The sequence below is a fragment of the Glossina fuscipes genome, unplaced genomic scaffold (genome assembly GCF_014805625.2).
Source record: "Glossina fuscipes isolate IAEA_lab_2018 unplaced genomic scaffold, Yale_Gfus_2 147, whole genome shotgun sequence".
Taxonomy (NCBI): Eukaryota; Metazoa; Arthropoda; class Insecta; order Diptera; family Glossinidae; genus Glossina; species Glossina fuscipes.
The window spans coordinates 568,898-706,546 of NW_023998490.1; the positions used below are offsets into that span (position 1 = coordinate 568,898).

At 34.6% G+C, this 137,649-nt stretch overlaps 4 protein-coding genes across 15 annotated transcripts in view; 3 read left to right on the plus strand and 1 right to left on the minus strand.

The window, feature by feature from the left end:
* The first annotated feature begins 4,033 nt into the window (after positions 1 to 4,033).
* Positions 4,034 to 64,980, plus strand: LOC119641199 (branchpoint-bridging protein). 3 transcript variants are annotated; one of them, XM_038039736.1, is made up of 8 exons: positions 4,034 to 4,430; positions 5,932 to 6,237; positions 39,176 to 39,261; positions 39,386 to 39,649; positions 59,018 to 59,300; positions 59,368 to 59,625; positions 59,750 to 59,912; positions 64,377 to 64,980. In XM_038039736.1, the coding sequence occupies exons 2-8, from the start codon at positions 6,168 to 6,170 to the stop codon at positions 64,474 to 64,476; spliced, it is 1,224 nt and encodes a 407-aa protein (XP_037895664.1). In that variant the 5' UTR covers positions 4,034 to 4,430; positions 5,932 to 6,167; the 3' UTR covers positions 64,477 to 64,980. The 3 variants fall into 3 exon arrangements, with proteins under 3 accessions (XP_037895664.1, XP_037895666.1, XP_037895665.1); XM_038039738.1 differs by having other exon boundaries at positions 59,392 to 59,625; XM_038039737.1 differs by having other exon boundaries at positions 4,034 to 4,400.
* Positions 64,981 to 83,357: 18,377 nt separating this feature from the next.
* Positions 83,358 to 85,634, plus strand: LOC119641268 (protein MTO1 homolog, mitochondrial). Of its 2 annotated transcripts, none has more exons than XM_038039864.1 (2): positions 83,358 to 83,397; positions 83,474 to 85,634. In XM_038039864.1, exon 2 carries the CDS (start codon positions 83,534 to 83,536, stop codon positions 85,532 to 85,534), a length of 2,001 nt encoding a protein of 666 aa, XP_037895792.1. In that variant the 5' UTR covers positions 83,358 to 83,397; positions 83,474 to 83,533; the 3' UTR covers positions 85,535 to 85,634. The 2 variants fall into 2 exon arrangements, with proteins under 2 accessions (XP_037895792.1, XP_037895793.1); XM_038039865.1 differs by having other exon boundaries at positions 83,362 to 83,400; positions 83,477 to 85,634.
* Positions 85,635 to 87,430: 1,796 nt separating this feature from the next.
* LOC119641214 (5-oxoprolinase) lies at positions 87,431 to 92,642 on the plus strand. Of its 4 annotated transcripts, none has more exons than XM_038039767.1 (9): positions 87,431 to 87,566; positions 87,669 to 87,881; positions 88,462 to 88,747; positions 88,801 to 89,113; positions 89,168 to 89,529; positions 89,589 to 90,714; positions 90,773 to 91,033; positions 91,091 to 92,291; positions 92,345 to 92,642. In XM_038039767.1, exons 2-9 carry the CDS (start codon positions 87,696 to 87,698, stop codon positions 92,513 to 92,515), a joined length of 3,906 nt encoding a protein of 1,301 aa, XP_037895695.1. In that variant the 5' UTR covers positions 87,431 to 87,566; positions 87,669 to 87,695; the 3' UTR covers positions 92,516 to 92,642. The 4 variants fall into 4 exon arrangements, with proteins under 4 accessions (XP_037895695.1, XP_037895697.1, XP_037895694.1 ...); XM_038039769.1 differs by lacking the exon at positions 92,345 to 92,642 and having other exon boundaries at positions 87,434 to 87,529; positions 91,091 to 91,694; positions 91,771 to 91,889; XM_038039766.1 differs by having other exon boundaries at positions 87,435 to 87,529.
* Positions 92,643 to 105,199: 12,557 nt separating this feature from the next.
* Positions 105,200 to 137,649, minus strand: part of LOC119641136 — a 132,551-nt gene continuing 100,101 nt past the window's right edge. For all 6 annotated transcript variants that reach the window (XM_038039600.1, XM_038039599.1, XM_038039603.1 and 3 more), the window contains 2 exons: positions 108,206 to 109,009; positions 105,200 to 108,139 (listed from right to left, as the gene is read on the minus strand). In XM_038039600.1, the coding sequence (XP_037895528.1) occupies positions 105,675 to 108,139; positions 108,206 to 109,009 (3,269 nt within the window). In that variant the 3' untranslated portion in view covers positions 105,200 to 105,674. The remainder of the gene's footprint in view (positions 108,140 to 108,205; positions 109,010 to 137,649) is intronic.

Here is a 137,649-nt window from a genome sequence, read left to right on the forward strand (position 1 = left end):
TCCCTTTCCAATCATAATCGATCTTAACCTTTCAAAGTCCTCTATTACTCCAGCAGATCAGGCCAAATTTCTTCTAGATAAAGTGGATTGGATTAATTACTCCAAACAGGCTGAGTCATTTCTGAATACAAAGCCATTTAAGGGGAACTGCAGCCATGATGCTGCTATTAGTCTAAAGCGATTCACACGGCTGCTCATCTCTCTATTCCTTAATCCAACCGCTTTTTTAAACGGGCTAGGCTTCCTTGGTGGAAGAACACGCTTTTGTTATTGAGGAAAAACAAAATGGATCTATGGCACCGTCTGCATCGCATCGGACTGTCACGCAATTGCTCTTTCATCTTGCATCTCAAAAGTATTAGAAACAATTATAGCATGTAGATTATCTTGGTTTCTTGAGTCCAAGAACCTCATTACAAAGCAACGAGTTGGTTTCAACCGGGATAGAGGGTGCATCGACGCTCTTTTCCATATTGGTTATTTTACAGGCAAAGTACTTTCCCAACGAAATCATGAGTTGGTCTTCATGTTATTTGAAGCCTCATGAAATCATGGAATGTTGGACTCAAATTCTTCAAATTCGCTAAAATTTCAAATCAAAAAAATTGCACATTTGTCGAAAGCAGATATGTGATGCAGGAAATCGTCTGATGGACATTAATAACTTTCTAGTACGGTCTTCGGTGAAAAAATTCCATTTTAACAAGAGTGAACTTCATATAGTACGTTGTTTGGAAAAGCCATGCGCGCATTAACACTATTGCTTATCTTACCAAAATGCTTGTTTCAAGCAAGATCGACTATGCTTTGATAATTTATTTCGATAGCTGCATATCTAATATCAACATCCTTAAAACGGTCTACCACCAAGCCCTTAGAGCAAGTGTCTATGCTTTTCGGACGGCGCCCATCAAAAATGGTATAATTGAAACTGGTCTCCCAGGTTTATAAAATAGATTTTATGAGTTAAAAGCTCTAAAATCAACCCCAAGCTTCTTAACTCAAACAAATCTATTTTCGGTCAAAATATGAAGAAGATTACTATTGCTACGAAATTTCGAAAGTCGCCGTTTCCAATCGACTATACTTTGTACGTAGCAAAGGAATTAAACATTCCCTTAAAAATTTTCTACTACTTTCGTCTTACACCTCTGTGGATTTTCAAAGATTACCCGTTCGATATTTCGCTGTCTTTGTACAAACAAGAAGACTCTCCAATCTGTAGGAATCTAACAGCTAAAAAAACCCAGGTACTGGAGTAACGGTTGGATTCTTTTATACGCAGATGGCTCAAAATCTTTCTGTCTGGAACCTGCTTGTGCCGTTGTTGATGCTTCAGGTTCTCCTCAATCACACGTTTCAAAGTGCTTTAACTTTCATAACCGAAGCAAGAGTTATCCTTCAGGCTGAGAATCTTTCCCATAATGACAAACTTAAAACTGTCATCATTACTGTTAGTTTGTCTGCATTAAAAGCTATACGAAATCCTACGACTTCGAACTGCAACACCAATCCGGCGATAAAATTAAAATCCTTTGGGTACCAAGTCGTATCGCTTTATTGTGAAATGAGCAAGCTGATCAAGCGGCAAGGTATGCTGCTACTGCACTTCTAATTATGCATGATGTTATGGAAAAGTTCAAAAATTCTTCAAAGATACATTTGAAGAAAAGTTAGAGAGGAATTAATGCAACGAATTCTACAATACCGTCATCAGCAGTACTCAAAACATTCCTCGGGCATACTTTCCATTGAAACTCACTAAAGCATCTTAAAGAAGTCTTCCTTCCCAATCTGCAGTTGTGGACAAATTCTCACTATAAAGCATATTCTCTGTGACTGCCTTAATTTTTGCTTTGCTAGAAGTATTGCATTTGGAACAACTAATCCTTTAATAATCCTAATATATTAAATTATTTATTAAAACAATTAGGTTTAACATCTATTGCTCTTTTCTAAAATAGATCCGCGAGCCTGTATTGCTAGTGCTCAATGTCTTTTCCTTTTTAGTTTAAGTGTTTACTTCATAAGTGTAAAATTGTAATGATAATAATAATAAATACAAATGTATTTAAAATTAATCTGTGGTTTTAATGAAGATTCAGTTTTACATATTAACTTTTCCGATTTTCAATGTGCTGCTAAGCACAGAAGTCGCGCTAAGTTATTGAAAAGAAAATAATTGTGTTTTTACTTGGTCGTAAGCTAGAGCGCTTGCGGAAAGGCTTCAGGTGTCTATTAATTGCCTACTGGTAAGGTAGAGTCTCATATCCTACGTGCTCTTTAATACACTAAGGGATGTTTTCGTGGAAGTGTTTAAATTTTTTTTAAAGGCATTTTCAAAATTATTTTATACATTTTAGTTCAAGATTATTGAGTAGATACGAGCCTGAGAACGACCAGAAACCTTTCAATAATAAGTTAAATTAAAAGTTTGAGTTGAAATTTTGGCCGTTTTCTCTTTTAATTCACATCACGCGAATTGTAAAAAATCATACTTTGTCATCGATCATCAAATCTTCGAGGAAAGCCAGTAAGTACAAATATTTCAACATTCAAGGGTAGTTTTATAGCCTTGGCCGGATAGAATTGCAGACTGGTAGTCAGAATCTATAAACGTGTTCGTTTCGAAACATATTTTTTCAAAATGGCATGCAGTACACGTCGAAGAATTTCCTTCGAATTTCTGACGGAATATGTTTAAAATAACATTTTCGCAAAATTTCTTCGATGAGTTGAACAGTTTTTGTTAGAAGAGGATTACCTTTTATTAAGTCAAAAATTACAACTTTCTATTCCTGTACCTAGAGCCATGTAGGTATAGATCAGGCCTCTAAAAAGTATGCAAACATTTTTAATATATCTACGTTTCTCATAAGCGATATGCGATAGTTTTCGATATCATTGCCAATCTTCTAGCATCGTGACGTTATCACTTTGTGCTATGTAAGCGTAAGAGTATTCAATTGTCTTCGGCATAAAGGTGTGGCTATATATGCTTCGAAGAAATATCCAACCACTCGCTATAATTAAGGAGAGTCGAACCATATGTTTTTAAGAAACGTACAGACTTCAAATATTTCCAAAAAAGACCACTAGTCTTCGTAGTTCTTTAGTCGTCGTCTTAGAAAAGCTCTTCTTCAATTCATTTCAGTTAAGAATTTCAATAAAAAACCGTTTCATTAGAAAGGGGGGCGGGTGTTTGCACTCTATTAAAAACCAGGTGGCATAAAAGTTTCCTTCATCTTTACGATATTTCGAATCTGCCAATCCGAGTCTACAAACATATATATATATATATATATATATATATACATATATATATGTATACATATGTATATGTATATGTATATACATATATATACATATATATAAAGTTCTCTATCCCACTCATCGAAAGTAGTCAAGCACTCTGCTAAGTAAGGTAATGGACGTCTGATGTTATCGTCAAAGCATAACCGTATTCTTTACCATAACTACTTTTACTTTTAATCTAATTATGATATATTTATGTTAAGAGCAATTAAAAATAGTACTTGATGATTTGTATGTTTTTAATGTGCTTATTCAACTACAATTATAACTGCATGAAAAAACATGTCAATACATATAAGAGTCATACCATATAATATAAAGTAAAAATTATTATCATCAATATCACTGAGTTGATTCCACTACTACACTGATGCATGGAAAACCCAGTATTTTTAGGTAAGAGTTAAAAACGCATAGGTAAATATAATGACAAAGAGACGAAGGAAGAGAGGCGCACGGAGAGAGAAAAAGAGAAAGAGAGATTGAGGAGAGTAAAAGCTTTTAATAAAAAGCTCCTCCTTGTATGTCACGTACAGAATCCTTTTTGTAATGAAGATGAAATATCATCATTATTGTCATCATTAACGGTACCAGCAATAACAATAGTAGTAGCAGTAGTAGTTGTAGTAGTAGTGGTAGTAGTAATGTTAACAGCAGCAGCAACACACAATAAGTGTTTATCTTAAATACTCGTAACTAAATACAATTTTAGTCAGTTGCTCTCAATTGTTAACAGTTTAAACATGAACGGAAATCATTTGAAAAATATTCGTTAAACGGGCTTTTTTTTCTAAACATTCAGTGATGAGTCTTAGTTTTTTTTTTAAGTTAAAGAAATTTTGTTGTTTCAGTTTTTCTACGGAACAAAACTAATGAGTTATAACTGTAAAAAATCAAGTATTTTGTTGTTGTGTTTTTGATCAAAGGATAGCAATAACAAAAACAACAAGCAACCGAATTCTTTAATGAACGGAAACAATTCTGTGTGCAATAAGCAAAAAAAGAAAAAAAATTCTTTTGTGCAAAAAAAAATAAATAAAAGCAAAGCAAAACGATTTCAAAGGAAAATGAAAATAAATAAAAAGGTTTGATTCACATCTTCTTGCATTTAATGGGTAAGAAGCAGAAAAAAAAAAAACACACACACACACACACAAACACTTCAATTGATATGGATATCAACGATACTTGAGGTCGGAAATTGTATTATTTGTAACCACAATTCACATATGAAATAAACACAGAAAAAAAAAAAAAAGAAAAGGAAGAGACAAGAAAAACGCAGAGGGATAAGATTAATAAAAGTATCTGACTTTGTTTGCAAATTGCTTAAGGTTTCGGTAAAGGATTAATAACAGTAAACCAAGACAAGACAATTGACTTTTACGATTTTGGTTTTCCTCTACATTTCAATTTATTTTCAATTTTTATGGTTTCAGATAACAATAGAAAACCATTTATGATATCTTTTTTAGAAAAGGATTACGTGGTGTTGATAAATAAATGTAATCTGTTAGTGAAATTAAAAGCGTAGAAAGCAACAGCAATTGCCTAAGACTATACGCGGGTTGCCCCACGAGGGTGCTACCATGCACGACAAAGGGTGACAAAGCCATTAAAATCATTAAAATCTCGCGCTTTGTCTTGCTTCAAAAATGACACGTTCATGCCCGAAGGGTTAAAATCCGGATAATATATCAAATACTCGGCAGTTGTCCTCATTTCCCTATTCACAAGGATAAACTGAGAAGTGCCTAATATCGTGCATCTTTAAATGCTCTAATTTACGATAAACTAAAGCCTCTGTAGGAAGTTATTTGACGTTTTCTGGGTTTCGTGAGGGCCTTTTGAAGCATGATTCGAGGTTCTCGCATCATTTTTCTTGAAAAAATAACAACCTGCCGACCAACATTGAACTTTCTACAAGTTCTAGAATTAGTTCCTCGATATGTGCACTTTTTCTTTTAAGTAAGTTACCATTTTTTCTCGAAGACTGACGCGGTCGCTTGTGTCCTAATTTCGAGGTTATTGGAGATGCAAGAATGATTCATTAAGAAACTGCAGTTCCTCAACTACTTCCAGCAAGTGTCGTAGGATAAGCAAACCGAACATTTTGTGCAGCACAGACAGCATAGCACAGCAACTACCCCTACTACACAACTTAGCAGACAAGGAGTACGTCTATCAAGTCGGCGTACTCTGGTTCTACGCTGATTGCGATAGACGACATTTTGATGATGATTGCGGTGTGGCCATGCTATAGCGAATGCAATATCGGTAAAGGCATAACACTTACCGATCGATCATACACCTCACAAGCTAGCTATCACACCTACTCCTTCTCACTTACTTGGGCTTACTTTGGAAATGTTAGACGATCAGCTTGCATGTCGAAAAACCCTCGCATAGTGCTAGCGTGCATCAAGACGCATTTTTTCATTTTCTTTTTTGCAAGAAAGCACTTTTGCCACTCACATTATCCTTTTGATAGGTGTTATTATTATTACGTATACGCGTGCGTACATAAAGGCAGTTATATATATATATATATATATATATATAGAGATTTTCTTAGAAACTTTTTATGTTGTGTGGTTTCTTTTTTTCTTTTGTAAGTTTGCGACTCGAATGATAACAATGACACAAGCAATTAAAATGAATATTTCGCACAAAGAAAGAGACGGAAATTAAATAAGGAAAGACAAAAATTAATAGTAAATAAATTAAATTTCCAATTAAATAAAAGAAAAAAAAACAATGAAATTTCATTATGCTGTTGCCATTTGAAAGCGTTTACATGCAAATGTTTACTTAAGAAATCGAGTTTTAATAGTCAAAGTCATCTTAGCGGCATGGATGTTATAAACAAAGCAAACAATTTGAACACAACTGAAGAACAACGTTCGCCTAAAGGTTCAAATGGTAAGTTAAATCATTTATCTATGCTTTTTATCTATTTATTTATATCCATATATCCTTATATTATATTGATTTCATTCATTCAGTACATGTTGATTGACATAAACGCTTATGCTTGAGATTAATAAATACTCAATTGATTATTAAGATCAATATTTTTAAAAAGTCATTATGCGTAGGTACACGGTTGGTTAGCGTAGGGTGTTTTATAATGTTTCTACTCGTTTCAAATTCAACTGACTATAAAGGAATTCTAGGTTGATCTTACTTACATTTTCGGCAAATTATATTTTGCGGATATTATGGGTGATTTTTGAAAAAAGTTTCAGGTTTCAAACCGAGAAGCGAACTCTTCGAAAAAAGTCCATCACGCTTTTACTCTCGGAATACTTTTAGTTTTTTGTTCCAACAGTAAAAAAAAGGAAGCATCCTTTTTCAAGACCTGTTACGTCTTCATCTTCCTTTTACAAAACCTGACAATTTTTTTATTTTCTTCACTTGTCGTGTAAGAGTACATTAAGTTTGTACATTTGTATGTAGCTAGCATCCAGAAAAAGTTGAGACAAACCCGCCTTTTATTATACTGACTGATTCAGAGACAACTTCTCAAACGAAAATTTGGTGCAATGACGTGTTCGGACCCATGCATCGTTCCTCATATAACACCTGATTTTGCAAAATCGTTACAATAAATTTGAAAATATTGCAATTTTCAAAATGCTTCAATAAAACTCGCTGAGCAATAGCACTTCGACATTTTAAATTGATGTGAAAAATTTGCTTTTTGATCACTCTCGTGTAACTATTCCTACGAAAATCGAACCTTTATGTGGTGAAAGGATCTAATTTTCCGTATTTTATAGCGAAAATCACGGCAAATCGGCGAACAAGTCAATCTTACCGAATTTGGTTCACGTAGGTCAATTTTTTCGTTATCACCGCCTATAAAGGTTCTCCAGCAACACGAATCCCTAGATGTGAAAAAGGCCTACAAAATATCTAATATGTTGTGTTGAAAATTTATTCATGATAGTAATTTAACATAAAAATGAAGTAGATCAAATTTGGACGACATGGATCCATCCGTATAGGATTTCTCATGATTAGTTAGCCGTTCAGAAAAATTCCAATTTTAATTTCTGATATTTTATGATAAAAGTTGGTCCATGGTAGCAAAATAACCAAAAAAATGAACAGAAGGGAAATTGGGTCGCATAAGTTTATTTGTAGACCCCAACGTATATAGGGATTATCATAAAAGTCTAATTTCTAGTTGTTTGCGACTGAAACTGAAAAATGATAAAAAGTTATATTTCCCAATTTTTAGGCCATGTGATACTTTGGGCATCCTCCAACATGCGAGCCTTCACAGAAAGTATACTTTTGCAGGGAAATAATGTGCTGTGTTATTATCAAATCGGATAAATAATTGTTGGCGAAGTGGTTCAGGGTGTCTAGAGGTCGGCCTTGTCTGACTATAATGTTAATGTGCCTTACCTGTTTTAAAATAAATTAATAACAAGATCATATATATATCGCTGCCTAAAAAAAAACTGCAGCATATGGATGCTAAGAAACACTCAAAGTGCCCTGGAAGAGTAGATAATCGAATCGATATCTTCTTTCCATTTCCTTTTCGTTAATGTCTCGGGCATAAAGCATATAAAATTCATTTTCGTTTATCCTGGTCCTGAATCTTCTTTATTTTGTGAAATACTTTCTGGCCCAAAATATGTACTCTCAACGCCAATGTTTCCGAAGAAGAAAATTCAGTGAGGGAGGGCCCTATTATTCGGTTGAAGAAGACATTTGCAATGGTGTTCTCATTACATAGCTTTAGAACCGCGAGAGTTTGACAAGACTAACTTTAAATAGTGATAGTCTAGAGATAATTTGTTGAGTGACCAAAATGACTATGAAAACTATGAAAAAATTTTCAATATTTTGCAATGACACTTCCTGCAAAGCGATGAGAGCTCATAGTAAAAAAATTTGAAGATTTGTCGATCTTTTCCGCTCGAGAAAGGCCATTATATTTGGCCTCATGATATCACTACGGAAATAACCAATGGCGAAGAAAACAGATTTGAACCATTTAACCAATCAAGGAAAAATAAAATTTCTGCATTTGAAGACGAAGTGAATTAATAGTGAAGTGATTAATGAAGTGAATGCTCAGTCGCGAATTAATGCTGAAAGCAAATGAAATTCAGGCCATTTTGAAAAGGGAGTGTTATCTGGCGAAGAACATATATGCGAAAAAAATCGTGACGCTTGATTTGTCAAACTGCATGGATGGGCCCAAAACCAAAGTTACAATTATGTAAGATAATGCTTTGCCCTTGGCGGATTTGGAAAGGGGTCGTGCATGATGAATTGTTCATGCCTACTTGCATTTGATTTCGGCAAGTGTCTAGACTTGCTCAATAGGTATAGACGTCCTCTTCTGTTACAACAATGCCAGACTGCAAAAATTTTGCAAAAGAATTAATTTCGCCAAAGGTGGAAATTTCTTGATGCTGTAAAGCCCATTTCAAAAAAGGCTCGCGAAAATTCCTTAGCTCTTTTTTTCGCCTATAAATAACAAAAATTATACATTGATCGAAGAAAGACTTTATCGGAGAAACTGCGCTTGATTTAAAGTATCAGGAAATTACGTTCGATTGTTGGTAAAAACTGGCGATGAACTTTTTTCTTGGTTAGGTCAACACATGTCTGACCATCTCGAGTGAAGTTCTTAACTTTATTCATTGATTAAAAGGTGGTACATGAATTTTAACAATTCCCGGCACTTTTTGCTCGCACTATTGTGTGTGCTCATAAACTAATATAAGTAAGTTTGTATTTGCATTATCTAAAATAGAATGATTGAATAGTAAGTAAATATTATGATTTGAGTACAATTGATTGACAATTGAATTTTTAATTTTATTCCATACTTCCATAACTCATTTCCGGTGCGACAGCATAGAAAGACCTTTAAATTTATTTTCGATTGTCTACGATTGTCTTTCGAGTACACATTTGATAAAATCTATATTCAAGTATCATTCATTTTTCTTAAAAAAAATTCCCAACTACATATGACTTTATCTCCATATTCCTTTGATGCGGTACTTTTTCACTTATTTATTTATTTATTTATTTTTTTTTTTCCTTTTTGTCCTTTTAAGCGCATAGCTTCAGCAAATCAATGCTGAACCTTTCAACTTGGGCATAATCTCTTGCTGTTACTTTTGCCTTTTCTTTGTTTCTACTTTAAGTTTAGCATACTTTTAGGATTTTTATGTTTGACTGTCTAGAGTGATACGCAGATGGTATGTGTATAGGGGTGTGTCAAAATGAACCGAGATATATTGGATTTCATTTTAAGATTATACGCCTTAAGTAGTAAAATCAAAGACATTGATGCGAAAGACACGAGCCCAAGCAACATGTTCCCCCAATACTGGTGAATTCATGCATTTATTGTATAAAAAAAGTTAATAAACCTCCGTACCGCCGTATGTAGGACTAGAAAATTATCTCGAGGATAAGCTATACAACGTTAAAGCACAAAAACCACAAAAGTTCCCAAAGAAGAAACTCATCGCTGGCAATCGAACAAGTTGCCATTAATTATTTCGATATTATTTCGGAAAAAATTGCTATAAAAGGTTATCAGATTTTTCTTGGCTCACGCAATAACGAAAGCGACAATTTCCGATCCATTTGTGCCTATCCACAAGTCACCCAGCACTTGTCCGTTTATTCGCTTATAGTTACATCGTAATATTCTTTTCACTTTCAAGCTTTTCCTAGCAACAGTCTTGGAAAAATTTTTACAAAAAAATTTTTTTTTAAAACTGTTGATGTTTTAATCTTACTTGCTGCAGGGTTGTTGAAATTGTCCTGGTAAGTGAAAAAGAGGTAAATATTTCGTAAAACTTCTAAAGCTTTTCATAATTCTTTCACGTGAAAATTAGCGGAACTATAAAAAGTGAAGAAAATATCGAAGGCATAATGGCTATGGTCACCTCTGGAATAAATAGCATATTTTGGTCAAATACTTTATCCTATTACTATGTGGGAAATTCGTACTGCGACCTGAAAGATCCATTGTCCTCCCGCCGTCTTCTTTTATACGGAGAATCATACCTAATGTGGCGTTCGCCAAACAATTTGTGTTTGATTCATGTTTGATTCTGCAGCTGGCCACGCATTCACATAGGATATGATGGAATGTTTTCTTTCGTGGAATCTACGTAAATCGGTATTACATATCTTGCAGGTGATACCAGAATGTGGTATGATACGCGAGGAAATCGAAGGTCAAACACGGGTCACTGTTCCGTAGGTGCCGTAGCTTAAGTGGTAAACTTTTTTGCTTGCTATCGTGCTACATTATGCTTCCAACGACAAGGTGGACGAACACTTTGATCTCGCCAAGTGACTTCACTAAAGACATAAACCGAAGCGTTCTTCAGGAATGGCATAATTTAGACGCGTATTGTGGGAAACATTAATTTTCATTGGGAAATGACTTGTTCTAAGTAATCGTTATGTTTGTACATAAAAGCGTCAAATTTCGTTAAGTAAACAACTTGCAGTCTTTTGTACTATTCCCTTATATTCATAATCCAGTTAAGGTTTTAATGATCAGTTTATGAGAGCAAGGGCAGAGTCACCCGGTTTGTGGTTAATTTTCAGGAAAAACAAGAAACACGAGAGCACAACTTGCTTCACCCTAATAAATGACAACATAAAACGACGCTGCATTTGAGACACCCTTTGTGTACAATATGTATGCGTGCACACATATACACATGTAAATAGTCACAGTAAGATTGCACAAATTTATGAGTATATCACTGGATATATATTGTATTATATTATATTATAAATGTACATATTATACTTATTATATTATAAACGTATATACATATGTATTAAGGCTTAGTTTTGTGTAGTTATTCTTCAGCGGATTACAGTTTTTTGAACATGTTGACAAGGATTATCTTTTTTAAGCATTTTAGGTATTTGCAACTTTATGTTTTGTTTTTTCTTATATTGTTTGGGTTGTTTGAATTAAATATTAAAAAAAAAAAAAAATTAAAAAAAAGATGAAGAAAAAGAAAATATCAAAAATGTTATTCATTCATTTATTTATTTATTTATTTATTTTTTTTGTCTTTTTTATTTGCCTTTGTTGATTTTGATGGATTAAAGGATGAGTAAACATAAGTGCAAATGTACATAAGTGCATACATGACTTTACTTATTGAACCATTACAACACTCATGCGTGCATTACATTTCCAATATCTCCATATATATATATATATATATATATATATATATATACACATGTATGCATAAACGCATATGTAGATGCATGAAAGACAGAAATTGCACAATTCATCAGAATGACGCTGAAAACTGATAAACATACCATTTTAAAGCAAATGATTGTCATTTTTCATGAGCATGCACGACAAACATGAAATGATTTAAAAAAAAAACAGAAAAAGAAGAAGAAGAAGAAGAAGAGAAAAACACTATAAAGTAATTCTATTCGTTTCCCGCGCTTCAAATAAATCATTTTCTAATTAATTTTTGACGGTAAATGTGAAGAGTTAAAAAAATAGGAAGGAAAACTATGCTCCGCTTGATCCGAATATAAGGCATCATCTGGGTTGCTTTCTTTTTTTAAGTTCTACTCTCATTGGCGCCAGCCATTTTCCTGTGAACATCTGGCAAAGATTTTACAACACACATACAAGACGAGTTTCATACAATAGCATAGCTTGTAATGGCCTTGAACATCTCGAGATTTGTGCTACAAAAAGAAAAAAACATTTACCCACCGAATTATAGAACGATACAAAAGAAATTGTTTTCGCATCACGCCCCTACTCGGCAAGAAAAGCCGTTTTGAAGACGATATTTTGGACCAGAAAGATAAGGTCTGTTCAAGTATGACAACTCGACGATTTGAACGGTTTTCTATTTACAAACGGCCAGAATTTTCAAAAAGCCATCACAAGGACGCATTTTCGCATGTCGTAGTTTCTCCGCTTATCACCTCGTTTATGTCCATGGGCACAGGCACATCTTAAACAACGCTTTGATATGTACGGAGATATGAAAAAATAAATACTCAAATGCACAATTATTTTCTATATAAATATTCCGATTCATTCTTACATCATTTTTGCTTTCTTTTTTTATATGACTAATCGCTTAGGGGACATAACCTGTTCGTGTAACACAGTGCTGGTATAGGTATGACCAAAGTAAATTCTACCGCGCTTTAGATTCGATTTGATCTCACGAACACTGACTTGGTAGTCATGAATCTTGCCTACTTGCCTACTCACGCCGGTACCTATGTGTGCTCTTAGAGGGTTTAAGATGCTATGATTGTTTAGTTGAACGCCGATCCATCTGTCCAACAGTCGAACAATAAAGCACACTAAATATGTCCTCCGGCTTGTTATGCCGAAAAACACATGTTATATAATCTTTAACAGCTACATGCTATGTATGTATTTATTAATGTATTAAAAAAAGTCTTCATAAAAATTTATAAATGCAAAATGAAAATGTTCGTATAGAAAATCGTGTAGATCGTAAACAGAAAATAGTAAACTATGTGATAGTAAAAGTGCTCCTTTAATCATCCATTGCGCATAAAATGAGGTTAACACTCTTGCCTGTGCATACATTTCGCGTAAGAATGGAGTTAATTTTCTAAATTTATTTTTCGATTCTCTTATATATGAAAGTTTTTAACGCGCATCTTAGGGTACATAAAAAATTTGTAGTAGATTTTCTTAAAAGCAAAATTACATACATGGCCGCTCACTATGTGAAAATATATCACAAGTAAGAAAATTATATTTTCCTGGGATTGTATTTATTTATACCCATCATCATTACCCTAGAAAAGGTTAAAAAAAAGGAAAAACAAAAATTTCCATACTCTATAACATTAGTTGATCTTGGCAGATTTTTTTATTTTCGTAAAAAAAAAAATTCAAATTTTTATCGCGTGTCTAGTGTAGTTTACGAGTACTGAGCCGAAAACCAAAAAGAACGGAAAGTAAAGATGTTTTCAATTTTTGTTGCATTATAAGTGAGTCCTTTGATCAGTTATCGAATTCTTTTGCAAATTTGAACTCAACTCGTTTCTGCGGTCAGGAGAACGTTTAAAACACACGTTAATTACACAGACAGTCAGACAGACATGCGGACAGGCCGAACAGTAATTCAGAATTTGATGTCGATCACAAATATATGAAGACATTTTAGGGGTCTCTGAAACTTCCTTCTGAGTGCTGCAAACGTTGTGAAAAGAGAATATACCCTCCGTGCTTTGATGGATAAAATGGATGAAATACGGAATGTGTATAAATAGCTATTTAATCGTGGAAAACATAAAAATTCAATTAAATCGTGACATAACATAGCATGCGAAACAAAAGATAAAAACGAACACTTATTTCACACAAATAAGCAAAGCAAGGAAGAAAATTATAGTCGACTGTGAACAAGTCCTATATATTCTCCACCTGTATGCTAAGGAAGACTGGGAAAACAACAAAAACACTTAATTTTCGCATTCTATAGTATTGAACGGATGTGACTGACTATTTGCATTTTTCTAGTACACATGTGCAACTTCTTATTGTGTGTCTATTGTGGTTTACGGGAAGTGATTGAAAACCCAGAAAGTAAAGATATTTCTAGCTTACGATGCACTGAACGCGTATTCTCCGACCGAATTCACTTAAAGACGAGATTTTCATTTTTGGGAACGGAAAATGCAGAAAACCGGTCACACCTATGTGCTATTATGACGTATTGTAGTTGCATTTTCATAACGTCCGGAAACGAACTTCAAAAAACCGACATAGAATGTACATTCTTGGCCAGTGCCAAATTCGGAATGCACCTAAGCATGTCCTCTGTCTATTTGCCCAACTGCGTAGTAGCTGCGATAAGCAAACACCTGTTCGCAAAAATGAAGATATCGTCCACAAATTTGATAAAGAGCTTGAAAACGGGCCAAAGCGATCAAAAAGCACGACTATAATGCAACACTGCTGTTCGTATCTTTTGCTAATTACTCATAAGCTACAGGATATAAATTTTCAGTTTTATTCCATAAAAATCGGGAAAGTCTACTCCTCCCACCTGATGTTATAAAGTATAAAAATTTAGATTTTCCTTTTTTTTAAGACTTTGTTAGGTAGGATAACGTTTATTCGATTATGCCGATTATAATTTTCTTACTTGCTATAACTAAGGACCGATTGACTAGACTTGACCAGATATTTTACAAATTTAATGTATTGGTTTGATATGTTTGGTCGATTCGACGAATAATATTTGCTTTAAATATTTTCTTGGCCTGGTACTGATAAATTAGCTGAATCGATAGGAGAGCACGACTACAGCGCAGCATAGACTATAAACGCTAATACTTTCTGGGTTGTTTGTTTAACACTCATAACTCGCTGTGGATATTCGGTAAGGATTTCCATGTACATTCTACAAAAATCGGTAAAATCAGCCACACTTACCTTTACTATAAAGTCCTTTCGTCCTTTTACTCCTTCTGTTTTTTTTTTTTTCAAACTTTTTTTTAAAAAAAAAGTTGTTGATTTAAGGAATTCGAAAATTCTAAAAAAAATTTTCCTATTTTTTTTAGTAAAAAAAAAAAAAAAAAACGAAAATCATTCTTGAAAAAGTTTCAAAAAAAGCCGTAATCGTGAGGCATCTCTATTCTGCAGCCCACACTGTGTCCCTGTTAGAAGTTTAAATCTTAAAAAAATCATTTAATGCCCTTGGCTACAGGTGGCCCAGTACGTATGAAATATTGAAAATAATCATTTTTTTGTGATTTGTGCGATTTGCTTGTATTTGGTTTGTTCTGCTTGTTGACAGAAAAAGTTAAATTTTCTATTTAATAAAAGGCAATCGCTTGTCAATAAAAACTGTGTAAACTAACTGAGCGAAGAAATCCTAAACATTTCTCTTTAGAATATCGCTTTAAAGATATTCCTAGAAATTTGAATGGATGCTTACTACTTTGAAAAATTTTAATTAAGCTTATAACAGAAATGTCGCTTCATTATAATAAATTCTTTTATTTATTTATTTATCGTCTACATATTTTGCAAATAAATGTACAAAGAATGGATCTATAGGCTGCCAGGTCGCCTGTGTTGTACACTCTACCGCACTTGAGCACGAAAGCATGACCACTGTATTGTTAGTCGCGATCTCTTGACGGCTCGGTCACTCATGCCGATATCGAGTCGCTTTTATTATTATTTTTTTTTTGCATCAGTCTGTAATTCTCCCTTTCTAGGACCATAAAACTACCCGTGAATGGCCTAATATTCGTCTTCATTCTCTTTCTTTCAAAATTTCATGGCCGAAAAAGCATCTTTTTCATCATCTCCCAATGACAAAAACTCCCGTTTTACAGTTTACCTGTTGCGAACTAATAAACAAAACGGCAAGAAAGTGTATAATTCACTGTCCGCCATCCTGCTGAGTGCTGAAAGCTTGGGCGGAATCCCTTAAAGTTTTCGATTCGCTACATTAACATTACATTTCTGCTTCGAAATGCATATAAATGGGAATAAAAACTTTCTAAAGATTTTCTCCCGTAGTCTATTAAAGGGTTCAGAATTCAGCTGATAAAACACTAAGCGGTACCCTACCAGTAAAAATTCATTTGGCACGCAAAGTCATCTTCGAATGACGAGTCGAGTTCTTCAACATAAACAAGTAAAAAATTTCTTTCAGCTAACAAAAGAACTGACTTCTCCCCTCAAGTGAAATAAGACAAAAAATCTAAAGATCAGGGAAGAACTAAAGCTTAATTAAAAACACAGATCAAATTTTAAATTGGGTTGTGAATGGTTTTAATGCAAAACAGTTATGATAATTCTCAGCCAAGGTTAGTCAAATCGTTAAAATTATAAAATCTAAACATGTGTACACAACACCATAATATTATCCCATCTTGTAGGAATTCCATTTCGCTCGAAGGCATGAGATTCCGTCCGTCTTGTCGAATCGAATTTTCATGGAAGAAAGTATGAATGCTTTTTTGTGCTTGTTTTTAAGAAGCATTAAGCGTATCAAGCGTGATGTATACTTTTTCTCTTTCCTTCAAACCTTTTGTTTTCATTACAAAATACCGCAATTTACTCATCATTTTTCCATAAGATTCTTTCAATAAGCTTGAGATTGTCCTCGCACGGTTTCCAATGTTATTTGTGCCAATGTCCTCAAAATTCTCCAAAACATTTTGAATAAAATCATATTATGAAACAAAGTGCACATGAGTACTTTCCAACAAGCTTTTACTCCCACTCAGATGTCCAGCCTATTAATTTGTCTGGTTACTGAGGGTAAAAGATAAAATCGCTTACAGTAATTTCTCCTCATTAGGAGTAAGAAATCACTTGTCGAATATTCCTCCTCGTGCTTCTTCTTAAAATGTCATTATACAGATATTAAAGTGCGACGGAGAAAATGCATTTAAATATATATATATGTTTGTTCTACCGTTAATCGGAGAATATTGTATAAAATGTTTAGTACACGAACGGTCGGCCTTGCCCGAGTACAATATTCTTTCATATATTTGCTCGCTCCCCGTTCTTAAGTAGGCCGTGCTTCTTTTGCCACATCAGTCAAAGAGAAAGAAAGCACATTCTACGCTTTACGTGTTGCGAAGGGATGGAGAAAAAAGAAAGGAAAGTTATAGCCGTATGTAGTTTGGCCGAATTCATAATTACTATCCGAATTTTTATCATACAGTTTTCAATTTCTTGGGAGTAACACTGAGAGCCATTCGAAAGCCATTCATATTTACTGAATAATAGTTTGCCGATGGTGCCTTTAAATGCACATGAACGCTTTCTAAGGACATCTGCTCGTTTATTAGAAAACATTTGGGCTACATCTAGGAATTGACTTGACACAGATAGCTATTTCGGAGCATTTTGAGGGGGTATCGAAATTTCACGAAGAAAATGTGTTTCTCTTAATAAATTTTTTTTCTTATATTCTCCAAGGATCAAAGAATCTATTAAAGCAAGACGAACTTTAAATCCCCTACAACAATTTGCTTAATGCAATTCGTGATATTGGACGAGAGACAGTTTGGACTGTTATATGGTATGGGATAGAAAACATAAACTTTAATGGACTAAATTTTGCTTCAGTTAGTTTCTATTATTGAAATTGCTATTCCGAATCAATTTTCATAAGAAAATATTAAAAATCAGACTTTTTTGCTAAATAAAGGCTTATCTTTTATGAAAAGTGTCATAAGGTGTTGGGTACAAAAAAATGCACCTACGTGGTCCAATTGTTTTATTTCTCAGTTCTATCCTAAATCTTGAATTATGGATCAATTTTCATTCAAAACATTTATTGAAAATTAAATCTTTTTGTCATTTAAAGGCGGTGTTATTTTTGGTTGATGTAACACGACTGCGATTTTCCAAGCGCGCGCTAAAATGAAATTTTAGTTTGATGTATGTTCATGTCAAACGCAGTTTACTGGTAAAGATAACACATAAATCTCAAATGAAAGAACGAGTTTTATTACGCAGACCATTTGCATGTATTTTCCTTCAAAGCCAACATACGTTTATTCAAATTTACGACTGGAAGTCTAACAAAAACATATTGAATTAATGTGAATGAATACTTTTGATGGAAATCCACCCGCGTAAACTGTGCTAACTGGGCTTTAACTACTTCAACTTATTGATAATATATTCAGTGCACATAGAATATATATACTATTGGGAATTTTCCAATGCAAACGCGCTCACGGAATATATAGCAAATAGGTCTTTTCCTATAACAGAGCTAAATCAAATCTAAATTTGAAAAGACGTTCAGAGAGACTGAAGAAGTGAGAGGTAATTTGACTCGTGCCATTACCCAATCGTTAAGTTTATGAATGAAAAAAAAATTAATAATTTGATCCCTTCTGCTAGCCAATCAATCGTTAACGAGTATGAACGACAAGAATCTAGATAAAGACGTGATGCTAATGCCCGAGAATCGTCGTGAGAGTTTTGGAGGGAGAACTTTAGTAATGAGCGTCAACAGGGGAGGATTACGTCAAGGAACTAAAATCCCAAGAACAACGATCTTATCGAATATCGGCTTATATGATCGTATGGCTCCAACTTGGCCTTTTACTGTTTCTAAAGTTTCCTATCTAAAGTCGCATTGCAAGCCAGAGGAATTTTGTTTTGGCTCAGTTGAAAACGGAGGAGAATATTGAACTGATTAATCAGATTAACGAGGCGGCAATAAAATAAATTTTAGTGAATATTTTTTTTTTAACAATTCCGGATACTCTTTATACAGAATAAAAAAATTTTTTGCCTTTTTCCCGTTATAAACACTATTGACAAATTTCACTTGCGCAGCCAATTTTTTCTTTGCTTTTTTTTTTTTTTGTTTTGCAATAAACTCAATTTTTATTCGTTCATTTTCTGTTTTTTCTCTTTTTTTTGCTCAACATAGGTAATCAAAAGATTTGAAAATTGCTTTGAAAACGCCTACAAATACCAAATAATGATAATGAAAAAAAAAATGAATAAATAAAAAAATTAAGGAAAAAAAATCAATAAATTCCGTCATTTGCAACCATTAGTTAGGAACAAAGCTGAACAATTACGTCTGCATTCATCAAATGTCCTGTAAAAAGGAAAAGTTTGCAAATTGTTTGCCATATAATCATAGAGAAATATATGCTAAGCCGGGAACGATACACAATGAAAAATAAATAGAGAAAAACACAACACAGCGCAACCCTTTGATAGGGTGAGCAGTCATTTAGAAAGCACAGCAAGTTTCCGTAGGAATAACTAGTTTGTAGTTCCCGCCCCAGCTGATCACATAGATAATTACGGTGCCATTAAATTAATAACAATTTTCGCCTGACCTGTATGCTGTGCCGGCAGTGTGCGACTTTAACAAAATGCAGCAAAGGTTATTCGTATGTACGCCTGAGACGTGATTAGAAATCATAAAACATATTTCTGGCTTTGAAAATTTTTTAAGTTGTACTTATTCATCAATTTACAATATCGCACGTGTTGGCATTAAGTTGAACTTGTACATACCCATCTACAATATATAAAATCGATGTGAATATTTGTTGTTAGGAGTACGCGAGTACGATGTCGTTGGACGTTTTTGTTTTGGCACTAGCTAGCAATCTTGCGAAAAGCAATTAAATAATTTCGGTTCTTTATGCGAGCACTTGTACAAATTTTTCGCGAATCCATTAGGACATCTTAGTTAAATTACAATAAAGTCAGCGACAGCGACAATATTTGAAGGAAACAAGCAAAAGAAAAAAGAAAAGGAAAGAAAATGCGTTACTCTTTAAAAAAAAAAAAAGGAAACAATTTTGTTAATTGTGTACCCGATTACTATAATTTGTGCAGAGACGTTTTAAATGGGTAATATTTGCGATAACCTTCAAGTAAAGTAATCTTATGAGCTTATGGACTCCATATTATACCTGTCTATACTTTATGGTCATACTATTCCAAGACCTGATTGCTATCCAGAGAAGTCTGACATTAACCAGCAGGTGCACGAACAGACGCACTAAATGATGAGTAGACCAACGGACGGAAGACAGAAGCAATAGATAGTCATAATCAAACTAGCTTAAGTTATTTCCCTAGAAAAGGGTATACACAGCTTTAAAATCTCTGATCTGATTTTTACTCATTGTAATTTACTCCTTAATAATGAGTGTAAAAATTAACATCACTGCAGGATGTCATTCAGCGGTTTTTTTCTATATTCAAGTCTTGTTTTAGCCATAGACGAGAAATTTGACCTAAGAGAGTTTTCTAATAAGAGCGCGACGTAAGGCTTTTGCCAAGCAACGAGTGAACTGGCAGACTGATGGACAGAAAAACTAAGGCATAGATAGACATGAGTATAGTAACTCAACCATAAGTCAATAACCTACACTGTCATGCGGTACTAGTGTTACACAGTAGCGACACAGTAGCTATGTAAGCTTTCGCGTCTTCAATTCCACATTTCACGTAGTACACACATCTTTTCATTTCAAATCTTCGCTAATAAACATAAAGATAAGTTTTGTTTACAAAATTTTTTTGGAAAACTCATGGAATAGTTGCTCTAAGCGCTTCTGCGGCTTCGCTTAACGAACCCCTGTTAACGGCTTAACAGGTCTCTGGTAAAATTTTTGGCTTGCATCTTTGGTAGTTAAATTTAACTTCACATCCCTTTCATTGAGAATTTATTGGCTTTAAGAGGCCTCCGATACGTATTTCTGCCACTTAAAAACGGAAGAGTGGATTTGAGTTTTACCTAAAAACGCCCAAAAAGTATTCGTTGACAGAATTTTGATTTGTTATCCCGAATTGTTTCATTGTTTCAGTAGTCGACATCATCACGTATGATTTCAACTAAAGATCAACAGAGGAGTACGAGATTTTATTGACAGGACAGGACAAGACAAGGGACAGTTTGGGAAAATTTCTTTCATATTAAATACCATTGCTTGCCCTCTTTTATAACAGCATGCAGTCGCACAAGACGATTCACTTAGCTTGACGTTCGTGAAATTAATTTTTTTTTTCGTGCGGGGCAGGGATAAGAGCAATAACGCAATATCACGTCAGCACGGATCTTCTTCTCCGTTTATCCTATGTGAGCCTTCAAAGGCACTATGGAAGCAAACTTTGCTCCGATGTCTTCGTCTTACAAAGCAGATATAGCGGATGAATTGAACGCAGCCGGGCTTTCAAACACTGCACAAAGATCGTTATATGGGGGACTTACTTCGTGTATTGAAAGCTTTTATTGTTAAGTGCAGAGAACGATCTCCCTTTTGCTTATATGTCGCTTATAAGGAAGAACTGGAAACGAGTTCAAGTTAATAAACAATTTGGATATAAATGTGAACTCAGCAACACCGAAAACCCTCTTAATCTCTCTTCTAGCGCGTGTGTCTCTTGTAAGCCAGAACTGAAAACGAGTTCAATTTGTAAATATTGTGCAACTAAACAAGCTCAGGCTACAGGCATGTCTTGCGGTAATACTTCTGAATTTAACGCCGAATATGAACGGATCAAAAAGCAATTTGAAGCCAATGCACACGTAAATGATCGCAATGATGGGAAATTTTGTGCCTTGTGTCGTCTTTTGGGTTTAGAAATTCCTAAAAATAGTAAATGCATTTTTTGATAAAGGAAGCATCCATGTCGTAATCCCGGAAATTATTGACGTTATGTTATACGAAACATGAGTTCATTAGAATTTTTTATTTTTTTTTTTTTGTTTTTTATTTAAAGCACGTAATTGAAAAAAGTTGCTTTTAAGAGAGTTTCCCGAAAGTTTGACAAACGTTGTCGTTGGTGTTCTATTGCATATAGAAACTCGTTGAGAGGCGATGGTTTTTGCCATTTGATGCGAGATTTCAATGAAACAATTTGTTTTTGTACTTCGCATCATTATTTACGATTTAAACGGAAAATGCGGTTTCATTATAGGCTATTGGCGTTAAGTGCTTTTTAAACTGAAATAAAAATTTTATTGTAAAACAGTTATTGTTCAGAAATTAACGAATAAAAATCTATAAATAGATTCTGTTGTAATTAGGCACTTGGTGTTTTCAAAATTCATAAAAATAAATAAAGAAATTTACCACAAAATAATTTATCGAGTGCACTTTCAACCAAACAAAATAAAAGGAGAAACGAAAACTTTCCTAGAGTTTTCTGCATAACAAAAAGCAAAACATACGCATGAAGAGAAGCTGAACCGAGAATATCGCAAATTAATTTTTTAGTAACAATTTTTTAAAAACGAAAAACTTTTCATAATTCAAGTGTATATCTGACGTTGACGCCAGAGTAGATTTTTAAATACACTTGAATCGTACCGAGTGCGCAAAAAAGTTGCAGAACAATATTTTTAGTGATTTTACTTTACTTGTTTCGCTGTATATATAATATATTATAAAATTTATTCGAGTTTCGCTTATTTAGTGCTATGCGAGTGAAATCGAAAAGTTTTTCATTTCAAATGCTGCAAATTTAATAAGAACGAAGAAATATCGTGACATACGAAACAGAGAAAACACAAAATTGCCCAAAGTTTATTATCTAATAAACGATTAGCTCTTTGCAGGCAGCATCCTCGATGACGCTTCTTTTCTCTCTTCAAATATTTTACTTGAGGTTAAACAATCTATTAGTTATCTCCATTTAAGGAAGTGGAAAATTACTAACTGCTTTTACACGCTCATTATTCTTTCATTGTTAATATTTGCTTATTTCTATGCCTGTCATCAAAGGATGAGGGGCATATTAAAGCGGAAATCTTCAATCGAGTTAGGTGTGTTTTCCTGTCCGTCTATTTATCTGTCCATCTGTATGGTCATCCACTCCCTGTTCGCTGCTGTGTCTGTCTTTTTTTTTAGCGTAGCGGCAGAGGACTACCAGCTAGTAGCACTACATGGGGGTCAAAACTATACCGGAAGCCCTTGCGCTTTGCCTCGTGATAGGCTGCTATAAAATCATTATATCATCCTTTTTCCCCCCTCTTCGTCTGAAGTTAGGCTTTATATCGAAGTATGTCTTGCGTAAAATCGGCGCATTTCTTCCGTCTTTCGGTGTCCATTAGCATGACCGCTGATAGGTTATCTGGCGTAAATTCTATCTCCAGAAGCCTGTTTCCAAAAAAACGTCCAAGCCGGACAGACGAAAACAGTGTGTGGCGCGTCGTCGTTTATACCTTTGCATAGCTCGTATGCATTATCTGCTCGTAAGTTAAGACGGTACAAATGACTCGAAACATTTCCATGACCAGTGAAAAATTTGGTTAGGGGGAAATTAACTTCTCCGTGTTTTCTCCTTACCCTCACCCTTGTACTACGTTTGGAATGAGGGCGTAAGTCTGTCTTCCTTAATCTTAAGTCTGCAGACATCACTACAAACTCTTTCGCCAGTAGATCCTTCCTTTTTGCCGATGTGGTGCGTTTACATAAACGCTCCTACAAAAATAATTCAACGGGTAACTCTTTCTACCCGCACGTCTGTCTGTCCGTGTCTCACTCTGTCCGTTTGCCTGCCTGTCTGTTCGTTTGCGTAATGTCTGTAGTAAATATGCCCGCGCTCGCAAAAGTGAAACTATTCAAATTTTCGCAGAAGCCTTGGAACTTTTTGCACGAAAGCTACTATTGAGCCTGAGATTACCCCCATTTTCAAAAACAAAAATTCTTGCAATTTTACTTGTTAGTTATACACTACACTGATTGCAACGATACGAATTTACTGATTCCATAATCCTACAATGTCTGTAAAATATGAAAAATCATTGAGCGAATCTAAGTTCCACTATACAAATTTTCTTATTTCATAAAGATAAGACCATTGAAAACAATCGCGAACCCCTACGCTGTAAAATAACTCTTTTAGCGACTTTTGGTCATTAAATTGAGTTGAGGAGTTGTCTCTAATAAATTACAACAAATTCTTTGGCTCTGTTACTTCTCCGCATTGATATAGTTGTGTTAGCCTTTGTAGAACCGTATGGTTAAGCTTAGAAATCAGCTAAATCGCCACAATTATTTAAAAACCATATATCTGTGGGAGAATGACGTGCTGGTATGGTTTTGAATTTACACAATTACCTGCAAAATGCGGCAAATCGTACAAGGTTACGATCTAAAGTATTTACGATGCGACGTGCATTTAATATAATGCGTCGGAAAGCCTCAATTTGCTTTATTATCACATATAATGCGGAAGGCGAGGGTAATCATTGATACATGCGGCTCAAGTCGTAGTTAAATTCCTTCTTTTGCTATTTCGTTCCGTTTGCGGTCATTTTAGATCTCGTATGACCTATAACTATATATATACATATATATATATATATATATATATATAGTCAGTTGTCTGGTTTTCGACTATAAACTAGATAAAGGCTAAGTTGTTCATAGCAATTTCTACGATCTTAACAAAAAGCCGGTAGAGCAATGTACTAAAAACAAGAAATCGATGGTAGTGAGAATATAGCGAGAGCAAGCAGGCACATTATATTCGTCTGATGCTGAATGTTGCATAACCATCACAATCCATTTACTAAGCAGCGGATCCGATGGATCAATTTATTCTACTTTCAATGCCTGTCTGCGTGAAAGGATTTCCAATGTTGCCAACAACTCGAAGTCGGGATCATAATCGTCATTTTTGCGATCAGTAGAGTCTCAACAACACGCACCTTACCGACGGGCAAACGTAAATAGTTCGATTCAGAATTTCGGGTTGATGTTACATGATACATATACTCTTTAGTTCTTCTGAAGCTTCCTTTTAGGCACATTATGTTAGCACACTATGTAGGCACTCTGTTAGCTTTGACACCTTTAGCTCTTACTAATTATTTAGTAAGAGCTAACCATTGATGGTTAACAGAGCTAAGCTCGAAAAAATCAAAGTTGATTTTTATCTTTTTACCAATATTTGCAATATTTTTTTGGGATGGGGGGATTTAGCTCTTAATCAGTTTTATAGATTTTCGCAGATTTCAAATTCAATTTAATGTTTTTTAAAGGATTTTTTTGTTTTCATAATCGAAATATAGAATGATTTGTTAGATAGCTTTAGATGTTATATATATATGATGTTTGGTGGCTGTTCAGGCAATGATTTGCTATTCTACCATATTAAGTTAAATATGATAGCGATAAACCAATAATCTCTGGCTGTGCAGGACAATAGACGCCAAAATATCGTTGTTACGAAAACAATTGTTAATAATAAATTTCAATTAATTCGAAATTATATGAAAAATAGAGATTTCACATCAATACACACAATAAAATACATTTTACATAAATGAAACAATATTTCTACCCGCCATTGTAAGATGGGGGTATACTCACCTTGTTTTTTTCTGTAACGTATGTAACACCCAAACGATAGCTTCAGAGACGCTTTAATGTATATATGTACTGATCTTGATCAGCGTGAAATTCTGAGTTGACTTAGCCGTGTCTGTCCGCCTGTCCGTCTGTCCGTCTGTATTGTGTGTGTCGTTGGCACTCCTCTGGTCGCACAAATGATGATGTCGAGTTCAAATTTGGTAGAAAAATGGGAAGTTTCTGCAGGCAAGATGGTAATGAAAAGGCGGCCAAATTGGTCGGAGCAGAAGGACGCAGTGAAACAAGCATAAACTTAAAGTAACTCGGTTTTTTCTAATAAACATTTGTGGATTTTTTCTCATTATTGGGATATTATTAAAGTTAAAACGCTAAAATTTTCCACACGTACACTACGAAGCAACAATGGAACCCATCGGCCATGCCCACGCAAATTAATTTTTTTCAATTTTTTTACGGTATTATGATTATTTATCATAGGGCAACCAAAACGGAATATTTAAAACTATTTTGTGCACTCCTCAAATGAAGATATATGATTTGCCTAAAGAACGGTACATACCGCGATTAATTTTTTTCCTAATAATATCAGCGATATGGGTATCAAATGAAAGAACTTAGGGAATAGAATGCGAAGAGCGTAGTGGTGAGATCTTACTTTTTTTGAGTGGAATTATAACGAACACTAATGAAGATATTGATGTGGATAATAGCGAGGGAGAAAGGTGAAGAGGTAGGATAACACATTGGTTGTATTCATGATATACGAGAATGTTAGATGAAAAGGAGTACAGTCGGACGAACGGAACGAATTTTGTTGTTATGTGTGTCTTTGTTGCTTGAAATCTTTGGAAAATGAAGTGACTGCCAGAACCGCAAAGAAGTTCACTTATTCCAAAAAACAACCAAAAAAACCTAAACAATAAAACGAGTTGGTAGGTTTTTACTTCAAAGAAATTTTTAGGCCGCAACTAAGATTAAAAAAAAAGCAAAAATTGACAAAATTGACAAGAGTCGGAAAATTCTTGTGTCAAATGACAAATTTGAGAGGTAGAAGAATTGTCACGTGATAGTTCAATAACACACCAGTCCAATCAGGAAAGCCCGTAACTGCAGCGTAAGATAGGAGGTATTGCCAAGTAATACAAATTCTTTTATTGTTTGACATTAAACCAGATTGGTAGTCCGCAATAAAAGTGGCGAACGACTCTCGTTAGTTTAACCCAACATATGTTTTATGCCAAGAAAACTTAATAAACTTTACATTGGTTGTCGCGGTTGTGAGTGCTTTAGCTAACTAAAAACGAATTAATATAAAAAGAAATAAATAAATTATAGAGAACCTTATGACGAGTCTGCCTTTAACTGCCTTTTTTTTTATTTATTAGAACAAAATCTTTATTATTTGCCTTATCGTTTACATTATTACATCAATAAAAATAAATAAATAAAGCGTAAAGAAGCGCGTAGTTGCATCTCAAGTGTACGAAAGCCAAAAAGAAGAAGAATCTTTAAAAAAAAGGAAATCTGTTCGGACTTGTGGAAAAGTAAAACAAGAGCGTACTCGTATTGTCTTATTTTTTGTTTTTTCTTTTTTTTTTCTTTTTTTTTGCATAGACACAGTAGCAAGCACGCTGGAAGCCTGCCACTGCGGTAGATGGACACTATAAACTGCGCATCATATTTCAAGTGAAAAGCAATAATTTTTTTATAAGGTTTTATTTAATTTGCTTTCCTGTCAGCGCCGGAATGTTTAATCGATATTTCGCCCACTTCCACATATATCCAATCAAGCTGAAATTTTCCACACACCTCTGGTTACGATAATAGTGTGTGTAATGTGATAAATTCGGCGGCAGATTATCTTTTTCTTGATACGAGCTTAGAATAGAGTAGAATACGACAAGCTAAGGATGTCAATACTCCGTTATAAACAACGGATGCTACAATGAGGGATTATCCTTGATTTATTTATTTATTTATTAGTCACATTAAGATAATCAACTAATTTTAGATACGGGGATTAAATGCAATGCTAAAAAGGTATCTAAAGAGCTCAGAACAACTACGGCTAATATACAACACTATAAGATACCATACCTCATACAAAACATATAAAGTACGTACGGAAAAGGATATAGGAATACATTGCCTTCGCCGAGGAAGGCGCCAGTAATCACCACCCATTATTTGAAAGTTCAAGATGTCGGAAGAGGCAAGCTTGTCTTCTTAGAATCGGGTATAGAAATTAAATACTAAACGTTATTAAAATTGTCACTCAGAGTCCGAAAGGGGTTGGAATGTTCATAATTGAGTTCATATTGATCAAGTTTAATTCCTTTTTGATTGTAATTTTTTCTTAATTAATTCGAATTATAGTTAACTAAAAAGTAAATAATAATTTTTTTATTTTACCAAGCTTTCATTTAAAAAAAAAAAGAAGAAAAACTTAAAGGTGAAGACTACATTCTCTCCGACTCCGAGCTTTTGTGATTAGAGACGTTTAGAACAAATGAAGACGTTTAGAATAAATGAATTTTTTTTCACCTTAAAATATTAAGTCTCCCAAGCTTCTTTGTATTGTCACGTAAAAGAGACTGAAACGTAATTTTCTTTCCATCTTTTACTTCACTTAAATAAAACTTTATTTAACAAAAAAATTTATATTAGTTTGGGGAAAAAGAAAACCATTATTTTTATATGAACTTCAGGACTTTATTTAACATGCTTCGGATTGTCCGATTTGGGTCAAATATGCACCGTTTTGTTGTATGATTTGTTGCCATTTTAAAGGTAACTTCAAAATGCCTCTCTCATAGAAGTCCTGGTCTCTATTTGCAAAAAACTCTAGTAGTCGATTTTCACAATCCTCCCTAGATTCCAATTTTTTATCATTAAAGAAATTTTGCAATGCAAGAAAAAGATGATAATCGCTTGGTGCCAACTCCGAACTGTATGGCGGATGCATTAAAACTTCCCAATCAAGCTCCCGAAGTTTCTGTAGATGTGTGTGGCCTAGCGTTGTCCTGGTGGAACACGACACCTCTCCTGTTGGCCAATTCTGGCAGTTGTTGACAGTAGAGATCAGAATTTAGCGTTTGGCCATATGGAAGCAACTCATAATAAATAATCCCCTTCCAGTCCCACCAAATGCATAGCAAAACCTTCCTGGCCGTTAGTCCTGGTTTGACCACCGTTTGAGGTGCTTCACCGCTCTTTGACCACGATCGTTTTCGCACACGGTTATCGTATGTGATCCATTTCTCATCTCCAGTCACCATCCGTTTAAGAAATGGGGTCTATCTCATTCCGTTTGGCCAAGGCTTCGCAGATGGAAATTCGATCCATCATGTTTTTCTCTGTTAATTGGTGTGGCACCCAAACATCGAGCTTCTTTTTGAATCCAGCTTTGTGTAAATGGTTTACAACTGTTTTATGGTGGATTTTTAGCTCCTGGGCGATGTTACGACTGCTAACATGCCGGTCAACTTCGATCATTTCTTCGATTTTATCGACATTTTCGACGACCGGCCTACCTGTGCGAGGTGCATCTTTAACATCAAAAATTCCTGAACGGAATCTACGAAACCAAAATTGCACATAATTGACTGTTGCAGTATCGGAACCATAAACACCATTCACAATTTTAGCCGCCTGGCTTGCATTTTCGCCTTTGTCAAAGAAAAACTGTAAAATGTACCGAATTTTCTCTTTGTTCACTTCCATTTTTAACACGTCGTAACTCACAACTGAATGCACCAAACAAAAACAGCAAAAGAATTTTTTTTACTGCGAAATGTCACCTTTCCAACGAGCATAAATCTAAAATTGTTTGATCGATACTTTACGAGAAATCTATCAGTGCAGCCATCTACCGAAAAAATAATGGATTTCTTTTTCCCCAAACTAATATATCACCATACATATTTATACATGATGTTATATGCAATTTTGATTTATAGATGAAACATTTCTGTTGCGTTTTCCAAACCTAATGAATTTGAAAATTTTGTATAGAAATTATTTTTCTTAAATAAAGCGAATAATACCCACAAACATATCTCTTTCGTTTGTTTGCTTTTCAAACCAAATATCATGGAAGCATTAATAGTTGTCGAGGTCACTGCGCATTTGGGCAATAGATAAACTTTGCCTTTTTTTAGATATGAAAATCCTTTGGGTTAATACTATGTAATTTGAAAGTAATGCAAGAGCTTAGTCGCTTTATGGAAAATCCGATGCTGCCTTTCGAATGTCATTTCAAATACTTGAAAGTAGATTTGAGAGACTACAATAAATAAAATATAGAAAAATATTAACTATTAAAAGGGCGCAATGTATTGGACTCGTTTCAAGTTAAATAATTCATTTAGAGAGAAGTTAATCTGACAGCCGATTGCGATGATTTCATGTGTATGTGAAAGTCCTTTCTTCAAAAAGGGGAGATTTTCTTTTCTTAGTTACATTCCCAGAAGTTTGCACTTGAACAGATTTGCCCAGCAAGTGCCATCTGAAAGCCTAACCGGCACAAGTTACTTACTTTTGCCTTAAGGCAAAATACTTACAAATTATTATCTTAAAACTGAACTCCAACAACAAGGCAAAAGTTTCAACAGTTGTTATCTTGGGCCAAAATTCTGATTGGTTGCCCTCTCAGACGCTGACTTTACACGGATTGCCATGCTAAAGTAAGATTCTCACAGATTGCTATCTAAAATCCGAAAGATTGTCTGTCATCTTCAAAATGAATGCCCAAATCTTGCCTTCTTCCTAATTCTCATAATTATGTGTCATGAAGCCTTGTTCAAACTGAATTCCCGCAAGTGGTCAAATTACATCCAAATTTCCACAAGACGTCAGCTTAGATGGAGGCAAAAAAAGATTCTAACTGAAGTCCTTCTAGGTGCTGAACCTTGTATTTCAAGTCGTGTAGGGTGTAATAAGATTACTAAATCAAATAACTAAGGGAGCAAGCGTTCTGGCTGAAACCACTCCGAGATCTTAATTACTTGCATTAAAAATAGATATTCTTTTGATATGTCTCTAAAGAATATTCTTTTTCGTACAATCAGAAGGACAAATTTATTATACACAGCCTCATCCTCCAATGGCGGCTACGAAATTTGCTAGAAAAGGATTATGTCTTTTTTGTGTAAATTTTCTTTTTATTAAAATATTCTGAAACTTTGAATGCTTTATTATCCTTTAAACATTTTTAGATATGAATGACTTTGTTTTTAGTATTTTTCCTTTTTAGCTGAAGCCTAAAGCAAGTTATCCGCATTAGAGTATAAGGATCTTTTCAGTCAAAAAAAAAAAAATAAATAAATAAATAAATAAACAAATAAATAAAATATTAAATAATAAATAAATAAACTTGTCTTAGAGTTGTGACTTGCATCTCGTTTGGAAAATGTGAAAAATTCAATAAAATTACATTTCTTACTTAAGGGTATTTGGGAAATGAATGCAACAAGAAGGTTTCAATTGCATCCACTTAACAATTGGTTCTGCGTAATGCACAAAAATTTTTATTATTTAAAATTATTGTAATTATCGCTTAAAGGCTTTCTTTGCTCTTCTTTTTGCATCTTATACATCAGCCAATTTCATTCCTATTTAATTAATTGCATGCATACGCATACACATACACATTTATATAAATTTACATCTATTCTCTGTCAATTGATGTTTAAATCAACGTATTTATATTCATTACTCGCAACGCATGTAATGCATGCTTAACGAAGTATATGATAGAACTTAAGTAAATTTGTATTCTTTTGCTTAATTACACCTTTGAGGTTTTTCAAATGCATATATAAAATTTGTTTTACGCTTCAATTACGGCAATATTCCATAATTGAATGTCTTTATTGCAACAGAATAAATATAATTTAAATAACTAAGGGAGCTCTAGAGCTCTTAAGACGAATCTTGGACACGCATCATCGCTAGAAACTTTTTCAACGCGAACTTTAATATAATTTTAATTAATATTATTTTTCACGTAGATAGCTTAATTTTTTTTCTTTCAATTTTTTATCTGCTTTTTTATTATTTTTTTTTTTTCAAAGCACTTCACTAAAATGCATCGACGTATATGTCCCAGATTAATTTCAATATTTCGTTAAGATATTTACACTTTTAATAACTCGAAAAATGCAAGGTCAGACGGACGGACAGAACTAAATTGATCCACAAATTTGGAGAATTTTTAAGAATATCTTTGTGTTTTAAGATATCCGAGGCGTATATTATGGATTATTATAATACAAACGAAATAACAAAACAGTTACACTTCAAACTCGCTAGCATTAAACGTAATAATAACAAATTTTACTTAAAGGAAGAAAAAAAAAGAGAAAAAATTTATGTAATTTGTGAAACTCTTTTTCAATGATAATATCGATAAAATTGTTCACATATATTTCTTTTCATTTATATATACATATATACATATATATATGTATGCGTCAATATCGTGGTGAAAAAAAGAGAAAAGAAGCAATGAGTACGTTGTTGCCGGTGGTGCTGCCATTAGTGCATTTTATGTAGCCGTTTAGATGCACTGATATGAACGGTATCCGTACAATCATGCAGAAAATCTTTAGTATGCATTCAAGTGGCGGAAGTGGGTGTTGAAAGTCAAGTATCAAGTCTAGAGTTCTGCCAAGTGAATTTGCTTTCAATATAAGAACGTACAATGCTTTCTAGCATATACATATATATATATATATATATATATATATATATATATATATATTTTCTATTTTTCGTAAGTATTTTGTCCTTTGCTTCCATGCATTTCTCTACATACTCAGCCTAGTATACGTGACAGCTGTCGGCTTTGAACCACGCTGTACTTATAAGCACTAGAATATTTTTAACCTTTTTCTTGTATTTTTTTTTTTTTTTTTTTTTTTTTTTTTTGACTACCAGCAAGGAAAGGAAACTTATATAAAATATACGGCGTAATTACCACTCAACTCTTTTACCTAAAATTCATTTATGCAGTAACCAAATACGTATCACTATCTGAAAAGAATCGTGTAGCAACACGATCAATAATTCTCGGCACTAACATATAAATGTCGCGCATAAAAAGTGTCATCCCTCAGATAGCACATATGAAGACTTCATGCCCCTTTGATCATTTGCTTACGGGCCACAATGAGCTATGAGCTTGCTATTTTCAGAGCATAGGAAAAACTCGAATACCATGTGTTACTTTTTCGATGAGGAAAACTACAGTTGAGTTCAGCAAGTAAGAAAACCATTTTCCAAATGCATACTGTCTTTATCTCAATCAGACCCTTACTGACTACTATCAAAGGTCAGAAGTATGTTTAAACGGGAAAGGTTTCGTAGTTGAAACTTCAGTTGATATCGGCTATAAGCCATTAGCAAGTTAGTATTCTTATTAGTAAAAGTAACTTTGCCGCTGGATAGCAAATTTTGTCAGTCAGTTGAACCATTGGTTGGGTATATTTTGAGAATTTCGACAAACTGTTTAATACAGAAAGCATCGAGATCTTGCAGAAGCGTGGCACTGATTATATAATCTTTGAGGGAGACTAAGATGATGATGAATAAAATCATATTGTGCAAAAAAAAAAAATCGATTTTTTTACTTTGTCCCGAGAATTATTAATCGACTTATTATGTTATCGGCATGTGTTTATATGATAATAGGATGTCCAAATGTCCAGCATGTATAGGTTTGCGTATGCGTATAGTTTTGTATGTACGCATGTAAGTGCATAATTGAATTTATTATCATAAAGTAATTAAAATGAATAGGAAATTAAAAATTTAATTATTTTCAGTCACGAGACGCAAATGAATAAACGAGAAAGGCCATCGCCTATAAATGATGCATTTACACGTAAACAGGACAGATAAATTTCCATCTAAATATGCAACAGCTTCAATGGACAAAGGTCTAGGATTCAATGCAAAGCATAATCATAATCAAGTCATAATCATTTCCAAAAACTTCTTTTATATGAAATTATTTTTATTAACATTACTTTTAAAAATAACTATAAACCAAATTAACTGAAATTATAGTATTTATGTACATATATATATACATACATATACTTATGCATTGGACTTTTCATATTTTTTTTTATTTAATATTTTCTCTATCTTTTATGCACCATATCTTTAGGTTATGTAATATTCTGCAAAGTCGTAAACATAACTGTCGTTATAATAATAATAACAACAACAAAACACTAAAACGTTATTCCAAAACAATAAACAGTTTCTATAAAAGTTGGACAAAAAGAAATGCAACGGCAAGTTGACTTTGCCATAAACAGAATTAAAGCTCACGATAATGAAGAAGTTACAGTAACTTCATATATCGTAATAGTAAAAGCAAATGACACAAATTAATGAAATGAAATAAGTTAAATTTCCCTTAAGTCTTCGCAATAGGGCAGCATATCTAGTTATGTGCACTTGTACTTGTGCGGATATGTGAAACTAGTCACATACTTGTTCGTTTATAGCTTCTACAGACGTTACCAAGACTTGATCCAATGTCTACCTTGTAGATAGACTAAAGATGTCGCAAACCAAGTTCTAAGCGTGAATAAGGAAATCGAGAAACCGGTATTTTTCATTTGTGAAGAACGACGAAGACATTTTCCGTCTTTTTTTCAAAGAGTCTGAAAACTTATCCAGCCCTTTTCGGTTGAGCTGTCTGTCCGGAAGATAAGAAAACTTAATCGAACCTTTCTGAAAAAAATAGTTACTTCTCGAAGGGCCTAACAGTGAACGAAAGTCCAAGGGTTATATACTTTGATTGGCCTAACTCTCGCAAAGACAAGAAAACCTAACCGATCTCTTCCGGAAAATAATTAAGGTTCCCTCTTCGAAGAACCTAAAAGTCAATGAAAGCACACAAGTTATATGTTCTGATTGAGCTAACCATCTGAAAGACTGGATAGCTTTACAAAACTTCGTCAGTTGTCAACGATAAGGTGGATTCTCTTTGAAATAAACAAGAGTTTAACGGCGTTTCTTGGTCAAGCTAACTATCGAAAGGAGAAAAGACCTTAAGAGATACCATTTTGTACTAAACAAAAATTTTCCCAAGTTATATAATTAAAATTAAGACCTACGAGGTTCGGGTTTTTTGATACGAAAATAGACCCAGCTCTTTTTTTACACGGTAGATGCGTTTCTTTGAAATGCGTTCAAAAAAATCGTGTAAAAAAATACATGCGACATATGTTAAATTTGGCGATATATTCCACAACTTTAAACCGTGCAAAAAAAGTAATAATGAAATGCATATTACATATTTAGAAAACAAAACCCACTCACTTTTTATTACAAAAAATAAATTAAAATTAGTACAGCGTAGTGTACAGCCAAAAACCAGTCCATAAGTAGATACAACATATACAAATTGGAATTGAAATTAGAAGTAAAATCAATTTCCCAACTATTCATCCCGATTTGATAACAAGCGTGAACGTTTATGATGAGTTGGATCAAAAAAGCTATCCTCAACAGACATGGCGGGTACGTCTATGTCTAGCACAACTATCGGGTTGGATTCAAGTTAGAAATTTCGTTCGTTATTAACGACCAAGTAGCAGAAGAGCAAGTCACTAACACATGTATGGGCATAAACCGGCTGACTTCTGTCCCCAGTATCCCCAATTTTATTTTGTTGCTGTCTACATAAGTTTCTATGGCATGCTGTCAAAGCTGGAACTTAAAAAAAAAAATTTTTTTGTATTCGTGCTAAAAGAAAAAATTCGTGTACAAAAAGTGTATTTTCTCTCACTGGTGTACCATGTTATTTCAAAAACGTGTAAACGAGACAGAGTAAAAAAAGATTTGAATGTATAAGTATTGGAGTTAAAGGACAGTACCACAATCTTTTTTTTTGCTAAGTCTGTTCCTGCGTACCTCTGCTAGTCATAACTTGGAACAGCGGATAAAAATCTTCTTTTCGAAGAAATGATTTTAATGGACTTTAATGCATAGACTTGAATCCCTATTTCTTTAAACCGTCTGAAAATCGGCTAGAGAATCAACGTATTTTAATTCATAGAGCTTATGACAAGATCTTCACCAGAGAAACTTATTTTAAAGCTTCCTAGATTCCTAAACAGACAAACAGGACTATATTGCAGGATCCAGTGATATGGCAAGCTCGAATGAGGTGGTTTCGAGAAAAACGTATCTCATATTTCGCGTTTCGATTCCGAGGGCATTTTCATTTGGCTTCTAATCTTAGACATTTATACCGTACAATTGATGTAACGGTTCTATAGGCGTACTAGGACTGTGTTTCAAATTTATATTCTATCAATTATGTTCAGGGATTATGTTCGCAGTGTCCCTTTTGATTTATTTGAAATTTAGTACCAATTCGGTACCAGTCCATATAAACGGTCTTTCAAGCTGATATAAAATGAAAGGCAGCCGAGGACATCGTCATAAGATCATAAGATAAGATGGAAATAAACACTTTGTCATACATTCAAGTGCTGTAACTGGTCAGTTTACATATAAACTAAAGCAAAATATACATACCGTTAGTTGTTAACAAAAATGTCTGAAAATAACTGGTTATTGGCTCAGCTCGTTTTCACCGTGCTCTGGAAATTTTAAATTTAAATTCCATAGATAATGAGTGCCACTAATCCAAAAATCAAGCCTTAAGCAATTACGATTACTTCGACGCATGAAAAATCGAAGCCGAAGCTTTGGAAGCAAGTACTTTCACGGAGTGTGGAAGAAACTAGAAATTGGAACCGCCACCGAATGGGAAGCTATCAATGCAAAACCCGCTGTGCTCAGAGTTTACAACTGCCATTCTGATAATCAATTAAATTCTGTTTGACATAAGCCGGTCTAGTAAATGACATTTTTCTACTACCAGCCTAGTGTCAGGAGAATAGCTTAAGGAAATTTCTTTCAGAAACTTTCTACAACCCTCATTTTGTCTGTAGAAGTCTTCCATAAGAATTCTACGTTGGTGTTTAAAAACCTATACACTTAAAATATATGTCGTGGAAAAATCTTACGATTGCACACACATTTTCTGAATGCCTTGAAAACCATTCTAATGTTCAAAGATAAATTTTTCGAGCATCTAACCATACGGGACTTAATATCAATCAAATATTTGACTTTATTTAAGCTGCTAAACCAACCATCTAATCTGCCTTAATAAAAAAAAGACGAGCCCATGATCTTAGTTGCTAGTGCTCATCTTACTTTTACGCCTACAATTTATTTCTTTGGTCTATATAAATTATGTAAATTATAATAGTGATAATAACTCATCGTTCAGTAATTCCCGAGACCAAGGTACAAAAAAAACAATTCTTTCGACTCTATTTAACACCATAGTCTGTTTCAAGGGCTAGACTTGATCGTTCCAAAACTTGCTTAATATTTCGGCCCCCGTTCTATAGAATGGTTTCTCAAGATCCATAAAGATTTCATAATTGATCTCATCATTTGATCCCATATGAAACTTGTGGTTGACAATTAAGCCATTGAGGCATTTAGAAACTGGTTCTCTCTGCCTTCTTCGTATGTTGAAGAGATGACACCTATCTCCCGCAACCTCACTTTTCGATTAGCGGGTTTCTTTCTTATAAATATTTTATAGTATGATGAGCAAAGTCGTCAGCCCTCACACTTAATTTTAAAGCATTTGTACGCATTTTGAGTAGATTAAGTTAATAGGGAGATCGGGGAGCAGGCGGTATGATCCAATGGCTTGATAGCTTATGGATATAAGTTTACAATAGCAGAAAGAATATGAAGTGAAACCATTAGAGAAAAAGCGCTCAAATGTTTAGTAAAATGTTAGTAAGATTACATAACGGCCCATATAAGTTACCAGAGTATAGCATACTAGGTGGTCGCAGGAAACAGATAAGGATAGCGAATAGTGAAAGGACAAGTTATACTAATTACATTAAAAGAAATCGATGTATCCTAGTCTGAGTAACTCCACAAGATAAGCTATCGTAAAGATAGAAACCATGATGAATGCATCGAGGAGCTAACCACAGGCTGTTAGCTTGCAAAATACCCAATTATTGATCTGTGCGTTGGTACAACCAATCGCCGGGAACATTCATTGAGTTCCGCATCATAAGTATCGGTTATAAAATATATTCCCTATTCAATATTTCTTGATAATAAATAGAATTTTCAGTTATTAAATGAATGTGAAAAATTGTGTACAAAGGAGATCACTTCCCACACATTACCAATTATTATCCAAAGGAGTAGGACTAAGGCGATAAGATCTTATTTTGAATATTTATATATGAAGATGACTGGTCCATAAGACTAATTAACCTGTCAGTTTTCTTTAGAAAGATTTTGCATCCACCCTCTTCCCCCCCCCCCCACTTTCTCCCACAGCAGCAATTCTCTTTACAGTAAGTTTTTATGCGACAAAAAAGATTTGTTTTTTATAGCTTTACGGGGACACGTGAAGAATTATATGAGAGGCAAAGTAATGTAGAGTAGTTGATAGTCGGTCTTGGTCAAGTGCAACGTTTTAACTAATTTTTATTAAATTAAAAAACTATTTTGTGTTTTTCGATTGTGATATATATATATAGGTTAAGAACTGTATTCCATTAAAAAAAGATTTGTGAGAATTACTTAAAAATTCATTTGCTTTTAACTCAGTATTAGTATAACTTTTTCGTTTCGCATCCGTAGTAACATTAGAGTAAACTTTGAATATGTCCTTCCGGTTTTCGTATAATATTCGACTGGAAAACATAGAATTTAGTGAAAAATCAACAAAAAGTTAAAAACATTAAGTTGATGTTTGCAATCATGCAAACACACACCCATACGTACGTGCATTCGCATACATAAACGTATATATCTCTCTTAGAACTCCCTTATTTTTTTCTCTTTATATATATATATATATATATATATATATATACAAGCAAGCGGTATTTACGTATTTTATATCTTTGACATGTAGGCGACGTTAGGTGACGTAGTTGTATATGTAAAGATTTTCTTATTCATAGAACTTGCTTAATTACTTATAAACATAAGCATGACAAAACCATCTAACCGAGAAACTAAAGTGTGTTTTACAACTTAACTCACATGCACATATTCACATATATATATATATATGCATAGATATATATATATATATATGTATACATATATGTATGTAACATGCATAGATAGGCAGTTAGGCTGATGATATGCCGCACATACCTACATGCATAGAAAGGTAGAAAGGATAAATTTATGCATTTGTACCTTAAACAAATGCTTATATTTCCGTTAACCAACAGCATTTCTCAGGTGGAAATTTTGTAGTTGTCGTTACTTTTACTTGTTATTCAGCTTGTTTATCCTGTAGTTACCACTACAAATACATACGTATAGATGCATGCATGCATATTTACACAAATGGAAAATAAATGCTTACGTTCATATCACAAAAAGCATATTCACAAGAAGAAAAAAAAAAATAAATATATATATATATATATATATATACATATTCACAAGAAAAAAAAAAAAAGCCGCACTCATATACACACACAACCAGTTACACATACGCACAAAGGTACAGGCACACAGGCTGGTGTTACTGGTTTCTAGTGAATGAAATAGTTGTGAATGCATAAAAAGAGAAATAATCTGAAGCTTCCACGTACACGAGCAGTTAGTGCTCGCAACAGCCACACTGAGAAGAAGAAAAAAGAAAATATACAGAAATAAAAACAAACATTTCACTTACACATTACTTAGTTAACATACATACATAGGTATGTATATGAGCATATGTGTCATAACCATTAGTTGTTTTTATTATATATATATATATATATATATATATATGTATATGCACTTATGTAGGTAGATGTGTATATATCCAAGTTTATTGTATTCTATTCTGTTTATTATTATTTCGTTTTGTTTTTAGAAAAATCTAAAATGCTGGATATAACTAGAGACAGACCAGTTAAGGTAGCTGTTAAGGTAGCCGTACCAGTACGTGATCATCCAAAGGTAAGTATATTTACTCCAATTACTTACGCTAAAAACATGCTCTATACTTTGTTGTTATTTTTCATTTTATCCAAAAAAAAACAAAAAAAAAACTAACAAACGATGAATACACAACTAAACGCAGTTTAATTTCGTGGGAAAATTACTGGGGCCTAAGGGCAACTCAATGAAACGTTTGCAAGAGGAAACTATGTGCAAAATGGCCGTTTTGGGGCGTGGCTCAATGCGAGATCGCAAAAAAGAGGAAGAAATGCGTGCGAGCGGTGATAGCCGCTACGCTCATCTATTCGAAGACTTGCATGTGGAAATATCAACTTTTGCCGCTCCTGCCGAAGCTCATGCTCGTATCGCCTACGCTTTGGCCGAAGTGCGTAGATTTTTAGTGCCGGTAAGTAAACCGAAACGAAATTAGGTCTAAGAAAAACAAGTAAGAAAAAATTAATTTCTGGCCTAAGTAATTACTTGAGATTATGTTAATACATTTATTGCAGTTTCTCGAGCCCTTTCCCTCTCTGAAATATTTCTCGCCTATTAGTTGAAACCCACACGCCTCAATAGCTTCTCTACATTACGTTTAAGGACAACACCAGACGACTTATTCTTCTAATTTTGTTGCCGTATTGGCTTGTGTACGAGAGTAGATTCTTTATACCCTACAGCAGTTGTGGTACAGGATACATTAGTTTTGCGCGAACGTAAGTAACACGCAGCGGGCTTGAGATAGATCCACCTTTTAGAGTATTCCGATCGATTCAGAATCACTTTCTGCATCGACCCTAGCTTGTGTGTCCCTCTGATGTCTGTCCATGGGAGTTTATGTTCAGCCTATAGGTCGGCACTTTTGAACTATTTTGTTGAAATTTGATACACTGACGTACTTTGGTCCAAGAACGGATCCTATTGGAAATAGTTTAGAGCGGGTTTTCAACCACTCCACAAAAAATTGAACATTTAAACCATTATGGAAAAAATCGCGGCATAATAGTAGTGCAATGCAATATTTCAAACCTCTTCCCTTGTAACCATTCCTAACAAAACTAATTCTTTTTGTGGTAAGAAGGTTTTTTTTTCACCGTTTCATTGTGAAAATTGAACCGTAATAGTTATTAAACATAGAAATCAATTTTACCGAATTTGGAGCACGAATAACCATTTTTTGGATCTCATCACATATGAGGATTGTCTTGAAACGCAAAGCTTTTTACGCTAAAAGTCTTCAATTGTTGATATTTGTTATGTTTTATGACAATTTGTCCGCAGCAGCACATTTAGCAAAAATTAATCCTAAGAAATTTGGATCACATACGTCTGTGTTTCAGAACCCACCATCATATACGAGGGTTGTCTTGAAGAGCAAGCCGTTATATGGCGAGTAAGTCTAACTGAAAAATAATGCGATATTGGGAAGTAAATTGAGGTTGCTAAGCTTGCATCACGTTATGTGATGATGTTTGGTTCATGCTCCAATAAGCGAGTTTTTATGAAAAATATGCCTTTATATGAAAATAATGCATAATTTTTGATGTACTGTCAACAAAACTAGTGAATAACTGTGCTAGTCGAAATGATGTAGAGTGTCAAAAGGTAGGATTTGTCGAACTCTAATGTCTTCACCTGTCTGAATACGAAATAGATTTTTGAATAGAAAGCTAACAAAAAAAGAACAACAGCTTTGGGCAAACGCGGAAATATTGCTTGCAAGAAAGAAGAAATTCATACAAAAAGTTTTGTTGTCGGTTTGTCTGGTGTCGTCTACGCCGTCCTAAAATTGTTTCGACAATTGCGTATTGAATACATACGTAGGTACTATCAATTCAATTACGAAATCTTCAACAGTGGGCACGCTCTATAAACTATCGCTACACGCCAAGACAAGTAAAATTGTATATGTCTCCGCAATGTTTTGTATGACAATTAAAAAGATTTGAGATGATTTTGAGAAACGGTTCATCGTTGGCCTTGACGCTCTCTGAAAACCAAATAAATGTATGGTCGGTTAGCGATGCTAGGGCTTCCAGCTATATGTTACGAATACGAAAACGTAAATGCATTTATTGACCGCTAGGCTGAACTTGTACCTTTAAAACGCTTTCAATTTTACCCGTACGCCCAGATACGCAAATTTATTTGACAGTGAAACCAATAATGGTTTTTAAAGTGTTGTTTATCTTGTTGCAACGAAAAGAGAACTTGAGATGAAATAATCAAATGATAAACAAAATCTCTTCATCTCTAGAAACCGATCATTATCTATACCTTTTTTTTTTTTTGAATCAGAAATAATCTTAATCTAACGATGACTAACAAACTACATTTTAAGTCAATGGTTGCTATTCTATGATTTTTCAACCAAAAAAAAATTTGTTTACATTTCGCTTGACACCGAGAAAAAATTTATATATTTTTATGAAAAAAAAAAAATATTTTCTACCAAACGAGACGTTATTGTTATTGCTATCTTTACTTTTTCAACAGCAATTTGCATCAGTGATTGCGTAATAATTTTCAATGAAATGAATGAAGAAAACATAATATGTGTTAATGGATAGAGGATAGGGGAATTTTAGCGTATCATTAGAAACGGGAATGATGCGCATATATAAATATATCCCTACAAGTTTCGGAGAATTTGTTACGAGTACTGATGATTACTGAAATTCGTCGTCTTTCTCTCTGAGTCAGTAAATCTACAACAGATGAGTAAAAACGATTCAATGGCATTATGAAGTCCCTTGTTTGAATCTTAATAAAGAGGGCGTTTAACTTGATTATATATATACATACATATTTGCATATATTTATATATTATACATACGTACGTATATATATATATATATATATACATATTTTGTGTGTTATGACGTCCGACAGGTAACTATAATCATTTTGCGGGAAATTATTTTTCCCAAGCTTCCATTAATTTTCTCGTCTTGCATTATTCTCTCCACTTGTGGTGTCATATGCTCTCGAATTTTATTTGTTTTGTGAAGTAAAGTGAAGTGAGTTTCGTAGTGTGAGATGTAACGAAGTATAAGTGTCCATATATAGCTATCTTACGAAAGTGCTGAAATGTTGCGGAACCAAAAGAGTAAGTAAAGTGGATGCGAGTAGATTCACAGTTGGCAGTACATTCTGATGGTAAGCTTTAAGGAAAGAGCAAATTGCGGTGCAAGCCCCCCAATTGCGTGAGTGCAAATTATCAAAAACCCTGCGATCATGAATAGCATATATAGACACTGTGCGCAACGTGAAATGACGAATAGAAGTGAAATTATTGGCGTGAGATATGAAACAAACATTAGTTATGGCGTTGCCAACCTAACGACAGAAAAACGCTACTCCTTTGAAAAACTTTGTGCTTGAGCTGAAATTGACTTAATTAATTTCGTTACATGGTGCTCATTACTCATTACTCTTTATGAAATGCTTTCTTAAGAAGCAAGTCATTCATTACCGAGTATTTCATTGATTCACACAAATTGGAAGACATTGGTTCTTCCATCGATTCTATTCTATTCTATTCAACCAGAGATTACGTTTTAATTTGTATATTGAGCTCTCTTGAAGTAGGTCCGCGCTTGGTTTCATTGAGAGGTGGTTCAAAGATCTGAAGAATCCTTACGTTACAAAAAGTCTGCACAAGCGCTTAGTTATATCAATACTTGAGAATGCCTCTGTTGTGCGATCTCCTTCCTATAGGTGCTATGTAGATTCAATTCAATCCGTTCAAAAGCAATTTTTGCTGTTTGCCGTTAGGAATATGGGTTGGTATCTGCTTGTCTGTCTTGCTCTTTACGAAAATATGTTGTTTCTGTTACCCTTACTATCAGTTGAGAAACGTACATTTACTCCTGAAGTTTCTTTCTGTCTGACTTGTCCACAATATTTGGTGAGATAAGCTTTAATGTCTTTAACCGCTTTTTAACCCAGAGTTGTTTACAGAAACATAAATGACGTTTATCACTTCACCTCAATATCGGATTCTTTAAAGTCTATCAAAACAACTTTGGTTAATAGCTACGATTTGCCTATGTCGTTACTAACTGTTACTAACTATATAAAATAAATAATAAAAGTATATAAACAAAAATAAGTAAATATCTTCCTCTTCTTCTAGAATTTAGCAAAACAGCAGCAGTTAAGTCACTTTATTGAATAAAAATATGAAATTCAACATCTTCACCAGTTAGTGAGTTACTATTGTTTATTTTTATCAAATAAATCCATTTTTCGGTTGGGCTTTCACTCTTCAATCGATTGGAATTTGATATCCCCGTAGCCGTTTTCTGTATTTGCACAAAAGCCAGAAGTCACGCGAAGCCAACTAAGCCGAACACGGCCATCCACACGGTTTGTGGGATCATATCGATTGAAATTGTGTTGCCAGAAATCATTTACGATGGATGTAGTAAAACTCGAAATTGTTCGCTCTTATGTGTTTGTGAAAACTCTGCACTGTGCAGCAATCAAATATGTTGGCATGAAACTCTACATAGATGTCAAGTGCAGTACCACAGCCCATAACCAAAAAACGAAAAAAAATCTCCTGATTTTGTAGTCTCGTGAATTTTAAATGAAAAGCTTACCTTATGTTTTGCTCTCAGTGTTATAACATACTTTTAGGTGGTACGTTTTACATTACATGTATGGGCTCTTTTCGAGTATTACAAGCGAAATAAACAAATTAGTATTCCCTACCGTTTATAATTAACAAAGACGGGCATATGTTTCCCAAACATGTACTCAATTACTCGTACCGTTCTCAAGGTTAGTTACATTGAATGTAAGAACAGAAACTCTCGATTTTATAGAAGTTGTGTAGAGTACACTGCATGTGAACGTAACGTCAAAAGCAAATATCCAGTATAGTGCCATATAAAAGGCGATTAAATGGGACGTAATAGGGCTGAAGTCATAGCCTTTCTAGAAAATCCCATCAACATTTAAATAGAGAGAAATGCAAAAAAAGAAAAAAAATTATAAATAAATAAATAAAGAAAAATACACACATATTTATTTATTGTCTATATATTTTATAAATAAATTTACAAAGTACGATAAGTTAGATCATAATGCTCGACTGTAATGAAAACTCTACGCCTGTGAGATTGAGAAATTGAGAGATTGAGATCCAACTATTTCAGTAGTTTTTTTGTGACACCGGCAAGTCTTTACGTCACTCCAGATTAATTATTCAGTCACTCTTTTCCGCTTATATCGAGATATATTTTATTAAACGCTATGAGGCCAGCGAGACCGGCGACTCGCTTCGACCTTAGCTTGATATTGAATCCGTGAAATCAGAAAGCCGACGATTGAGTCTGACTAATTGCAATTTTCCCTATCCTCGTCGTTCCTCCTACGAGTTATTGTGGAATATGGTGTGTAATCATGCAAGCGATGAGTAAAAGAAATCATTGCTGTTATAACAGTAAATAATAAAAAAATTGTATTCGGCTGTCAGCGAGTGTTTAATGTTCACCGCCACCACACTTATTGCGATGAATAAAAAAAAAGGCAGAAAACTTAAGTTTTATATTTTATGATATTGTGTAAGCGTGACTGACTTTTCCATTTTTGTAGATTTTGTCATTACACGAACGGACAGGCGAACACGCTTAAATCGATTCAGAATTTTGGGCTAATCAAGAATATATCTCTTCTCTGCGACTTCTCCTGGGATGTTTCAAAACTTTTGATCCATCCTTCGATGGTGGTTGTAAAAAGACAGAAATAACCAGTTGCTTTACTGAAGAGAGGTTCTGAAGTAGGCGAACGAATAGGAATATAGTGTAGCTGGCTCTGTCTCCAAACGATATTTTGCAACAATCTCGACAGAAACTATTAGCATATGGATGAAGAAGCGTCGCCCTTCCCTGTTCCTGCTGTATGCGCTAACAGAACAATCAAAATAATCAATAGTGTGAGAGATTTTCTCCCCCAATCCACAAGAGGGCGCAAGTAATCAACACTTCTTCACTTCAACTCGAACAGCGTATATTAACACAATGTCACAGGTGCAAATTATCGCTACACTAACTTTGTTTGCCACAAGACGAGACCCTAATGTAACCTCAAATTCATGGCGAAAGTCAAATTTATAATGTGTTGGAAATTTTTCAAGGAAACCCTTTAAATATTTCCATTCTAAGAAGTGAGGCGAGGCGTAAATCGATTTATTTGTTATTATTTAAGAGAAACTAAAACTTCCGACAATTAATATAAAGTAAAGGATTCATTCCTTCCGTAACTCACAATTGAAGCTGCAAAAGCTTCATTATTAATAATTAGCTGTTTGTCCCACAAGAAAATGCTTGAAAATAATCGTAGCATGAGAAGGAGGCGAAAGGCTCGAAAGGGGTTCTCATTAAGAAGTTTCATTTCAGTATTACTGTTAAATAATTGTGTGCGCATAGAATGTAAAGTGAAGACTGTCATCAAAATCCATCCGTTTTAAGTGGACATACTGCTGAAGTGCACTTTACGAAAGCAGGACTTGAACACAACAATACGCAAACATAAAACGCAAAAAAGTGATGAAAAGTTTATCATAATTTAAAATTCATTTGTCGTTTGGGGAGATTATATTACATTAACTTTTGTGTGTAAAACTTTTATTTTAAATAACAAATTATAAAATAATTATATTTAATTTATTTGTACAATTTTTCTCTTTTTCCTCTTTTTTGTTTTTAAATCTACTTTAAATGTTTTTAAAACAATCAAAGCACAAATATTTAAAATTTATTGTTCCCTAAATGAGTGATTAAATTGTTTATTAAACACTTGGATTTTATTTATTTATTTACTTTTCATTTTTTTTTTTTTTTTTGTTTCGTTCTTAATTTTCTACTACTAATGTTGTAATTGATGTGCAATAATTGCTGCCATTGCATTGCCTGAGTGTGTGCGTATGCGTGTGTGTGTGTGTGTGTGTGTGTGCAAGTAAAACCTCATTCATTACACACCGAATTGTTGTCATTTATATAAAATTTTAATCATCGTAATTACTGTTGCTCATAAAATATGTAATGTGTGCAGGGTACATGTATAAGCAGCAGGCATAAAAATGATCATACCTGCATTAGTATTTATTTGCATATATTTGTATATATATATGTATATATTTGCATATATTTGTATATATTTGCATATGTATATATTTGCATAAATATATATATATATATATATATATATATATCGATTTGCGTCGGTATTTGCTTATAGCTGATAATGTCAAGTCACCAGTGACAAATGCGGTATTCCGCAAACAATGTAAACCAAACTAATTGCAATTGTGAACATATTTATAATTTCAGTTTTGTGAAAACACAAATGTTCCGATACAGTAATCGACTTTACTATAAAGTAATACATAAAACACAAGTAATGAAACTATACTTGTTCGAGTTCGCCCGCAGCTTGGTTAGCCACACCACTTCAAGCATATCAATGAAAGCCGAGAGTATCACAATAATTTGATCGATCGAGTGTATTCTATCTCGAAACTTTAATTAGATGTTCGGTTTACAATACATTTGCAGTCAGGTTGAGGAAAATACAGTAAAAATATCGATCTTCATCAACATGTGCTCAGTTTTAGCAAGCGCAAGTTCTCCCTAGATTTTTTTTTTTTTTTTTAAATGGACTTGTAGAAAAACAAATGAACGAACAGACAGAGGAAGCAACAAAGAGATTAGGAAAAGGAAGAGTTATTGATACGCGGACAAGTGACAAAATCGAAAAACAATGGAATTGAAGGATAAATGAGCAAAAAAGCACAAAGACATAGATGGTTGGCCAGAGAAGTAAACGCTAGAATAGTGGCAGGCCGATAAAGTAGCGAAAATGCAAAGGGACTAAATCAGTTCAAAGTTTCGTACTCGGTCACTTACGCATATAGAATTTACTAGTAAGCGAATTCCAATGTCTTTCTTTATATTTTATGAGAGTTTAAAATTTTGTATTATCCATTCTCAAATTCGATTTATAGACTTAAAGTAGAGAGATATCCGCGAAACATTAGCCCTTGCTATCATCTGATAAGGGCCGTTGAGAATTTCAACATAAGAACTCGAATAAATGGCGGAATCCGTTACTCTATCCAGGAGCACATATGCTTGCTAAGACATCTGACGCATATCGACTAAAAATTTCAGTAGTAGCTTGGCTTCATTGCCGGTTACCAAAAAAAAAAAAAAAAAAAAACAAAGAAAAAAAACAAAACAAAATACAAAATTTTAAGGACAAACAGCTGAACATGAATATGCACAAATATTACTGACATTTAGTTGTTTACATCTATTGTATATTTGTTTTTCATCGTGTACATGCAAATATATTTGTATAATATAAATGTGTATATACATACATCCATACATACATCCATAGTATTTAGTGATATTTACATACATACAAATCTACACAATTTCATTCGCATTGCTCTCCCTACCTATCAGTTCACTCTATGTAAACTGTACGTAACAATGCTGCGATGAAGTGCATGCACACTTAACATGTGTCATTGTTAGTTGTCAAAGTTTCTTCTATTGTCATAGCAGTGGCAATTTGTCAAACAATGATTTCTTATGATAAATAATACTTTTACCCATGGCACGAACAACGAGGAGCATTTATTTATTCCCAAGTCTTGCATACCTACGCATACATATAAATATCTATATGTTTACGTACCTTTATAGCGAACATGTAAACTGACTCACATATTCACGTACATAAATAAAGGCAACTATTTATACAAATAAGCTAAAGTACCCGTGTCACGTGAATTTTAAAATCATTGCTACACACACATGCACGCACGCACACACACAAACATCTTTTTAGTGCACTTTTGTAAATTCCATTAGAAAAGTGCGGCGGTGAGCAAAAGAGCAGTTTAGTTCAAGTTGTTAGTATTCGACAAATTAAATAAAGTGTTAATCGCGGCCGCCTTAAGAGATATGGCGAGCAATTAATAAGTGATTGTTTTCCAAAATGAACAAGAGCAAATTGTTTTCTATATTCGCTCTGCATTAAGGATTCGCCGGTAGAAATCACTTAATTTTTATGAAGAGTAGTCTAAAAAGTGAATTCCATTAATAGAACTGATGGTCCTATACCAACACAGCTAGGTTGTGCTTTCGGACAGATCCTTAATAAAACGGTAAATGAGTGAGACGAGAAGAAAAAGAACTACCGCTATCAAGCCCATTGTAGTATATAAGCAAGGGATTTGAAAAGTATTTCCTATTGACCGTTAATGTGTTCCGCCAATAACTTCCAGAACTGAGTAAGAAAAATAATATTTTTGCAATGTTCATCAACATAATTGCAATGATGCAATCTCCCCAACGCTTTCTAGTGTTTCGATGCCTTTGTAATGGAACCGTCTCATTATTTGATTGAAATCTATTATCTTGGAACAGCTTTTTGATATTGACAATCAGATAACAAACCCCTGTGGGTCAAATCCAAAGGACACAATGGATGGGCAACAATTCAGACAATTTCAATTTTGTCAGTGCTTTGAATTGGAACATGTTAATTTGCTTGTTCCACTACGAAAAAACGCGGGATCACTTTGGAAAAGCTGCTTTCCACGCCCAAATTTTGAAGTAAAATAGTGGCCATCGCTTGCATTCCAAGCGAAATAATATTCCGAATTATATAAATGTTGTCTATGAGAAGGGGTGACTGCAAAATACAATCCTGCCTATTTTCCCCCCCCCCCCCCCCCTCCATGGTGCCTGCCTCCGCACCATGGGGGCCTGCACGGCTTTCCCACGTCATTCAGCATCGCCAGTGTCCATGCGATCTGCTTTATAATCAAGAAATCACAACTGCTGTAGCAGTTTTCTAGACAATGCTGAGCTTCAACGTCACTTTTCCAGCCAAAAAGCAAAACATAATAAAAGCATGAAATTTGCATTTTCTCGTTGCTTCTGACATAATGAAAGTAGCGTCACTAAAACCGCTGGAACTCACGATTGAAATGACATGCAATTTTGGCAAGCGCTGTTAGAGCGTTAACGCTCTTTGAAAATAATACAAATTTTTTGTTAAAAGCCATATTTATATGGCAGCACCGGGAACAATTTACCGACATATTAACATAACAAAAATTTCGTATTAATACATGAAAAACATATCGTCCTTTCCTCGCGTAGCAGGAACTTTCTTTTATATTTTAGAAAATAGAATTTGAGGGCACCCCTATTTATCAAAAAAGAATAAAAAATTATTTTTTCGCTCATTACTCACAAACTACGGCAAATAAATCCTACAAAAATTTGAATGTTTGCTCTATTGGCGATGTTTCGCTGTACTTCTACAAACATATATTTCAAGTGATAATTTCTTTTTTGTTTTTTTCAAAACCTAAACACATATAAAATGTACACAAGCAAGCTTCAAATGTCCCATAAAATATATAAACTCTTGGCCAGTCTCAAATTTGGAATGCACTTAAGCATGTCCCCCCGTCCATCTATCCATCTTTGTGGTAAACATTCGCATTTCGAAATTACCCAAAACTTTTCAAAAAACACGCCTACAACGCCCACGCGCCTATGTAACAAAAACTGTGAACAAGTTTGCTTTCCGTGCATTTTGCTTGTTATTCATCCAGTACAACATATACCTCAGATAAATTTCGACATTTATCCTAAAAGTAAAAAAAAATCAGGCGCGCCCGCCCATTATTACAGGCGAGGAAAATGTAGCTCTTGCCTTTTATTGTTTTAAGTCACGGTCACGACAGAATATAATTTTATTATGTTACACTCTCCGTCTACTGTCCCGTAAAAACGTCTTTCCATGTTCAAGGATTTTTTTCACTTACAGTTCCTTAACTATTTTATGCTCAAAAATTTCTGCTGCACCGCACCTGTTGACAGAGAGAGAGAGAGAGAGAGAGGACCGCATTATACTTAGCATGTAGCGAAAAGAGAGAACAACCGAGAAGGAAATGTATCATTCAATAGTCGATTCCCTAACTAACTTGCATTGACACCTTTCGAGTCGTCGTTAGTCTCATATCCCGTCAAACCTCTTGGGTATTGTTGTTCGGAAATGCTTTGAAATCAACATGAATACTTTCGAAAGACATTTGACAGCGTGTGAGAGGAACTAGAACTCAGCTGGCAAAATATTAGGCTACACCTCCTCAACCGGGTTTGCTCAGGCAGTTTTCCAAAATGCTTAGAAGAAAGATAAAAACTGCAAAGAAAAATTTTCTTTATGGCTACAAAATTTTATCCGTATGTTTCCAGAAGGTTCAAGACCACAATTAATAGATCAATAAAAAACAAAAATTTGCCGAAAAAATCAATGTAGCTTCTTCCGCTAAGAAAGCATTCATACAAGAGCGAAAGTTAATTTTCAGTTGAGACATTTTAAACAATTCCGAAATTGCTTGAATGAATACTTCCCATCTACGAGTCGGCAGTAGTGCTTTGTCCACTAGTATCTATCGTCAGTAGTCCTGCCATTCGACAGCAACTATTGCCATACCGTCATATACAGAAGAGAAGCCAGTTATCCATTTGGAAGCTATTTGAAGAGAGCCATCCATCTTTATTGATGATTTACATAAGTATGGAAGAATAAAAACATCGACCTTTAATGTATTGCATAATTATACAGTTATGTATATATGCGTGCATGCACGTACATATGGGAAAACTTAGCGAAAGAATTAGTTCAGCTGGAGATTTCTTTTTTTGGTTTTGCAACAAAGAAAACTGACATTTTTAAGTATAGCATATGTTAAATGATGTTTTATGGTTGAGATTTTCCATCATGTAGGTCAAAATGAAAAATGAATTTTTATTGCAATGTAAAGAAAAGGCACACATTCGTAATTTAATGTAAAGAAAATAATAATTCGGCAGCTTACTTCTAACATGTATGACTTGCGTACAAACATCTGGTGTTTGCGGTAAGGCCTTCCCCTTGAATATATAAAATCGTGCATCACGTAACTTAAGTCTTTTCTCGTTGGTCGACCATTTCATTAATTTTCGCCTCAGGCCAAAGCTAATGGGAGACTTTTCCTTTTGACACGGTTCACTTTGCGATTTTCTCGTCCATATTGTTAGTTATTTTCTTCTTGTGGTTCCAGTTTCAGGTTTTCCCTCTTCATTTTTCTGTCGGCTTACCTTCTCTTATATCTGGCCGAGGCACCATGCTAATGGCAGTTTAATTTCTTTTTATAAACAGTTTGACGATTTCAAAATTGAAGACCGTTTAATGAACATTTTAATTAATACAAAATTTTCTTTGCTCTTTCGAATCAAGTTCGTCTTCAGCATTGCAATCTTAGAATCCATCTATTTTCAACGTTTCAACTTCTCCTGGTGAAGGAAGCAGAATTTTCCCTAATGATGGAGTGATCGCTATTGGATTTATCGACCACTTTGCACTGCTTGAAAAATACTCCCAAGTCTCTTGTCCCTCTTTCTTATTCCCATGCAGTCGCAGGTAAAAACTAGCATTGGTTATTATTTAAGTCAAAACATAAGAATTGAAAATTAGGAGAAATTAAACTTTTCTTCTGCAAAAGTAATTTGAAAATATTCTGAATATATTTTTGTGGAAACTGAAACAGGTACTGTTTGTTTAAAGAGATCAAGACAAGTAACAAAGTTACATTCGCTTTGTGTAGATTTAGGAGTTTCCCTCCCTCTGAACAATTTCCATTCTTTTTTGAAATATTCCGCAGATGCCAATAAAAACCGTATATTTTGATGGCTCCGTTGAATATTTGTACGAAATTTAAAATCGATGTCTTTTTATAGCTTTTTCCTTTAAAATATTTACCTGCAGCAGACATGTTTACGGACAATTTTCAATTTAATCTTGAAATAAACAAATATGCGGCGAGTCTTTGCCGCCTATTCTAATTTCCTCGACGATGCGCGCTTCAACAAGGTCAAGGACGCCTTTGTTTGCAATCCAGTGTTTGCAACCGTCAGACCAGATTTTTATTTATTTACTCTCTGTCGATTCTTTCCAAGAACAGATCATATATATAATGTATAAAATAAGAATGGCAAAGTGAGGTTTGATCGATTAAATGTCGAGCGCAGCCCAATAAACGCATTTCGCTTGTAAGTTTTTCATGCATTTATTTATTCTCTTGGGAAATAAAATGTCAAAGTGCGTTGAAAGCATCCGTCTTTTCTTCCATAGTAGAAATTAATTTTGTAAAGATCGAATAACTTCTCTTCTTAAGTTCTCGACCCAAATATCGGCTTTAGCTAGAGATACTCCATATGCACGCGGAAAAATATGCACAAACAATATTTAACAAAAGTTACATAATGTATGCTCGAAGCTCGATGCTACGCGGATATAAATGTTTGACAAATGATTGAATTTCATTTTTCGCGGGATTAACCAATCAACGGATCTTAATCTTGTATCTGAAATTAAATAGTGGCTTCAAATTCGTTGATAACGAAACTTGTAATTAAATTAAAACTGAACGCCTCCTTCGTCTTTACGACTTGCCTGCTGCATTATACAATATTTACGAGTGTTTCTTGTAAAAATTCAAAATATTTGCATGAATCTTTACGATAGGTAGAGAGAGAGCAGCGAAAGGATTAACACTTGTTTTGTAAATTAGCTACAATGGTTGTTATAATGGGATTTCCCAAAATAACTCGCCGTTTACTACATCTCCGTAGGCATATCTTTTACCTGAAAGTTGAAATTTTTCAAATAAATATCTGGATTGCAGCGAAGCAGAAGCATTCAGAAACAGCGAGTCAAAGTAATAATAACGTAGTTGAAAAATAATTCGAAATTAGCTGAAAGTGATGGAATTTTCGCCAAATTTAACGAAGATTTCGACGCCACCCACCCGAGGTTTCTATTACGCTCTTTTCCTTTACCGTGAGCAGTTGCAACGTTGCAGAAAAAAGCCTTACAAGATCGCAATAATAAAATTAAATTTGACGGAGGCTTTGGTAAAGAAAAGCTTGAGCAATGTGCACAATTGCTCGTCGGATGATCTACAATTTTTAAGTCGTGAAACTATATATAAAAATAAATTAAAAAATCACCTGACTTCTTTGCTCAGCAATTATCGGAAGCAAAAGACAGAAAAACAGGCGGAAGATAAAGCCAAAATGACTCCAACAGCAGCAACGACACAGCAAATTAAGAAGATAAAGGAAATGGGCGGATGTCAACCCACGTTAAAACGGAAAGTGTCCCGGCAACTTTGGCCAGAAAAGGAAGAAGGTCAACACGAGAAGAGATATAAGGTGGACGTTGAAACGAGCCGAGGAAACCTGTTAAAGTGAGATTTGTAGGGATACCTCGAATATTTAAAATGTTTACTTTGTCGGTCGGATTTCAAAAAGCATCGGAATCTACATCTCTCAACCATGTCGTAGAGATCAACGAAAACCGTATACGGACTTTTACGTGTAGAACAGGCACTAATACTTATGCCTAAGTACTGATGAAAGTATAAAAAGAGTGGGTCGTGAAAAGTGTCAATTGATGGGCATGGGCATATTCCTATATATCTATATATATATATTTTTCTGTATAAAAGTAAAAGATGTAGTGTTTGCTTTATTCATTAGCAAAAACTATTACATATTTTTAATATAAGTAAATTTTCCATTAAATAAAACTTCGCTGAATTTTCGTACAAATTTTGATTTTTTATTGCACATCAAGGCTCCCTTTAGGAGCTAAGCTTTTCTCCACCTAGAAAACTTGATGACTTAAGAAAACAAATATTATTTACCCAAAGCTCGAATCTATGTAGGTGAACTTTAATTGCGGTAAAACGATAAAAAAATCAAGTCATAATGTTTCTTTTCCGCTTACGCGCCGGAGTCACCATACTGACTATATGCCAATGTTCTCCGAATTAAATTCAAATTCAAGAAATGAGCTATGAATGCATTCTTGTAGCTCGGAGAGATAATATCTTGCAGTGCTTGCGGTAGGGGCATATCAAACGTAGGGATCATTCTGTCTGTGTGCTGATGTTCCTTGCATTCAATTTGAAATCGCTATAGCTCGACTTTCCGGTTCAGACAGATATTCTACTGTCACTTCGTTCCTCACACTTTTCCTACTTCTTCCAGATTCGAATTTATTATAATTACTTCGATACGTCAAAACCCTACTGCTTGCGATTTTTACGAGAATGTTCTAAAATTGCAAATTTTTTTCTTAATGAATTATTCAAAACAGAGCATTATATGGACAGCAGTCGCGAAAATTGTCTGATCTGTTCACTTTTAATAAGGCTAGTTCCTTGGCCAAATTTCGCAAGCGTACCAAATTTGGTCGGAATATGTAAAAGTTACTGCCGACAGGTTGAACAGACAACTGCATAATTTTTTGAATCGACTACTGTAATAAATGACGCCTATATCTGAAGTCCCTTTCTATGTAGCGTACAAATCTCACTTTGCCAATCTTATTTTATACATCATATATATACTCTGTTCTTGGAACGAATCGGTAGAAAGTAAATAATTAAAAATCTAGCCTGAAGGTTGCAAACACTGAATTAGAACCAAAGGCGTCAGTGACTTTGTTGAAGCGCGCATCATCTCTGCTGCAGGTAAATATTTGAAGGGAAAAGCTATAAAAAGACATCGATTTTACATTTCGTACAAATATTCAACGGAGCCATCAACATATACAGTTTGAAATTAGTTTTATTTCGCATCTGAAGAATATTTAAGAAAAGAATGGAAATTGTTCAGAGGGAGGGAAAATCCTCAATCCACACAAAGCGAATGTAACTTTGTTACTTGTCTTGATCTCCTTAAACAAACAGGACCTGTTTCAGTTTCCACAAAAATATATTCAGAATATTTTCAAATTACTTTCGCAAAAGAAAAGTTTAATTTCTCCTAATTTTCAATTCTTATGTTTTGAATTAGATAACAAACAATGCTAGTTTTTACCTGTGACTGCAAGGGGAATAAGAAAGAAGGCACAATGCTTTCTTTGGCCCGGATTACATCAGGCTTAATAGAGTTACGAACTTTTCGTTGCGAGATTTTTTATGAAATCTTTTGAATATCGCTGACACAACAATTAGGAGTAGAATGTCGGACGACCAAATAAGACCTAATATCGTAATAATTTAACTTAAAAGAAATATACTAAAATAAGTTTGAAAACAGTGTCAACAAGCAATGAATATTTCATGTAAAACTAACGCATCAACGAATTGTTGAAAAGAAAATATCGCGAGCTTTACTGAGTCGTTTTAGGCCAATGGTCCAACGGGTTATTGAAATCTAAATAGATCCGGCAAAACTGAACTTTAACTGGAATTTGAGTTCTGCTAAGCAAAGAATATTTTCAAAGGTGGAAAGAATAAACACTAGTTAATCACATTCTCTGCCAATATCCCTACCAATCGCAACTTCAATTAGTAAAAGAATTATATTGAGCCACGGCTGAATCTTCTAGTGCCCCTCGTACTGATTCCAAAATGAAACTTTAAAAAACAACGAAAAAACTAAATTTCCATATTGTACAGCACTAGGCGAACGTGACAGGCTTTTTTCTTGAGAAAAAATAGAAATTTATGTCGTGCATCTGTTGCTGTACGAGTAACGAGTTGAGTAACGATCGGTATCTTTATTTTCGCTAACGGGAGAATGTTTACGACAGATGAGACGCAGTTTGACAAACGCGCTTAGGGGCATTCCGAATTTAGAATTGGCCAAGAACTTTTGAACTTCGCTTTTGTGTATTACTAAAGTTTTAGTAAAAAATAAAATTTAATAAAAAATATAATTTTTAGTAAAAATTATAATTTTTTGGGAGACGTGCTCAATTTTTTTTAATTTTCGTACGAGTACTACAGAATCGCCGATAAGAAGTACATTCAAATTGCTTTGTTGTTTATCTGGTGTAGTTTGTCAGGAATAAGCAAAGAACGAATGCGGCATTGCATAGACGGAAAGACGGACATGCTTAAAATTTTTCCGAATTTCATCCTGATCAAGAATATGTAATATATACTTTGTGCGATCTCTGAAGCTTCCTTACAGTCATTGCAAACATATTTACAAAGTGAATATACCGCTTATCTTTCGGTGATAGGTATAAAGATGTCAGGATCTCGCATACCCGCTACTACGCTTTTGCCATTATACTCCTCAAGTCCTTTTGTTTGATACCCATATCGTCGCTATTATTAACAAAAATTACTCATATCTATTTTAGAATTGACGCATTTTTAGGCAGATAACATATCTGCATTTGGGGGGGTGCACCAAATAGCTTTTGTCTTGTTTGCCTTATAATAAATAAGCATTAAACCTCAAAAATGTGAAAAAACTACAATTTAATGACTCGTAACTTTATGTTGGGGCGGCCGATTCATTTCCTTTTTTGAAGCTAGAGAGAAAATTACTTCGTAGTATAAATTTTAATAATTTCCGCTCTGACCAATTTGGCCCATTCCCAATACTAACTTGGGTGCAGAAACTTCCAAAGTGTCTGCCAAATTTGAAGTCGGTATCTTCATTTTTGCGACCTGGAGAGTGCCAACAACACACACCACACAGACACACAGATGGACAGATGTGGCTAAATCAACTCTGGATTTCACGCTGATCAAAAAGTATATATACATTACAGGATCTCTCAAGCTACCTTTTGGGTCCTATGTACATTATGGAAAAAAACAAAATGAGTATAACTCCATCTCCAATCAGTCAAAAAAAAAAAAAAAACAAAACAAAAACGTCCATTCCCGACATAACCGCATTATTAGAATCAAAAGCCAATTAAAAGTGGTAAGAACAAGATAAGTATGCTCACAAAAATCGAAACTTTTTCGTTACAATTATCTGTTTGAACACGAACTCACACAACTAACTGTATTTGCAAGCGTTCAACAATATCCGACTGAAATTGAATTGAAACAGAGCTTATACCATAAAGTAGATTCAAACAGGCATTGGCTTAATCATATTCAAACGTCAGTCGCTGTTAGCTTATAAGCCGCAAACCATGCTCGTCACTATTATAACCAAAATCACTTGTTTCAGTAAACTGTTGTTCAATGCTTGGAAGCAGGCGCGATTAACAATTTGAATTGGATTTTTAATCTCTCGCTACTCTCTAGACCGATATGTAAGTTTCCATTTCATTGTGAAACATCACGTCATTCATAGCCGTCGCTACGTGCGGGGATGCTTAAACCCGATAAGAATTATGATTGTACTCCTTTGTTCTTTCCTTAAAGCTTAGATTGAATGCGCTTTTGTATATATATATATATATATATGTATACCTATATATATGAATACCTATATACACATATATATGCTTGTTTTGTATTACGTTCTGCGACAGTTTGCCGTGTTGTTGCATTAAACTAAAGGGAATTGCGTGTTGGTTCAATGTCGTCATGCGTGACATTGCTTAACTGACTTTGCAAATGTTTAACCGTTGTTGCCGTTGCTGTTGTTATTGTTGCGGTTTTTGCCACGTCGCATATTGGTTAGATGCGTGACAAAATTAGATAATGACTTTGGCTCCTCACAGCGGTAGACAGATTTTCGTGTGCTTAGATGAAAATTTGCTGAAATATAAATTCTTATAAACTCTATAGAAATGCTACGAAAGTTTTTTTAACCACTGCAGGAAGCACACATTTGTAAAGTTTTTCCGCACCTCACATTGTATGAAATATGTAATTAACATTGATAAGTGTACGTCGCGTTGATGATAGCCATCCATCCGTCCGCCGGTTATTGGGAATTCCATAATTGCACAAGTTGAGATACAAAGGTCAAATTTGATTTATTACGCAGTAAATTGATTTTTGAAGCAAGCATCATACGCACCAATGCAATTGAAAGGCGGTCAAAAGGGCCTTGTTTGTATAGTACTGAGATTAAAAGGTGATAAGACTTTTCCTTTTAAATCGGAGGGGTGGGGGGGTCCCCAAACGAACAATTCCTAAGTCACTTTGGCGTCAAGCCTAAGCTGATATCTTCAGCTTATAATGTTAATAAGGTACGATTTTTATCGCTAAGCGCTATGTAAGGAAAATTAATGAAAAAATCGTCGACTGACACCACTAACGACAACAGACAGTTATCGTTGGGACCGATATCATCACTTTCAACCACTGTTTGGTTCTTCAGATAGTTTAACAATAACTCCTCTTCCCACCCGACATTTGTTCTTCGAAACTTTTTCACTCAAAAAGTCAATTCAAATCGTTCGGTAGATACGATCTTTAGTAAAAATATTGGCATAAAATTTGACATAGATATCAATGAGGATAAAAAAAAAAAAAAACAAAACAAATTTGAATATTCCCGCACATCTTAGATAGAAAAGTCGCACTGCTTCTTGATAACGATGCTAAAATATGCTCTAGACTGAAGGCTACGCGCTCGGATGTGACTCTATTTGCTGTGTTTGCTAAAAAGGCGATAAGAAAGTCGATTAAAATGTAATTTCACCGATAAAATTGTCAATAACTTGGAATCCCAAGCAAATAATGATTTGAACGATATGTCGCTTATATGAACGAACGTAGCCATCGCGGAAAATCTTTACTTGAGATAACGATTGTTGCCTGAAATTTACATCAAAATGCCTATTACTGTCCTATTTTGAAAATTGAATTATTTAAGGTCAGCGGCTCTCCTATCTGTTTAATTCTAATGCATATAATATTTATTTTGGCTTGGTTTTATTTTCTGGTTTTCATCGCGTATTGTTTTGTGTCAAGGATTACCATGATGACATACGTCAAGAACAAATGTGGGAAATGCAAGTTTTAACCTCATCATCAACGTTAAACAATAACAATGAGGCAGTGAGTCCCAATCGTTTAATAGAGGGCGGTATAACCGATATGGATACATCGAACGATGACAAGTCCGATAATGAATTAACTGGAATGGATTGTACGACATCGGAGAAAAATGAGAATCCGGCATTAAGGATAAGAAATAGTACAAATACGGGAATGTTAACATCAAATGGAACAGTACAAGCAAACACAACAGCAAGTAAGTCGAACGATATAAAGATGAAGAATATTTTTTTTGATTTTTAGTTATAAAATACATACATTAGTACATCCTTCTGTTATGGCTGCAGCTTTACAGCATCAATTGTCGTCAGCGGCAGCAAGCTTAAGTGGTTTAATAAAACCTACACCGGCCAGTATGGCCGCTGCCGTTACGGGTTTAACGACGGCAACACCGGCTGTAGCAACAGCCGGCCTTACTATACCTAACGAAGCTGATACCACCGCCTCCACTTTAACTTTTTTAGAGCCACCAGGTACAATTTTGCATCCAGCCTTGAGAAATGTTAAGACCATAAACATCGGTATGTGTTTATAAATAATATATTTTCGAAAATATATCATCTATTCTTATGAATTTTTATTTATTTATTTATTTATTTTTTTTTTAATTGTTATGTGATTGTTATTTTTTTTTTTAAATTTCAGCCGGTAATTTAACACGTAAACGTCCGTTATTGGGGGTACCACGTTCCAGTATGAATCAAACCAAACGCACGGTTATGACTCTATTAGCTCGTGCTAAAACCTCACAAACGTTACATACGATTAGGAATCCAGTAGCCGCAGCCACAGCCACTGCATTCTCGGAGTAAGTTTAAAAATACATTTTTACAACCTTCACGGACGTACGTCTCATTCTTGTGTTGAAAGGTGCAGGAATATGTTTCAGAAATTCAATGTAAATAAATATTTTCTTAATGAAGTCTGAGACTCCGAATACCGCCGAGTCCGTCTGTTCTTCCACTTAATGTCGACAACTATCACATTAGCAAGAAACACGTCACGTATTTTTAGTTGATCATTTATGATAACTTTTGAATTTACCAACACATGCGTCCTCTTTGTTCATCCATTTGCCACCGTAGTGATGGCATAACGAGAATTACAGCTGAAGCTTGACACACATCGCTTCTTTGCCAACCTGATTCGGTCTCACCATGTTTTTCCATCTGTCTGTTGCTCTGGCGGTCGCAATGGTTGAACTAGAGCTCAAACGTATGGCGCAATTTTTATTCAATAGCCTGGATCCGCATTACTTCGTTTGTATATCATGTTACTGTCTATTAGAGAATAGTAACATGTAACAAGGAAATAAAAGATTTCGGATTTTAGATTGGAAGCGAGCCAAAATAGTTTAAAATTTTTGTGCATTAATTAAAAAAATCGTTTCAAGAAGAATTCTTTTTGTTACTTAGTTATTTCTGAAATAGCGAAAAACAATTACAGGAAATATCAATTGGAATTAAGTTTTTTCAACGTACGTATCGCCTCACCAACGGCACTTTGCCTTATGCTGTTTTGAAAACAATTCAAGATGGGTACACTTTTTTTTAACCACATATTTGAACCGTCTCTTAAAAGATGCCCACTGTATATGTAGGCACGTTAGTGGGCGAGGAAGAAGGGGACAAAAGGAGGGTAGTATTTGTGTATGTACGACTTGGACAAGCACACATCTGACGGAAAAGGCCACACCAGGTATATGTTTTCAAAGTTGAGTGTTTCAAGAACGAGGTGTCATGTTGTCTTGTAATATGTTGTGCATTATGCAAACAATACTAGGGCTGGGTAGCTGAGAATGATGGGAAGTCGAGTAATCTTATTTAAGAGTTTAAGTGGACAAAATTCTCCAGTGTTCGTGGAATACTGGCTGTGCCTACTTGGCCTTGATTGTCTCTTTCAACATTTCGAATACATGTTCCGCCAAAAGAGGGGGGCGCCTATCGATTCCGTTGCAATCGCATTTTAGTACCGTTAAAATTTACTCTATTTGCCCGAACCCATTTGCATGTCTTGTTGCGGTTTCGATTAAGTCTCTCCCTCACTATCCACCTCCCACTTTATAGCGCTACTCAAAGTGCTGCCACCCGCAAACGGATAAGTATCGAATATTTTGAACAATAACTCTCATTAATCTTTTTTTCTTAACAAATAAATATTGATTTAAACTCTATATATAACGGCAGCAATCTATCTATGACGAGCAAAACTCACTTATGCCTAATACTTGCTTTACATTTCGCAATTAACTAAAGTTTCCCACTTGTTGCTCACCATTAATATCTCTCTGTTAGCTACCGAGAATTCATAACAAAAGGCTTTCAACTGTCAAAGCTTTCAAATAATTGCTTTTGTCAATGTTTCAATGTGCACTAGAATGAGAATGAATGAGAGCCTGAAACGCGTCTGATGGCATTGTTGCAGACGTGCACTTGACAGCACGTATTTGTCAAATGTCTACAATCGCTGCTACATCTTATCTGTAAGTCCTTAGGTATAAATTATATCAGTTAATTACCTGATCTGTCAAAAATAAGTATTTTAAAACTTTATGTTGACCATCATCGTTATGTTGATGACCTAAAGCATATAAATACACGCATTTACGGCTCCAGTATTTCGAGTTAGAGAAACTTCTGATTGAACTTTCAATTTAATTGAGTCGAACGTAAATTTTGCACCCTTTTGATTACAACTGCGGTAAACTTAAATATACTTTTTTTACATATCTTTACAATCACTTATTATGCGTACTTTGCACTAACTCGGTAAGCGAATGCTTCTCCTCGAAGTTACAGGAAATTCCACAGAATTCCAACAAACGCGTGAATGTCTTTGGATTGTAGCTACAGTGAGTAATCCACTTGGCTGCGGCCGCTCCCTACCTCCTTCTCTCTTCCAACTTTTTTTTAACCGTCACTATGGTACACACGAGACATCCTCTGCGTGATTGACTACCACACCAACCGCCACTGAAGAAGCGCGTACAATGGATTCACCTTTATGCTCATTTATGTTACTCATAGTTTGCGAAATTGCACCTGTCAAAGGCGTTCCAAATCAAGTTGTCTCTACAAAATTTGTTCTCTCTTCTAGAAAAGTTTTCCCCACTCCTTTTTCATATAGACAAGAAAGCTTAGTCTCACGGCTCCTACAAGGTCGATGAAATGTCTATTCACCTGGCTTGCGTCCACTTCCTTCATATCCTACACATATATACTCTATTTATTATTTTTTTAGTCAGCATGAGCCCGCTGAGGACTCATTTGCTGCATGCACACTCATAATGGAAAAAAATTGAGTTACCACAAAGTTGAGTACAATCTTCAGTGCGCAAATGCGCGTAATCCGCATACAAGTGCGCATGCTTTTATCTTTGTATTGCAGTTTTCAAAGAAGGTCGATATAAAAATTTTTACAATTTCAGGTTCTATGTGTTTTCGTTTGCTTCTTTTACTTTCTCGTTAAAACTCGTGGGTTCTGAAGGATTGAGAATTTCAAAATTGGCGCACCTAGTCTCAGTTGGACTTGAGAGAGATTCACCTTTTTTTATACCGATTGATCTAGAATCGTTTTCTGATTCGATTTAAGCTTATATGTCCATCTATCCGTCTTGTTCTCACGTGGTCCTTTTAAAGGCCGTCATTTATGAAATATATTTATGAAATTTAGTTCGCGAACGAGTTTGCCACAAGGACTCTATTGAAAGTAGTCCAGACAACACCACGCTTTCGGGCATGCCACCCAACTCGGCTTATTTTGAAAAGTCGCTACATAAAAAACCAGCTATAACAGGTGGTATAGGCTACTTGATGGTGAACCGTGGCCCACTCCTATTTTTTTTTTCTATGATTCTATGCCATAAATGTGTTGTAGGCAAAAACCGTGTATACAAAACTGCGGGCTTAACGCCTTATTAAAAAGACATCTGTATAGATATGTAGCATAAATATTGCTTCCCCATAGATATATACGTAGTGTTGTATAGACAGTTGAGGTTAATGGAATTAATTTCATTTAAACATTAATACAAACCGATTTATTTATTTACTTAATCGAGCTAAATTGAATGAATACATATGTGGATAAAGTCCATAATGTTTTTAGAAATGACATGTCTTCGAATGTCATATGCCAAAGTTTCAAATCATTTGGATCATTTGTCTCGTTATTTTCAAAACAATGGAACGATCCAAATTTCTTATTTGATGCTTTCTGATCGCAAAAAGTGTTATCGCCGATCCTCTCCGTCGCAAACAACATTTTATTGGCGGTTTCCTGATTTTAGACAACGACATAGTGGACACCAAAAGAAAGTACAGTCACGCTAACAAACGTCAAAAGGTCCTCAAAATTATTTTTGATAATCGCAAAGGTAAGTTGCAAGAGATAGCTGATAACTAAAAGATATCAAAAAGTGGTGTGGTTTTCGTGGAAATTTGAGCGCGCAAGAGCCCAAATCTGTTCAAATAGTCATCCCTTTACTAGAAATGGAGTGAAAATATCAAAATGTTACTGACGGCAAAATTGCACGACTTAGAGCTTGAATTTCTCCTACAGTCTCCGTAATGTGCAGATTTTCTTTCTACGGCCGTTACTGTATATGTTGCGAAACCATGCTTTAATTAAAAAAAATTGGATCAAATGATGAGCTGATTGGGAAAACCGAAGCTTATGTTGAAGGTCTTGACAAATTACTCTATCAACAAGTGGAAACGTTGTAGTGGACCATGCCCTTGGCCCGCATCATTCGTTTAAATGCACAATTGTTCACGTAAATATATGTTGCGAAATAAAAATTATGTAAATGAGAGGAAAAGTGCTCCGATCCGAACCGTTTTCAATATCGTTCGTCCTTGGTACGAACGGTCGATATACCAAATTTCATGAAAACATATCAAAATTCGGGACCTGTGCAACATACATAGGAGAATGTCAGACGGCCAGACAAGCTTAGATCGATTCAGGAAGTGATTATGAATCGATCGGTAGAATAAAGAGTGATTTTACCCCAAGCATAAGAAGGCATCGAAATATTAGCGAACTTTTTGATGTTGGATTATTTCACGCTTGCAGAAAACCATACTAACGCATAAAATCATATTCTGCAGAAAGATGGATTTTGCTTGCTTAGTATCGGATACAGTCATCGAAGCTATGTTTTAAAGTATTCAGATTAATAGTGATTCCAGCGTACTGTTTTTTAACTAGATATTATTTACATATACAATTTAATAATAAAATTATTTATAATTTTCTATTGTCATTGCAGTCCTTTACGAATGTTAGCTTCTCCCTTTATAATACCCCACCAACCCATGGAGCAATCTATGTTAGCCTTGTCTAAGGAGTCCTTAGCCCAAGGCGTATAAAAACGAAATCCTATTCGACTATTTTAATTGATTTTAATCCTCGAACCAGCCGTATACACTATGGTGAACTGTTTAGCTTTTCTGTAAGTATATCAAAAGAAAAAAGGAAAAAACACGAAACTGCGATTCTAATTTATCCCGCCCTCATTCGAAAAATATATATATATATGCATATATATATTTAAAGAAATAACTGAATTAAATAAGTTTAGAAAAATTTTGAAATTAAAGGCTATTTACGGAAGAGATTTTAAAGCGAAATAATTCTTGAGAAGATTTCGACGGCCCCAAGGCAAGTTATGAAAAAAACAAAAGAAAAAAGAAAACGAAAATTTCTTTTTTAAATATTTTCGTTCTTCTTTTTATTATTTAATTATTTCATTTTTTTTTTTTTTTTTTAATACTTACTATACTAATAAATTGTGAAGGCAGTCATTTGAATGAATTGAAATGAAGTTGATTTACTTTACAGTATGAAATAAATAAAATAAAAAGAAGCAAATAATAGCAAAATTATTTCAATGAACAGAAAAAATTTACCAAATTTAGGGACTAAACGTAATATTAAGCAAAACAAATAAAAATATTGAACGGAAATAAATAAATTTATGAATAAAGCAAAGCAAAAATATGACAAACACTTTATATACATGAATATGAAGAGTAGTTATATAAAAATCTACATATTAATAAATACATAACTACTTATACATAAAAAAAAAAAAAAAGTTATTTACAAGATAAACAAACAAACAATGAATAAATATATTAAATAAACGCATGTTTTTAACTCAAGTGACGAAAATTGTTGAGTAAAATCTTCGCATAACAACTAATCAATGTTGAGGTGTAAATTTTATTCGAGTACTCAAACCCCTTTTTATTCAGAAATTCAGTAAGTTTATCACTCATCTGCAGGATATCTATCATTTATATGTGGATATCGAGAGAGTTAGTTAAACATAATCTAACAAAGATTTAAGGGAAGTATGGTAGGTGCATCATTCTGGTTGATAGAAGACGGATAACATGGAAGCGGGAGAAGGAGGGAGAGCTAGATATGATTTTTCCAGTGTTATACGAAAGAGAAACAGATAAACAAAAAAATGCATTTTGTGTGAGAATGAAAGGAGACAAACAATGCAGACAAAACCTATGAAGAATATTTGGTGAGGTTGAGTTACCTTTTAATCTCTTTTATTTTTTCCACCTATTCACTACTGTGCACACACGTACACGTAGAGGCATTCATGAATACGTACTTGTCTATAGATAGAAACCACCTCGATTCATAGTCATATGAGAGTAATTAAGTAAAATAAGCGAGTCTGGAAACCAAATTCATTCAGTTCAAATGTGGATTGATTCGGAGGCTATTGCTGAAACTGAATACCTTGTTTGCACTTTTGAATAAGAAAACAAGCAGAAGAAAGCAAAGGAAACAAAGATGGCGGATTTTCGCCTCGACGTATATTATTGCTGTCAAATGTGTACACATGCGACGAGAAGAATTCAAATCGGTCCTGTCTGAGACACAGATCGGGGTCTACATCATGAAAACTCTTTCAGCCATAAGAAGTGTGTGGAGAAACCTGGCAATGTGGTAACATACTAACCAGTGAAAAAAGTATCAGACTTATATTTCCTTACAGCCAAAATTTTTATATCGTTTACTTTTATCTTAAGATAAACAGTAAAAAAATCCAACAAAATATTTATTGAGTGAGCATGGTCGACTTTTTAGATTTGTTTACAGCTGCTATGGAGCCACCCGTACAAAATAACTGGATATTTGTTATTGCTGTTGTTGTTGTTTATGAGTAATAAGTAAAAAAACCCAATTGCTTTGTTTTTGAGCACAGAAATATTCTTCCCTTAAATTGTATTGTAGCCGTATCTTTTGACTGCTTTAGCCCACTTTTAATGTCAATTTGCATGCAAGGATTTTCAATATTTTCGCCAAATGTAAACTCGACATGTTAGTTTTTACGATCGGAAGAACGTTTATCACAAACAGACGCACAGACCGACAAACAGAAACACTCGGAATTTCTGATTTAGACTCATCTCAAAATGTAATGCTGTTCAAGACTCTTGTTCTCTCTCTCTCTTGTTTAAAACATAAAGCGGAGAGAGCCAAAAGGAAATTTTCTGTTTACGTCACTGAACTCTTCATTTCAGTTATACGGCTTTCAGCTCTTAACATAAAGTTTTTCCCGCAAAATCCTCCAACGATTCTTTCATTTGTACTGTAGTGCGTCAGAGACATTGTATGCTGCTTATCTTATTTGCTCTTAAGATCACCAAAAAAAAAATCCTGCTTTGAGATCGAAATTTCACAGCTCCTAATTATCATAAACACGTCTCGCGTTTCATCCAGTAAAAAAGTCGCAAGTAATCGCACGCCAGTAATCTGTATTAAATAATAAAAAAGAAGGGGCGAAAAACGGAGAGAAGGGAAAGTCACAACAAAAGACATTATTATCGTTAAGTAATAATAAGAGAGGAAATAAGGGAAAAACGAGAAGTTCAAAGAAGACCACTTTAATAATGCAATTATACGCTTCTCTGGAAGCCGCAATGACACATTAATGGTTAATTGAACTTTTAAAGCAACCACAATTTCTCAACTTTTTTTCAGCACTTAATCTATCGTAATCCTCTTAAGAGTAAAATATTAAAATAGCGTTTGTTATTTATAAGAGCGCTACAATAAAGCAAAGTGCACCAAGATATTAAAGTCAAATGTTATGAACAATAATGGAAAATGTTTCGAATTAGCATTGACTCACAACAAATTCGTATCGATCAGCACAAACATTCCGGATCCTGCTTAGAGTGCTTTTTCTTTCTTATGTTATATTCAAGAAAGGAAAAACACTTCGTTTTTTCTTATAACGATGGTCAGCTCCATCACAACATCTAAAAGTCTATATTTAAAATTTCATAAAATAGAAGGAATATATATATATATATATATATATATGTATGTATTTCAATATGTTATCTTACAAAAGTAGGAACTTGTGGTAGCAACCTAATACTTGTCATACTGCTTCCTGGGTGAGCTCTCCCACAGAAACGTTCACAGGCAAAAATTGCAAAGACCACAAAGGAAAATTATGAAAAAGTTTATTACATTTCACAATAAGCAGGTCACGACTTATCGGAAATGTCAATGCTCATGCATATCAAAGGCTATGCATGCAATGGATACGTTTTTCTTTTCTGTTCGTTCCTCTAGCCTCCACTCTGTTCATTGTACTGGTTGTTAATGTCCATGATTATCGACTACATAAGAGCATCGAACACGCAAAGAAACGAAGGCGGTGGCATAATCTCATTTCCCGGCTTGTTACCATTTTCTGACGAGCAGTGTTAATCGGCCCAAATATCGTATATAACAACAATTAACTTATAATGATTCGATATAGTGGGTATCCAAGATTCGCTTTAAAGCGACCATAACGCACTTGCTTATCAACTTTTTATTTGGGTACTTGCCTAAAACGTACACCTAAACATTAATAAAAGTCAGTTTAAAGTCAATATATAAAAAAAAAATTTAATCAAATAACCTGAGAAAACGAAATTACTTTAAAATTTACTTTAGACTATAAAAACTTAATGAGAAATAAACAAAATTATTAAAGAATTAAAAATAACATTGAGAAGAATAATAAAAAAAAAAAACAAAACAAAAATACATTAAATAAAGCTATGATCGCTATTTATTGATAAAAAATAAAAATACTTAATAAAAAGATATTTAAGTTGAACGAATTTATTAACACCAGATACTCACTTAATTGCAATAATATTTTTCCTTAAACAAAATATACATATATAAATAAAAACACAGAAATATTTTTGAGTGATATAATGAAAAAAAAAAAAAAAAAAAAAAAAACAGAAAGGAAAATTCATTATATTTTACTCTAGCAAGAGTAACGGTTTCAAGCAGGTCTTAAAAGGGGTGCAATTGTTGTTAATGGTTCGTATATATATTTTATGTGCATATATGATACACTCCACTTCTTCTTTTTCTTCTTCTTCTTCTCTGTCTCTCTCCTTCTCTTTCTCTTTGTCCCTATGTCCCACACGAATACATTACCTTTACAGATGTTTTCACACGATTACTATTGTATTTTTATTACAAATGGAACGTGGGAAACAATTTATAAAAATATAGACGAAAAACTCCATATATCACACATCCAAGAAAAAAAAAAGAAAAAAAAAAAAGAAAAGCAAAACATAATAGAAAAAAAAATGATATATATTTCCTACACCTTTTTCGATCTCTTGAACATATAAACTTACATGCAATAGTTGCTTAAAATGTCACTCAAAGTTTAATTGATTATTAATAATAAAATCATCGTAGAGCAAGATGCACTTATAACTTATATAAATGCATAAAGTCATGTAATCCCACTCCTTTAACCTTAATTGTAAGTCACGTATTCAATCCTTTCACCCCTAATATGCATCGATAAGCACGTTACACTTGAAATTATTTTAAATCGTAAATTGAATTTTCAACATCCATCGCTTTTTTTTTTACACACTTCTTGAAGAGTTTTAGAAGTTGCTTTTTTTTGTAGTTTGGAAAACTACATTTCCGAAATAAAAAGGAAGCGATAATGAGAGTCCGCTAATCACAACGAATTGATTCAAATATCTAATTGTACGCAAAACAACAACTAAGACAATTTATTTGATCGCAACCGAATCTTTTGTACCCATTGCCGTGTTATCCTAAAAAAAGACAAAAAAAAGGGAAAGAAAGAAATTTTCATACTCCATAATAGTGGGTGGGCGCGGCTGCTGTTTGTGTTCTGTTGTAAGAGTAACAAGCAAAAAACACAAAAAGCAGGTTTGCAGTTTTTGTTGCATAGGTTTCATCGGCTTTGACTAGTTTGGCTCATTTTCAAGTTCTTTTGCAAATTTGTAGGTGACATCTTCCAATTTGGGAACGGGTTAATGATAGTACACAAATGGACAGACAAACAAGCGGATATGCTTAGGTGCTGTCAAATTTAAAACTGGCCGTGAATTTATATACCTTATGACGTGTATGTACCTATATAGCTACAGGTCGCTTCTGCGCATTGTAAAGGTATTGAAAAAAATTAAACTTTAACACTACATAGGCGTGGTGAATTTTTTCACTTTTTGTACAGGTACTACAGCATCGCTCATAGAATATATTTTCATTAAGAGCAAAAAACCAAAGTGACACTGCGGCCTTATACAGACGGACAGACGGATGGTTAGGCAAGCGGACAGACTGACGTGCTTAAATTAATTCAGAATTTGGTGCTGATCAACAACATATATACGTTGTCTCTGAAGCTTCCTTCTCGGCGTTGCAAACGTACTTCGGTAATGGGCACGAAAGGGTTAAAAAATTGTATTTACTTCATGGCGTATTTTCGATTTTTTCAAGTTCTAATTGATATATCGCGCAAGTGTGAACAATCGTAATCTTATCTATATAATCTTGTGTGATAAAGCGTTACGTGCTCCTAAGTAACATTTGTGCTTGTCTTTGGACAGCTGTCGGTGTCAACTTTTTAAATTTTCAACTCCTTGTCAACTGTCTTCACTTAATTTCCTACTGGAACTGTTAGCACTTAAATCATAGTGTAGGTGTTCATACCGTACTATAAGCGTTAATACCGCAGTATAAGTACTAGTGCAGTAGGTTAAATTGCAACACCGCAGAGTGAGCGTCTATACCGTACCGTAAGTGCTAGCAACGTACTAAACGTACGTAATATTATAGTGCCAGTGCCAACATCACTAATACCGCACCAACTTTCCATGTTGGTTACACGCTTGTGCCGCAAGTGGTTGCCATTTGCGCGTGTGCGGATGCATGTAATACATAGAAAAAACTTGAAATAGATTCGGCTTTTATTATACCCATCGCTTCAAAATGATTTCTTGAATTCACGTAAGCTTATCTGTCAATCCGTCCGATATATATCTAAGTAAGTATGTAACTAATAGTTGTGCAGATCGCAATTTTTAAAATATTTTGATGAAATTTTGTACGCCGACGCATTTTGTCTCAAGGAAGAGCACTATTGGCAGTGGTTCGGATCGTTTTATGAATAACTGCAGAGTGGCTTTTCGCTTACACAATGACTCATCAGGTCATTTCAAATACATACGATACACGATGCGCAGTGTACACTACCTATGTCAGGCGAATGAAGAAATGTTTGCAACCAAGCACAGACACTAAACAATTCACGGTATATTCATATATTATTTATTGCTGTCTTGTTGTTTTTTTTTTTGATTTCCACACCTATTAAGAACTCATTTGGCCACTTGCGACTTCAGTTTATCGATCTTAACTAGAAAAATAATTTATGAGGACAATTCAGCTTTTTCTCTTAACTCTCTATCGAGAGCCAAGACGGATTAATAAACTTTGATGGCGACGCTCAAACTGATTCATCGTCAGTGATCAGTCACGAGAAATTCAAGCCAGGAAATAAGTTTGTCGGTCAGTCTACCCTCACTTAATGAAATCGACATTATTTCAGTTCCTTCTGAACTGTGGCGTGAAAATTTCGAATTTTATTTTTTAGTCTTAAATTTTGCTTTATTCGATTTTTAATAAAACATCTTGTCAAACCGAGTAACCACGTAAATCCCCTGGCTACTGCATCTACCATTTAAAGATTATTTTATTTGTATTCGTTAAATTATTTTAATAAATTTCCCAAGTTTATCGAGTCTCTTTTCATTCATTTAAGCATCATATCTGTATTGCCATATTATTCCCATTGAGGGACAATAAACTCTGTTATTTTCCTCACCGGACTATCGTTTCGTATAGATTATAAACTAAATATGTATTAAATGAAAAGAAAAAATTCAAATGCCAAACTACTGCTTGTCCTTCCCTCTCCTCTTTGTACAGTCTTTCCTAACCATCATATTTTTACACTGAGACTGACCATGAATTACCAGACATATGAAAAAGAATAAAAAGTATCCATTCCGAAATCGGACTAAAGCTTCACCCACGAGCATAAAAAAAACCAAATAAAATTATTAGGATATATTGGGAGGAGTATGCATGCACAGTTACCTTTGAGATACTTACAAATGATGTAAAAATTTCATTTGAAATGTCCCCGAAATACGATATAATAAACTCAATACACTAAACAAATAGATTTTTTCATTTTGCATCCAAATATCGTATACAGTAATCGGTTTAATCGAATAGAAATGTTTTTGTTAGCTTTCCTTACCAAGGCACGATCTATTGCTTAGGTTTACATGAATTTTATTAAACATGTCCCATTGCTGGACTATTTGATATTGTATTTTTTTTTTTGGAAGTGAAATGGAATAAAATTCAATCATTTAATCAATGTTTCAAATTTATACCTTTGTATGAATCATCGGGAAAATATTACACTTTTTTTTGTGCATTTTTTTTATTCTTAATTCTTCACATATTAGATCAGTCTACATATCCTATCATTGACAGGATTTTAACTTAAAATTTTTCTGAAACAAAAGCCTTTCATAAGCGAACTTATGAAAAGTTATATTAAATGTATTGATGCAAATAGACAAATAAAAAAGTAAAAAAAAAAAAAAAAAAAAACAGCTAATTAAAAAATAATAAAATATAAATTTGTTACTTACTACCACAATAAAATAAAAAAAAAAAAACAATATTTGAAAAAAAAAATTTTTAAAACAACATAAAATTTAAATAATTGTGTGCTTTAAATTTTAAATAAATACTTTAAATAAAGAATGAAATCCCATATTATTATGTTATTTACATGAGTTATTTCATACATCTCCTTACGGGATCTCGCAACTATTTACTTGCATTCATTTCCATATAAATAAAAATATCGTTATTCATATTTTTCAATTAGATTAACTAATGGATTCTATTAAAATAAAACCAAAAAGTCATGTAATTGAGATGCTTAAGCAGTATTAAAATTCTAATAAAAAAAATCTCTTTAATAAAACTAAAAAAAACCGAATATAAAAAAAGACCATCTAAATTTTTATTAAAAAACACACAATAACAAAATATATAATAAATGTTATTCTCAATGTTGTTGGTTTATAATTAACAAAAATACGCGCAGACACCTAGGGAGAAAACTATATATACATATATATATATATATATATATCAGCTACATGTATATATAAATCATATATGTATACAGATATACAAATATATATATATATATATATTTGTATGAATTTGCTATAAACATATATATATATATATATATATATATAGATATGTATATTAGTGCATGTACATACACACATATGCCGAGAGAATATTCGATTATATTATATTAAAAAAGTTATACACACGCTCACACATAAAAAAAAGGGAAAACAAACAACTAAACAAATTTATTTATTGCATGTTTGATGTATAAAAAAGCAAAAAAAAAAAAAAAAACTAAAAAAACAACTGTGAAAAAAACCCCATAAATCATAAAAAAAACCAAGACTTTTTTCGCTTTGGGGCGAATTTTACATACCCATCATCACCTCAAGTAAGTAGACGAACTCTTTCAGTTTTTTTTTGGCCAACTACGTGTCAGTTACTCAACTTTGATAAATAAGACCTTTTTCACATTTATATTACATATTGTGTTATGAAAATATTAAACTTATACTAATTTTTGCATTCAAGGCTGCAATAGATTTTAACCTATAAATGAAAAGCTTTCCAATTAGGTTTTCCCTTATGTCGTTAATTTAAATATTTAGCTCAGTATAGGATTTCATTCAACTAAACGTAGAAATAATTTCTTGTCGGTTTTCCTTTTTATAGAAATACAAGCATGTGATTTAAGAATTATTCAAAGAATTCAAAGAATTAGTTACCTCTAGCCAATAATATATCTACCTTTCCTGCAGAACAACTGGTCTTTTGAGGCTCATCATAGGTTAGAATAGGCATGAAATCATCGATTGAAATCAATAGTATTTGGAGAAAGTGATGTCTTATGAAAGAAATATAGGAAGTGCTTTGTAACTCTTTCTGATCGTATTTTGACATATGTAGCTGAACGTCAGCATGTCAATAAACCATGACGTTAAGGCTTTTGCTATATTGCAACCATTTTTCAGCTCAATTACAGCAGTTATTATTAGTAGCATTCTTTAGTGATAGCTTCGTCGGGTTGGAGAAACTGTACTCGCAATTGAACCCCCAGCCCCGGTACACAGCTTTACCGTTTATCCTTGATATTAGTGATTTCCACAGTTATTGTAACGTATGTGTTGTTCATCATTCATCGCGATTCAGTAGCCTCGACTACCCTTCGAATTAAGGAGAAAAAATAAAACTTTGACGTACTCGTGTGTTCACTTCAACGGTTTAGCTCATACCCATGAGGAGGAATTCGTTGATAAATGCTTACAAAGCTAAATAAACGCCATCTCTTAAAAAAATCGAAAATCAATTATTTCTAGACCTAATGTAACGTTTCTTAAATCCATTTATTATTCCAAATCGAATCAGCGTAATCTCTCTCAGATATTATACATTTCTGCAAATGTTTCTTATAATCCTCGAAGCAGTTGCAATACTCGATTTCCTGAATGATGTCTCTTCAATTGAGTCAAAACAATGTTATGAAATACCCAAAAATCACAAGGGGCTAAATCAGATGAGTACGGTGGTTATGGAAAGATATGAGTTCCCGATTTGATGCGTTTCAGTGCGAAAAATGTCTTTTAAACTGCTGTTAACTGATCTGTTTGAAATGTCAACACCGTCAACGTTAAAGTCCGTAATTATTAAATGACGGCCGAGTCTTACATTTATTTAACGGGACTTTCATCGTTAGAGGTTGATGGTCGACCGGGACGCTTTTCGTCTTCAAGTCGTTCTCGGGCTTCTTTGAACTATTTATACCGTTTGTAAACATTTCTTTCCGACAAAGTCTGCTCACCAAAGGTTCTCTGCAGCAGCCCAAACGTTTCTGCACAAGAATTTTCCATTCCGCAAACAAAATTTAATGCAACTTCGGAATTAATCGGAAAATATACTTTTTGTAGTGTAGGCCGAAACATTAGTGATAATAATTATGTGGAATTTCGCACGAATGTCTGTCACAGTGCTGTCAATTTAATATGCCTGCCTTAGATCGTAGTATTCCTACAACTTTTATACCATGACAACCACATAGTTTGGGTAAGACTTCTCTTTAGATTTTTAAAATTCTAAAGACCCTTAGAAAACTGCAAAATGAGCAGAGAATCAAAATCGAATCTTCATCTTGCTCTGATTACCTATTGCACCTAAGATTTTTTTATGAAGATTTCTACTTTAGCATTTTTACTTATAGAAGATTTGTGCCCAATAAAAACTGTTCAAAACATGTGTACTTACATTTTAAAATATTCTAAAATTTTTGAAATTTTTACTTTGCTCATAGCTACAGTGAGTGCTAGAGGTAGATGGTAGAGGCATACTACATACTGATTGAGCACACATTAGGCTGCGGTCACCACCACCTCTCTTTTCTCTCTTTTCTCCGACCGTCACTCTGTCACACGACACGAATAGGAAACATATCCTGAACGATTGGTGCACAAACTCACAAAAGAATATATTTTAAAGAGAAGGAAGAAGAGAAAATTGTTAATAACATTTAACATACCCAATTTTCTACAACAATGGCGATTTTTGGGGGCTCTTTTACGGCATTCATAGTTTAGCCGAAATTTTGACGTGAATCCTTTATAAATATACTTATCATTCTATGGATTTAGTAGCAATGACATACCTCGGTTATCACGCAATGAAGCGCATCACCAAACCAAAAATATATTAATACTCTTTATTATTCAGCATTAAAGCTTATGTTGTTGTAAATAAGGCAAGTTAAGTGGTATTGAAAAATTGTGTGTGCGTTCTGTGGAGTTATCGAAGCTTTGCTGTGGTTTTTATGGGGACTATAGATATTTTTAAAAAAAAAATTTATGAACAATCCTACGGTGATGGGTAATAAAAATGAAGGAGAATCAAATTACACTAAAAAAATTTATGAAGCATCCGATATATTAAATATAAAAAAAGTTTATTAAAAATTATTTCATAAAAGAAAGAATTAAACTAAAGCAATGATTGGCATTTCAACTAACGTAATGGTTGGCAATCTCTTGCCAAGATTAATGCTTTGCTTGACAAAATATAAAAATATAAAAATAATAAAAAATAAAAAAATTCACAAATTAAATGAAATCGATAAAAAAGCAAAATTAATAAAAACGTTCAAATAAATGTCATTGAAATAAAACAGAGAAAGCATTTTATTGTTTTTCATTCAATTATTCATAGTAACAACAGCAGTGGGCAGTGAATCACAATTAATTGACTATAATTAAGGCCTAGTCTAACTATTGCTAAAGTATACATGAAACATACAACATACACCTAACTCCTTTTTACACGGTTCACCAAATTTTATATATTTTTTTACACGAATCCCAAAACAATTTTTTTTTTTTTTTTTTAATGCTAATTTTGACAGTGTCTTGCAGAAACTTATATATAAAGCAACAATCGAAAGTGAATAGTAGCTGGTAACTGCTGATTTAATTCGCGAGGGTTGGAAAAAAATTTCTTTTAATATTAATTTTGACAGTGTCTCACCAAAACTACCAACAGACTTTATAGCAACAAAGAGAGGGACCGTTAATAACGACAGAAATTCTTAATTGGAATCAAATCCGACAGCTGTCAAATGCTAAACATATCTGACATATCTAGCAATTATAAGATCTTTGATCCACTTCGTAATAAACATACACGCTTGTTATCAAGGAGCGATGAATAGTTGGAAAATTGATTTTTATTCCTAAGTTCAATTTCAATTTCAATTTTTATATGTTGTAAGAGCCGAATTGATAGAGAACGTCTTAGTTCAATATGTCCCAACAAATTTATTTCGAATGAAAAAAAAAACTAAAAACTACAAATGACACACGTATCCAAGAATAACATAAATATTTTACATAGTTTGTTGTGTAATTTGTTAAATGTATTTTACGTCCAACAAAGATCTCCTCAAATTGAAACCATTAAACAAACCATGTATATGTATATGTATTAATTTAAATCGATTTTAAACATATTACAAGCTTTAACATGTTTCGCCTTTGATAATGTCTTTGTTAGTACGTCAGATGCATTGTCATTGGTGTTTACCTATTGTACCCGTATTCACGGATTCACGTATTTGACGTACATAGTGGAACCTTATAGCTATATGTTTACTGCTTTTATGCACAGTCGGATTATCCACTACAAATTTGGCGCCTTGATTGTCACACAATATGCGAGTTGAATTCTCGCTGTAATTTTTCAATCGCAGCTCATTCAGTAATGCCCGATAGAACATTACCTGTTTTGTGACCTGGCCAAGACAAATGTACTGGGCCTCCATCAAATTTAGCGCCACCTAAGCTGATCGCTTTTTAGACCCTCAAGCTTTGGGAGAAACACATAAAATCCTTTTGGATATTTGCTAAGACATCGGAACACGTGCCTTGCGGCATTCATGTGTTTCTCATGTGGATGACTCTTGTACTGCGACAACTGCGAGAATACTTGTATTATATCTGGGCACAATTTAACCGCCAAACACATCCAGCTGTCTGTTAAGGCTTGTTTGACAACTTTGCGCCCGCGCTGTGGTCGTCCTGTTTCACTTTGTGTGAAGAAATTTTGCAATTTCTTTTTTTTATGTTATTGTTTTATTATTATAATTATAAAAGTATAAAAGTGTTTAGTTTAATTGAGTTATATTGAACTTTTTCTCGTAGTATTCATTTTGGTTTTTGCGATCAGCACTTGGTTTTCTCATCAATAAGTCTCTCTCTTTGCTTTGTGTTTACAGTTTTTCTCTGGGCTTGCTCTTTGTTCACTGTGTCTTTAATAGTGTGAAGTTTGCGTCTAGTTGTGACAAACGTGATAAACTTTTTTGTTATTTCTTTTTTTCCCAGACTCTATCTTGTCTGTTACGTTTTGACACTAAGTGTTTTTTTACATCACGTTGCACAAGACGGGCCCTGATTCTGAACGATTCCATTACTTGTTGACTTTGCGAATGGTTTTGTCATACTACGTATGGCATACGAAGGTACCAATGGCAGATGCAGTCCTAGGCCTTCGAAAGGATTATGTTGGTCATGTCTCGCCTTTTCCCCTGACTGTTCGTGCGTCTCGGCTGGCCAAGTCGCATAAGCTGCGTCTGCAGTTGTGGTCACCCCCTCTATATTCTCGCCAATTCAAAACTCTCTACCTGTGTATCGTATCGTTCCTAGTACGGGTGACGTCTACTTGACGGCAGTACCTTCCAAAGGGGCTATATTCGTGCCTGACACGTCTGAATATAACATAAACAGTTTGAAGCACATAAGCTCTTCCAAACTGGCTCAATCTTAACTTAGACGTTTTCTCGTCTTTTAAAGTGTTATTTCCGACTGAAAACATGGAAATATTGTTAAACAAAGCATTATGGCCAGTTGGATCTTTAATTAGGGAATTCATTCTTGGGATCGACCTCGTAGCGTCAATTCGGAAGCTCTTCGTTTTTCAAAAAATTGAATGTTTCTTCAGGCCCAGTCACTTTCATTTACCAAAATTTTAGAGGCCTAAGCTCAAAAAATCGTTCTACTTTCCTAAATTCACTGAACACGGAGTTTTCTTGTATGGCTTTCACTGAAACTTAGTTAAAGTCTGATTTACATTCGTCGGAACTTTTTCACAATTCCTTCCATGTTTTCAGAAAGGATCGATTGGATCGCGTTGATGGTGGCATTTTAATTGCCATATCTGCTGCAGGCCCATCTTATTCAATTGAATTTCCTACTTCTCCCGACGTTGAAATTATAGCCATTCGGGCGAAAATTGCCAGTAAACAATTATACGTAACTTGCTCCTATATTCCCCCAAATTTGGATATCTCTTAATATAAGAAACAACCACATGCAAGTGGCAAGGCATACATTTAATCACCTTAGCCACCAATGTTATTGCAGAGATCTTCACTCGACTGAATCCTCACTGCTTGCTAATCCTAGATACATTTCTAAGTTTGTCAACTCGAAAAGAAAAATCTTCATATATCCCTCGCATGTTGTTTTCAATGGCTTTGAGTCCTCTGATGGTATTGTAACCTCAAATCTCTTTGTTGAATACTTTCGACAGAAATTTTTCAATTGCTAATTCCGATTTAACGGTTAACTACACGTACACATATTCGATAGATCCCTAACCTGATCATTTCAGAAAATTACGGTTTATACGACCTGAGGTCTCTAAAATATAATTGTGGGCCTTGACTTGATAGGATTCCATCATGTTGTGTTATTTTAATGATTTTTAATCAGCCCTTCAAATCAGGTGCTTTTCCTTTCCGTTGGAAGAGTACTTTCCTTATTTCGCTTCACAAATGTGGAAACCTATATCATGGCGAGAACTATGGAGACGTTACCAAAAATGAGTGCCTCACCTAAATTGTTTGAGCGAATTGTTACTCAGCATTTAGTTTTTGCTATCTAATCTTATATTTCTCTATTCCAGCATGACTCTGGGAAAGAAAAGTCTGCTGTCACGAATCTCTTGCCATCTTTTCAAGGCTTTTTCTAGGAGCTCTCGCATGGATGCCGTATATACTGATTTTAGGAACGCGGTTGATTGAGTTAACTTATTGATCTTCCAGGCCTCTAGCTTCTCTTTCTAATTAGTGAAATGAATAACCTCTTATCTGCGTAACGGATTTTTCAGGGTTTTGCGTAACTTCATCACCTCGGATAAATTTCCCGCGACTTCTGACGTCCCTCAAGACGCCTAGTTAGGATCCCTTTTATTTAATTTATACATTTGTGTTCTCCCCTCGGTGATTAAATCCAGCAAGATCTTAATGTACGCTGGCGATGTTAAATTGCTTTCTTCCTCCTCCTTGAAACCGCAATCGTCTCATTGGCTTGAGATATGAAGCAAACATTAGTTATGGCGTTGCCAACCTAAGGGTAGAACGCTACTCCTTTGAAAAAGTTTACGCGGTATTAAACCTTGAGCGATGTATCAAATCTCAAGCTCAATAGCCTTATTCACTTTCTCGCCACCTACAAACTGAGCCTAGAAATTTTCTACAAATTATTATATAAAGTATTAACAGTGTCGACAAAACGCCCAAAAAGAATCCGAGATCAGAGATGAGCTGACAAAAACGGGACGATTTGGAAATTCTTATTGATTTTTGATTATAAGGGTACATACATATTACGCTTACGATGTTAAACTGCTTTCTTCCTCCTCCTTGAAATCACAATCGTATCAGCTTCAAATTGGTTTAAATAATTTGGTTACACCGTGCTCGTTACCTTTCATGAAATTAAATCTAAAAATTGCAAGAAGCTTTCTTTCTTAAGAAGGAAGTAATTCAGTACTGGGTATTTCGTTGATTCACACAAATTGGTGCGTTGTTATCGGTTGCCAAGTTTCTGCAATTTTGCAGTGGTTTGGGGGTTCACTTGCAACTTGGATATGTACTGCTTGTGTGTATGCTTCTATATTAACCGTATACATGCCTTTTATCTTTTTTTTTTTTCTTTCCTATTTATTTATACATGAATTATTATTTAATTATTTGTACGTTATTTTGTTGCTTTTTCTTTTCCTCTTTACATCTCCTTATTCACTTTATACTAGTTTTTAATAATAATTAATATAAGATTTTCTTCTGAGGCTCAATTGAATTCGACTGTTAATTTATATTCGTTGAGTTTCATGTGTAAGTAAGTAAATAATCCTTGACCAATGACAGATTACATCCAGCAGCACATTTCTTTAAAAAAGTGTTATTCGCCCAAGAGGTTTCAACAAGCTTACAGTTCCCTAGGCCCTCTCAATTTACCAATTGTTTTACATACTACCCTTGGTGAATTGTTATATCGTCTCATAAACCATCTCTTTCGATTTCAAGACCTAGTTAAAACTTTATTGGCCCCCGATCTGTCGCTTCCATAAACTTATTTATGTTCGTAACAATACTTTTGATTTCGTTTTCACTATAACGAGCAATAATGTATGTACAGAGCGCTGAAAGACGAATTAGCGCCGTAAAGTATACACAAGTGTCGGATTTACTTCTAGTGAAACCCCTTTTAATAAGCACATCCGAAATTTTCTCATTCCAGTGACAGCCCGCCTGTTTCAAACCGTAATTTCTCAGTCCACAAATCGGGTTTCCACATCCTTTTTTTCAAAAAATTTCGTTGGACCATATAAATTTTACCCTCCAAAGCTTTATTTAAATAAGCAGCTACAATACAAATGTGATAGACCAACAAGCGATGTTGAGTAACTGGTGGCAATTATAACCTTAGTGTTGAATGACGTACTACTGGAGCGTAAGTTCCTTAGTAATCAATATTGCATTTATGAGAACAACCTTGAGCCACTAATCTAAATTTATATTTCTCAATAGATACATCAGGGTTTGGCTTCCGATTCGGAACCAACTATATTCTTAAATATTTCTAATATAAAGTTTCCTTCTCATCTTTTTCATTTTTTCCTAGATAAGAATTTTCTAATGACGTTTCAGAGAATAACACGTCACAATCAATCACAATTTTTGTGACCTTTAGTATAACTAGCATATCCACCAAATTTAAACTTCAAAACTTTCTGTATAAATTTTTGGGGTTTTCGATTGTGATCCTTTCTGCACCATGACAGTGTCACAGTCGGTGCACTATTTCTCATATATGATGCCGTATTAATTGCTTCGTCTCATAACAATTGTGGTAAATTAGAATTTCTTAGGGTTCTGTTTCGCTTTTTCCGCTACACCGTTTTGTTGTGGTATGTAACTAGCCGACGTTTGATATATTATACCATTATTCTTGAAGAATTTTGAATTTATAAATTCTGTACCGTTGTCACTTCTGACAATCTTTGCTTTACGATCAGTTTGTTCTTCAGCCATTGAAACGAAATTCCTAAAGGCCTCGAAAACTTCTGATTTCTTCATCGGAAAATGTACCGAAATATAACGTGAGTAATCATCAATGAATGTTATGAAATATGATGAACGTTAAAGATTAGTTTTACATTTATTATCAAGTTTGATATAACAAATCAGAAAGATGGAACGAAGGAAGGAAACAAAAGACTTTGGTATTAATGCCGATGTACGGGATGTAACCTAAACCTTGAATTTAAACTGAACGAACACTCCTAACAAAAACCTGGTCTGCTATTTTCGCTACTTGATAGTACGTGTACTTCATTTTCGATGCGTTTTAAATTTTTTTTATGGTAAGTATCACAAGTATTAAGAATCGATGACAATTTTTTAATATTTGCATAAGCGTCTATTTCTTTATGCAATCACTTTAATTTGCATATAAGAACAAGGATGTGAACAGGCGGCTATTAAACCCGCCCGTAAATATACCATAGGTGACAAATTAAAGTAATATCGAAAGTCATCGCAAATTTCAAAAAAAAATTCATTTTTAGTTTATGACCTACAGAAGATAACGCAATTAAAGTTAAAAATTGAAAGCAAAAAATCCTGACAAGCTTGATAAAAAATCCATAAATGATAAAACAAAAATTTGACACAATTTATACATTTCCTTCCTAGTTTGAATATTCGAAATTAATTCTTAAGACGAAAAAAATGTGTTAAATATTACATATTCTCTATAAGCGCGAGATTCTCCATGCGACAAAAATTGAGATAGAAAATTTAAATTTGCTGTATATTGGCAGATACATACAACGGACGAGTGAGATAAGAAAATTACATACGGGTGCAGCCGGATCTTCTATATTCATCACCTGTATTTTAAAGATCAATTAAAAATAAATAATCTATTATATTGGATTAACGTGCGGTTTTTTTGCGGGTACAGCTAAGACAATGGAATGTAGGTAGAAATTTTTGTCGTTGGCACTGTTGAGGTATATGGAAAGACTTTTTAATTTTAAAAACAACGGTGTTCTCAGTTCATATTTTACTTCGGATACGTCTTTTAACCTTTTCAATGCTTGCCAGAAGCTGTCAACTTTGTTAGTTTGATATCTTAACCCTTAAACGCATGAATTTTTATATTTAAAATAGAAAGAAATTATACTCTTATAACAATGAAAATTGTCACGGAAAAAGAAATACACTGTCAAAGATTCGACTTACGTTCGGAAACGATAAAATGGTTTTGCAAAATATTAAAATTAAAAAAAAAAGACTATATAAAGGCTGCTTCGTAAAGAGATATGAGATTTTAAAGGGTTTATCACACGCGGACACATAGGGAGACGGAAGGACATGCTTACACCGATTCAGAATTGAATACTGATCAAGAATATATTTTATTTACAGCGTCTGTGAGAATTTCTTTTGGATTTTACAAAAGTTTTGAGAAACTCAACATATCCTCAATCGTTCTGTAAATAGAACTTCTCTGTCTTGAAAGCTTTAAAATAGTAATTTTAAGAAAGAGTGGTAGTTTAATCGCTTTATCTATTTATGGAGAGTAAGTATATGTTAAAAATTTGTTTTAAAAATGAAAATAAACGAATAAAAATTAATTTACGTATATGCACCGATAGATCCGCACAAGAGACCTTGAAAATTACGATTCAAAGCATTTGAAAAAAGTTCTCCACTCCTTTTATTTCAAATCAGACGAACTAATATTATTGATCTTTCGTGCACAAATTGCGAGTATCACCAGACTAAAGGTTTACCATTTAAAAGCTATAAATTTATTAGTATTTATGCCTGGCAATAAAAAATAAGAAGAAGAAAACAGCTGTTAAACCTAACAAAAAATGTAATTTGCTGCTAAGTTTGTTGTTACCACAAAGAATCATTGCAAAAATTGTTTTAACAGGCCAAGTATCTGGAACCATAACGGCCACATCCTTTTAATAAACCAAAAAAATAAAGAAAGAGTTTTTTGTTTTAACCACAGTCACCTGAAATCAGAAGGCAACGTAATGTTTCGTTTTTATTCAAACAATTGTAAAAATGTATTAAGAAATCTTGACATGCGATCTTATTCGTATTTCAATGAAATACCACCAGAATATGATGTTTTGATAATTGGCGGTGGGCATGCAGGCACTGAGGCTTCTGCTGCAGCCGCGCGTATGGGAGCACGTACTCTACTGGTTACGCATAAACGTGAAACAGTGGGTGAAATGTCTTGTAATCCTTCTTTCGGAGGCATAGGTAAGGGTCATCTAATGCGTGAAGTTGATGCTTTGGATGGTGTTTGTGCTAAGTGCTGCGATAAATCGGGTGTGCAATATAAAATCTTAAATAAGCGGCGCGGGCCGGCCGTTTGGGGACCAAGAGCACAAATTGATCGTAAACTATATAAGAAAGCAATTCAAGAATACCTCTTCAACATGGAGAACTTGGATATCTGTTGTGCGCCAGTAGATAATTTGCTTATCGAACCAACCGCTTGTGGTCACGGTGTGCAGTGCAAAGGCATAATTCTGCAAAGTGGTCAAATATTAAAAAGCCGTACTGTTGTTCTAACAACTGGCACGTTTTTAAGAGCTAATATTAATTTCGGCTTGGAAGTACGACCAGCTGGACGTATGGGTGATGCTCCGGCTATGGCTTTAGGCAAAAACTTAGAAGATATTGGCTTTCGAATGGGTCGTTTAAAAACAGGTACTCCACCACGTTTATTGCGAAATACAATTGATTTTTCCCAACTTTCAAAGAATATGGGAGATAATCCTCCTGTACCTTTTTCTTTCATGAATGATCACGTATGGATTCAGGCCGATGCTCAACTGCCTTGTTATCTTACCTATACGACAATGAAAGTAAATCAAATAGTTAAAGATAACTTGCACGTCAATCGTCACGTTACCGAAGAAATAACGGGACCACGTTATTGTCCGTCCATAGAGTCGAAAGTTTTGCGTTTTGGCGAGAAATCGCATCAAATATGGTTAGAACCAGAAGGATTTGAAAGCGATTTAATATACCCTCAAGGCTTATCCTGTACTTTACCTTATGAGCTGCAAGAGGAACTGGTGCATTCCATACCAGGTCTAGAAAAGGCCCAAATAAAACAACCTGGCTATGGTGTTGAATATGATTATATAGATCCGCGCGAATTATATTGTACTTTGGAAACAAAACGTGTGCAAAATCTTTTTTTCGCTGGCCAATTAAATGGCACAACGGGTTATGAAGAGGCCGCTGCTCAAGGCATTATAGCGGGAGCTAATGCAGCAGCAAAAACCGTGCATAAGTCTGCGAAAAATTTATCAATCAGCCGGACGGAAGGATATATCGGTGTTTTAATTGATGACTTAACCACTTTAGGTACTAACGAGCCCTATCGCATGTTTACTAGTCGTGCGGAATTCAGGCTAATGCTTCGACCTGATAATGCAGACATAAGGTTAACTGAAAAAGGCTTTCATTTCGGTTTGATAACATCCGAACGCTATAAACGATTTATAGCCACTAAAAATAAGCTAAATGAGGCTATGGACTTGTTAAAAAGTATAAAGAAGCATACCAATTATTGGCGTCAATCGTTACATTTACCCACATCTAAAACTTCAATAGAGAAATCTGCCTTCGATATGTTGGGTATACCTAGCGATAATGTAACACTGAAACAATTAATAGATTTATTACCTCAGGAACTCGGCCATCTTAGTGATATAACTACATTGGCTGACAGAATTAAAATAGAAGCTTTGTACAGTCATTTTGTTGAAGAGCAAATGCAAGAAGTAAACGAAGTAAGACGTGAAGAACATTTAATCATACCAAAAGATATTGATTATTTCGCCAAAAGTCTAAGTTTGTCCAATGAAGAACGTCAAAAGTTAACTATGATACAACCCCAGACTATAGCAGCTGCCAGCCGTATACAAGGTGTAACTCCTTCTACCATAGTCAGACTTCTAAAGCATGTCAAACGTATAGATCAGGAAAATATAGCTTTAAGCAATAATTAGAAGTGAATGGTAAAAAATAAATGATAAGCAATGGATTAAAAAAAGAGCTTTATTCCTTGAGGAGCAGCTTAATAAACAATAACTCCAATACGTGAGTTATCTAAGCTGATAATGCAATATAAGGAAAAGTAATAAAACAAAAAATATTTTTCATGCTCGTAGGACAAACCTGCCCTATTACTCTCAAGTAAATCGTATAAGTTTCATTCCAACGCTTCCGATATAAAGGCTGACTAATGGTAACGTGTCTGCTCCATGTGTGACTTCCGACGTACAATAAAAAATAGCAGAATAGTTAAGAACCGCTTTTAACAAGTCATAATTGGCGGGCTCAGATCTCAATGCGGTAAAGTTTACCGCATTGAGATTTTTATAGGCGTGGCATTTCGACCGTGTTCGTAGCTATGGTGAGGCATAACTTTTAGTTGAAATTGCAAAAACCATAACACATTGATTGGCAACACAGACCCATTGGACAGCGGCCACCTCCCTATATCTTTCGCTTTCTTCACTTCTTCCTCTTTCTGGCCGTCACCGCATTGCACGACACATTCCCTTAACGATTAGTCATCTAAAAAAGATAGATGTGGAAAAAAGAAGCTACAGGATTAGAGGCCAAAAGTTGGAATGCCCATGAAAGTATGTATCAGTAGCAATAATAACTGATTTAAAATGTATAAATAATACATTCACCGTCTTGGCCTCGATTATAATGTAAATGCAATCTTACGACATTAGTGTATTTTTACTTTTGTCTCCCCCTGTCTGCGCGGTGATCCCAAATTTTTTTTCTCTAGTTGCTTGCAACAGAAAATGCACAGCGTAATCAGTGACGCACATACAATAAATTTATGAACTAGATAATAAGATGAAGACTCTGTTATCATGTACGAAGAGTAAATAAAGTAGCAATGATCTTGTCTAGGAAATCAAAAGGAGTTATGATTCGTGTATGTTTTTTGATTTGAAAATCCACTTGTGGGAAATTATGTAGTGTTTAAAGCTGGAGACTGAGATGCTGACATCTTCTTTATTATTAGACAACAGTTCTTACATCAATATTTAAAAAAATAAATAAGAAAATTATATTTGATCATGGCCGAATCTTTTACACGCACCACCGTCATCCTAAAAAAGACAAAAAAGTGCGAGAACAAAATTTTGATGCTCTACAATATGGAGTGAGCGAGACTGATTTTTTTCTATTTTCAAAATAACAGTTTTTGTCGAATAGGCCGGCGGGCGTTGTTGGCGTGTCCTTTGAACAGTGTAAGTCACTTTCAAATGTTTTTGCAAATTTGTAAGCGATATCTTTAATTTTCGCTAAAATGGAAATGTTTACCACAAATCCGTACACAAACAGATGGACAGGCGAACAGGCAGACATGTTTAGGTTCAGTCCAAATTGAAAGTTTGCGAGAAATTTATTTACTTTATCGGGTTTTTGAAGTTTGTTTCTGCGCCTTATAAAGATGTTGAAAAAAATATATTGAATTTTGATAAACCATAACATTGGGTAGGCGTAGTCATTTTTTTTTATTTTTGTACAATTTTTATATTTTTTGTCCACAGATTATGCGTTCAATTTTTGTGTATTTACCTCTTTGTGGATAATGATCAAAAGGCCAATTTTTTATTCCTTTTGAAAAAGAACGGTTTTTTCACTTTAGGTAGTATTGTGCGTGTGTCCCATTGCTTAAATTGATTTAATATTTGATGCAAATCAAGAATATACATACATACTTTGTGGAGTCTCTGATGCTTGCTTCTGGACGCTGCATTGTACTGTGATTGTAAATACGATTTCAATGGTGATATGTATTTTTTAATTCTACTCTGCATTCGGTTGCTTACCTGTGAACGCTTTGCCACCAATACTTGGCAACCCTTAGCGGATCATGAAGTTTATTAATTGCTTATCAACAACGTGATAGTAACTGTGATAATTTTCTGATGCATTTTTATAGGTTTTATCTACATTTCCTACGCACACAAGTAAACAGTAAATGTTTTGTGTAAATTGTCTATCAAAGTATATTATATATAAATATATATATATATATATATATATATATATATATATATATAACGCTTTTAAATAAAATAAGTTAAATAATGAAAGTATTCCACACAGAAATTTTATCCAAAATTAAAGTGCGACATGGCGTTCTCCACCAAAGCAACAAGTGATCGTAAATATTGTTTTGCCATAGATCGTGGCGGCACCTTTACAGATGTTATGTGCTTATGTCCAGATGGTCGGGTGCGTACATTGAAATTACTTTCTGAAGATCCATTGCGTTATGATGACGCTCCTCGTGAAGGCATCAAACGTATTTTGCAAGAAGTAAGTAAAATTAAAAAAGTCGAAGGATTTCAGTCTGTCGTACTTAGACATTCGATGAATGACTTGGGGTTGAATCGTAGGCTTCTTTTTCTGACAATGTTTTCATACACAAAAGAAGTAACGGAAACAAATGCTTTACCAATTAAACATTCTAAACGAATATACTTAACTCTCTATTCGTCCGCTTGCTGCTGGTATTCTAAAACCTCAAGAATTGTGCCAAAAATCCTATTGTTTTATATTTTCTGGTCAATTTCTCAAGTAATAATATCCGCGTAATCTGCTTGCTTTGTGAAAAAATTACAAAGAAAGAAGTAAGTAGGAAAGACTACGTCCTTTTTTTAGCTCCTCCTAGTTAAAGCCGTCCCAAGCACAAGGAAAAATCTCATGGGGATATATTTATTTACAATTTTTTTAACAAAAAAAACATAATATCGATCGATTATGTGACTGATCCATAATCAATAAGGAATTAAAAAATTTTCATAAACTTGTCTTACGTATCTGTTTTAGGTGAGTATTGAAGCTACAAGGTTTTTTACTAATTACTTAATATAACCTCCTAAATACTTTCCTCCAGGAAACGGGTAAAGCTATCGGCGAAGAAGATTTGATAGATACTTCTCAAATAAATTGGATACGTATGGGCACCACTGTAGCTACTAATGCTTTATTAGAGCGTAAAGGTGATCCAGTGGCTTTGCTGGTAAATGAAGGTTTCCGTGATTTGCTCTACATTGGCAACCAGGCGCGACCAAAAATCTTTGAGTTAGATATACAAAAACCTTCAAACCTGTATAGCACCGTATCCGAGATAAATTGTCGTATTGTTCCCGCCCAAAAAGATAGGTGTCAATTAAAAGAGAGTATGTTTTTGTACGACACCTCTAGAGTCTTTTTTCAAAGCTTCCATTATTAGAGAAAAATTGGAAGATTTTGCGAGGCGCTGGTGATTCACAATACTTTGAAATATGTTCCGTGAATGAAGTTGAGGTCACTAAGACCTTACAGCTTATCAAAGATCGTGGAATTAATTCTTTAGCAGTAGTTTTGGCCCACAACTATTCTTGTTCAGAACATGAGTTGAAAGTTGGTGAAATAGCCAAAAAATTGGGCTTTGAATTTATTACACTTTCACACCAAGCTATGCCAATGAGCCGTTTAATTCCCAGAGGTTATACGGCTTGCGCCGAGGCTTACTTAACACCACATGTTGTACGATATTTAAATAGGTAGGCGGTAGCTTTTGTTTCTTGGTTCGTTTATCAATATTTTATTTTCTACAGTTTCAAATCTGGTTTCGCTGATCAGTTGAAAGGCATTGAGGTCTTGTTTATGCAGTCCGACGGTGGTTTAACACAAATTGACAAATTTCGCGCTGCCCGGGCTATATTATCGGGTCCGGCGGGTGGTGTGGTAGGCTATGCGATGACAGGAGAACGGGAAACCACTTTACCATTGATTGGTTTCGATATGGGTGGCACGTCCACAGATGTATCGCGTTATGCCGGCACATATGAACATGTAGTGGAAAGCACAACAGCAGGAGTCACGATTCAAGCCCCGCAACTGGACATTAACACTGTAGCCGCAGGTGGCGGTTCTCGCTTGTTCTTCCGTTCAGGCTTATTTGTTGTAGGGCCAGAAAGTAAATTAACTCAAATTTTATGTAGAGTTATTTTTTATGTTGTGTTTTTGATACTTTAGGTGCTGGCGCTCATCCAGGACCAGCTTGTTATAGGAAAGGCGGTCCTTTAACTGTGACCGATTCCAACTTAATATTGGGGCGTTTGCTACCACAGTACTTTCCTAAAATTTTTGGGCCTCAAGAAAATGAATCTTTAGATATCGAAGCGACGCGAAAACAATTTTTAGAATTAACGGATACGATTAACTTGAGTCAAAAAGAGACTGTACAAATGTCAGTCGAAAAAGTGGCTTTGGGCTTTATACGTGTAGCCAACGAAGCCATGTGTCGTCCGATAAGAGCTTTGACACAAGCTCGTGGCTTAGATACCTCAAAACATGTTTTGGTGTGCTTTGGCGGTGCGGGCGGGCAACATGCTTGCGCCATAGCCCGCGAGTTGGGCATTTCTAAAGTATTAATACATAAATATGCCGGTATACTTTCAGCTTATGGTATGGCTTTAGCTGATGTTGTTCAAGAATTACAAGAACCTTGCTGCTTAGACCTGTCGTCTGCAAATGAGGACAATTTAATGCAACTTTTAAGTTCCTTACAAAAACGATGTCGTTTCATTTTAGAAAATCAAGGTTTCAAAGAGATTGACTTAGAATCTTATCTACATTTGCGTTACGAGGGCACAGATGGTGCTTTAATGTGTATGCCTTCCAAGAAATCTACCATTGGCGCGAAATGGTTAGATGCTTATCAAGAGACTTTTTTGGAGCGCTATCGTACGGAATATGGTTTTATTTTAGAGAATCGCCGTATTATTGTTGATGATGTACGCGTAAGAGGATTGGGGAAAACATCAGCTTCTCCTGTAAATAAAATTGCAGAGGCTAAAGATCATCAACCCAAAGCCGAAGCCGTTACGCCGATTCACTTTGAACAAGGATTGCTTGAAGCACCAATTTATTTAGTAGAGAATCTTTTATATAAACATCGTGTGAAGGGTCCAGCTCTGATTATTGACAAACTTTCTACTATTGTGGTGGAGCCAGAGTGTGAAGTTGAAGTAACCGAATATGGCGACTTGATCGTGCACGTGCAGTCCTCTAAGCAAAGTGAGATCGATGAGAAACTTAATGCGATACAACTGAGCATATTCAGTCATAGGTTTATGAGCATCGCTGAACAAATGGGCAGGTAAAAGTGAATTAATTCCGAATGGATGGCTGATACTAAAGATTATTTTTCATTGCAGAGTTTTGCAACGTACTTCCATTTCAACTAATATTAAAGAGAGACTTGATTTTTCTTGCGCTTTATTTGGAAACGATGGCGGATTAGTTAGCAACGCTCCGCATATACCAGTGCATTTGGGGGCCATGCAAGAAACTGTACAATACCAGTTGAAAGTTCGAGGAAAATCCTTAAAAGATGGTGATGTTATACTTTCAAATCATCCTCAGGCCGGTGGGTCACACCTGCCTGATTTAACTGTTATCACTCCGGTATTCTATAAGTGAGTTCGGTCTAAATGCATTATTTGTACCAATTATCATTGAAATATATCTTAAAGGGGACACGATGGACCTGTCTTCTTCGTAGCTTCTCGAGGTCATCATGCAGATATTGGAGGTATTACGCCTGGTTCTATGCCACCCCATTCTACTAGCTTGGCACAGGAAGGCGCCTCATTTAAATCTTTCCTCATAGTAGAGAACGGCATTTTCCAAGAAGAAAAGGTTACAAAGCGTTTCACTACTCCGACGGGAGCAAAGGGAGCCACAGGCACACGAAATTTATCTGACAACATATCGGATCTGAAAGCGCAAATAGCAGCTAATCAAAAAGGTATACAGCTTGTTTCAGATTTAATCGATAACTATGGCTTGAAAGTGGTTCAAGCCTATATGCTATATATTCAACAAAATGCTGAAATAGCTGTACGTGATATGCTGAAAGAAATAGCGATAGATACTCGAAAACGGACAGGATCTTTTGTTTTGCGAGCAGAGGAGTTTATGGATGATGGTACTCCTATTCGCTTAAAAGTGACCATAGATGCTGATGAGGGATTTGCTGAATGTGACTTCACAGGATCCGGCCCGGAAGTTTGGGGTAATTGCAATGCTCCCCGCGCTATTACTCTATCTGCCTTAATTTATTGTTTGCGCTGCATGGTAGGCCACGACGTACCTTTAAATCAAGGTTGTCTAAGACCTATTCAAATAAAAATACCTAAAAACTCTATATTAGATCCTTCAGAAGGAGCTGCTGTAGTAGGAGGTAATGTTTTAACTTCTCAACGAGTGGTGGATACGGTTTTAAAAGCTTTTGGAGTGTGTGCCGCTTCGCAGGGCTGCATGAATAATGTCACCATTGGTGATGAGCAATGGGGTTATTATGAAACTGTTGCTGGCGGTTCTGGAGCCGGCCCCTCGTGGAATGGTATTGGCGGTGTACACACTCACATGACTAACACCCGCATAACTGATCCTGAAATACTCGAGTTACGTTATCCGATTATTTTAAAACGTTTCTGCTTAAGAACAGATGGATCGGGTGGAAAAGGCAAATATTGCGGTGGCGAAGGTGTAGAACGACATTTGCTCTTCCGCAAGCCAGTTACTTTGTCGATTTTAACAGAACGTAGAACTTTAGAACCGTATGGGTTGGATGGCGGTGAACCAGGCAAACGTGGCCTTAATTTATTATATAAACCTGACGGTCGCATTATATCGTTGGGTGGCAAAACTTGCATTGATGTTGAAACGGGGGTAAGCGCTTAAAGAAACAGTATAACTTTCCTTTAATTTTTTATTTTTTTAAGGATATGTTTGTTATGAAAACTCCAGGTGGTGGTGGTTACGGCACTTGCATAGGTAATGACAATGATAATGATAAAGACGGCACATGTACGAGTAACACTCGAAAGGATATTCATAAATTTCAAGAACGAGGATCTGTATTCGAATACCGCCAAGCACAAGAAACAGTGTAAAATACAGTATCTTTTACTATTGCTAATGGGCCCATTATTGTTCGATTGAGCCAAGCTTTAAAATAATTGTAAATATACAAACAAAAAATTTTATGAAAATAAAGTTAATTATCCAACGTACATCCAAACACTTAAGCAAACGGCATCAAAATAACGCCTGGAGGCTTTTTTTAAATAGATGCGTCTTTGACTGCTTGCATTTCGTCCAGAGCGGAAATTTTTGTAAATAAAGGATATACAATAAGTAATAAATAAGCTTAAAACAATTGAATATGCCATCAGGCAGCCACATTAATGTCGAAAGCCCTACAACTTGACGGCCATGTCATGTTGGCCGATCAATCGAAGACCAAATTAGAATAATTGGCCATAATGGTCTTTCTTTGTTTTAGAGGGAAAGAACCTAAAAACCAAGGCGTCTGACTTACGATTATCCTTCGCATTACTGGAAATAATATCGGTATTATTTAAAAGTCTGCCACAGCGTAATTGAGCAGATAGACAGATGGGCAGATGAACGGGCAAGCATGTTTAGGTGCATTCCAAGTATGAAATTGGCCAGAAATTTATATGCTTTTGAAGTTTGTTTCTGCGCCTTATAAAAGTATTGAAAAAAATATAAAATATTGATACACTATAATATTGGGTAAACGCGGTCAATTTTTCCATTTTTGTACAGGTGCTATAGCATCGCCAATAGAATATGCGTGCAAATTTTTGTACATTTAACTGCTATAGTATAAGCAAATGCGCAAAAAACAAATTTTTTATTCCTTTTGAAGATTAGAGAGAATGTTTACAACAGACTGCTTGCAACGGGCATAACACAGACGGACAGAGATACAGACAGAGAGACGGACAAGCTTAGATCAATTTAGCATTTGATGCTAGTCAAGGATACATTTACTTTTTGGTCTCTCTGATGCTTCCTTCTTTTACGTTTTGGCAAAAGTGTTCGGTGATGGATATAAAAGCAGTACATAAAAACTAGTTTACCCTAAGTAAGTAAGTATTGATGATTTGTTTAATTCTATTTCGCCAAAGAATGCACTCTAAAGCCGATTTACGTAATCATTTGCAAAAGCATTATAAAAAAGACATACTCCTTGCTGATATCTTTCATTTTCTTGCACCGCAAACAATTTAGAACAGCGAAACGTGTGATCAGATAGAGGAGATCAAAGGCGTTCTTCCCTGACTTCCTTTAACAAGTGCTCGGACCTTTTCTACAAAACAAAATTAATAAAATACTAATTGGAAACTCATAAAATGTTGAGAAACGTGGAGAACGACTTCCAAGAAAAACCAAAAATAATTTTTGATTAATGAACGCGTAACATTTGGTTTGGCTTGGTATAGGGCATGAAATTTTTCATCGCGCAGTAGATCGTCATGGTGAATGGTTAGGAAGAGTGCTCCTGATCAGATAGATATTATATCGCTTCCAATTACTTGCTTATTGTATGAGCCGTCGTCAACGGCTTGCTTGCTCTTATACTTGGTAGAGTCAGGCGTTAAATTACGAAGAGATTGACTACTCTCTCTTGTGTGAGCGTTAAACGACACAAAGTGAATTGTTAATAAAACATAAAAGTCCGAATTGGTTTGAACAAAGATAAAACACGGCAGCGTTATGTCATGCAAAGTGAAACATTTATAAAAGGTTTAATTAACGCCAAGTCGCGGAGCAGAGCCTAGTTGCGAAATCCGGTGCGTTACCTATTAGTTCGTGGCGTTTAATTAAAAATCGCTTCCTTAAATAGTCTCTCAGTTGAATAAGTTCTAAATCGCTAAACGTAGAAGTCGTAAATTAAAGGGTGTGCATAACCCTAAGCCTAGGAAGCCCATGAATAAGGTCAACTATTGCACCTAAAGATAGTGATTATTAATTTTCTGGCGATTCATCTTTCAAGTGACATTCGACTCAAAGAAGTACCAACGAAAAAACTTGCCTTAAGAAGGAACCCGCTAAACCGGACCAGTAATCGCCTTGTTTTAGAAATTAGCATATACGATATTGCGTAGAAACGTTGCAGAGAAGGGCTGAAATTGCAAAAGTTGACAAAAAAAGAGAGAAGAAACAAGTCAGAACATTATAGTCGGGCAAAGCTGACGACTAGATGCACAGCAACGTTTCGTGTAGTACAGTTATTCAACAGTTTTGGTAATAACACGCTCCATTATTTTTATCCAAAGGCAAACTTTTCAGAAAGGCCCGCATTTTGGCGGATTCCCAAAACATCACATGGTGTGATCCAAGTTTCGCAAACTTAATTCCAATAACCATCTAGAAAACAGAGTTTCTCTCCACATAAAAACGTGCCGTTCGTGATACCAACTTTATTTTTAGGGTTTAACAAATGGACCAAAAAAATGGAAAGTTTAATTTTGATCCACTTCATTTTACTCTCAAATTACTGTCATCAAGAAATTTCGCTCGTAAAACATTCGCAATAAGGTCTTTTTGGCTTTTATGGGGCTACGGTTCATTTGAGTTCTTATATGTGATGGTATCCAAGAAAATAGACCTGCAAGTCCAAATTCGCTAAGGCCTGATTTTTTTTCATTTTACTATGATGAAACGATTTTCATCACGAAATATTGAAAACTATATCTCTTGGCCATGCAAAAAGAGGCAGTTTTCGTAGCAACTTTTATACGGAAGAGGGTTCAACGAATTACCACAGGCGAATTAAATTTTTGATTCCAATTTAAAAGGTCAAAATAGACGGTTTTTCAACATAAAGCTTTATTATATGACACGGCATGGCACGGCAGTATCAAATTTCATCAAAATATCTCGAAAGTTCCTACCTGTAGATTAAACCGTTCTCCGCGTAACGTACGTCTGCAGAGACTTGCACTATACTTCGCACTATAGGTGGTGTACGATATTGACGTCCATGAAGACCTGTAATTTGTTAAGAAATCCAGATGCGAATTGAACAATAACTTTTTCTACTACGCATTTTTTTTTCAAAATCTACGCTAGAAGGCGACAAGGAGGAGAAGTATCGCAACCCCGGTGTCGTATCCCAGAATCGAATTGGGAACAGAACGCAAGTATCACACCCCTGATGTCGTATCCCAGATTCGAACTGAAGAAAAAATGTTCGTGCTACGCATTCATTCTGCGAAATCTATGCTAGAGGCAGAGACAGGGAATAGAGGTATCACACCCCTGGTGTCGTATCACAGATTCCAACTGAAGAAAAAATGTTCGTGCTACGCATTCATTCTGCGAAATCTATGCTAGAGGCAGAGACAGGGAACATAAGTATCACACCCCGGGTGTCGTATCACAGATTCGAACTCAACAAAAATTTTCCTACTACGCATCATTCTCCAAAATCTGTGCTAGAAGCAGGAACAGGGAACAGAAGTATGACATTCCCAATGCTTTTAAAAAGATCAACCCCTTTTTTTTGGCAGCGTTGACGGCTCACTCATTACCCTTCAAAGTCAAAGTGTACAGTGATCCTTGCCAGTAATATCGTCGCAATAATTATATGAAACATTTACCAACTAATCGCTAAGGACTTGTTAACATCTGAACTTTCCATAAAAAACATTTCACTTTATATTTTACGGTGTTTATTTTAGTTTCTTTGTTTTTTTTTTTTTTTTTTTTTTTTTTTTTCTTTATAAGATTCAATAAAATAATACGGATTTTCAAGAAGTTTCATTTTTTTATTTTTTTTTTTCTTTTTTTAAATTTTAAGGGTTAATTACACAATATTTGTTTTGTATTTTCTTTTTTTTTCATTATTATTTATTTATAACTTTTGATATCTATGAGCTGGTGATGAGTGGTAATGATAATGTGAATTTTTTATTTAAAAGAGAATTTGTTTGTTAACAAAAAAAAAAAAAAAGGAAAGAAAAAATACTTTTTTACTAACAATTTTACTTAGACTTGCATTAACATCCAATTATTTAATGAATGAATGAGCGAATGCGTAGAGGTTTGTTCTTTAGTTATATATTTTGCATGCGGATTATGGTGTAACGGTAATTTTATATTTTTAAAATTTCATTTAGCTTTCGTTTGTTGTTGTTGTTGTTGCTGTTCTTTTTATTGTTCATATTTAACTAGATTTTTACTTTATTGGATTTTCATTTAAGAGTATCTTGAAGTAGTGTAGATAATATTTTATTTTTTGTGTGGCTTTGTTTTATTTATTTATTTATTTTTTTTTTTTTGTATTTTTTTTAAAGTAATATAAAAAGAAATTAGAAAAAATATTTGTAATAATTGTAATAATAATGATAATAATAATAATAACAAAACTTATTTTTTACACGTTTTTTTATGTGTATATATATATATATTTATTCGTAGTAATACATATACATATATGCGCAATTATACTTAAAATATTGTACATAATTTATTTTTTCTTTTTTTTTAACCTCATTTTTACCAAAATTAGTTTCTTTTTTTTAATTTAAATTTTGAATTTTGTTCTTTTGTGTTGCTCTCGTTCGTTACGGATATATATATATATATATATATATATATTTTTTTTTTATTAAATAAATTAATTAATACTTTTTTTATTTATTTTTTGTATTTGTATCACAGATGGCTCAAGATTTTCGAAATAGTTTAATTTTCTTTTTTTGGTTTTATTTCAGTTGTTTGTTTTTTAATTTTAAAATTTTGAAACAAAAAAAAAAATTTATTGACAGCAAAAATACATTAAAATTGAAATAGAGACCGTTTATTTATTATAAACTTGAGAAATTTACCAATAGTTTCAATATCCATCACCGAGGCATCTTGGCAATCTTGGCGCTCTATGTATCTCTGTCTGTGGGGATATCATGGGCCGTTTGTCTGTTTTTAGTCCAGGATATACTTCTACTAAATCTTTATTGCTAATCCTTCTAACTGTATGTATATGTGCTACATTTCTTTTCCCCTTGAACCACACAAGTGTATTAAGTTCGTGCAAATGGACGCAAAACTCCGGAAGACTTGAGATAGACTCACATTTTGTTATGCCGATCGATTCATAATTACTTTCTCATCTGATCTGAGCTTGTCTGTCCGTCTGCCCGTCTGATATCTTCCTATATATGTTGCACAAGGCGCAAATTTTTTAGATGTTTTGACGAAATTTGTTAAATCGACGCCCTTAGGCCAAAGGACGTGCGTTATTGAAAATGGATCGAAGCACTTTTTTAACAACTCTCCATATAAAGGCTTATTTTGAAAAGACGTTATATGAATAAATGTATTAAGCGAAACGGTGTAGATCTGCCCGTCTGTTTGCTTTGTTTTCTTATGTTCAATTTTAATGAAATTGAAATCTTTTGATGCATGGACGGATACTAATGAAAATGGTTCGCATCGGATCACTGCCCGCATAAAGGGTTTTCAAGAAAGTCTTCCGTATGAGAAATTATATTAAGAGAGCGATGTAGGCTAATTAGGGTAGGGAGTGCCCCCCTGAAAAGCTGAACGTCAACTTGGATATTTTTACATAGCCCTGAACTTTTTTACCGTGGCATGCCATACGTACTTCCACAAAAGTTTAGGTATAAAATGCGACCTGTAATCAAGTTCCCTCGAATGTATCGAAAGATATCTAGCGAAGCCAACAATCTTTTTGTACGTGGCTTAAATTATACTTCATAGACCGTTTCGAGGAGTTTTCAGCGATGCCAACAGTTGTTCTTCAAGTATATTACGATCCGGTTGTCGTACCCTCTGCTATAGAGAGTTCATCTTTAGATTAAAACTTTCTTCGCTAAACAAGATATAATGGATTTCAATGGCATTCTATTCAAATCAGAAGTTCTTTGATACTTGATAATTCATTTTATTAAAAAAAAGTTTTGAAATTACAAAATCTTTCCAGTAGCAATACGGAATCTTGGCAGGCGGGAGCCAACAAACAAAGGCAAAAAAAGGTATTTAGTGGAGCTTCAAGTTAATTATGGCACTTAAGCCGAATTGTAAAGCAAATGATGTAGAAGCCAGAGTAAGATCGAGGTTCAAGTTCAGCACAGAAAAGCAGACGTAAGCTTTCACATTTACTCTCTAATTGTGATTGGTATGTAAGAAGATTTGTCTTAAGAGGAATCAACCAAAACGTTTGCAACACACAGAAGACAATTTCACAGTTCCTATAAAATGTATATATTAAATATCTTAACAGATTTAAACGTGCCCACCCCTCTGTCTCTCTGCGTAATGTCTATGGTAGATATTCAAAGGACAATATCTGCTTCAAATATGGCAGAAACATTGAAAGTCCTTACACGCAGGTTGCTACTGAAATCGGGCACAATCGTGAAAATCGGCGCCCACAGTACTACATAAACTGAGACCAACTCTATTTTCAAAAATAAAAAAAATTTGGGTTTTTTTCCGTTGCTTACAAACTACAACGACATGAACTTGCACTCATATTCCTCCCCCTGCAACGCGTGTACAAAAGTGGAAAAAATCGGTTACCCGTCCTCGATGTTATCGTGTATTGAAATTTCATTCCTTTCCAAAAAAAGATTCTGAAACCCTATAACTTCTTAATTATTATTAAATGCGAACCGTGCTAGATAGGTGTATCACTCCGTCTCTCTAATCTATCTATTAGCTGCGGTGGTAAACACACACACGGTAGCAAAAATGCACATCACCACTTCAGACGCACGATACAAATTTTCACTTTTGTTCTATAAAATCAGAAAAAATCACCCATGTGCCCCCAAACATTATAGAGTGTGGAATTTTGGTTGTTTCGCTTTTTTTTTGGAATAACGGTGATGGGTATGAAAGATTCGGTCGGAGCCGAATATAATTTACTTAATTGTTTTATTTTATTTTCTTTAGCTTGGGGCTTTATTTATATATGAGTTTTCTAGTACAAATTAGAAAAACTCATGAATAAATACGAATAATATCTGAGTTATTTGGAGTATTTAAATAAAAAAAGAGGAAATCACATTGAATTCAATTTAACCTAATTTTATCAATTTTAATGTTTCTCATTTTTTCTTTCTTTTCATATATATTCTTATTTTAATTTTTTTACAATTTACAATTTCAATGTTTTAAAATAAAAATTAAAAAAAAAAAAAAAAACACACACACACACACACACAGGCATGCATACATAAGTTATTCACTATTCATAAACTTTATAATGAAACAGGATGGCAGTTGCTTCCTGCACAAAAAGGGAAGTGTCCAAAGTTTTGAATTTTTCTTTCCCCTTTATCACTCTCACAATTTTACGGTGTTTCTTGAGAAATATAAAACATTCTTTGTAATATTATTTATAATGTAATATCGAAAATGATAGAAAATGAAAAAAAGGAAACATTATTTGGATACGCCACCAGATTGTTTTCCAGCCAATTAGATATTGCTTTGCAATGTTTAGCGTTTGTGCGAATATTAACCGGATAACTATGTTGAAATTGGTAAGGTAATCGATGAGAACTCCTTTTGTGACTGTATTCGTACACACATCACATTTATATCCTAAATATATATAATTTCTCTCAAGTTTTATGCTCTCAAAAAGTCCAATAAAAGGCAGACGGATAGACAGACACAATAAGACCAAATCAGGATCTCTCGCGTACGATTTAACGCGAACTGAATGATTAAAATATGTTTTCATCTTCATACGGTGAACATGAAAAAGCTCGTCAATAAGTAAGAGATACTCTCTCAGTTGGTTCCAAAGTTCCTTATCTAAGAATAACAAAATATTTTTGAACGGAATATATTTCAGAGAGGAAAATTCACGAAAATATCTTCTTATTAAACCCTACAATTCTTATGACGCATATTACATTTTTGCGGATGTGTCGAACACTTGGAAATACTTGCATCAGATACATTTTTTATTATATCAACAAGTTGCAAACATTTTTCTCGATTTTCATTTCTTTTTTCAATGGATCGTCTGTTCCTCCGATCTTCGTCTGTACATTTTGTCTTGGTACACAAACATCGTTTGGTTGAAGGACGAAATCTGCACATAAAAAATAAGTAAAAACATTATAATGGGCCACGACTTTCCATTAAATACCCTATTCTACTCTACAAATGTTCATATAACGACTTCTCAAAAGATGGCCTTACATATGGAGCGGTAGGATCCGATCTGAACCATCTTTAATGGTGTTCGTTCTTAGGCCAAAACCATAATTCCCTACACCTTACTTCGTCAAAATATTGCAAAAACCGCAAGCTGCATATTGAACATGAGAAAAAAAGACGGACAGACAAACTAAAAATCACTCGCTGAATCGACTGGATTAATAAAAGGTAAGCCAATCGCGAATCCTTCTGGACGTTGCATACATCCGCGCAAATTTAATATGACCTTGCACGACAAATGAAGTAGCATATGGAAAACCAAACCAAAATACAATTTTTAAGTTTTCTCGCTAAAAATCAAAATCTGATAGCCTCGGGTGCTAGTGCGTTAACACTTTCGTCTTCGAATTTATTTGTCTGACCAGTTTAATTATAATAGCAATAGTAATAATCGGGAACTCTAGATCAAAGTTGACCGTTTGGATGAAATTGGACCGCATCTTAAGCTTTCTACCATATAAGCTTTCTAACAAAAAATAGCTCATCATAGGGCATCCAAATGTACTTTTTTAAGTGCTTTGACTATGGCGGCCTTATTTTTCGGAACTCTTTATGATAAATGAATCTTCGTATGGCAACAAGGGTTCATTTCATTTTTGATAAATGCAATGGTATAGAGTACTTATAACGATTCATCTTGCCTGGCTATAACGCTTTCATTTTCTTTCAATTATTTTCGATTTTATTTAGATATAGCCATTTAGGTCTTCGTAGGTAATCGGAGAACAACTTTTCTGCAACACACATATAGCTCAAATTTACTTTCAAGTTTCCAGTTTTCTTCAAGTTTAAAGGTTTCGAAATTAAACATAAATATAAACATTTTTCGCAAATTTAAAAATTCCCACGAATAACATAAATAACACATTCGCCTAAACTAAACTATTTTCTTTTTATCCATTATATGTTGCAGCGTAACTTTTCTCGTGTTTGGTTAAGTGTAGGAATTTTACTTATCAGTTCGCGTAGAATATAAGAGGACTGCTTTCAACAGATTTCATCTGTTATTCGCGATATGCGCAGTGAATAAAGCGCATTGAAGACATTGCGTTTGATACAAGTTCCAGAAAGATAGCCACGCATCATAAAAACTTATGCGAGACCTTGTGGAATAAGGTTGTAAACGTTTAAATGACCTAAAGGTGGTTTGCCAAATTTGATTCTGGAATTTTGGATATTTTGCGACGCACCACATATCTTTAAATTAAAAATTGTTGTGTAAAATACGACAAAACTTTCTTGCCAATCTAACATATATAATATCAGGTGATAATAAGCTCGGAAGCAACGATCCCGGTCTAAAATCTGTGTGTTGTGGATGGAAGAAGGAAAGGAATGTATCTTCTCCAAGGCGGAAATTCCACAGGATTTGAAGACGGTCGCTTTATCGGAAATGATTGTAGAAACATAATTTCTAATTTTCCTTCAAAGTGATACAAAATCGAAAACAATTATCATATGAAATACATACAGCGTACGGCAACACGCTGTTATAGCATGTCTCATGATCTGGTGCTCAAGGAGTAACGCCGAAAAATTCACGTCGCGGGCCACTGGATAAAGCAGGATTAACGGGCAACAGTACTGTAAGTAACATCACACAGACGTGACAAAGCAGCCACAAGCATTTTTCGGTTGTTTTTGTTGAATTAACAAAATTTTTTTTATAGCGGATTTGATATTAGAGACTTTTATTAATGTTGGCATAAAGCCACGAAATCTGTGACAACAAAACGCAATGAGGTCAATTTAAGGTTCTCGTTATCGAGCTACCTTACGGTGCGAAAGAACAACATAATACGACTGCATATGGCGTTAATGGTACGCGATTGATTTCGTATCAAGATGGGATTCTCGCTCGGGTGCAATTTACAACGCAATATTTATGATATTATGAGTGTATGTGTAATAAAATAATGCAAAAAAGAGGAAGATAAAATTTGAAAAAGAAATTTATGGCAAAATTTAATGAACTGAACACATCGCTGTTTATGTATGTAAATGGTTTACATCATCATTTGTAAGTAGCCAGCTTGATGTTCATAATTTCCGTATTAAACTTGTCCGTCTGTACTCTGCCTAAACGGAACCTAAATATTACACTGCCAGAATAGTTTTGAATAGTTTATAGCGATCCTTTATTTACATTTTTTTGTCCAAGAATTTTTATGCATATCACCGAAAGATGGGTTTGAACCCTTTGCAACGACGGAAGGAAGTTTCAGACGTGCCACACACTACATATATTCTTGATCAGCATCAAATTCTGAACTGATTTAAGCATGTCCGTCTGTCCGTCTGTGCAATGTCTATTATAAGCACTCGTCCGTTAGGGAAAATGAAGTTATCAACTTCAAATTTGACATAAACATTGGAAGTTGTTCCACGCCACGCAGGTTCATATTGAAAATGGGCCCAAATTGGTCGAAAGACATGCATGCTGTAACACGTAAACCGAGAACGGGTCTGGTTTTCAAATGGAATAAAAAATTGTTTTTTTGATCCCCCATACCCATAAGGGGATAGAGACACAAAAATTTGAATGCATAAAAAACGGTAAAAATTGACTACGCCTTATCAATATTATAATTTATCAAAATTTCACTTAATTTAGTTTTTCTTTTGGAAAATCCCATGAAGTATACAAATACATAGCCAGTTTCAAAGTCGGAATGCATCAAAGCGGGTTCGTCTGTCCATCCGCCCGTCGGTCAAACTGAAGTGCGAAAAAAAAGATACCGCCTACAAATTTGTAAAACAAATTGGAAGTGACCGAAACTTTTCAAAGGACACGCCTGCAACGCCTACACGCCTACTCAACAAAAACCACCATTTTGAAAATAAAAAAATCAGTCACGCCCACTCTCTATTATAGAGCATAAAAATTTAACTCTTTTACTTTTTTTTGTCTTTTTTAGGATAATATTATTGACGGGTATAAAAGACCCGGTCACGAACCATTCTAATTTTCTTAACTGTTTTCGCGTCTATATTCTGTGTTCGCGTACCCATTTTCATATTTTCTGGCACCAAGTGGGAAAAGCACCGAAAATAATTATTTAATTTTACTACTCTTGCAAACGTTTCTGGGAATTTCTGGGATTAAGTAATCTTGTGCATATGCATTAATTTTATGGAATGTGTACTTTTTATTTTCTGTTTGAACAAGAAGCTCGATAGCTATTTTACTTTCGAGCTAAGATGTGACGTCTTATGTTCGAGTGAATACTCGAGTACTATCTCATGTACTGACTCATCTATCTCCATCATCGAGTTTGCGACAAACTGTTTTCTCCCAGCACCCAAATGCAATGGTAAGTCTTAACAGGAAACTCTGTGTCTATAAGCGCCGATTGTAGCCCTTAACTGACCGTTAGTGTCAACAATGTAAAATAAGTTTTTCCACATGATGCGATTTTTAAATAAAGCTTTATGGACCGTATTCGTAGAACAAAATGATTGAGAGAGAAAGCAAAAGTCGGGATTAATTTAATTGTTATTCAAAACACAATCTTTCAGATTTTTAAACATTTGAGATCAAGTTCTGTTTTTTTTTTTTTTTAAATAAAAATTTAACCGAAATATTTTACATTTATGAACATATGTTGGAATATTAAAAATGTTTTTAGACACACAATTCCATTCAGAATATTTTAATTACTTCAGACTCTTGGTTGCACTTTTTTTTGTTGTCCTCCAACCGAACGTAACGTATTTTTATTTATTGGTTTTGTTTTTTTTTTTTGTTTTTTTTTTTTCTTGTTTTTTTACTTTTCAGCCATAAAATAGATGCCAAAATTGCTTATATTTTTTACTAGTTAATTATTAATAGTTTTAAATAGTTGATGTCATAAAGCAGAGGATTCCTCTGCTGCAGCAGAACTGGTATTGGCAGCGGTAGCGGCAGCAGCAGCAGCTGCTGCGAAAGAGCTCAATGCATGAGAGGCATTTTTAGTATCATCTGGAAATGTGAATAATAATTGAAATATTTAAGAAGAAGACCTTTATTTAATTAATAAAAATAGAAAAACACAATATTTAATAAATTTTAAAAAAAAAAAAAAAAAAAAAAAGAGGCGAAATAATTATAAGTAAAAGAAAGAACGCAAATTATAGAATATTTTTCTTTAACATAAAATTATTTATTATTAAAGCATCGTTTTATACATTATCATAAAATTAAATGTTTACACAAATACATATGTAATTACTGTACGAATTAAAATTGAAATTAAATGAAAATTAATTTAAAAAAAAAAAATTTAAAAAAACAAAATTAATTAGAAACACACATACTTAACATTTTAATTTTAAATTTATTCAATATAAAATAAAATCAAATAGAAATACAAATAAATTTTGGAAATGACTAAAAAACAAATTTAGGTTTCTCAAATTATTGAAGACATTTATAAGAGGAACAAAGTTCCCATATAAATTAAACACAATTAGACGAACTGAAAGATGAAATTTCATTTATATATATTCGGCTCTTTTCTTTAACTCTATAAAATAGAATTTTTTTTTTTTTTTACTAAACTCAAGAAAAAATTTACATTTTGTCGTATAATATAGAAAGTGGAAATGATAATTCATAAAAAAAGCAAAATATTTAATAGTTTTAAAGACACATTGGCTTCATTTTTTTAAATAAAAAAAGTAAAAAAAAAAAAAAAATGTTTTCAGCAACAGCAGCAACTGGGTTAGTTAAGAATTATCATAAGTCCTAAGAATAATGATAGAAATGTTGATTAAATGACTCGTCTGAAAACCCGTATTTATGGTGAAAGCATAACGTATCCATATAAAGACTTGTAACGTCGGCACTCTATTTCTAACACCGCAGCATTATATACTTAAAAACTGTACCTTACTCTCTACACATGCCGATCTCATTATTTCGTCTTCTTCTCAAATTAAAAGAAAAATGCGCCTAAAGATGACGCTTGTGGTGGTATCGTTATTTGACTTGTAATTGAATTTTTGGTAATATTCGTTTTTTATGTTGCATCGATTACGATGACAGTAAGAACACGATCACCTGCTGCTCACTTTAGTTGGTATAGTGGTGGCAGTGCTGGCGGTGTTAGCTGTAGAGGGTGTAACACTTGTTACAATTGCATCGTCTGGGAAATTTGTTTGCGGCGAAGCATTCGCTGCATTTGTGCTACTACTTACAACGGGTGGCGAAGTGTTACCACTAGTAGTAGAGGTGACGCCCGTCACCGAAATTGTATCCGGTGAACATTGGCTAGCCACTACCGTGTTACTAGCGGCACCACTTTCGTTATTTGCCGCCGTTAATGTAGTATTGATTATTACTGGTGCAAGTGGTGCTGGCGTTGGTGGTGTTGCTGTCGTTAAGGGCGCAGTCAAGTATGGTTGGTTCATTTGAGTTTTGTTCAGCGTATTAATTGAGTTTGATTGCGTTTGCTGTTGTTGTTGAGAATTTTTATTATTATTTTCGATATTTACAGGAGTTGTTGATTTAGGAGATCGAGTGCGCGACTGTGGTTGCTGCTGTTGCTGATGATGCAAATGAACCTCTGCGTTTATGGTATTAGTTTTTGTTGTTAAGCCTATTTCTGGATTTTGTGATTGCTCTAATTGTGTAATTAAATGTTTACCTGGGCCTGGACTAACGTTACTATTACTATTACGATTAACTGCGGTTGATGTCACTGTTCCTCCTCCCCCACCCCCAGTTGAATGGGAGATTGTGTCGGCATTTAGTTGACCACCTCCGATAGGGCTACTCCGCTGTTGTTGTGTTTGGGCTGCCTCTGGTGATCTATTAACTATCCCCGTTGTGGGAGTAGCAGCCGTAGTTGTTGGTGAATTAGTTGGCGGTGGTTTTTTATCGTTCATGGGCGAGCCTGATTTCCTAAGATCTTCCGTTTGCTCTTTACAATTATCCTCTCTGCTACCGCTGCTGCTGTCGATACCGTTTACCTCATTTGTCGTAGCCGCACCACTTAGTCGTATCGATTCAGCGTTGCTTACCGTTGAAGGAGCATGATTGCTGGAATTGGAATTAGATCCCGTTAAGTCCAATGTGGTGGGTTCATGCGTTTGGGGTGCTATGCCTGTTGTAGACGGCTTGTCATTCCCAGTAACTTGTGGCACCACATTTACGATGTGATGACGCATGGCGTGAGGGCTGGGGACAGCACGATTATTGCTGCTATTATTACTTCCACTGTTACTGCTGTTTTGCGCATTCGTCGATGTTACTGAAGCTTGTGTGGTCAATTTCCCAGATGCAGTCGAATAAGAGTTGAGATTTACATTGTTGGTGAGAGGCAAAGGGGGTAAAGTTGAGCCTCCCGGTTGTGTGACTGACGGTGGTAGATTCCCGGCTGCAGCGGCCGCATGCAAAGCTGCTAAGTGACTTGGGTGATGGGCGTAATACAGTGAACTACTCATTGAGGGTATGTGCGAAGATAATGTTGGAGTTGAAGAGTGTGAACTGCTAACTACAACAGTTGGTGCAGAAGGAACCGATGATGTAACATTCGTGCTAGGCTCTGACAGTCTCACTTGGGCAGAACTATTGGAATTGCTTAGGTTTAAACTGGTGTGGAGTGAAGTAGTAGCCGCAGTTGTATGAACAGTCGATGTTGATTGAGGTGGTAACTGATGAGTTGAAGTTATGGCTGGATGATGAGGCGAAATGTGTGGATGACCAAGACCAAGACTATGGTGAGCCAGACCTAAAGCTGCTGCTGAGAAACCTGGATGAGTCAGTCCTGCTGCCGCTGCAGCAGCAGGATGAGTCAAGCCTAACGCAGCTTGTTGCAAGTGGTGTGGCATATTTGGCGGAACATGCGGAAGAGTTGGCACACCAGCAAGGCCCGGTAAGCCTAAATTCAAACCCATCGCTCCATGCGGACTTTGCCTTTGGTTGGCTGCTGCGTGATAAGGCGAAATCCCCGATAAACCATGGAGAGGATTTGGGGGAGCACGTAAGCCCAAGTTTAGATGCGGTATCATTGAGCCTAACAAATTACGATTCAGTGGATTGTAAAGAGGGTTCGAGTAGTGGTGAGAAGACAGCAGTTGCTGCCTATCTCTTTCTCGAGCCTCTTTTTCCCTTTCACGCATCTCACGTTCCCTAGCTTCCTTTTCTTTTTGCTCTTTCTCACGTTGCTCTTTCTCTCGCTGTTCGCGTTCCCTTTGTTCTTTTTCTCGTTGTTCACGTTCACGCTGCTCGCGTAATTCTCGCTCTTTTTCACGTTGCAACTCCCTTTCACGTTCCTCTTCGCGGGCTAAACGCGCTCTATGCTCTTCTTCTAATTTAATACGTTCATGTAAGCCAGGTGCTAATCCCAAAGCGGCTCCCGGTAACATTGAATACAAATGTGAAGCATACGGGGAAGCCATAGGCGGGTACAAGGCATGCGGATGCGAAGCATGAGCTCCGGCAGCTCTTAATAACTGAAAACGCTGATCCAAGTACATTTGATCACTATAGGGTAAGCTAGCTGGATTTAAAAAGGTGCCTGCAAAAAGGAATATGTAATTAAACAATCATGACAACAGTAATTTTTCTCATATATTTCTCTCACCTGGTGGCATGCCTGGCAAGCCTGCAAATGGCGAATAAGCCTCTAATGGAAAAGGGCCAGCCGGATGCAAAAGTCGCTCATCAGATCGATAGGGTTGAAAACCACTACGCGCTAAGAGTTCTGGCTGTATTGTGGAATTCTGGACCGGATTAAGTCTTGGTATCTTTTCGGCGGGCTGCGGCGAAGGGGCCGATCTCTTTTTAGCCGCAGAAGAGCGATCGTCTGAATTGGAAGCTGCTACAGCTAAAGATGATGATGTCCCTAAGCGCTCATTTGCTAAAGGCGTACGAGACTGTTGAGAATTCGCTGTTATGGAAACGCCACCTGCCGTGGACGTTCCTATTGAAGGTGTAGCCACAATATTAGTTCCTACTACTGGTCGTTCATTTCTGTCGCGTGCAGATACCTCTTCCTCTTCTTTAATGTCAGCTTGTTTAGCTAAATTGCGCAAAGCCGAAGCAAATGGGCCTCTAGCACTAGTCGTAGCTGCATTTAAAGCGCCCGACACTCCTACCAATTGCTGTTGCACCTGAGCGGCAGCAGCTGCCGCAGCTACTGCTTGCTGATGATTTTGATGTTGTTGATGCTGCTGAACCAACGACGGCGAATGTGTGCCCAAATGATTGGGAGGCAGACTATGATTAAGTAAAGCTGAATTGGGATTATTTGGAGATGGATTCTGCACAGCATTACCGGAATTCCCGCCACCGGTTGTAGTAGTAGAAGGCGATTGCAAATGATGCGAAGATTGTACCACAGGAGCTGGACTAGTGGCTGGGCGTTTCTGACCCGGTTTGGGAGGTACTGAGAGAGAACGAAAAGAGAAAAAATTGATTGAGGTAAAGTTAATTAAATGGCACGTCCTCGAAACTTCATAGTTTAAATTTAGGAACAAGAAAACCAAAAATATCTCCTCCTCCCCTTGAAGGATGGTAGGTGCTTGAGAAATACGTTATCGGGTGCTGATCATTTCAATTTATTTCAGAACACAGATTGAATTTAAAAGATCACTGCTCCGTCTGTACTCTATGTAGCGAAAACGAGGATTTGGACTCAAATCAGTACGCGCACATATCTCAGGATTATGCCAAGCTTTAATAAAGGATGTGTACTATTTCCGTAAAAAAAATTGCAACTTTGAACAAAGTTAACATGAAAACTTTGTTTTTGAAATTGTCGATACTTTTAAGTTAATCAGTTTTACTGATTTTCATTAAAATACCTTTCTAGTCAAAATTTGGTAGTTGTTAACAAAATTTTCTGCTTTTCGTAATAATTGAAGGCAGAATTATAACAAAATGTAAAGGATATTGAAAATGCAAATATGTTACAAGCCCACAATACGCACACACACTAGCCCTCAACATTTTTCGAGCGACTGCATGAGAAACACCTACAATCTGCTGAGTAGCTGCTGCAGGCGGCAAGAGTTTTGCATAAAAATTTAACAACACAAAAAACATTCGCTTACAACACGGTCAACAACAACTCATCAACAATCCTATACGTGTAAGAGTAGTTTACAGCTTCTCCGTAGTAACGTAGGTGTATACTGTAGTGTAGAGATGTACGCAAGCAAGTGTAAGTTTTATTTACAATATGTGCTATAGTCTCGAACACAGTTATAAAAACAAAAACAACAACCACAATTTTCATTGCATGCCCACAGTATATTGTAGAATTGTTAGGGAGCAACTGCAACAACCGCACTATGTTCTATTATGATTTTACAGCTCATGCATTAATGATTGGTGGGTCTGTTGTGGTTGCGGACAGTGAGCTATCTACATACGCACAATGACATATATATGTGTCCAATATACATATATATATATATGTGTCCAATTCTCATAGGATTGTAATGGCCCTTGTCCAGTAATGTATGTAATACAACAAATTGACACTGAAAGAGAATGAGAAGGGTGGTGACTTCTTTGTTATTGCGTAGAATGTTTGAAAACCGCATAAGCCAAATTCTAAGCAATAGAACTCGAACCATTCAACCATGCAATTCATACTTAAATTATCAATATGTGGCTATCATAGAAGTGGAAATATGAGAGTAAAACGAATATCTACATGTGAAAGTAACTTAGAGGGTGGATACAGAAAACAGAAAAAAAAAAAAACAAATAGTCAGGAGCTCAGCAATCCTTAATTACCCTACAGACTTTTTCCGTCATAAGATATCAAAAATTAAACTTTATTGCTTTCTTTGTTGGTGTCTGAAAAATCGACTAATATGGTTTAAGTTTTATTTATTTGTTTATATATTTTTTATATATTTTGTAAATAAATTTATAAAGTATGAATATAGAGGATGCCGGATAACTTAAGAGAATACGCTCCCATGTATTGAAAACTCTACAACAGTTGAGATTGGAACTACCGACCATTGAGCTATTAGTCGCAATCCAATGGTTTAAATTTATCACAACAAAATCGTAAAATGCTAATCATTAGACCGTGTCTTATAAGGGCTTACTTTTCATAAGAATTCTTATAGGGGATACGGTTCACAAAATATAGTCCGAATTTAGCGCAGTAAACTTTAATGTCGAACGCCTATTCTGCACTACATTTTTTGTTGTAAAGCACCAATAAAGCGGACTCCAGGTCTCACAAAAGACACTTCTTTTTTTCGTAGGAATATTTATATGAGGGGAGAGGATTCAAAGAATGACCCCATTCGATCCAAATTTTTGTCATTTACTTAATATCCCGAAATACTATTTTTCACCAAATTTTGCGGAGAAATAATAAAAATGCCATCTTTTTTCGTATAAGAGCATATCATGCAAATGCGTAACAAATTTCTTTAAATTCCCTCGAAAATGAGGACGTGTATGCTTAGCATGAAATTTAAAAATAATAAGTGTTAAAGGGGCAAAGATTAGGCCCCTTCCAAAACATGTCCATGTTCCAAATTTGGTTCAATTATCTCGAAAATTTCTATCTTTACACTTAACATTAAAATATCTGCATGGAGATCAAAGGGACTGTCACGTTTAAGTCGGCGATTGTTTTAGTAATCTATTCATTCTAATGTTCTGTTTCAGACGCCCATAAAAACTTGATATATCTTGATGCCAGATATCAACAAAAAGAGTCAAATTATACAGTGAGTGATATGCAAAAAAGTTTCCAATTATCGACTCACGCACTCACTTTATTTGTAAGCTTAGATCACATAAGCTTAGATCACATACAGAAAGAATCTTTGCTTAGAGAGCAACTTTAGGGATATTTTATTCGAAATAAAAATGCTACAATTTTTAGGGTCTAAAGCTAAAGCTTGGCAGTCCATCAAAAAGAATTCGCTTACATCGAACAAAAACTGCTGCAATTGAAAAGTTGCTTCAAAAGTGAATTTAAATAAATATTTTTTATACACATAAAGCCTATACAAAAATCTAATCTACTATGCCGGCGATTTTCTTCTTTTTTTTTTTTTTTTGATGTAACTAATTATTCAGGGGATGTTACCTACCCGCGTAACATGAGATGCTTAGAAAGAAGTGAGGTAGTCAGAAGAGATGAGAAGGAAGAAGAAGGGGAAGAAATAGAGAGATAGCCTCTAGTGCCTAGTGTATAGTGTATGTGTGCCCAATCGATAAGTGTTTTGTCTTTACTGACTAAGCACCCACCTACAGCTGCCTATAGCCTTAATATGGCTGCGATTTAAACTTGCGTACATTTATGATTCAATTAGCGACTTTTATCTACTATACCATGTGGCAATATTCAATTTGCATTTGAAAGAAGAGTCTAGCTTTCAACTTCCAATGTGACTTACTTTTAGCTGCAATTTTCCTTAAGCACATTAACGACAAGTCAAATATTAAACAAAAAAAAAAAAATTTCTTTTTTAAGACATCTTTACAAAGAATAGGTCTTGATAGGATTATATGCAATGAATTTTTGAAGGCTGATAGGACAAGAAGAGATTTTCATGATAGTGCAATAAAGCTAAAAACTTTTTCAACTACCTGCGTTGAAAGTACACCATGTGCATTTTGTCAGACGGCTGGGAAGGGAGACTGTGTTTCTATGTACCCATAATCAATATACAATTTTCCCAACTAATCATCTAAGGACAGTAGGTAAATTTATAATGTAATAAAATTGGTTATTTAGCGTAAATTGATTTCATGAATTATTCCGGTAATGACGAGCAATGTTAGAAATGGAAGCGCTTCGGTGGTTCTTCCCTTCCCTTTGCCAGTTAGTTCAATTATATATAAATATCTTTGCATTTTAATAGCACGTTGCATGCGTGTAGTATATGAATGATATACATATTTATGAGATATGGATAAGTGTATTTATGTTTATCGGCATAACTGTGTCGATTCTCAAAATATTATAAATTGTTGCGATATTGCTTTGTAATTGCATTAAATTAATTAAAACTATTGAATATGCACCAATGTACTTGTACATACATATACACGCATATATATTCGCATATAACTATATATATATATATATATATGTATATATACCTATGTATGGATACATGCACATGAGAAGTGATTGGATTCTATCGACCCTTAAATGCAATTGCATTAACCAAACATATAAATTTATGAATTATGCATACATTATGGATTACATAAATGCAACGAAGCATCTATTAACATAGATTTTCATACTACAAATTAAACTTATTTCAATATAAATATAAATAATTCTTCAACTCATTACTAGTAAAGCGGAAAGTATGATAAATTTAGTTTTTTTTTTATCATTTCATTTATTATTGCAGAGGTAGGAAGTGTAAGTGTAGCAAAATGTGTTAACTTTACACATGTACTTTTAAGATCATCCAAATTTTCATGAAATAATGAAAACTCGTTAGAGAAAAAACAATTCAAGGCAACGAGTGTTGGAAATTCGTTTTAAACCGTACATGAAATGTTTTGGCTCTTTTTGAGGTTAAAATATAATTTGAAGTAAAGCAAAATTCATAAATGATCAAATGCTCTTTTACGTATATAGTCATGTACACATACACACCCATTCATATATGCCATATATGTGTATACCCATGCTCGTTATATTTGTTCAATAAGCATAAGCAATTGTTGTTACCAACTTATGGACATATAAAAGCATACATACACACTTATATATGCCATTTTTAATTACATAGTAACACATGTTAGATAAACCTATGCTGTGCTATATGACAGCGTCAGATCTACATGTTTGAGAAAATGTTACTACCGACCACCCCTGAATATACGTAAATGTGTGATTGGAGCATAGAGAGCTTCAAATAATTATTCAAAACACATATTTATAATTAACATTTCAGGGATAATACCGTAGTAATCTTTTAATAGTTATTTGAAAAATGATTTTTTTTTTTTTTTTTTTTTTTTGGTGATTACAGGATTTTAGTGACCAAAGTTGATCTCGAGAATCATTCTTTTCTAGTACTCACTAAATGGATTTAAATATGAAATTCGAACCACACTCCATCGCCACCCTCCCCACCGCTTCTTTCAGCTGATTTCAAATAATTTCGTTATATGCAAGTGAATATAAAATTGAATAAAATTCAAGGCGGCCCTTGTAATGTAAAGCGTCCCTCAAAGATTTTCATAGATTTGCCTCTAAATCTCGAAAATCTTGCATAAGGGTATTATTGACGAAAAATTTAAGACTAAACCTAAAGATCTCAACAATAAGCTTTGTACTGGAAATTCATGGTGGATGGAGTTCATACCGGAGGCACCAATCTAGTTCGTTTTCCACGTTAAACCACTAAAAGTGATAAGAAAATAATGAAAATACATTTTGCCTCTAAATCAGGTCTTAAGGCCATAGCCGTGATTTCTATATAAAGACATATGGACGACACCGGAACCCTCTACACTCCATTTCCTTTTCGCTATTCAAGCTGACCCAAAACGTGTTCTTTGTGAAGTCTCCTACACTTATTTCTGTGTAAAAATAGCAACATTCGACAAATTTTGTACACATAAGTTATTGAATATTCAGTAAAAGCGCTTGACTTTTCTTCAAAAGACTTAAGCATGAATACGAATAGCATTGAATGAAAGGCGTAACAGTCGGTGAAAACGGTTTTAAGCACATTCCTTTCCAGTCAGAGAAACGTTCAAAAAGTCATTATACACAGCAGGCGAAACGTCAGCTGCCAAAGCTGCATAGAATCAAATGGCTCCGGGGGGCCAATCCAAAGCTGTATGGAATTTAAGTGCGAGGGTAGTCATACGCTACATAAAGTCTAATATTAAACTGTTGAAAATAACTAAGGTAATACGGCAGTCTGGTGATCCAAGATAAGTTTCTCTGCGAGCGTCTTCTCTCTGATTGCTGGGAACTGACGTCCGCGGAAGCTACAGTTAGCCGCTTAGGAATAGCTATAATTTCTTCTTTTTTTTTTCTTATATGACCAATTACTCAGGGGATGTTCCCTCTATTCGTGTAACACTGCGACTGTCAGAAAGAAGAGAGAGAAGTGATGGCCGCATCCTAGTGCTGTGTGCGCAATCGGTACCTTCACCAATTAAGAAAGAAAACTGTACCGTACTTGCGATTTCAACCCATAAACATTGACGTGGTGGTCGCGTTTCTTACCTACTCGACTAGCCAGCCGGATTAATTATCTCGGAACAAGAAATATTGAAGTGTTACGAGAGGCCCACATTCTTCAGAAAAGAAGCTCATGCCACACATATGTCTTTATTTCAGGAATGCGCTACACATGAGCGATCAGGCATCGTAGATTTAAGCCCTCACGGCAGGGAGCTTCCCAAGGTCGCGATAAAACAAAATTTCTTTGAAGTTGAAACTTAGCGCTTAAGACCCATTTTTGCCTCCTCCTTCTAAAGTAAACATGGTGGGAATGTTTGAATTATTCGTCAATCCCAGGGCCGACCAAATTCGGATCGTTGGCATTTTTGAAACAATTTTTTCGAAAGAAAATTAGGCCGTGTATTTAGAAAAGTTGCGATTTGCGATACCGCGCTAGCGGTATGGGAGCAAGGGAGATAGATAACACAAGCAAGGCTTTGTTTTACGAGAACCGACCTGTCCCGATTTTTTATTTTTTATATACCTTAAGTATTTTCTTATGTAAAAATCCGAATTTAAATATCTTCATTTTTTTTTTTTTTTTTTCAAACCAATTTGGAAAATAACAATCCCATCTCCAGTGAATACAAAGTGATAATATTACCTCTTAAGTAATTATATTGTAAAGTTTGGGGCATTTTTTAGAAAAGTGAAATGAAACTGTGAGTTTATCAACGATATAACAAGCCTTAGTACGCTCGTAATAATTGTTTTTCTCAAGTCGTTAAAATGTAAATACATACAAAAATTAGCGTGTTATGGTTTTTAGACCCCAACACTTTCAACACGCGCTGGGGCATTAATAGTTGATTAATAAGCGGCAAACGATTTTTCCTCATGAAAAAGTGACCAAGTTAGGCTCAGACATGCAGGGGAACATATGTGAAGTGCAAGTGGTGGATGTTGAGGCAGCTTCCTATGGGTATGGGACGTAATCTGAAATTAGTTTTAAGCAATAAAAGGGCTAAAACATCGCGGGGAAATCCTCTGCATTTTCGTATATCAGGTTACAGTTAACAAATATGTAAAACAAGCAACTGCTGAGATGGTGGCTTTCCAACCAGAGAGAGACGATTAAGTAAAGAAACATTGTATTCATGGGGCAGTATAGTGGGCTTGCTTGCTCACTTAAATGCGACGCAGAGTATACGTAATCCCAAAGAGCGAACAATTCACTATTTAGTAATACGAACTGCGGGTAAAATCAGGTCGCATTCAGAAATGCAAAGGCTCTTCTAAAGTTAAATAATACAATAACTCATTGTGTTATTTACGTATCTACACATTTACACTAGTTGTTCTCGATGACAAAACTGCACCTATTATACACACATGAAACAAAACGAAGAGGATATTCTTCTCCTCTACGCTGTTACGTTCCTTAATATTTTTACTGTAGACGCAAAAAATTATTGAAATAAAAATGGAATAAGAAGAAGAGACAGATATGTTTAAATTCTTTAACACACTGTTTGTACACACTAAAACACATGCACATACGTATAAAAACAAAATGCATGCATACACTTTGCGTTAAATAACTTTGTAAGCTTCCACATTACATAGTTATTGTTATTATTGCTGCTGTAGTTGTTCGCACAAGTTTTTATTGTTCGTTTTGAACAAGTGTTCTCGTGTATGCAGCAAGTAGATGGGTACATTATTTGAAAGCGATTGTCGGGTAGTGATAATGGAGCTGGAAGTTGAAGTGGAGGTGATAGTGGCGATAGTCATGGTGATAATGATGGTTAGTTGTAGTAGTGATAGTGGCGGTAATAATAGTCGCAGTGGTGTTTGGTAGTGGGGGTAGTAGTAGTAGTAGTAGTAGTAGTAGTAGCAGTAGTAGTACAGTTAACAGGGCAAATGTGTTGTCTCAGCTTGGAATTCCACACCAAGATTCTCGGCTTGTATTGAAAGTGCACAACTTCACAACATTCCAGGTTCAAAATTCATGGCTGGCATATATGAAATTCCAACATAATGAGCAACCAACGTACACACTCACGCAAACTTTGTAGCACGCAGAGCATAGTCCAATCCAAAAAAAAAAAAAATGAACTAAACAAGAAAGAAAATTTAAACTGCAATTCACTCTAGAGAGACATAAATTGTTCAAGAATCGAGAAAAGAGAGTAAAATGCTATGCACACCAGCAGTTCTTTACACTAAGGCCAGAGAAAATATACACAATAGAAGAGAAACAGAAACATAAAAAGAGAGACCGATATGTATAAAACGAAAGACGAAAGAGAGCGGCGGAGGAACACATCCACTCTTATTTTATTTCTTTAATTTTGTATTCAAAACCATAACGCTTGTAAGCACTTTACAGTTATAGATACGTCTCTAAATGTATTTAAGACTCGAACTAGCAAGAGGTTGGCAAGCGAAAAGGAAAAAGAAACAGTGATAAATGGGAGAAAAACACAGCTCATCCACATACATCTATCGTTTATTCACTGTTTTTTTTTTCTTTTTGCTTTTCTCAAAAAAAAAAAATAAAAAATAAATGTCGTGAATGCATATAAACACAAATACCACAAATGCTACATGTTCGTTTGTGTATGCGCAGCATGTGACTTGCAATGGTTATATTTTTCAAGGAGCAAAACAAGGAAAAAAAAGGAAACAGAAAACAGAAAGAAATGAAAATTCCTGGCAACTTTTGCTAACGTATTATGTTTACACACATATTTTATGTTATTTCCTTTTCAGATGTGTTGGTTGCGTGGTTGTGCTTGTCATAAAAATGGAGAAATATTACAACAAAAAACAACAATAACAAAATACCAATTTAAATATGGTAAATGTTAAGCAAATGACATGAATCTTTTTATACCTATACGTACGTATGCAAGCACATTCGTGCATACATATGTTTTCAAACACATTTCAAGTACATCCATCCATCCATACATGCATACATACATATATATATATAAATATAAATGTGAGAGAGTAAAGACCCTCATTTCAAAAGGAAATATTATGCATATATATATATATATATATATATATATATATATATTATTTTTTTTCTTTCTACTTTATGTGGTTTGATATTTCAAGATATCAAAGGCCTAAAGGTATGCTTTACTTTCACACTTGAATTGCGATTAAAAATATACCGATAATAGAAAAAAAAAAAAAATAAATTCTGCACAAATTGATGATTACATATACAGCTTTTGCCTTCGTGTTTACATTGTACAGCAAACATATTTATTGTGCACACAAAAAGCATACACACACCGTAGGCAAATGGATTTTCTAGATTACTTTTAAACTTATATGTGGTGGAATGGAAGTGGATTTAAAGAAATTTACTTATTGCGGTAGCACGTAGATATATGTTAGCAATTTTTGGAAATCAAGTATTTTTCGTGCTTATCGAAGACTTACCTAGAAATCAGGTAAGTTCTATAAAACTTCATATCGTCAAGAAACAGCTTTTTACATATATATGCAGCATTGATTCCAATAATAAAAATGCGTTTTGCTTTTTAAATTTCTTGATAGCTTCAGCTTAGGTGATTTAAAGCCCTTGTAACGTATTGATTTATTGGGTTAAAAAGCCAAAAAGAGGAAATGAAAGAATTTTATTTTCTGAGCAAATTAATTTCCCTATTCGGAAAGGATTACTCTCTATAAATAAGCACAGAAGAGCGGCACGTCGGCTTTTATGTTACACATCATGACTTGCTTTTTCATCTGCGTAAAATATAAAGGCAGGTCTGAAATCTTAATGGATTAAAATTTGCTTTGCCTTGATCAACAAATTCCGAGAATTGCGAGAATTAATTATTTAATTTCGAAGAATCAAAAAGAAAGGATAAAAAAGTATATTTTAAATTTTGTTTCATAAACGAAAATAAGCGAGGCGAGACGCTGAAAATTTTAGAAACTAAATATCATTGAAAATTTGGAAAAATACTCCTTGACGGTATCATCAATGTCTTTAATGATACACCGCCCATAACCCACTTTAAATGGACAAGCGAGCAATTTATACAAAGCTGAGAAGTAAAAAATATCTGAAATCTGGTCGCCTTACTGCGTTCATCATTGATAAGTATTTAAAAACATTGAAAGGTAGTCTGTCTTTTCTCTTTACATTTTTAGAGAAAGTATGAGCATACCATGCTATCACGTGACATGTAGTAAAAGTTGACCTCAAATAGTTTCAAATATTAATAAATGTATATTTGTAATAACATATGTTTATAACAATAATAGTTTTCAATATAAGAATAATTCTTAGCGATTCAGAACAGCGATGCGCAGCCACAGGCACGAATTTTTGCGGGCATATCATCCGTTGACTTCTTTCTGTTTTTAAGCTCAAATCTATCTTCAATATAATAGAAAGTTTTTATCGTTTGACTATTGTGCTTTATGAACAATGATCAAAAAAGGCCCGCAAGCAGAGGTGTTGTTCGTTTATTTGCCCCACAGGCGTGTCCTTCGACTAATACGGCCCATTTTGAATACCAAGCTGCGCAAGTGAACTTTCAGTCTTTCTACGAAATTTGAAGTCGACAGCTGTATTTAGGCAGCCAGTGAAGTGTTTACCACAGACGGACAGATGTGCTGAAATCGATCCAGAATTTGATGCTGATTTGGCAAATATATATATTTTGGGATGTCTGAAGCGTCCTTAAAAGGATAAAAGGAATGTAGTCTCACGCCTCGATTGTGGGTATAAATTAACAACGTTTTGTTATGGCCACACGCTGATCCTGCAATCAAGGTTTAAAGTTTCACGAGAACCTCCTATACTGGGAAAAAATTCTTGTCATTTTCATATCATGTATAGTTGAACCATTTGCAACAAGCAGAAACAGGCATCAGAGACCAGTGTTAGAGTTAATATTTATAATAAGCAAAGTGTGGCTCCATCCACATAAGCGTATCCGTCCCTGTGTCCATCTTGTTGCGCCGTTGTTCGAATAAAACAAATGAGGGGAAGTATGGTAAAAGTGGGACTAGGTTGGGTAACTAATGGGAATAAACTCACGACTTTTCCGGTTCCCTTTTTCTGTTAGTTTGCCGGGCGATTTCTTGATTTGAGTCAGAGCTTTACTAGGCATGGCTCAGCCAAGTTTGGGTCCTAGCAAAAATTTTGCCAGACATCACACTGTATAAGGCCTGTCTTATTGCAAAATTGTGAAGGCTCACTAGTCATGGCCCGGTCATGAGGGCAAAATGTCCACGGTACATGAAGGCCGAAATGCCGAGTGATAAGGCATAAGATTGCCATGAGATCTAGATGGGTCTGGAGTCCAAATACGAGAGGCCGTATATATGATGATCATGCTTGCATGAACTTATTAGACATAATGAGGAGCTTAAATAGAATCATGAAGAAATCGCTCTTATTTATATCTTATTATTGTCAATTCAGAATACGAATCCTTATGCTTAACACGTTCTTTCGTTTATGAACAATGACTTTAATTGGGTTCTTATTCTTATGTTTATCAAAGCAATCCATTCTTAATGAATCCATTCATTCGCGATAGTCTACGAAGTTAAGCTGATAAGGAAACAACAATTGTATTATCGCAAAAGGAGGAGAGTAGTGTTAAATGGTTTTATAAATACCTAGATACTAAATAATTTCGAAGTACTTGTGCTTGCTTGCTTGGTTGCTTGCCTGGCAATAGTGAAACTTTAGCAAGTTGCCATTGGCGACATCGAACAACTGTTTCGCTAAGACTAACTCTTACGAAGACTTTTTTGTTTCACGAAGTATTCATGTTTTTCAGTAGCAAAACTTTTTTGTTAAACCAATTCAGTTATGCAATAGATTTGCATAACTCGCTTAAGATGTTCTTTCAAGAGTACATTACTTTTAATTCAATAACAATATTCTCTATCAATGGAATGAATCCTCAATGAATTTTTGTTAAATGCTTAAAATAACTTTTTCACTTTTATATTAAAGTACTTGGTTGCAGCAATAAAACAGATGTTATTACAAACTCGTGAAAGACATAAAACATTTAAACAAACAATAAGTCTTTAATGAAATCTTCTGCTCCCACAACTAACATGTAACAATTTAATGTTCAAAGAGCTTAAATAATTTAATCCTTTTAAATGCTTTCGGTTTGACGACGACGCTGGTGTTATTATTGTAATTGCTAGAACGTTATCCTTGCGTTGCCACCAAAGCTGCGCAATGTTTGCGGTTGCTTTTTGCATAATAAAGCGAAAAGTGTAAATTTTGCGCCCTAATCATCGTCTTTAGTCTTTATGTGTATGGGAGCTCAACTATCAGTTCACCATTACTGCCTATCGTTATCCGTAGAACATCCTTCGATAATATAACTGTGTACGCTATTAAAATATATATGTATATATATAGTGCGCAGCGCTAGACTAAATTTGGATGATGCAAAGTACCGTATATGGCATTTAATAGCTTTCTTTTTCTTTTTGTTTAAACTTTCTTCTTCTTGGTTTTTTAGTATAACAAGATTTTAGATTGAGTGAATGTTTTACTACACAAAACAGTGCCAACAACAAAAATGCAAAGTAACTAAAAAGTACAAAGACGTTGCTTGTTGTTGTCGTTAGAACGCACAGCAGGCGTTGGCGTAACTAATGATGATTTTTATACTCATGTTTTTCTGTTCTTTTATGCTCTTCTTTTTACGTCTTTTTTGTGCTAATCGTGTCTGCATAGTAAATTATTAAAACAGATGAAAAGGAAAAAAAATAAATCTAAAATATAATCGAGTTAAAACGACCCATCATCGCTTCACCAGAGACAACGAGAAGAAAATATTGTGCAACATTCCGCTTTTTAAGTTATTTCATTCTTTTCGTGGTTTTCTAGGCGCATTTCTGCATATACTAAAAAAATATCCAGAGTCAAGGATAAGCCCACGTTAATAACGTGAGACACCGTATTGTGTCAATACTCAGAGATTTAACATTTGAGAATTTAAGTTCAAATCCGCTCATTACAATTAAATTTCAATTCAATCTGAACTCAGCTGCGATTCACTGTCATAATCAACGTCACATTAATTTAAATCCCATTTCGTTTCAAATTCAATTCAGTTTGTTTCAATTCGTGAACGACGTGTATTCAAATCAATGTCAGACCCAATTTCAACTACATTTCGATTGAATTCCAATTCATTTAGAGACTTTACTACAGTTCCATAATCAATTTCAATTCAATTTCAGAACCGATTTCAATTCCAATTCAATTTGTTGGCCGTAAGAAAAAGAAACTCATTTATTTTTGTCATTGCTACAATCACTGAGCTTTCTATATGATTCAAGAAATCAGCACCGATTACATGTGTTTTGCCGGAAGAACCCTAAAAAGACCAGTCGATACTGAAAACGCATTTATCGAAACGTTAGTCGTCTAACTAAAAAGGATAGATTTCCCTGAAACATTTTTGTGTTTTTTCTCTATATAAATGCATTCAGATTGTTAAGCAATCTTGTGCAGGATTTGAAAGCCAAAAAAAGCAGTTCTGATATCAATGACAGAAAGCTGTATTCGGTTATGGTCGACCACGCGCGCCCACATAAGCGCTCTTGTGCCCGGGCTGAAAGCGAAAAACTGCACTGACACTGATTATTGGTTGACAGACAATGAGGCGTTTTTTATTTCACTGATGATTTAAAACAAGACTCGTACAAGTAAGTCACGGATCAAATTATATTTTAAAATCTACGTCTTCCCCGAAAAAAGCGTACTTTCAACACAAAATTAATTTCATTTTAGGAAATTATTTTTTTTTTTTTTTCGACCGTTTGTGTGTATGCTCAAGTTCATTGCATAGTTCTTTATTATTACAAACAGAAACTCGCTATCTATCGGTAAGCATTTATTAAGAAGGAAGCATTACTTTGAGGAATTTTTGCAAAACGACAAAAGAAAGAACAATAGCTACACACACACACACAAACGCTTAAAAAAGCTTAAGCATGAAAATTGTTTAAAACGTTGAGAATAATGAAAAAAATCCCAAATGAAAGAATAGAGTCTTTTGAAATGAGAACAAAGAAATACGCGTAAGAAGACAAACTAAAATTACATAGAATGATATAAAATTTGGATAGAGGATAACGATCACGTAGAGCAGCTATGGCTTATTAATCCAAGCAAGAGAATCCCTGATGCACTTTTTTAAAAGCAATTTTTCGGGTACGGGACTCTCTCATTTTCTTGAATTTCAGGTGGGCGCTAAAAAATCGAATCTGAACGTTTCTAAATACCGCAAAAAATACCTGTGTACCGTCTTTCAATTTTTTCTCTCAATTTTCAAGGTTCTGTGGCATGCAACCCTGGGAGGACACAAGGACGTGTTGATAATCTCGAATCAATAAAATATTATATACTTTATGGGCAAAATTTGCCTCCTACTGTTTCTCGTTTTTTTTTTTTTTTTTTAGGAGAATCTTTTTTCTTTGTACATGGGGAAAAAGTTCACAAATGATTTGACACAATTAGCACATTTTCGTCTTATGGTAGTGTGCTTACATTTTCATCACCGCTTCGTCGCTTTGTGTAGCTTGTTCTTTGCCATAGACCGAACGAGAAAAGGAATTCTTTTATTCCTTCCCTTACGAAAGCTTCCCCCCTCCTTTCACGTTTGTGTACTAACTTGTGTAGTAATTTAAATGGTTGAGAAAATATTGAGTAAGATGACTCATGCTAATAACAGGATTAGTAAGTATTCTTGTAAATGAACGAATGAATGCGTGTATGCGTGAAGTGATTTGTTTTGCTTTGTTTTTCTTCTTTTTTTTTTCTCTCTGTTTTAAGGGTGGAGGATAAAGGCAACCCTTGAAAAGGATGATTGTCATGGATAATTCAAAAGCAAAAAATTTGCATAAATAAACATAAAATTAGTTTTAACAAAACGTTTCAGTCACACTTTACGTTAATCGGAATCATTGCTTGCGGCTTATTCATGCACATTTCATTGTTTCGGATTTCCTTTTGCTTCTACTTTTTATTGAAACTCTGCACATATTCATGATTTTTGAGAGGCTTATCTAATGGTATTACGATAATCACCATTTGACATTTAATATGCCATAAAAGTGCGAAATTTATCTAATATTTCTTGTGCATTCTTCTATTTCGGGTTTAAAGGCGAATGGCTTTTGCTTTTTTTTTTTTAAACATAAAAGCGGAAAAGATAATAATCGAAAAACATGGGGTGATCCTAAATAGAACAACGCGGCCAAAGAGAGAGATGAGAGATAAATTATAAGAAGATGGTTGTGGATCGATAAACTTGATTTGATTGAAGTGTGAACACTTGAGACTATTTAATCGCATAGGTGTATCCATAATACACATTGTTGCATTGAAAATATTTACAAAATAGTCTTCTAAAGAGATCTAAGGAAGACTGCCTGTAGAAGAGGTTTCGCAGAAAGCGATTTTCAGTAACTTAATAGATGAATGACTATGAATACGAATGGCGGCCGCTTGAGAAAGAGTAATCTCAAATATCTGGAAGAAGCAAGTCCTTAGTACACAATTGAATATAGGATAGACGTGAACAAACAATTGTTTGATCGAATGCCAATAACTTAATAGAAATGAGTGTAAGGATAAACACTGTTGAGTTGAAAGCATTTGCTAAGTAACGCTTATAAAATTGTGAAAGCTCCGAGAATGATAAACAAGCAGTTGGGTATCATCGAGGCATTTGAATCGAACGAGACGGACAGATGAACTGACAAGCTCAAATCGATTCAGGAGGTAATTCTAATTAGCTTCTGCGTATCGCATACATTAGTACAAATTTAAAATGGGCTTGCACTACAAGTGAGGTAGAGCATAAAAATTGAGAACTTGATAGGAAACAAAGGAATTATTGGGTGTTCAGCAGTAAACTTAATAGTTCAGTGTCGATATAAATTAATGGGAAACATTTAGGCGGTAAGCCTCACGGAATTTGAAAGACAAGAATGCTAAACAGTCATCTGGATGTCTAGAAACTTGAATAGTATGATCGATTTTTTCAAGGATTTCAAACGAATGGACTTAATAACTGCAACATAACAAGTACAAACATTAGAGTGGGACTATCCGTTTAATACGGTTGTTCACATGACGACTTTTCAAGTTAACGTGTATTATAGGAAACAGATCGAAAAAATAGCTCAATCCGAAAAACTTTCAAGAGCGTTCATCCTTGGGTCAAACCATGTCGGTGTAATACACAGACAGACGGACAGACAAGCTTGAGAATCGTTTTCTGAATCGGTCGGTACAGGTCGGAAAGGCCGGTCTATCTCAAAACCGCACAAATTTAATACACCACAAATAATAGTAGAGTATAAGAGTAGGTGAGAAGCAATATTTTTATTCATTTTGCATAGTTGTTGCAATTTATAATGTAAGATCTGAAAATGGCGACAAACAATTATTGAATGTTCAGATGTCCAGATGTAAATAGATCCTTCGCATCTGCACCAATTAGAAAAGAATGTTTCGATTAATTTTGCGTGCAAGAATAGGTGTAATCCTATGAAGGAGAGCTAGAGGAGTCAACTGCCTTAGGCAGATGCACTAGGCACGATTCTAACTCCTAACCATAAAAATTATGACGCAATTGAGTAAATTAAAAAACAACTTTCCATTTTCCCACTGCGATATTACTTGAGAACCATTTGAGGAGCACTATCCCTTCAACAAAGCAGGAAAATTAACACTTCTCGTGTTTAGCATCCTCTTTTTTGGCTTAGCAGTCGAGTTATTGAGAGTTGCAAAACTTATAGACTTACGCTATGACATGGAGCTTAACGATAATACGAATTTGAAAATTCAGCAAGACCTGTGCCGCAAGTGTAGCCGGATAGGTACTTACAGAAAACCCTCTTAAAAGCAAGCGCCGGCGAGAACTTTTTTGCAAATCTAGTCTAATATAGAATGCTTTGCAAATATACTTCATATTTGGATCATTTTTTCATAATTTTGTAGTCGGCTTAGGAAAGAAAACGATGTCGCACAATCAATCACATCGCATGATAAATGGAAAAAATTAAATACCGAAGAAATATATGATTATCTGGAAATTTCTTAAAATGACAAAACGCAACGCTTTCTCATAATTGGTTTAATAGGATGCGCAAGTCCTGTCAAGCCTGTATTCTCGAGAAGTGATTTTCAGGTTTATCTCTTGCAACGCACTAGTGAAAAATTTCAAAGACCAGAGGAAGCCAAAAAGGTAATCGTTGACGTAAAATTGCGCTATCGTTCCATTCTTACCTTTTGCGGTAAATAGATTGTTATGATTAAGCCCAACTTAATGTGATCGACCACATATTTTAGACTATTACACCGATCACTTTGTTGCATTCGATATCATTTTGTAACGCTACATAGTCTCTGAAAATTTCGTAAAGACAAACTTTGCAGAATATTTACTATGCTGTTCGTGAATGCGTTGGCACTTGAATAAAAATGAATAACAAACCTTTACAAGCAGTATCAATATTTGAGCACATTTTTTGCATTTTTTTCTTAGTCAATATACATTGTATTTTATTACCTTCACATACGTGTACATACCTCCTGTATGTATGAATTTTATCTAAAATATTAACTCTTTACCATCTCTGTATCATTATTTTGTTGTTCGTCTTGCGACAGCTACAAGTATGCACAAAATACCTAAGTGTAATGCAATGCATGGAAAATAATGTGAAAGCTAGACGAGCATGTGAGTGCTATTATCAAAAAATAAGAGGAAAAATATTATGGCTCGTCTTATCTTGCCTTATCATTATCCAAGGTGTTGGAAGCTTCAACCCGTTTTCAAGAAATTGGATTACGTTTGATTTTCGTATTACTCCCAAGTCTCTCACGTCTCTCGATATGCGATGCGTTAGCTTACAAGGCTAACGGCATAATATATATTGAAACACAATCTAGTCAATCAATCAAGTCTGTGTGCTCATGAAATCGATTAACATATCGTTTTCATATTCTATCGAGTCGTTGGAACGCCACTAATTCTTCACAGACTTTTTAATAACAGCTAGATTGTGTTTAAACCTTACAATATTTCGTTACTTTCATACGGCTTCGCATTCTTGAAAGCATCTTACCACCAAAAGATAGCTAATTGACGGTTCGGCGACTTGGCGGCATAGATTCTGGGTTTAATTAAGCACAAAAGACTATTTATACCATAATTGAGACAGTATTCAAGATCGAAATGCAGATAATTGTCGAACCAGACGAGCAATAAATCTTCAGTCTTTAGTTAAATCTGAAAGGGATAAAAAAAATGGACTGTGATTTCTCCGCCCACTTAACAGCACAATTAAAAGAAAGTGAAAGTGTGTCAATCGAAGAACGCAAAAGGCACTACCTTTATTTTGGTGAAGTACGGTTAAACGCGACTCTTAGTTACTCTTATCTCTTCGACAAAAGATTGAAGATGAGAATAATTGGGCCAACTATCGACGTGCGCCAACTGGGCGTAGAACGAGGATGATAGGCAGACGAACCAAAGAAAAGAGAAACGAATTAGTTAACATAGTGTATACCACCATCCGACGCTTATTCAACTCACGTAATTGTTTGTAATTTTATTTTCCAAAAGAATTGCGGTTTTGCGATAATCGTAACTTTATAATAAATGAATTAAACAAACTGTAGCCAGACAAATGAACAAACTGTGCTCTTTTCTGCTACATGCCTACTGTAAGAGATCCAGGTTGTCGCAAACAATTCTCTCGGTAAATATCGAGCGAGGCTACATAGTCTGAAATTTGTGGTTTTTTCATAGTTTCTTAAGCCTTCTAGTCTCGGGATCCTTTTACAAGTCTTCATACATCAGGGAATTTAATCAAAAATATATCCGTTAGATTTATCAATCTCAAATCGATTTGCCCTTACCCTCTTAAGGCCTTTCATCGCAAATGAAGAAAAATTTTTTAAGAAAAATTTTCACCTTATGACACTTTGCACCCAGGGATTATGAAACAACCAAAGGGTATATAGAGTAGAGAATAGCGCATAAGAAATGCGTTAACTAGCTTTCGAATTTCTTAAAGCCAAAGTTTTTGGTTTATCATTAAAGTCTATATACGTAACCGTATCTTTTAAAGAAATTTATAAATTTCTCTTTAGTCGTATATCACTTTAATTTTTCATTACACCATCATTCCTTTTCTTCTGCATCCATCGAAGTACAAATACAAATACGTGATATATATATAAAAAAATGAGTAGAAAAAAAAAAAAAATGCATAAAAAAACAAGAAAAACAAGGAAAATCAAATAAAGTAGAGCGCATATTTTGTGCATGTATACATATGCAAACATGCACATACGTACGTACACATGCATACACGATAACATTACCAACGACTCACCACAGATTGGTATTGGCGCATGAATGCTGGGTAATCCTCTTGGTAGCCATTCCATCATATATTTTAGAGATTATAATCCAACAAGAATTTGAGAGGTTGATATACACACACAAACAAAAATAAACAAACACACGACGACAAAACATATACTACTCGCACACAATGATAATAATCAGTACGAGAACTACTATTGCAACAACTACTTGCTGTTATGTTTTTGTTGTTGCTTCTTCTTTTGCTATTATAGACGTACGTAGCATATAGATTAGACTTTAGTATGAAACGAACAATAGCACCGACCGAGAGTAGTAGTAGTAGTAGCAGTCAGTGGCAGCAAGAGCAAGCAGCAACACAAAAAAGAAACCAAAAAAAAAAAAAAAATAAAAATAAATGAAATAGTAGTTATAGTTGTGTGTAGTGACGTAGATTGCATTCGCTGTACAGCGTACAATACGATCCAAGTAACCAGTAACTGAGCAATATTGCAATAATACAGCATCAGTACCGACAATAATAACAGCAACAACAACAACAACAACAACAGTACTACCTAACATTAACAACAACTTGAATAACACAACTCAACTATTGTTGCTATTCGGATATTGGTGAGGGAGGAAGTGAACAAGCAAGCGAGCGAACGGCTGAGTGGGTAAGTGGGTAAGTGAGTAAGGGTTTAATGTATACGGGTCTGATTGTTTGGTGGTGGTGGTGGTGGTGGTGGTGATAGTGGTAGTGGTAGTAGCAGTGGTAGTGGTAATGGTTTGGTTGAATACTTAGATGATAGTGCATCTACGCTTCAAGCTGATGCTGATGATGACGACGACAATGAAAAGAAGACAATTCGATATGAACGTTGAAGAACTTGTATACTTTCTATAGCTCCTATATACTTTCGTTCGGTTGTTTGCTTATTTGCTTGTTTATATACGTACGTAACTCGTATAGAAGTTTTAGATTGAAATCTACTCTTAACAAAAGGATATGTAACGCAGGTAGTATATGAAGTATGTAAACGAATATGTTTGCATGCTGGCCGAGGATGAATATCAAGTAATAGTTAGCTATAATTGCTAGTGTTGTTATTGTTTTCGTTGCTGTTATCGTTCTCGCAGTAGTTGCTATATTCCAGAACTACTCTGATGAGTTGGCTGCGTGGTTATGGTTGAATAGTGATGCTATTGTTGTTGCTGTTGTTATTATTTTTGTTGCTCATGTACATGGTTAGGTTGATGTTACGCATACTTATAATGCCGACGATAGAGAGAGAGAAGATGGGTTGGCCGCGCGTTGCCATTGTTGTTGTTGTTGTTGTTGTTGCTGTCGCTGTCGTTCTTGCCATAACCGTTGTATACATGCCAACGGTGTTAATCCACAATGCAATGTGCAACATAACATGTCAAACAACGTCAAAGCTTAAGGGAAGCCACACAATGCACATACACATAAACATACGCACTTTGTTACGGAATACACAGTTTGTGACTACGATATGCTGGATATAAGTGCAAATATATGCAAACTTTTCTGTCAATGTACGATTATTGTTGAACTAACGCGCCTTTTAGACGAACTCTGCAAGCAACTTTAGCATCCTTAACGTACATCCCCAGTGTAACCGCATGAACGAGAATGCACACGCACGCACGCACGCACGCACAATACCTACACACATCTAGATGTATATATATACAATAAATATATAAACGTCTCACTCGTATGACTGATCGAATAAACGAGCGACCGATTGTCTGACCAACCGTACGACATGCTTGACTAATGCACTAACATTTAACTCAATAACGGTATTTTTTTTTTCCACATTATGTTTTACTCTCATGTTTTCTTATGTATGTATACATGTCGTATACGTACATATATTTTTTCATTCACTATATGTAGATGTTGTGACACAACTTTTACTAGAACAGCATACAACTGAATTATAAAACGCAAAGTTTTAAAAACTAACTTGTAAACGCTTGGTTGGTTGGCTTACGGTACGTATACTTGTCTGGGAAATGAATGGTTACTACTACGTATGGAAGTCTATATATATATATATATATATATATATATATATATATATATATATATATGTATGTGTATGTGTGTTTGTGCGTGTGTGTGTATAAGAAGAGTAAAAGGTAGGCACTATGCGTTGGCTTGTATTATACACTTTTCTGTGTATGTGGTATGGATGTGTATGTGTTTTTTCGTATGATAAAGTTTCGTTTGCACTTTTTGAACTTTATTCAACGCGTACTTTTAATTGAAATTCCACAATAAGAAAAACTTTTTCACTTTTTTTAATTTTATCTTTTTTTTACTCCAAGTTTTGAATCAAATTATTTTACAAATACACGCACCACACCGACCGCGTAAATAAAATCTGTTTTACGCTATATAACAAAAATTTAAGATATAAAAATTTTGAGTAGATTTCCAAAGTTTTTAAATGACTTTTTTGTTTTTGTTTCTTAAGATAAATTTTCTACTTCCTTTGCGCTTCAATCTTGATTCATAAGTAATAAGATAAAGTTTTCTGTCCACTTTTTTTTTTATACATATAGGAGAGCATTTTTTTAGGAATAGTTTATAAACAAATAAGAATTCTACAGTTAGTGAGTAATTGCGATACTATGTGCATGCCCAGTATATGTCTTTAGTAGTTTGATGTTCTAAAGAATCGTCTTATATTGTCATCTAAGTCGGGAGCATAAATTTCCTAACAGCCAAGTCAATAAATTACTAAAATTTCCAACATTTAAGTAGTAGTGGTTTTTAAAAGTGACTTGAAACAATCTTTTTCCAGGTTCCTACTAATAGCGGTATACTATTCTTAGGGCATATTACTCCAGATAGGATCCCTCAATAATAGGCGTCATGGTTCTACAAGTTATGTGACAGGCGATACCATGTTCTGTAGAAAATAAGTATTGTATAAGTATTGTTTACGTCACATCACATCTGTAGCATTAACTTTACGTCAAATGAGTTTAAACAACGCATTTCGGCAAAACAGTCTACTCAGCGCAGTAATCGAATTAGTGGATGGCCAAAACAATGGCTCGATTACATTGCCATTATTATTATTCGAGAGATTTTTCGACCATTACTCTTAGATTTTTTAAGCCCTAAAGAAACGATGCGCAGGCAGATGAGATTGGAATTCAACCCTAAGTAACTTTGCTTTGGAAAATCACATGCATTTTCAGCACTCACTCAGCTAAGCTATTACTCAAGAAGTGCCGCCACAATGATAGTCTTGCGTAATATGCCACTTCTTGATGAAATATTCAATAAAAGATAGTGCCCAAGGTATTATATATTTCAAATTTTGCGTCAGAAAAGAGACAGAAGAGTCGTTGGCTTCAATATGTTCGAGGACACTCGGCTTCTCAAAGTTAGCTCCTCTTAAAACTCTGAAGAGTAAAGCTTTCTACGGATATTATGCCTAAAATGAAACTCGATGTTGACCGCACTAATGCTTCCCATCTTCTCCCTAACTGCCACAGGAACTGGTATCGAAGAATCTTTACCACAGCTAAGAATGAAGACGTAACCAACAAACTTTTTTTCCAATCCTCAAACCTCACATAATCCATGCCGGTACTCCTTACGTTCATTCGGTAAATGTTGTCGTCTGTACAAACTATTCCATTTCATAGTCGCGGCAAGTTCACTCTGTCTCTTTCATATGAGTGAACAATCGTAAAGTTCAGAGAATCGCTTAACAAGATATGGATTTCCTTTTTAGGAAAAAGTCATTTATGGCCACATCTGGCTTAGACACAAAATATAGAGATTACGATTTAAATGAAAACAATATCATTTTAAAAGCTTTCTTAATTGGAAGGGGAAAGTAATTAAAGTAGAACACGAAGAGTATATATATGTATATATTGATCATTTTAGGCCGTTGCGTCATTACTTAAAATGTGCTACGATTTCTGCTATGACTTTCATTTATCTCAACTCGAATGCCATATATGCCAATTTTATTGTATTCTATCACATCTCAAACATGTGAGGTGGCAACTGGTTGATGGCACGGTTTCTTACGGTCACGTCTTCTAATTGACCCTAACAAATGATGGTGCAGGGTATTCAAGTTGCTACAGTTGCAGGTTCGCATTTTAGGACTGCCCTTGTAAACACATTTATCAAATTCTAGGCAAACTTCTACTATTAACTGTAGATTCCAATATATCGTGTGATCGACATTCCTCAGAGCTTAGCAACCAACGGACGACGCGCGTCTTGAAATCTTACGCTGACCCACAATGCCATTACAATACTTCTGTAATCTAAATCAAATATATTTATTCATGAAAGTCAATTTCATCGCCTTCATAACACCCAAACAATATTTCCTACTGCCAACTTGACCTGACGTGAGAATTTCGTAATGCATAACACATCATCATCATAACCTTAATTTTTGAACGGCTTTAGCGGTTTCTTCGATCTTGATTCATCTTTTGCCCGATATTCGTTCGAGTGGTCGATTGGTAAGGCTGTTTCGTAGCCGCATGCATACATTCGATCCCATGATGTCCTCGTAGTCACAAATCATTGTTTCATGTTGGACATAGTAAAAATCGAACCAGCCGTTGAGTTTATTAACGTAGAACTCTGCATAGACATCAAAAACAACGAACCAAAGGCAGCCAACACAAACCGGATATAATATCCGCAAAGTTTAAACGAAAACACCCCACAGTAGTATACGTATAAATATTTCTAGGATGATTGACGCGTATTAATGAGTGTTACAAACAGAAAAACATAGTTAGATCGCTACGCTCTTGATGAAGCTTTCGTCGTAATCATTTTAATCCAATTTACATTTGCAACTGTTGTTAAATACACGATCAGAGGGCAATTGCAAATCTGAGCTTGCCTGTAACGGAAGCCTACTGCGAACGTTAATTAGTAGCGACACTTCATATTGTCCCTTCTTTATGTTCATGATGATCGATATTTGTTAGTCAAAAATTTACATTCGCATAATCAATAAATAAATTGAGCGAAGCAAGCGTTTGCTCTTCAACTGCTATTGATAGTTAATTCGAAAAACGCAAAATATTTAATTTAGGCAGAATTTTAATTTAAGGAAGAAAAAGAAGCAGACCTTGAACTAAGTGTCATCGAAATTGCTAAGAAACCGCCCGATTTGGTCAACAGTATTATGGTACCATGAAAGTCAATGTAATCACTCCCTAGGTATTCAATAGAAATATTTAAAGTTCAATGCAATTCGTATGCAATTCTTAATTATGTTGTTGATCGTATACGTAACAATTGATAGGTGCTTTCAAATTTCGAAACATAATATTCTTGGTAGTAGAATGGTGTACAGAGATTTTTTGCAGAGATTTGCCGCAAACTTTTTAGGACATTTGTATTAAAACTGAGAGCAATCACAAGTCACAAAAAATATATTCCTGCATGGATTCCGGGACTTAACAACCCTATTTTCTAATGAAGCTGATATTGGACCGTTTCCTTGCAACCATTACCTTTGAGTACCAAATTTAATGGAAAATCAAAGCAACAAAAACAACAACAACAATAGGAGTAGACATTGTTTACTTTTTAAGACTAGTCGACTAGACCAATCACAACGCCAGAATATAGGCCTAAATGCAGCGAGCCATGGACGGTTTTCACTTACGATAGAATGTCATGATCATGAGTTTCGAGGACGCCGCAAAACTCTTTAAGCAAGACTCAGACGATGTGAAGCAGAATTCGATGCTTGGGTCTTCAGTAACTATAGCAATATCATGGAAAACATTTCAATTAATTTTTTCACTAAGGAACGAGTCATACCAAGATTTACTATAAATTTCCCAAATACAAAATCGTTATGCACGGGTTTGTTTAACTAACAAAGCGACATTCAAAGATGAACATTTTCCGCGTAATAGGCAAGACAAAGATGAAATTTTAAATTATTTTCAAGCACACTTTCCATCGGTATTTCTTACACTGACAACCGCAAAAGCCTGTGAGTCCACTTTGAAGGGAATGAAATAAAAGAAAAATTGTAGGTTTTCAAAAATCTCGGAGATTGTCATTGCTTTTTGATGTGATTTTATTTGGCAGCATACGTCAGTTGTGAAACTTCCCTAAATGGAACAGTGTGTAATTGAACTCGCTTTAAAACACATTTCGGCGCTGAAAAAGTTAGGAAGGAACAAACAATGGCATTTGATTATGAAAAGAAGAACTGCCAGAAAGGCATGCACCGCCGTAGATAGGAGAGGAACAAAGATATGCACCTGACGATGAAAAGAACACTTCATCTAAGTAATGCATTATTGTTCATTTAAATCAACTAGGAAGAGATTCAGGGCCCATCTAAGCTAAAGGACAATGGAAAACATTGCGGAATAACAATTTTGGAGTGATTAATTCAGATCAATAGGTATTCGTAAGTCAATGATTGGCATTTTATAGCGATGCTGAGATTACAAAGAAACTACGTATATTGAAAAATGAACGAGAAGCCTAGAAGCCGGGAATGTAAGCATGCATTTCCTCATTCGCATACACTCTTTGACAAATAAGTGTCCATGTATTCCTTGAAGAAAATTTACATTTCTTCAGATTCTAACATCTCGAATATTCGCGCACATATTCACACATTGCTATAGCACTTTTCCAAATATTTTATAGCGGAAATAAGGTCACTTCGATATAGTTGTAGCTCTTTGGAGACTGAAAGCAAAATTCTCCGTATATTTTTGATTTCGCGATGTATATGTCAGATTCACTTTCACTTTTTTTTGGTAGTACACTAGAACCAAGGGGTTCCGTTATTTGACTTGGTCCGTTATTTACATTAAATTATCACTAGCTTTTTGGTTACGTACATGGAACTTGTTGGCTTGGCATGTAAGTTAATTATTTTCCCAAGAATTTTTAGTTTTATTTTTCACAGATTTCTATTTCATTTTTTATATTATTTATATCGTCTCTTTTTTAAACAACTTTAGTGATGTGTTCCATAAATAAATACAAAAATGTGAAAAGAAGAAGGAAAAACAAAGTGAAGTGCGGATGCTTATATGTGATGCGTCAAATAATATTATTTACACTCGCTGTCAGCAAGAATCGTTAGCAGCAACAATAGCAACAGCAACAACAAAAGCAATTCAACTCCCACGATGCACGAAAACAAAAAAAAAAAAAAAAGAAGAAGAAGAGAAATGTTCAAATGAAGACAAAAACATCACACTTTGAAATCCATACATACATACATACAAACACATTGAAATATATTTTACTCGTACGAATTATTTTTTTCAAGTTGAAAGCGACATTAAAATCCGTTACTCTTCATATATTGAATACACTGCATTTTATATAATTGTTGTTTCTTTTTTTTTTTTAATTCCTCTGATAACGTTATTTTGAGTAGATTTTCAACTTTTGTAAATTCTTATCCTTGAATTGCTTTAAATATCTATTATTATTATTATTATTATTACTATTAATTTTTGTTATGTGCCTTTTTCTTTTCTTTCATTAAACAAAATGTGATTTCTCATCGCAATTCAGTTTTCATTGAAAAAAAAAAAAAAAAAAAAAAAAAACACACACACACACATATATATATATATATATATATATTTTTAATCAGAAAATGTACAGCATTTAATCCATAAATTTTTATGAGATCCCTTTACACGTATTGAAAAGAATAACAACCACAACCACGAACAATATATGCAGCATAGTATCCTTCTTCTTAATGTTTTTGCTCATAAACCATAAACCGATGCTATTATTGTCAATATGTGTTTTTGTGTTTTTGCAGTTGTTTTCTGTTTTCTTTTCCTCCTTTTTTTTGCTTCCTAGTCGTTGTTAGTATTATGGTTGTAGCGGTGCTGATGCTGATGGTGTTTATTGTGGCATTGCGCTGGCGAGGCTTTGGTGGTATTTGTAGGCGTTAAATTGTTGTTATTGTAACACGTTGGATTTTGGGTATTATACGCGTTTCGGTTTGGTTGTGTAACCGTTGATATTTTTGACAAGTACACGACGACGCTTGCGAAAGGACTAAATTTTGTGAACATTGAACTGAATGTATTCGCGCTTTATGTATCGCCTGCTGCTCATAAGAATTTTTCATATAGCTTCTACACTATACACGTTAGTCTATATAGTAAGTGTGTAAACACAAATACATGCATACACACATGCACATAACTACGCACACATAGCCACGCATATATGCAAACTTACAATAGCAATAACACTGCAACCCCGAAAGTATCACAAACACGTAGATATATATGTATACATATATATATATATATATATATATATAGAGACGCACTTATACATATATAAACATATAGAAACCAAGTCACTTATAAAGCCCGTAGCAGGATATAGCCGATATAAATGTATATTCGCCACACACAATACTGGGATTGGTGTTGATGATGTAGGTGATGACGACGGACGACTACCAAGAACTCGAGAAAAAATGTGCTCAACTTAGCACATACTCAGCAAAAAAAAAAAAAAAAAAGAAAAAGAAAACACAAAACCTGAATACAATTTTTGCTCTTCGTTTTTATAACATTGTATGCATGCACCACCCTCACGCATACTCTATCCGCTTCGTGTGCTACCAAAAAGCAAACCTTACTCTTTGCACGCCTCACACACCATAATATAAACTCTCAGCCAAATTCAAATCGCACGCTCTCTCTCTCTCTCTCTCTCTTTTCTCTCTCTCTCTCTCTCTCTCTTTCTCTTTCTCTTTGCCCTTCTTTTCAGACGATGGTATCACAATTAATCGAATGATAGGGAGACAATATAATTTTCTCTCTAAATTTCATTTCTCTAAAACATAGTAACTAAGGAGAGCAAACATTTTAAGCTCCTCTCTCTAAAAAATAAATAAGTAAATAAATAAATAAAAACATCTAAAAGGTTGACATTTATATCACGTGTTATATTGCTTAGAAAATTTTCAGTATTTCAACAACTTATAAGTCTTACATACACATACTACCGTACATGTACCAAACTCCCACTCATTTTAATCTTCAATCATTGATTTTATTTTTTCTCACATTACACACTAATGCATGTGTGAAAGATGTTTGTTGTTACGCTGCGTTCTTTTCTTAGCATATTCTTCGTGAGGGTGGAAAATTTGAATTCTTCACTCAGTAAATTTTAATCAAGAGAGCGAGAGCATGCAAATATATTAATAATAAAGGAGAGTTTAGTTTTTCATGAGAGTTCGTAAAATCAAGAAAAAATTCTATATTCTCCGTAATCATTATATTTATACGCCATACAAGGAAATGATGCGATGCCGCTCAACGAAAAAAAGTTATATAAAGATGATTGAAGTGAAAGTCTTTTGAATGCAACGGTGTCGTAAGGCTGAAGAGAGGGTTGCCATCGCAGGAGATAAAACACAATTA

What these genes read in the sequence shown, in the direction of transcription:
- LOC119641199 (XM_038039736.1), top strand. Translation starts at nt 6,168, where the DNA reads ATGGATGTTATAAACAAAGCAAACAATTTGAACACAACTGAAGAACAA. An exon ending in TTCGCCTAAAGGTTCAAATG is followed by an intron (nt 6,238 to 39,175) that starts GTAAGTTAAATC and finishes TTTTGTTTTTAG; the next exon opens with AAAAATCTAAAATGCTGGAT. An exon ending in ACAAGCAAACACAACAGCAA is followed by an intron (nt 59,301 to 59,367) that starts GTAAGTCGAACG and finishes TACATACATTAG; the next exon opens with TACATCCTTCTGTTATGGCT.
- LOC119641268 (XM_038039864.1), top strand. Translation starts at nt 83,534, where the DNA reads ATGTTTCGTTTTTATTCAAACAATTGTAAAAATGTATTAAGAAATCTT.
- LOC119641214 (XM_038039766.1), top strand. Translation starts at nt 87,488, where the DNA reads ATGCATTTTTATAGGTTTTATCTACATTTCCTACGCACACAA. An exon ending in TCAAACGTATTTTGCAAGAA is followed by an intron (nt 87,882 to 88,461) that starts GTAAGTAAAATT and finishes ACTTTCCTCCAG; the next exon opens with GAAACGGGTAAAGCTATCGG. An exon ending in ATCACTCCGGTATTCTATAA is followed by an intron (nt 91,034 to 91,090) that starts GTGAGTTCGGTC and finishes TATATCTTAAAG; the next exon opens with GGGACACGATGGACCTGTCT.